Here is a 139304-nt window from a genome sequence, read left to right on the forward strand (position 1 = left end):
GCAGCAACGAAGACCCAGCGCAGCCAAAAAGAAAAAAGAAAAAAAAAAAACAAATATTAAAGATGGGCAAAGAAGATTCAACCTCATATAACTGAAATCTTTGAAGACGTGTAAAGCAAGGGGACAAAACATATACTAAAAAATATAATTAAAGAGAAATTTTCTTTATAAAAAACAATATGAAGCTACATATTGAAAAAATATACTGTGTAGCTGAGACTCTTGACCCAGAATTATCAACACCAAGACAAATTTCTAACAAAATAGATGAACTTTAAAGAAAAAAAAATTCCATTGAGTATCCAATCAAAACCAAAAGTGACTTAAAAGGTAAAAAAGTAGATTATCATCAGGGTTTTTTTGACAGCTATACTTTATACCAGAAGAAAACAGAATAAAATATTTAACAGATACAAGGAATAAAATGTAAACCAAGGATTTTATATTCTGCGAAACTGACTTTCAACTATAAAAGGCACAAAACAACAGTTATCAATATGCAAGGACTCAGAGAATATTGTTCTCAAGAATCTAGAGAAGGACGAGTATTAGACAATCAACATGATTAAAGAGACATCATCAGTAAAGAGACATCAGGTGGTAGACAGTAAAACATAGTTATCTGAAGAACTAATAATAAGTGAGAGTTAAATGAAAGTATAACATATAAAAGCTATATTCTCACATAATGTAGATACAGTATAACTATAAAAAATGGGATGAGGGTGAGGAGAGCATATAAAAAAATTCAGCTGTTCTTTGTAATTATATTGGTGGTGGTAATATGTGTATTGTTATTTGAAGCCTGTCATGTGTACAATGTAGAATAATGTAAATGAGTAATTATGAGATACAATTCCATCATCTACTGTACACTTGGGAACCAGAAATCTTGTTATGGAGGAAGAGAGCTATAGATGCAGTAAAAGTATAAAAAAGTCTAGGTTAAAATCCCATAGTACTGATTTTTAATTGGAAATACCAGCATAATCATTAGGTATTTTATCTGTAAAATTATATCTATATGTATATTTATCAAAAGATAGGTTTCCTAGCTCTGCCGCTGAAAAGGTCAAGTAGCAATAAGTAACCAACCCAGGAGCAATAAGCATTAGCACTCAGATTGTGGTCTTGAAATCGTAGAAGAAATAAGGCTTTTGGAAACATGACTGATTTCCTATCTGGGGTAGGATGCATACAAGATGAATGTGAACATCTGTTATTAAAAATCAGGGAAGGGGGCTTCCCTGGTGGCGCAGTGGTTGAGAGTCCGCCTGCCGATGCAGGGGACACGGGTTCGTGCCCCGGTCCGGGAAGATCCCACATGCCGCGGAGCGGCTGGGCCCGTGAGCCATGGCTGCTGAGCCTGCGCATCCGGAGCCTGTGCTCTGCAACGGGAGAGGCCACAACAGTGAGAGGCCCGCGTACCGCAAAAAAAAAATCAGGGAAGTTATCAAAAATTACTAGGGTGTGTCAAAAGGGCTCAGACCAACCTGAAGAGAATCCTGCTGGCCAAAGATAGGACAATTTGAGCTTCCAAAAAAAAAAAGTTATAATTGCTACTGATTGAAATTTTACCAAATATGTTGAAATCATGAGTTCATGACGATGTTTTTTATGTTTTTTGGTTGTTGTTTTTTTTTTTTGCGGTATGCGGGCCTCTCACTGTTGTGGCCTCTCCCGTTGCGGAGCACAGGCTCCGGACGCGCAGGCTCAGAGGACATGGCTCACGGGCCCAGCCACTCCACGGCATGTGGTATCTTCCCGGACCGGGGCACGAACCCGTGTCCCCTGCGTCGGCAGGCGGACTCCCAACCACTGTGCCATCAGGGAAGCCCGACAGTGTTTTTGTTTGTTTGTTTGTTTGTTTGTTTTTGCGGTACGCGGGCCTCTCACTGCTGTGGTCTCTCCCATCGTGGAGCACAGGCTCCGGACACGCAGGCTCAGTGACCATGGCTCATGGGCCCAGCCGCTCCGCGGCATGTGGGATCCTCCCGGACCGGGGCACGAACCCGCGTTCGCTGCATCGGCAGGCGGACTCCCTGCATCGGCAGGCGGACTCTCAACCACTGCGCCACCAGGGAAGCCCCCGACAGTGTTTTTAAAAACAAAGAATTGGTGACCTTCAGAGAAGGATAAGGAACCAATTTATTCTCTTAAAAACTGGTAAATAGAGGAAAAGAACCAAGCACCTATCCTACCTTTTCCACATGAAATGTATCACTGGGGTAACCAAATAGTAGATGAGAGATATGTCTCCTTGTCAAAGCATTTCAGCTAATATAATAAGTGAAAAAGAAATAATGGAATCTGAATATCACCCTTTTGCAACCCCCGATGAATTAATGGATCTAGACATCAGTAGTTAGTAATACCACAAAAAGAGAATCAACCAGACATTGTATGACTCCTGATGAAAGAACACGACACAACCTATAGTCTTACCCAAAGGAATGAAACTAAGTCCAGTGAAGCCTCAGAATCCAGGTGCCAGTTTTAAGGAAATACCAAGGACAGAGGAGCATGCCACACTGCACAATGAGTATGAAAACAGCAAACTTCAGACTATGGGAAACTTGACAAGGCAAAAAGCTTGGGTTCTTCAATAGATAAATCATAAAGAAAAGAAACAACGGAAGAGTGAAACTGTACAATAAGAGAGATTTAAATGACATATCCAAAAAAAGTTTTAATGGGCAAAACTGTCTATGGATGTGCATTTGGGTGTCATAAACTATAAGGAAACAAGTGAAAATGATTACTATGAAAATCAGGATGGTGGGTACTTTGAGGGGCGGGAGGTGATATGAAATTGGAATGAACACATGGAGGACTTCTGCAATAGCTGGAAAATTCTATTTCTTGACTTGGGTCTTGGCTACAAGAGCGTTTGCCTTATAACAACTCATTGGGGTATATGTTTATTTTGCATTGCCTTTTAAGTCTTTTATTTTACAATAGATATAAGGATTAAAAGTAATAAAAACCTATTTAACGTAAAGGATACCTATTCCACGAAAGGGAGAATTTCAACAAAATCCTCTCATATATGTTATTCAACATTGATAAAGTATCAAAGAGAACCTATTATATTTCCAGTGATTATTATATCTGGCAAAGAGTGGAATGAGGAAAAACGAGGAAAAGTCAGTAAAGAACCAGGTGAGATGGTGAAATGAAAGGCAGGGACAGTAACCTCTTAATCCTAAAACAATCCAAGCAATATTGGTAGGTTTAGGTGAGCTGTTTTCTCTGAAGTGGGTTTAGATTGTACATAGAGGAATAAATCTTTATAAAGCCCCAATCATTTGGAAAGTCTGGCCCTTTGAAACTTAGAGCCTAAATATTTCCTTGTTTTAATTATTGCTGAGACAAGTTAAGAGCCTTAAATATTTAGATGGATTATTTTAAACATCATTGTTAGGCAAATTATCTTTAAATGAAAAAAAACAGGAGTGCCATCAGAACACAACTGCCAAGCCACATGAACATGAAATGAACATGAACATGAGTTTCCAGGGACACACCCGAAGTGTGGTTAGGACCAACAAATTCTAACCTGCAAAATGCATGCCTGAAGAGTCGGCTTCCTCCTCCTTTTCTTCTATTTGCTCCAATGTCTTAATGGCTTATCCTGCCCATCATTTCAAGGGGCAAGTGACCTAGTTAACTGAACTCTGTCACATTAGATCATCCAGATTAGTCATTGCTCATTCTACTCTATCCCTCCTTTTTTTTCCCCCTGCCTTTTTTGTTTTCTACCATTCCTATTATCTTCTCCTCATTTTCCCCATTATAACCCACACTCCTTTGTCTAATTTTTCTTCTTTCATTATTCTAATAGAAAATATATGCTATTTTGGAAATTGAATGCTTTAGAATGAGGATATGTAAATCCACTAAACAAGACCGATAGAAGGAAAAACATATGATTTGTGTAGAAGTAACTCCCATTTTGAGTCAATGTGTAAATTTCAAAAAGAAAACATTTATCGAAGTTGAGAATAATGCATAAAACTCATTCTTTAAGTCAGCATAAAGTTTCAGACTACCATTTTCAGACACTTATGAGGGCTTTCGGAAGCTGTCAAAAATATCACCATAATAAATTTTTCCCTATCTGTTGTTCTTCCAGTTTTTGTCTTCTGTGATACCACTTCCCACCATCGAGGCTGGAAATGCCCAACATTCACTCCACACAGTTTAACAAGGGCATGGGCCAGTCACTTGCTAATGGGACTAGCAAGAGAGTTAGCTGAGAGGGTGAAGGTGAGAGCTTCTAAGAAAGGCTTTATTTCTCTCTTCAAACGATGGAAGGGAAAATAGTGCTCCTGCTTTTGGTTACAGTTGTGTGAGGGAGGACCCAATATCAGTGGCAATGGCAGCTTTTTTCAATTATGAGGAGAAAAGCTTGAAAACAAGTCCCAACAAGCTGAGAGTGGTGGAGTAGAGAACTGAAAACAGCCTGAGACCTTGATAGGATGGTTCAGCTGCTGAATCAACCTGCTGGGACTTCCATGGGACATAATAATTGTCTTCATTGTTTTACTTGGAAATTCTGTTACTTGTAGTTGGAAGCATCCTAATACATTCTCTGATAATATAGGTAGACTTCTTGACCCAGTCAAAAGGGACAGAGTATAAATCAAAGCAAACAAATGTAATTGAGTTGGGCAGAATGTTACTGAAATGTCCTAAATAATTATTTTTTTCATCCAGCTTTACAGACTTTGCTTAATGCAAGCAAAAATATATCTAATTTCTGTCAGATAGACTCTATCGGCAAAATAGGATTCATAGTATTAGCAAAACAGAAGTACATTAGTTGAATTATTTATACTTGCCACAATCTCTATTGAAACATGACTAATCTAGAAATTATGATTTGGTTATAGAAACTGCTCAGAACAGATAGACTTTCTTGTGTCAATTTTCTTCAAAAAATAAAGTATTATTTTATTATAAATAAAACATTATAAATTTCTTCCTAACAGTTAGTAGCTTACACTGTCTTTCCACACCCATGGTCACAATAACATCCTGGAAAAATAAGGGAGTCAAAAATCTGTGTAACAACTCCATAATACACTTGGGTCAAGCCAGATATAGAATACAAAGAGACAGCAATATTGGAAATAGAGGCTATTGAGATCTGACTTACAGAAGCAAAGGGGGAGAGAAACAGCAGAAGAACAAAACCTGAGACATATTTATCTCCATCTCCCAGCCTCCACATACCCTTTTAAAAAAAGATTTCTTTCTAAAAACACTTGAAAGAATATAGGTTGAAGAATTTTTCTGAGTAGACTGTGACCACTGGGGACATCCTGAAGTAGCTGGTGGGAAACTGAAAGCAAGAAGAGAAAATCTCTATTTTAACTAAATTGAAGGGCTCCTTAAATTACACACAGTTCTTTTACATTGTCAATAAATGACTAATAAAGGCAGTTAAAGAACTTAACTAAAAGGATATCTGCAGTTTATAGCTTCCCCTGAAGGAAGAAAAGACTTTCAAATATAATTATCTCACTATAAATTATTTTTTGGAGAGATTACTCCAGTGGGGCAGGGGGCAGGGTGGGAGGACCAAGATTGTAGAGAATGGCCAATTAAGAAAAATGCTCCCTAAGGGTGAGTTGGCAGAAAAGAAGACTTTGGCAGAGCTTCTTTAGGAATCAAGTCAAGTGGAGTGGCAGGATTGGATGGTGTCCAGGTAAGAAATAAACTAGAATCCCAGTGCTAGGAAAATGTATGCATTTTACATGCAATCCTGAGCTTACTCACTGCAATTTAAACCTATTTCATTTTTGCTCTTAAGAAAACATAACAAATAATTGGTGACTATTTTTCTGTATCCTAGTTCCTTAAATTAGCTCTTAGAAAGCTGCAACTTTTCAACCTTCTTTTCCTCAGATTAACCAAGAACATCCATCTTTTCCCATAGATACAGTACTATTTTCCAGCCATCATCAACTAATCATCAATCACTTTTGAATATTTTTTCCCCACCAGTTTTATCGCATGGTCAAAAGACTATTTGCCTCAGAATCGTAAATGTGGATTCCCAGGCCATACACTGTACCTACTGAATATGAGTCTTTGGAGATGAGACTCTTATCCACACCAAAATTTGAGAACCACTACTTTAAAGGATTCCACAGCTCTCAATTTGAATGGAAAGATCTGAATTGAATTTGACCAATTATCTTTTATCAAGGACTTTAGCAATTGAGTTTAGAGAACATTTGATGTATTTCTTAATAAATTATATTCTAATCCCTCCCAACATCATTTATTCATACTGAAAAGCTACCTATCTTTTACTTCTGACATGAATTATTAAAATTACTGAACTAGTATATGGCAAGTCAATTTCAAAGTATTTCTTAAATGAAATATGCTAAGAAAATCATGATCCAACAAGTCAACATCTATTTTTATTCTTTTCTTTTATGGAGAAGTCTTGAACAGGCTGTTTTTTTCTCTTGATATATAAAATTCTAAAAATGGGAATTTTTAAAAGGAAGAAATGATGGCATATAACTTCTATAATCTTTGTGGCATTGGTGGATATCATTACAGTCTTTCTAAATCTTTCTTTATGAAAGAACCCAAAGTAGTAGAACTGCCTATTTCTTCTAATACATTTAATTAAATGTTCTACCTACCTAGAAACCAAGTGAAAGCTCCTAAATAATTTCTGACATGAGCTAAATTTTACTTCTGATTCATAATGACTGATTATAACCCTATGACAGTTACAGAAAATTAATTAGTTATGAAGAGCAAGAACTCTAGAAATAAAAATGCAGAGGCAGAAATTTGAATTGTAATCTTTTTCACACCATGTGGAAATAGTCATATGGAATTAAAGAACTTGGGTCATTAAAATAATATTAAGGAAGCTCTTTATTATACATTTTTAAAAAATAAGTATGTCATATTCTAACAATATGAATTACATAAAATGCACACACAGTATTTTAGCTGTGATTATAAACTTGCCCAAAATTCTACTTACTGTCAAGCGTGAAACTTGTAAAACTCAAAATTTAGTCCTAATACTCTTGATTCACTTGGGTTACATGTTAAGAAGAGACATTTGGGGCTCTACGCCCGATGGACTGAATCAGTCTCTGGAGGGTATGTCCTGGGAATCTGCATTTACAATGCTAAACATTGTAACTAGCATTCTGGCAAGAGTTCCAACTTCTTCCCTATCTATGAGATCCAGATCCCCCAAGTGGCAGTGCTTCGTTTTGTCTTAGAGACGGACGTGGGGTGTTTACCAGAAATCCATAGCTGAGGGACTTCCCTGGTGGCACAGTGGTTAAGAATCCGCCTGCCAGTGCAGGGGTCACGGGTTCGATCCCTGGACTGGGAGGATTCCACATGCCAAGGAGCAACGAAGCCCGTGTGCCACAACTACTAAGCCTACGCTCTAGAGCCTGTGAGCCACAACTGCTGAGTCCGCGTGCCACCACCATTGAAGCCCATGCACCTAGAGCCCGTGCTCTGCAACGAGAGAAGCCACAGCAATGAGAAGCCCGCGCACCGCAACGAAGAGCAGCACCCACTTGCCGCAGCTAGAGAAAGCCTGCGTGCAGCAACGGAGACCCAATGCAGCCAAAAATAAATAAATAAACAAATTTAAAAAATTGTTTCCGAAGCAAAAGCATCAGTGACAATACTCAAAGTATTGCCAATGTTGTTATTAAAAAAAGAAAAATCCATAGCTGAAATCTGTAGGCAATACAATTGGGCAACTTCTTCAAAGAGATAATGAATTTTGTCCTTTTTCAAGCATCTCTTTTGGTGTAGAAATGTATGGGCTGGTGTTAAAATCCAGTTACAATTAATCGTTTTACATCATCTAGGCAAATTTAATGGTGACCCCCCAACTACAACTTTCTCACCTCACTGACCCAGTGATGGGCAAAAATATTCTCTATTTTCTAACAGAAAGATAGAAAGCAAACCTGCATAATAATCCCAGGAGGCTTTGAACAGAAGATTCTGCAGGTGTCCTGTTTATATGGGATTTGGTTTTGGTTTCGCTTGTTTAATCAGTATAGTTCATCTCCTAGAAAGAGGCACACAAATGCTGGTGTAATTTAAGAACAATAGACTGCACTAATCACAGATTGTTAATCCCATCTGCTCCTCATGAGAAGGAAGCAGTGTTCCATGATGTGTCAAAGGACCTATGAGCCTTCCTAAATCTGACCACTCTCCTTATTCTGTCTTCTTGTATTTCTTTCTCCACGGTTCTTTGGTGTCTTTTTTCCCTTCTTCTCATTGCATTGTCACCACAAAGCTTATCTATTTTCATATGAGAGGTTTTCATATGAGAGAGAGGTTTGGGGAGGTTAGGTCAGATTTCATCATGGTCCCCCAATGACAAAATTATCACCTCCTAAGAGTCTGTTATCTCTGGAAAAAATTTATTGCTATCCTATAAAGAGGAATGTGGTGTTTTGCGTTAGCTTCTTTACTAAGAAGCTAAAGATATTTATTAAGAGTATTGCTACATGAATAGCACTTTAAATATTAATTTAATACACTACTTCCTGTCCTTTTATTCCTCTACCTGATACAGCTGTAGGAAAACACACTTGTTCAAGAATATACCTGTTAAAAAAAAGAAAAAGAATATACCTGTTTCTTTTAGCCACATTTCGTAGTGCCATTCAAAATTAAACTAAATCAAAATGAATATGGTTAGGGAAAAAAAATGTTGGGCAAGAGGCAAGTGGGGTCAGGGTCTCTGCTATTTCTCTGGAGATAGTCTGCAGGGTAAGACAAGGTAGGAGTTCAAGTAATAACAGTTTATCTGTAAAAATCATCCTCCCCAGGAGTCCTTTACAAGATTTCTGAACTTTCAAAAAGCCACATATGGGTGTGCACATGGCACCAGGGGGTTGAAGGCAGTTGGTTAAACCTAACTTTGAAGCCAGGGAAAGTCTAGTGAGTTCTACTCAGATCTTTGGGGAAAATGAGGCTAAGCTAGTTTTAGAGGTTGATTTCTGTTACAACTGGCTTCTCTGAAGTACCTTAGCAGAAGTCCAAAATTAGAAAAGAGGAAATGACCTTTTGTTCTACCGAGTGTTTAGTAGGAAATATTGAATCACATTAATGGGTTTCCAAGGCCTGAGGAGGGTTTGGACCTTAAAAAAAAAAAAAAAAAGTACAGTATAATAATGTTTAAGACTACAAGCTCTATACTCATTATCAATATTAAAACCACACAAGATATTTTTCCAGGTTTATTGAGATATGACTGACATATAACACTGTATTTGTTTTAGGGGTACAACACAATGATTTGATATATGTATATATTGCACATATAATTTATTTAACATCCGTTTCATCACAGTTACACATTTTTTTTAATGACGAGAACTTTTAAGATCAACTCTTAGCAATTTTCAAATATTCGTTACAGTGTTGTTAACTTTAGTCACCATTACATCCCCAGAACTTACTTATCGTATAACTAGCAGAAGTTTGCACCTTTTGACCACCTTCACCCAGTTCCCCCACCTCCCCCCACCCTGGCAACCACTAGCCTGTTCTCTACATCTTTTTAAACACACACACACACGCACACGCACACACACACACACACACGTTAATTTTAGGGGATATATTGGTGAGAGAACGTTTTACATGCCGTTTATACTTAAATGTGAAAAGTCAATGCTATTTAAGCAACCAAATTGCCAATCTGTTACTGTTACAAACAAAAAGGAAAAATAAACTGATTTTTATTTCTAAATAAAGGGTTGCTGAAGGGCCTTCGCCTTCCGGGGGTATGACTCTGAGAAGCTCTGACAACTGAGCCCTAAAGCCCCACCGTCACGGGTCAGGGTAGTTGTAAGCACAATTCTCAGACGAAGGGTCGGCTCCTCCCCACACCCTCCAGGGTGAGACGGGGCGGAGCCCGGAGGGCCCCGGAGGCGGGAGGGGCGGGACAGGGCGCGAGCGGGACGGTGGCGGCGGGGGCGGGGGGCGGGACCTCCGGGTTCCCGCGCGCAGGCCGCAGCGGCTCCTGGTCTCCTTCTGGGCCCCGCGGCATTTCCGCTACTCTCGGCCGAGAGGGACCCACAGGTCTCGTCCCGCCGCTGGGCCGCGCGGAGCTGACCGCCTGGCGGGATGCGGCCGTCCCCGGGGACGTGCTGGCTGCTCTTCTGGCTGCCGCCGCTGGCCGTGCTGCCGGCGGACGCGGTGCGCGGCGAGGAGGACGAGGCGGCGTTGTCAGGTAATCGCGGGCACGGGCGGCGGGCGCGCGCACGCTCCTCGGCTCCCCCGCTCCCTATCCCCGCCCTCCTCGCCCCCTCCCCCCGTCTCGCCCGGCTCCCCGGAGATGGACCAAGCTCTCCCTTCTCCGGGCGGCGGGGCGCGGGGAGCTGTTTCCTTGCCCGGCTTAAGGTTTCCTCCGCGGGCGCGGCCTCCCTTACCGCCTGCTTGGGCGTCCCTGGACTCTGCTGGCACTTGGACATTATAATTTTAGGGTTAGAAGCAACTGCAGAGTTCATTCTGGCCCAGTTCCCTCGTTTTGCAGAAGCAGCCGAAGCCCAGAGAAGTTTTGATTAGTCCAAGGACACACAGATAGTCATTGTACAGATGATCCTAGTCTCCCGACTTTCAACACAGGGCATTTGTATACATCAACTTAGGTTGAAAATATTATTATTTATCTAGGTAAAACTTTGGACTCAAGACTAGAGAAGGTTTGGCTTTAGAATTGGACTGAACTTCCCCTGCCCTTACTAGCTCTGTGACCTTGAGTGAGTCATGCTACTACCGGTCACATGTAAAACACGGATAATATTTCACAGGATTACTGTGATGTTTAACGTGTACCTGGTACAAAGGAAACAAGAAATGGTAGCTGTTCATAGTGTTGTTATGGGCTGTCTGGAGTGGGGCAAGGCAGGAGTTCTAACTCCACAACTGCTACTAATTTGCTATGAGCTTAACGTTTCTTTTTCACTGTTTTCACTATTTTTAAAAGATTTCCTGGAATCACTGTCCACTAACTTCATCTTATTGCCCCCCTGTGGTTGCAAGGGAGGCAACCAAGTGTAGCTGGGCATAGCTGCTACCCTCCAATAAAATCAGGATTGTTTGTCTAAGGATAAAGGCAGTTATCAGATTGAGCTGGAGCTACCATACGCCTTGGGGGACTCTTCTATACCAGTTTTCATTGAATGGACATTTGTTGAGTATTTACTATGTGCTAGGCAGTGTTAAAAGTGCTTTAACTGCATTATCTTATTGAATACTCATAGTAGCTGTATGGGGTAGGTACCATTTATATACCCATTTTACAAGAGGGAACAAAGGCTTGGTAGTAGGAGAGGTAACCAGTATGTACTGATGAAAAAATAAATCACAGATCTGTCTAAGAGGGAGGATTTCTGAGTATGGCTGCAAACACAAAATTGTAAGTAGCCTTGGACCAGCATCCAGAACGTTGATTTCTCTAGTTCGGTCATTACATTCAGCCACCCACTTGCAGAATTACGTTGGTCCAGGCTTGTCTTTATGGGCCATAGTTTTCTCATCAGTAAAGATGAAGAAGTTCTATTACTGAATGTTCTCCAATAATTTCCTTACCTTTTATTTGCCTCAATGAACCCACTGTTTTTCAGGTTTTTGTTACCAGATTTAGTGTTAACATGTCAACTAATTTATTTTGTTAATCAAATCATACATAAATGCTTCTGTTCTGCCTGAGACATGCAGGATGCCCACTGAGTTGATAAAATTCTAGTCCACAGCTAAGAGAAATGGCAACTTCTGTAGCCTTATAGCAACACTTGCCCTTACAGATGGGCTTCACAACTGAGACTTTTTTTTCTTTTACATCTTTATTGGAATATAATTGCTTTACAGTGGTGTGTTAGTTTCTGCTTTATAACAAAGTGAATCAGTTATACATATACATATGTTCCCCTATCTCTTCCCTCGTGCGTCTCCCTCCCTCCCACCCTCCCTATTCCACCCCTCTAGGTGGTCACAAAGCACCGATCTGATCTCCCTGTGTGCTAAGCTGATCTCCCTGTGCTATGCGGCTGCTTTCCACTAGCTATCTATTTTACGTTTGGTAGTGTATATATGTCCATGCCACTCTCTCACTTTGTCACAGTTTACCCTTCCCCCTCCCCATATCCTCAAGTCCATTCTCTAGTAGGTCTGTGTCTTTATTCCCGTCTTGCCCCTAGGTTCTTCGAATGTGTATGCTTAATTTCATTTGGTACTCACTTACCTTACTTTTAACATCATCTGAATTACCAGGCATGTAACAAGTTTAAGTACAGGTGCCCAGAATTGAAAAATGAGGTTACTAGCATTTAGAAGTTGTCCTTAAAGGTTATATGATGGGAACAGCCTTCTATTGAAAAGATACCTTGCATTCTGTCTCTTCAGTGGCTCTTGTAGCCCTCTTTTTTCCCCTTCTGTCAGATAGAAAATTGAGCTGCTTTTGTGATTTACATGTTTCCCAGAAGCTTCTAGCTCCATTGCTGTCAAAATAAGAAATCATTTCTTAGCAATAACTTTGAAACACTGTTTTGTCTAATACTTATTGACAACTCTACATAAAAAATGTCCCATCCTGTCCCTCCCAGCCCCCCCAATAAAACCTGTTTAGTGAGGGAATCCTTCAAGAATATTTGCTCAATCCCACTACTGGTCATATACCCTGAGAAAACTATAATTCAAAAAGAGTCATGTATCACAATGTTCATTGCAGCTCTATTTACAATAGCCAGGACATGGAAGCAACCTAAGTGTCCATAGACAGATGAATGGATAAAGAAGATGTGGCACATATATACAATGGAATATTACTCAGCCATAAAAAGAAACAAAATTGAGTTATTTGTAGTGAGGTGGATGGACGTAGAGTCTGTCATGCAGAGTGAAGTAAGTCAGGAACCTCCATAATGTTGTCCATAGTGGCTGTACCAATTCACATTCCCACCAGCAGTGCAAGAGTGTTCCCTTTTCTCCACACCCTCTCCAGCATTTATTGTTTCTAGATTTTTTGATAATGGCCGTTCTGACTGGTGTGAGGTGATATCTCATTGTAGTTTTGATTTGCATTTCTCTAATGATTAATGAAGTTGAGCATTCTTTCATGTGTTTGTTGGCAGTCTGTATATCTTCTTTGGAGAAATGTCTATTTAGGTCTTCTGCCCATTTTTGGATTGGGTTGTTTGTTTTTTTGTTATTGACCTGCATGAGCTGCTTATAAATTTTGGAGATTAATCCTTTGTCGGTTGCTTCATTTGCAAATATTTTCTCCCATTCTGAGGGTTGTCTTTTGGTCTTGTTTATGGTTTCCTTTGCTGTGCAAAAGCTTTGAAGTTTCATTAGGTCCCATTTGTTTATTTTTATTTCCATTTCTCTAGGAGGTGGGTCAGAAAGGATCTTGCTGTGATTTATGTCATAGAGTGTTCTGCCTGTGTTTTCCTCTAAGAGTTTGATAGTTTCTGGCCTTACATTTAGGTCTTTAATCCATTTTGAGCTTATTTTTGTGTATGGTGTTAGGGAGTGATCTAATCTCATACTTTTACATGTACCTGTCCAGTTTTGCCAGCACCACTTATTGAAGAGACTGTCCTTTCTCCACTGTACATTCCTGCCTCCTTTATCAGAGATAAGGTGACCATATGTGCATGGGTTTATCTCTGGGCTTTCTATCCTGTTCCATTGATCTATCTTTCTGTTTTTGTGCCAGTACCATACTGTCTTGATTACTGTAGCTTTGTAGTATAGTCTGAAGTCAGGGAGCCTGATTCCTCCAGCTCCGTTTTTCGTTCTCAAGATTGCTTTGGCTATTCGGGGTCTTTTGTGTTTCCATACAAATTGTGAAATTTTTTGTTCTAGTTCTGTGAAAAATACCAGTGGTAGTTTGATAGGGATTGCATTGAATCTGTAGATTGCTTTGGGTAGTAGTGTCATTTTCACAATGTGGATTCTTCCAATCCAAGAACATGGTATATCTCTCCATCTATTTGTATCATCTTTAATTTCTTTCATCAGTGTCTTATAATTTTCTGCATACAGGTCTTTTGTCTCCTTAGGTAGGTTTATTCCTAGATATTTTATTCTTTTTGTTGTAATGGTAAATGGGAGTTTTTTCTTGATTTCACTTTCAGATTTTTCATCATTAGTGTATAGGAATGCCAGAGATTTCTGTGCATTAATTTTGTATCCTGCAACTTTACCAAATTCACTGATTAGCTCTAGTAGTTTTCTGGTGGCATCTTTAGGATTCTCTATGTATAGTATCATGTCATCTGCAAATAGTGACAGCTTTACTTCTTCTTTTCCGATTTGGATTCCTTTTATTTCCTTTTCTTCTCTGATTGCTGTGGCTAGAACTTCCAAAACTATGTTGAATAAGAGTGGTGAGAGTGGGCAACCTTGTCTTGTTCCTGATCTTAGTGGAAATGCTTTCAGTTTTTCACCATTGAGGACGATGTTGGCTGTGGGTTTGTCATATATGGCCTTTATTATGTTGAGGAAAGTTCCCTCTATGCCCTCCTTCTGCAGGGTTTTATCATAAATCGGTGTTGAATTTTGTCAAAAGCTTTCTCTGCATCTATTGAGATGATCATATGGTTTTTCTTCTTCAGTTTGTTAATATGGTTTATCACATTGGTTGTTTTGCGTATATTGAAGAATCCTTGCATTCCTGGAATAAACCCCACTTGATCATGGTGTATGATCCTTTTAATGTGCTATTGGATTCTGTTTGCTAGTATTTTATTGAGGATTTTTGCATCTATGTTCATCAGTGATATTGGCCTGTAGTTTTTCTTTCTTTGTGACGTCCTTGTCTGGTTTTGGTATCAAGGTGATGGTGGCTTCGTAGAATGAGTTTGAGAGTGTTTCTCCCTCTGCTATATTTTGGAAGAGTTTTAGAAGGATAGGTGGTAGCTTGTCTCTAAATGTTTGATAGAATTCGCCTGTGAAGCCATCTGGTCCTGGGCTTTTGTTTGTTGGAAGATTTTTAATCACAGTTTCAATTTCAGTGCTTGTGATTGGTCTGTTCATTTTCTATTTCTTCCTGATTCAGTCTTGGCAGGTTGTGCATTTCTAAGAATTTGTCCATTTCTTCCAGGTTGTCCATTTTATTGGCATAGAGTTGCTTGTAGTAATCTCTCATGATCTTTTGTATTTCTGCAGTGTCAGTTGTTACTTCTCCTTTTTCATTTCTAATTCTATTGATTTGAGTCTTCTCCCTTTTTTTCTTGATGAGTCTGGCTAATGGTTTATCCATTTTGTTTATCTTCTCAAAGAACCAGCTTTTAGTTTTATTGATCTTTGCTATCGTTTCCTTCATTTCTTTTTCATTTATTTCTGATCTGATTTTTATGATTTCTTTCCTTCTGCTAACTTTGGGGTTTTTTTGTTCTTCTTTCTCTAACTGCTTTAGGTGCAAGGTTAGGTTGTTTATTCGAGATGTTTCCTATTTCTTAAGGTAGGATTGTATTGCTATAAACTTCCCTCTTAGAACTGCTTTTGCTGCATCCCATAGATTTTGGGTTGTCGTGTCTCCATTGTCATTTGTTTCTAGGTATTTTTTTATTTCCTTTTTGATTTCTTCAGTGATCACTTCGTAATTAAGTAGTGTATTGTTTAGCCTCCATGTGTTTGTATTTTTTACAGATCTTTTCCTGTAATTGATATCTAGTCTCATAGCGTTGTGGTCGGAAAAGATACTTGAAACAATTTCAATTTTCTTAAATTTACCAAGGCTTGACTTGTGACCCAAGATATGATCTATCCTGGAGAATGTTCCATGAGCACTTGAGAAAAATGTGTATTCTGTTGTTTTGGGATGGAATGTCCTATAAATATCAATTAAGTCCATCTTGTTTAATGTATCATTTAAAGCTTGTGTTTCCTTATTTATTTTCACTTTGGATGATCTGTCCATTGGTGAAAGTGGGGAGTTAAAGTCCCCTATGAATGTGTTACTGTCGATTTCCTCTTTTATGGCTGTTACTATTTACCTTATGTATTGAGGTGCTCCTATGTTGGGTACATAAATATTTACAATTGTTATATCTTCTTCTTGAATCAATCCCTTGATCATTATGGTGTCCTTCTTTGTCTCTTTTAATAGTCTTTATTTTAAAGTCTATTTTGTCTGATATGAGAATTGCTACTCCAGCTTTCTTTTGGTTTCCATTTGCATGAAACATCTTTTTCCATCCCCTTACTTTCAGTCTGTATGTGTCTCTAGGTCTGAAGTGGGTCTCTTGTAGACAGCAAATATATGGGTCTCGTTTTTGTATCCAGTCAGCCAATCTGTGTCTTTTGGTGGGAGCATTTAGTCCATTTACATTTAAGGTAATTATCGATATGTATGTTCCTATTCCCATTTTCTTAATTGTTTTGGGTTTGTTATTGTAGGTCTTTTCCTTCTCTTGTGTTTCTTGCCTAGAGAAGTTCCTTTAGCAGTTGTTGTAAAGCTGGTTTGGTGGTGCTGAACTCTCAGCTTTTGCTTGTCTGTAAAGGTTTTAATTTCTCCATCAAATCTGAATGAGATTCTTGCTGGGTAGAGTAATCTTGGTTGCAGGTTTTTCTCCTTCATCACTTTAAATATGTCCTGCCAGTCCCTTCTGGCTTGCAGAGTTTCTGCTGAAAGATCAGCTGTTAACCTTATGGGGATTCCCCTGTGTGTTATTTGTTGTTTTTCCCTTGCTGCTTTTAATATGTTTTCTTTGTATTTAATTTTTGACAGTTTGATTAATATGTGTCTTGGCGTATTTCTCCTTGGATTTATCCTGTATGGGACTCTCTCTGCTTCCTGGACTTGATTAACTATTTCCTTTCCCATATTGGGGAAGTTTTCAACTATAATCTCTTCAACTATTTTCTCAGTCCCTTTCTTTTTCTCTTCTTCTTCTGGAACCCCTATAATTCGAATGTTGGTGCATTTAAAGTTGTCCCAGAGGTCTCTGAGACTGTCTTCAGTTCTTTTCATTCTTTTTTCTTTATTCTGTTCTGCAGTAGTTATTTCCACTATTTTATCTTCCAGGTCACTTATCCGTTCTTCTGCCTCAGTTATTCTGCTAGTGATCCCATCTAGAGTCTTTTTAATTTCATTTATTGTGTTGTTCATCATTGTTTGTTTCATCTTTAGTTCTTCTAGGTCCTTGTTAAAATGTTTCTTGCATTTTGTCCATTCTATTTCCAAGATTTCGGATCATCCTTACTATCATTATTCTGAATTCTTTTTCAGGTAGACTGGCTATTTCCTCTTCATTTGTTAGGTCTGGTGCATTTTTATCTTGCTCCTTTATCTGCTGTGTGTTTTTCTGTCTTCTCATTTTGCTTATCTTACTGTTTTTGGGGTCTCCTTTTCGCAGGCTGCAGGTTCGTAGTTCCCGTTGTTTTTGGTGTCTGTCCCCAGTGGCTAAGGTTGGTTCAGTGGGTTGTGTAGGCTTCCTGGTGGAGGGGACTAGTGCCTGTGTTCTGGTGGATGAGGCTGGATCTTGTCTTTCTGGTGGGCAGGTCCACGTCTGGTGGTGTGTTTTGGGGTGTCTGTGGACTTATTATGATTTTAGGCAGCCTCTCTGCTAATGGGTGGGGTTGTGTTCCTGTCTTGCTAGTTTTTTGGCATAGGATGTCCAGCACTGTAGCTTGCTGGTCGTTGAGTGAAGCTGGGTGCTGGTGTTGAGATGGAGATCTCTGGGAGATTTTCACCGTTTGATATTATGTGGAGCTGGGAGGTCTCTTGTTGACCAGTGTCCTGAAGTTGGCTCTCCTACCTCAGAGGCAGAGCCCTGGCTCCTGGCTGGAGCACCAAGATCCTTTCATCCACACGGCTCAGAATAAAAGGGAGAAAAAGGAGAGAGAATTAGTAGAAGTATGAGGAAAGAAAGAAGGAAAGGAGGGAAAGAAGGATGGAAGAAAGAAAGAAGGAAAGAAGGCAAGAAGGAAAGAAGGGAGGGAGGGAGGGAGGGAGGAAGGAAGGAAGGAGGGAAAGAAGGAAAAAAGACAGAAAGAAAGAAGATACAGTAAAAATAAAATAAAGTATAATAAAGTTATTGAATTAAAAAATATTTATTTAGGAAAAAAGGGGGATGGATAGAACCTTAGGATAAATGTTGGAAGTAAAGCTATACAGACAAAATCTTACACAGAAGCATACACATACACTCTCACAAAAAGAGGTAAAGGGGGAAAAATCATAAATCTTGCTCTCAGAGACCACCTCCTCAATTTGGGGTGATTCGTTGCCTAAAGGAGGGAAGGAAGGAAGGAAAGAAAGAACGAAGGTAAAATATAATAAAGTTATTAAAATTAATTATTAAGAAAAAATTTTTTTAAAAAAACCATGGACGGATAGAACCCTAGGACAAATGGTGGAAGCAAGACAATACAGACATGGTCTCACACAGAAGCATACACATACACATTCACAAAAAGAGGAAAAGGGAAAAAAATCATAGATCTTGCTGCTAAAGTCCACCTCCTCAATTTGGGATCATTCCTTGTCTATTCAGGTATTCCACAGACGCAGGGTATATCAAGTTGATTGTGGAGCTTTAATCCGCTGCTTCTGAGGCTGCTGGGGGAGATTTCCCTTTCTCTTCTTTGTTCTCACAGCTCCCAGGGGCTCAGCTTTGGATTTGGCCCCGCCTCTGCGTGTAGGTCGCTGGAGAGCGTCTGTTCTTCGCTCCGAAAGGACGGGGTTAAAGGAGCCGCTGATCCGGGGGCTCTGGCTCACTCAGGCCAGCGGGGAGGGAGGGGCATGGAGTGCGGGGCGAGCCTGCGGCGGCAGAGGCCGACATGACGTTGCACCAGCCTGAGGCGCGCCGTGCGTTCTCCCGGGGGAGGTGTCCCTGGATCCTGGGACCCTGGCAGGCTCCCCGGAAGGGGGGTGTGGATAGTGACCTGTGCTTGCACAGAGGCTTTTTGGTAGCGGCAGCAGCAGCAGCAGCCTTAGCGTCTCATGCCCGTCTCTGGGGTCCGCGCTTTTAGCCGCGGCTCGCGCCCGTCTCTGGAGCTCCTTTAAGCAGCGCTCTTAATCCCCTCCAGGTACGTGGGGGGTTTCTTGCCTTTTGGGATGTCTGAGGTCTTCTGACAGCGTTCAGTAGGTGTTCTGTAGGAGTTGTTCCACGTGTAGATGTATTTCTGGTGTATCTGTGGGGAGGAAGGTGATCTCCGCGTCTTACTCTTCCGCCATCTTCCCGGAAGCCTGAAGTTTTGACTAAGTATTTTTACCTTAAAATAAAAGGTAATTTAGTTTATGACTAAACTCTTTAACCTAATTGTATCTTTATACATTTAGGAAAACATAAATGACAAAAGTAGTACAAAAGAATAATTCTAAATTTATCAGTTAAAGCAAGTGATGTGCAGTTGTCTCTTTTTTAATATATGATATGTAGTCCTAACATTAGATTAATTGAATATTTTCAAATTGAATGGTATTTTATGTGAACTAAGGGATTTCACTGGTAAAGGTAACCCTGACTCACATCCTTTGGTAATGTAAAGAATTGCACTTTGTCATAGCAGTTTGGGCACAAATGTCCAGAAATACACTGTTCTCCAGGAGTCAGGTTTATTGAAAGGTTCAAGAGAGCCTGCCGAGGACTACAGGTAGTTAAGGAGGGCCGTGCTCGGTCCATGGCCTTGCTGGGGTAGCCATAATAAGCATGGCATTCGGGGTTGGTCCTGCTTATACCCCTAAGTTTTTGGGAAATGAGGCAGAGCTGGGATAGCCCACACTTGCAGACCCCTCTCCTGACTTGAGGCTTGAGGAAGTGAATGCCTAGGTTATGGGAGCACCCTCTGGGGAGGAGAAATATTTCAGCTCCAGGGGGAAGCAGTGGCTCTCCCTAGGCAGGTGTTGTTCTCGTCTGACCAAATGAATGATTATTATTACATTTTTATGAATCCCTAGAAATTCCCTTTTGTTTTCTGGATTGCCTCGTGAGGGGATGTTGTTGATATTGTGATACATTTGGATTTGCCCGGATCTGACACTAGGAGGTTCCAATCCTAGCTGAATGAACCAGCAAAGACTGAGACTGCATGAATAAATGACACCTGCAGACCTCACAGCAGCTTCACAGCCCTCAGTGTCAGGGCTGGAACAGGTGGTAGAGTTCAGCCAGGCAGTGAAGCTGGCTATAATTTCTGTTTCCTACCCGCAGGCAGAGATAGAGGAAGTAGAAACTGAATAATGAAATGTCTCTAGAAGCTTACTGAAGGGAGGAGGGGCCTAGGAAAGACAACGTTTATAAACAATCTAAGATTAAAAGATCTGGTTCCCTCTAGGAAGGCAGTGGGCCAGCTGTGGTAAGAATCTTGATTGTCAAAGTCACTGTCTTATGCTAGTTGGCCATGGCTTAAGATTCACATGAACTCACTTGGAGCTAGGGTTGTGGTTTCTTGTGGCTGTGAGTTTCAAGTTCCTTAGATAATTAGGAATTCTTGTGTGGGTGGATTGAGATGCATTCACCTCAGGAGACAGGTGATAACAATGAGGGCAGCCAGAGGGCACCATGAATTGCTGACACCTTGTCTATAATGTCTCATGTATTGTGTGAATTCAACATCAGTTTCACCTCAAAAGCCAGAGGTCGCTCTGGAGAATTCCAGGGGAGACGCCCTTTGCAACATGCTTTTAGTAGTGTTTCTGTAAATATCAAGAATCAGGGCAACGTACCCCTATCTGTACTTTCCTTAATCTGGTTGAAGACCAAGGTGAAATCAGAGCAAGTTCTTTTCTTCTAACTGGGAGGTCTTTACACAGGGTACACTGATGTACCATATAGAGTACAACAAAAACACGCTGATCACCACCTCCTGCCTCCCTCTGCCCTCTTCTACCTGGTGAGGAGAAAGAAGAGGGTTCTCAGCCCAAGGGATATTAAGGGTTACAGCTCTCCACCCTCTAGTTAAGGGTACATTGATGATGGGGTAGGGTAAGGCGGAGGTGTAGCCTGCAGGTTCTGTGGGTGGGATGGCAATGGCACAGGCTGGACAGGTGTCCAGCATTAGGTTGCTTCAAGGGGAAGAGCAGAGTGCCCCCCCTTTTACAGTGCTGGCACTGGCCAGCCTCTTAATAAAGATTGGCCAGGCTTTCACGGGGTCGGCTATGCACGCCCAAATAACCTACCAGTCCTCTCGAATTACAACACACACGTGAAAGACAAATATTTAAATGCTACATATACGGTAATGAACATGCCATGTCCCTAACTTCATGGAAAGAGAGTATAAACTAAAAAATACATATATAATATGAAGAGAATAAAGCAGAGTAAGCAGAAAGTGGGTGAAAGGGGTAGGAGTGTGCCATTTTAGACAGTGGGGCCAGAGAAGGCCTTCCTGAGAAGGTGAATTTTGAGCAAATACATACGTTATCTATCAGAAGGAGCCAGCTCTGCCGAGATCTGGGGAAAGCCGGTTGCAGATGGAGGAAACAGCGTGTAGGAAAGGTTGAGGCAGGGGTGGCTTGGCACCCTGAGGACAGGACGCTTGGTGTGGCCGGAGAGGCTAAGCAGGAGGAAAGGTCAGAGGTACCCAGGTCCTAGGAAAGGAGGGTGGGTTTTCTTACGGGTGTGACGAGAAGTCATTGGAGGGTTTTGAGCAGGTAAATGCTGTGCTCTGGTTGATGTTTCTAAAAGGTCCCTGTACTGATTAGAGAATAGGTTGTAGGGGAGCATCGTAGAGGTGATTCTGTAAGCAGACCAGCTAGAAGTCCCTTATAGTAACCCAAGTTCAAGAAGGCTGCGGCCTGGACAGCAGAGAAGCATTTATTCCTAAATTCAAGCTATTGCGCTCTACCCACATTGCGTCATCTTGCTCTTATCTGAAGAGTTACAGATATCAAATGATTTAGGAGACAGTCTTAGGACCAAAATGGAAAAAAAAAAAAAAAACCTCACTGGAAGGCAGCGTTTGCTTGCAAAGCTCAGGCTCCAAAGGGTTTTTCCTCAGACCACTAACAAGAGGGTAGTTCGTATACTTAGGGGAATTGACTCAGCCCTCGAAGTGGTGGAACGCTCTCTAGGAGACGGGATGCACGGAGGGACCCTGGAAAGACCACAAGAAAAGCCCCTAGTGAGCACGCGTATGGTGTTAGGAGTAACCCTGAAGAGAGAACGGGCTGCAGTTAACGTTCTCATGGTGGTCTGGGCTGCTGGGGTCTGCAGACCACAGACCTCACGCTCTTCACCTGACCCCAGCCCCAGAGTGTGCTCCCTTCCCAACGATAGGTAGGAATCCCCTCTTCCACTGGGGACTCCCAGCATAAGGTTCTCAACTCCAGCCGCCTGATTTCACCCTGTTCCTGCCTAGAGAGCCCACAGGGGACCGCGGAAGGCAGAACATGGGATACCAGAAGGCGAGTCCGGAGCCCTCCCTGTGGTCACTAGCTGAGGGCTTTTAACGTGCGTGGTGTGTTATCATCGCAGTCGCTCAGGCTCTTCCAGGGCCTGCACTGCCTCCTTGGACACGCGTCTTTCATACAGCCAGCTGCAGCCCCTTGGGGTCCCGGGAGGGCCCTGTCCCCTGTGCAGCCCGTGGCCAGGAGTCATTTGTGTCTCAGATACACGCAAGAAGGCTCTCAGCATCTGTTGCTTTGTGTGTGTTGTTAACACTGTTCTGCATTCTCCTTTGTGCCCTTGTGTATAAACAGACCATGAAAGAATGCATTTTTAATTTTTGTATCCTATATTTAAAAGAGAGCCTAGAGCTTCCTTCTCATGCCTTTTTGAGATCTGCCTCTTAACCTGGATTCTTATATTTGCATCTCAAACTCTGCAAATTTCTTGGTATATTTAAAAACATATGCGTCACAGTGTTAAGAGTAAAGATTAAATGGTTTCACAGCATCACAGTGGAGGGTACTGGATCCTCGTGTAACTTCTCTGCTTTGTGCAGCCACCTGAGAACCTTGACTTTTATGCAGTTGTATTTTCAGAGCTGATGGGCATTCACAGTGTCTGTTTCTTCACTTTTCTCCAGCTTAATGCTAAGGTGTTTCTAGGCAGGACCAGGACCTATCTGGACTTACTTAGTGTTATTCCCTAAATGGATATAATTGTCGAGTTGTTATTACTGGTTACCCGATCCTTCCCCAACTTCGGTGTAGCAGGTTGTTCTAGCTTCATTTCAGGTTTTTCTGGAGAAACAGCTGATCACACTCTCCTTAGAGGAGTGAGGGTTGGGGCATAAAGCCTGTTTCTTGATGTGCACGTAAACATTCCCTGTTGCTGTTTCATATATGACAGACGTAGTGGTGATACCCTATCCTGGGTCCAGAAGCATCTGTGACTTTCATCTCACTTCATTTTAAATTCAAATATAGCAACAGCCTCAGAAAAAAATGAACCCCATTACTTCATAATTTTCTTGTGGCATTTACTACATTTACCATCTGTAACGCTGCACCTGTCTTCTCTCTCTCTCTGTTACACTGTGTTATATTGTATTATATATTACATACTATATATAAAATATTTTTTGTGTATTGCACAGAACACACACACGTATGTATGTACTACATCTGTCTCCAGCCAAACTTCTCCTGTGCTACAGACCTATCCATCTTCACCTAGCCCCACCAACCAAGGCTCAGTACTTCTAAAATTGAACTCTTCCCCTTTTTTTGCTTCTTCTCTAGTATTCCTTATATCACTCACCGGAACCATCAGGTCATTTCTGAATCTCTGAGTCTGTTGATTCCACTTCCTAGGTGCTCTTACATCTGTTCTTTCTCCTGCCTCCTTAGTTTGTTTCTTGTTTAGACTGCTTCGGGAGCCTCCACAGCTCTTCTGCTTTCAGTCTTCTGCCCCTCTAACATTTTGCGTGGCCTACAGAATGCTCTTTCTAAGACACGACTGTGTTCTCTGTTCCCACAGGTCCATTCTGTGCCTTGCTCTCCCCTGCTCAGTTCCCGGAAGCTGGCCTCTGTGGGCTTCTTTGCCCTCTGGCTTCCAATGGTTTGGCAGATGAGAGGCACTGATGGGAGGGCGGGAGAGAGCTCCCCCTGAAGCTCTGGCAGGGCTTGCATCCCCTTAGACTACTCTCCTCTCGGCTCTGGTAACAACGGGTCCTCCCTTTGCCATTTCAGGCCTAGGGATGTTGAAGGCTTTCTGCTCTTGTTGGTGCCTGGGAACTTCACGGTTCCTTGTTGTTAATGCCTGAACCCTGCCTACATCTTCACTGAACTCTTCTCAGTGAAACCCTTTGGAATGTCAACAGTGTCTTGCCGACACTTTGACACTTACCTAAAATCCTTCAATGCTCTGCTTTCTGCGGGAAGTCCACCCTCCTCAGTGTAACGGAAACCACCTAGCTCTCTAGCTGCAGGTGTTGAAATGTCCTGTGTATTCCCTACACTCCGTCCTCGTGAATGGCCGAAGCACTTCCATGATTTCCCTCATCTCCATGGTTCTGTACACATTTGTCACCCCACCCCCTGACTTCTGTCTCGTTGCCTCTGACTGTGCTTCAGTGCTCCTCTCACGTTTCCTCCTTTCTGGGAAGCCTCCCTCAATCCTTGCCCTCTACTTCAAGATTGAAGAAGTGCCTATTCTCCATGCTCTTGCAGTCCCTCCATCTGTCATAAGAGTATTGGTACTGGACTGTAATCTTTTTGTCTGCCTCCTGCTAGATTGGAAAGACTGAAGGACTATAATTACCATGTGGAAGAATTTACTGGCCATAGACTACAAAAACAGCCGTCATTAACCCTGTGAATAAAAAAGAAGATAAGATTCTGGGCAATTACATATTTAGGAAATATATTCTTTTTTCCATTTCTCAGTTGCAAGATGTAAAGCTTTGAAGGAAATGGATTTAATTAAAACGTCTCAGTCAGACTGTTACTGCTACAATCAAAAATCCCAAGTGAAATGGAAGTATATATGGTCAACTGTGCAGGTAAGAGCCTACTTTCAAATTATGTCTTAGGAACAGGGAGTTAAAACGTACTATTTCAAGAGTAGAAGTAGCTTTTGTATGACATAGAGCTGTGTATCAGTATGAAAGCTGCCTGGGGGATTACACACAGCAGTTCAGGTTGGGGGGGGGCTATGGGAGGGGACGTTAACCTCCATACTCTTCATCAGCCCCTCTCCAACCACTCCAAGTAGATATACTATCTGAGTGCAGTGTGCTTGCTGTTTGGACATGGCTCAAGACAATACCCTCTTGCCTACTTTCCAAAATAATTGCTATCTCAGACCCTTCTCTATAGAAATCTGAAGTTACCTCTGATCCCAGGTGTGGTCAAGATAGTAATTACTCTTAATAGCCTAGCACTTTCCTTCCTTCAGCATTTAATGAATATTTATTAAGCACCTACTAAGTGCCAGGAATTCTTCTAGGCTCTTAGGATCCATCAGTGAACAAAATAGATCCCCGCTCCTGTGATGTTTACACTCTTGGGAATGGGGGTAGGGGGTAGGGTGGGGTTAGCTATAAATGTAAAAGAGGAGAAAATTATAAAACTAGTAAGTGCTATAAAAAAAGAAAATGTAGAGTAAGATAAGTGGAATGAGGGGGGTGGAGGCAAGTTGCAGTATTAAAAAGAGTGGTCAGGGTCTTTCTCATTGAAAAGGTGACACATGAGTAAGATCTCAGTGATGTGAGTTACCCAGCAGGGTATCTGAGGGAAGAGTGTTCTGGCTGAGGGAAGAGCTAGGACATCATCATATCAATAGGCACATCATATCAATAGGCACTTGATGTTGCTTTGTACTATTACTGATAATATACACCACTTTGGTCACTTGGTTAAGGTGTTATCTGTCAGTTTAGTTTTACCACTGTAAGATAACTATTTTCACCTCTGTAATGAATGACTATTTTGAGGGGATAATTTGAGACTGTGTATATATTTTATTCCTCATCAAACTTTTACTCCCTAGTTTTATTATCTGTTGATGATGCTTGCCTGAATCAGTTATCATCACGATGTTTATCAAATGGTGATTTTCTAATTCCATTATTCCTTCTACATTCATTGGCATTCTTCTATAAGGAAGAGTTTTACCTCCCCCATTTATTTATATCCATATGGTTTCATGGATTGCCAATTCATTTGCTGGACTACAATTCCTTACTTTTATTATTTGTTTTGTTATTCAAATTGTCCTAGATTTGGCCAGTAGGAGCCCCTTCGAACTAGCTCTTATGTTCTTTAACTTGTGCCTATCATTATTTGAGCACTTCTTTACCTTCTGGCAAACAAGATGTTCCCAAGCTTATCCTGTAATTTCTTAGACGCAGCTCTGGAGTCATACATTTTTGCAAGGAGCATTCAGTGTCAGGTGTGTTCATTACTACCGGATATCATTATCATATGTGTATATACACACCCATACTCCTATACACATGGCTGTTTCTTCCTTCCTTTCTTTCTTCTTACTTCCTGTCTGTCTGTCTTCAAAAACCATGAATTCTGATCTCTCCAACACCACTGGGTTCACTCTAGTCTTTCTCCTTTCCATATCTATAACTCTCTTCTCTGATTGTGAGAAACCTGGTTCCCATTCTCATCAATATATTGATTTATTTGCCTAATCCTAGAGTAATTTCAGAGTTGTTAAGCCATACTGTTGTGAAAAACAAACCTAGTAACAAGAGCTCAGTATTTGTTTACAGTGTGTTTTATCTTTAGTTTGAGGGGTCACAGTCTAAATATTGTGCTGAAAAGTTACTTGGGTTAATTCATTCCTACCCATCCCCCTTCAATATGGTTATATTATTCATTTGAAATACACTTGTTTTTATTTGTTTCCATTTCAGAGTTTTTCCTCATCCTGGTTGATTTTATTATTATTTTTTAGTATGTACAATATTAATATGGCTCAAAAGTCAAAACTACACAAAGGTATTCTCAGAGAAGCGTCACTCCCCCTCATCCCTTCCCACCCAACCCATGTAGGTAATCAATCTTGTTAGTTTCTGGTATATCTTTCCTGTGTTTCTTTTTACAAAAGTAAGTGGTGATGCGTATTTATAGATGGTGCTTAAAGCCATGGGACGAAGGAGTGAGTTTAGATGGAGGAGAGGAGAGGACCAGCGACTGAGCCTGGGTCAGTCAGATATTAAGAGGTCTGGGAGGAGGAAGGGGCCAGCAGAGGAGAGAGAGAAAGGGCAACAAGTGAAGGAGGTGCCCAGGGAGCCCCAGGAAGTGCGACAGGGAGGAGGGAGTGATCAGCAGCGCCAGACTCTGTTGATGGATCAGATAGAATGACTGGGAATGAGTTGACCATTCGGTTTAGCGACACCATGCCACAGATGACCTTGTCAGGGGCAGCCTGTTGGAAATGAAAGCCTGACTGAAGTGGCGAAAGAGAGAAATGGGGGAGAGGAACCGGAGGCTGCAGGTATTGGCAACTTTTAAAAAGAATTTTATTGTAGTGGGAAGCGAGGAAAGGGGGTGATAGCTGAAGGGGAAAATGGAGTCAATAAAAGGGTTTTTTGTGTTTTTCTTTAAGTGGGAAAAATGCCAGCATGTTTGTAAGCTGATAGGAATGGTCTAGTAGAGTGGGAAGAAGTACTGGTGGGATGTCCTTGAGTAGCCAAGGTGGGTCGGATCCAGTGCACAGGTTGGGGGCTTGCCTTTAGAATGGAGCATGTAAATCTCCATGGCAGAAATTTCCTCTGGAAATGCACAGGCCAGAAGCAGAGCATGTGCCTGCAGATGCTGACAGGTGGGGGGATATGGGGATAAGAGCCCTCCCGGTTCTCTTCCGATTTCTTCCGTTCTCAGTGAAGTAGGAAGGATCACCAGCCAGAAGTGAGGCAGGGAGAAGTCATTGGGGTATTGAGGAAGGAGAAGCCGTGAGGTCATCGTTGAAGAGAGTGGAAGAGCCACTGGATAGGAGTGTGTGGTATGATTGCCGACAGCCTTCCGGTCCTACTTCAGGTTCACAGTCAAGGGTTTGCAGTGAGAGCACTACGAGTTTCTCCAGCATGATCGGTGGTGCAGATGCAAAAGTGGAATAGGTGGAGGGTTGGATTTTGTAAGTGAGTGTGACAAAGCACAAGGGGCACAAACAAGTTAAGGGTACATATAAGGGAATGCTTTATAATGATTGATCATGGAACTTAGCTGGAAAAGAAGGGGCTGAGGACATCAAGGGTGAGGAGCAGAGGAAAGGTGCTTGCTCCCTGCTGGGGTTAATGCTTGCTGGGGTCGGGGTGTTAAGGGAGGCACGCTGGAAAGGTAGGAGGTGGTGGTCAGCTAGTGGGGTGCATTTCATGCAGCCTGTATTGGGGGCTGCAGTGTGGGACTGACAAGATTGGGGTGTGGCTGCAGGCATGATTAGCTGAGGTGAGTGGAGCATAAGAGGGGAGGAGTTCAAGGAACCAAGAGGACAGGATATTGGAAGGAGTTTTGTGTGTATCTTGTGTATATTTAATCCCAGAGACATGACAGGAAGTAGTATTGGAGAGCGAGCAGCAGAGAGCCAGGAGCTAAAATCCAAGAGAATCGGGGCGTTGGTAGACAGATAATGGGTGATTTCAACTGAGGCCTGAGATTCAGAGCTGGTGCTCTCTTTTCCCTTTTCAGGCTTGCCGTATCCTTGGACAAAGAAGAGAAATAGAGAGGGACAAAGGCAGCAGCAGAGTTGTCCTTTAATGATCCCTGGGCTGTCATCATCTGCTTAGTATTGTAGGTGGCTCTTTGCTCTGAGACTTGAGTAGGACCTGGGGTTGGGTTCTGATCCTTCTTCAGCGGGCATGGTGAGAGAAGCCTGAATCACATATGCTCAGCTGATCTGTAAGATAGAAATGCTTTTTTCTCAGTCACAGTAGAAGTGGTAGATATATAAACCCTATTCTCATTAGGTTTATAACCAAATAGTTTGCTACCTATTATTTTCTATCTCATCCATTTTCACATGTCTCTTGGCCACAATAACCTGCTGGAAGAGGGAATTCCATCATCCACAACTCAGGGGAAGAAACATCCACTTTAAAAAGTGTCTGTGCTCCAGTGTGTGTTGACTAAACACAGATCTCTGGATCTGTCCCTGGGATCAGAATGTTGCCAGGTACCTCTGAGTGTTCTTTACTCAACCAGTCTTGGGCTCTCTTTACTCCTTTTCTCATGATTTTAAGAAGCTTGTAAGAAGTTTTAACTTCTGTGTTTGTGAATTCGTTTGTTCTTGTTTTGTAGGTGAAAATTACCAGTTCAGGCCTGCTCAGTATTGTATATATCACAGAAAGATATAATTGCCAGTATCCAGAAACCATTCTGTCTATTATCAAATGTGTGATTCATAACCTTTGGACACCAAAGGAGTCTAATGATATAACCATAACCATCAATCCATATCGGGAGACTGTGTGCTTCTCTGTGAAGCCTGCCAGGAAGATATTTATCTATACCGTAAGAGTGAATCGAAACAGTAAGTCTCTTTTTATTATACTTGATTTCTGGAATCAGTTTTTCTGGAGTGACATTTCAGTAAATTGGCTTTTTTTCACTACACTACATTGACACAGAATCTTTGTTTGTTGTGTGTCTGTGTCTTTTTTGCTCCAGTTGTGGATTTCAAACTCTTCCTTGTGTTTGTGGCGGGCATTTTCCTCTTCTTTTATGCAAAGACCTTGAGTCAGTAAGTATTCATTTTTACTTTCTTAAATTTGTGAATCAAAAAGAGTAGGACATTTTTAACCCTGTGCTGAATAGTTCCACACTAGTTTTTAGGTCTTGCTTTAGATTTTGCAAACAATTGGTCTGAAGACAGTGTTTGAAAGGTTTTAAAACCAGTAACATTTGTTTGTATAGTATGATATGTACTGCTTACAGAGTACTTTCACATGCATTACTTTGTATTATGTATCAATATACATTTTTTAAATAGATTTATTTTATTTTAATTAATTTATTTTTTGGCTGTGTTGGGTCTTCTGTTGCTGCGCACGGGCTTTCTCTAGTTGCAGCGAGGGGGGCTACTCTTCGTTGTGGTGCTAGGGCTTCTTATTGCGGTGGCTTCTCTTGTTGCGGAGCACAGGCTCCAGGCGTGCAGGCTTCAGTAGTTGAGACACACAGGCTTCGGTAGTTATGGCTCACGGGCTCTAGAGTGCAGGCTCAGTAGTTGTGGTGCACGGGCTTAGTTGCTCCGTGGCATGTGGGATCTTCCCAGACCAGGGCTCAAACCTGTGTGCCCTGCACTGGCAGGCGGATTCTTAACCACTGTACCACCAGGAAAGCCCCTATACATTATTTTAATTGATTTGATTCTCTTAACAACTATGTGAGCTCTGGATTATTGTTCTCAATTTATAAATGAGAAAACCGACATCCGTCATTACATGAGTAGTCTTGCCAGGGCTGAAATTTATACTCAGGTTTTCTGATGCTGGGTGCCTTCCTCTCTCTTACATTTGCACCACCTCCTAGATTTGTGGCTCTGATACAGAAGGTTGAATTTAACATATTATCCTGATACTTTTTTTCTTATAACTTCTCTCATGAAAAAGGAATATCTTTCCAATAATATTTTACTTCTTAACTTGCTATTCTGGACATTATTTATTTTCAAGTTTTTCCTTATGGCTTAAGAGAGTGTGTTTCATGTCCTCCATGGTCTTAATAAATTGGATGTTGCTTACATAGCCTGAAGAGTAAAGCTTGGACTCAGAGGAGATGGGCTGCAGGCCTGAATCCTCCAACTGGCAGGTACTGACTTGGGAAAGCCTTTAATTTCTTGGCGCCTCAGTTTCCTCCCATGTAAAATTTTCACAGGACTGTTGTGAGAGCATGTTAAGCTCTCAGACAAGTGCCTGCTATGTGATAGGTGCTCCAATAATTATTATTGGACCAGATTCTAAACATAGAAGATAACTCAGACATTCTGTTTCGAGTTAGTGGCAAGCTACCATAAATTTCAAGTAGAGATTTCATTTTTTAAGAGTATAGGATGTAATTAAAGCTGCCATCTGAGTTTTTCTTCTTAATAATCTTTATGACTACTGTCAAGTTAAACATGTTTCTAATACTGAAAGAGCGACTTGGCATTTAAATGGCTTTTATCTGCTTGTCTTGACAGGAGCCCTGTTTTCTTTTACTCTTCGGGGACTGTGCTAGGTATTCTAATGACATTAGTCTTTGTCCTGTTGCTGGTGAAAAAGTTCATTCCTAAGGTAGGTATACCATGTACAAATGAATAAAAAAATGGAAATCATGATCTCATAAACATGAAAAATTGATTAAAATTAATTCACGTTTATTGTGAAAGTTCCTAATTCAAACCGTATTTCTACATTGTATAAACTGGCTTAAATTGTTTCTTTTCCAAGAGATTCCATTTTTATTTATTACTATGTGTAGGCTTAAGTATTAAGTTTTGGCGATACTTCTTTGAGACCCTTTTATTCTCTAGATAATACGTTTTTCTTATGAGTGATGGGGGCTTATTCTATGCTGAGTGCAGATTTCTCTTGGCTCAGCTGAGGAATGTCATGATGCTGAACCATTGGGGCCTTGAATAACAGCATTGCTACATCTGGGGATTTCTTCATCATTATTAGTTCCCCCAAAACACCTTCAATAAAAGAATGCCCCGCATTTAGTTGAGGATACATATATATTAGTTCATGATGCTCATGTTGTAGTTACTCTGATGAAAGCTTGCAACACCAGCATTATTTTGAGATAAATTTATTCTTTAGAACAGTGCTTCTCCAACGGTAATGTACATGCAAGTCACCCGGGGGTCCTGTTGAAATGCAGACTCTGATTCAGGAGTCTCAGTGGGCCTGAGAGTCTGCATCCCAGCAAGCTCCCAGGTGACATCAAAGCTGGTGGTGCGTGGATCAGACCTTTAACAAGACACAAGAAGAGTATCTTGAGTTGACTTCAGTGCAGTTTGATATAGAAGTTTTGAATACAAAGGGTTTATTTGTTTATTTCTATTTTTATGAGAGTGAATGAACCAAAAACTGTGTCATTTATTTTCTTCCACACACAGTATAGCACGTTTTGGGCTCTAATGGTTGGTTGTTGGTTTGCTTCAGTTTATATTGTGTGGCAACTGATGGAAGAGCTGAAGTGGCTGTGGTGTGAAAACAGAATATATATATTAGGTAGGTAAAACTTTAAATAATGTGGTCTATTATTGGTGAAGCTGAGAAGTACAGCCAGGGGCCTTCTTTTGACATATGTTTCTCTCCAGAATCCAAATTTTCATTTTGAACTAAGGAGAAGAACTGTTAAAACTAATATTTTATTTTATTCCCATGCTTGGTGATTTCAGTCAACTAGTTCCCATTTTAGACTATTTCTGTATGACATCCTTCTTAGTTTTCTATACTAATGATCAAAAGAGCAAAAAAGCATTTGCCCTTTTGGACTGCATGTGCTTTTGAGCTGCGGTTAAGCTCTAACCACATCTAAATTGTAATGAAAACACTTCTCTAAAATGTGGCTCTTTATTTCTTTTTCTTAATTTATTCAGTATGAAAGGTGAGAAATCCTAAATATAAATGACTAATGAAAACTTGACTTTTCAGAAACAGAGACACTTGTTCTTCTTGTTTGATGTTATTTAAAAAAACAAACAAAAAAGAAAAACCCAACTTTTTTAAGTGTTTTATTTGGGAAATTATAGAGAATGGGAGAATCAATTTTCTCCTAACCTCTTAGTGCCAAATTTCTCCCATAAGTCCACCCACCCAGAACAAAAGCAATCAATTCTTTGTTTCACTTGAAGGTTTTATGTTTTTAGCCCATTTTTCTTTTTACGCTAAAGTATTTTCAAACTTAATTATTGCTATTATGGTGTGTTTCCTTAAATACTTCACTAAGCATCTCTACAAGGCAAGAGCATTTTCCTCTATAGTTAAATAACTATTAAATCTAAAAAAATGAATAATTACATAAAATCATCTATTATCTAGGCCATGTTCAAATTTCCTAAACATCCTTGATGCTTGTTTTGTATAAGGTAGGATATAGTCCAGAATCACATTTTGCATCTATTGTGTCCTGTAAGTCTCTTTTAATCCATAACAGGTTTTGGGGTGTTTTTTTTCCCATCACAATGATATGCTGAAGAGACCAAGTTGTCCTATAGAATGTCCCACTTTCTGGATTTCTCTGATTATTCCTTTGTAGTATAATGTAATTTGTTTCTCTCTCCCCTGTATTTTTTATAAGCTGGAAATTAGATCTTGAGGCTTGCGTACATACAAATGAAACACTTGGCGAAATACGTAAGAGGCAATGTGCACGTGACATTGGATCACAACAGGAGACACCACAGAATATCTCACTGTCCCTCTTTTGGTAATACAGAAACTGAGCACTGGATTACGAGGGTGACAGCCCCATCCCTGCACTGTAAAATTACAGTTTCATTTAGTGACGAGAAAATAAAAATTAGGAATAGCTTTTGTAGCAGACTGTGACATACACTGAGGCTTATTCCTGACCAAAGCAACTGTGATAACATTTGCCCTCTAGGACTCTGGACCAGAAAATAGGGATACTTACGTATTAATATTATAATAATTTATTATTATACATCCTTAATTATTACAAAAGTCAGCCTAATATCTCACATGGAAGGAATAACTAGCCCTAAATGTATTTTTCAACTTCATTGGAAAAAGAAAACAAAAATGAAGGTTTTCTGATATGTTCTTAGCTCTAAGCCATGGCTCTGCTGGTTTTTTCCCCATAACTTTTCAGTTCAGTGTTATGTTGTTTTACATTCTTCTGCTTTTACAGGCTACGTCTTGATAGTTGGGTGTCTCAGCTTTACTGTTTGTTACAAGCATGGGCCCCTCGTGGAGGAGAGGAGCGTGACCCTCTTGGCGTGGGCGCTGCAGCTCCTCTCCCTGCTCCTGGTCTATGCTGGCGTGGCCATTCCTCAGTTCGCCTATGCAGTGATGCTCCTCACCCTGTCGTCCAAGATCCTGCACTACCCACTGAGAGCACTCGCTTACGTGAGATGGTGCGTATCTTTTTTTTTTTTTCCATCATAAATTTGACATTTTGAGCTCTGGTTTTATTTATTTTGGGGGGGGGGAATTTTTTGGACACATCATAGTTAATCTCACAATTAACTCCACTTCATCTGGATATTTCCCTCTGAGAGGGGGACAGTTAGAGAACGTAATAAGCATCTGATTCCATCCCCATTGCTAGTCGTCGTTCATCTTTCAGAGGTGCACCACCAATTACTAGGTAATGACAGCACACCAAGAAGTCACTAAAATCAGTGGCAAAATTACTTGGGCTCGGAGTCGCCTATAATTTCTACTTTCATTTTACGTTTCCTTTTTTTAGGGCCCAGGACTGCTTTAGAGGTAATTGTGCATATGAGATAAGAGTTAGGGAACAGAAATGAATCACAAATGATTGAAAGTTATGATTTATATAATTCGGTTAAGCCTTTGGAAAGTACAGAAAGAAAGATGAGACAACTTCTGTTGTCACGGCTTTATGATGTCCTCAGTCATGGAGTCTGAGCACCTGTTTTTGTGTCAGGTGCTCAGGTGAAGGAGATGGTCCCTACCCTTGAGGTGCACTTGTTGACACATAGGCATATGTTTCTATAGCTCTGAAGTGTTAAAGTAGGCCTGCACAGGAACTGTGGCGTGTAGAAAAAGTTCAGGAAAGTTCCTGGAGGAGGTCACCGGGCTGAATTTTAATGAATCAAAACAGCCAGATGAATAAATGTAGGAAGGGCCTTCCTGACGGGGAGAAAGCCCAGTTTGGTACCATCACAGGGCCAGTGAGCGAGGCGGGTGTCGGCCAGGTCATGGAGGCATCACAGGCCCTGCTGAAGAATCTGATCTGATCCTGTAACGTGGCGGAGGCAGCTGACCGTTACGTATCTTCGTCAGTGCTCTCTGACTACTGCCTCGACAGGGTTAGAAATCAAATGCCTGGGGCCCAGAAGGTAGTGAAGGAATGAGTCCAAGCAGAGGGAAGGCAGTGGTGAGGACTGTGTGAAATTCTACAACATTGCCTCCTTGAAAGGGGGTCAGTTGCCATTCAGCCTGAGCTGACTGTTGCCATGTGGGAATATGGGCCTTGCCTTGCCAGCTCTTCTGGTTTTCTAGAGAAGCTGGGAACGTGGATTAGAATGTAAATTCAGACAATGTTTAAATGTTGGCAACTAATCTGAAAATAAAAATACATTCAACAAGCAAAAATCAAAGCAGAGACCGTGAACATGCCTCGGGCAGTAGGAGGGGCCCATCTGTCTCCTGGCACAGAGAGTGGAGGTTAAGGGGAGGTTCCGGGGCAGGAGACCAGTCGTCAGACATCACAGCAATCCACGCGAGAGGCGATGAGGGCCTGGAGTAGGGCAGTGAGATCAAGGCAGGAAGAGGGAGTTAATAAATATTTACAGGGTAAACTTGGCTGTGAGGAAGGAGACTCTGTGGTAACTGGTAGTTTCTGGATCTGATGACTGCATGTGTGGTGACGTCACAGGGTTAAAATGCACCAGCGACAGGACAGGGCCCCTCTGCAGAGAATGCTGGGGAGACTGAAAGGCAGCAGGGTCGGGGGACTGATGCTGACTGCTTCCCCCTGCCCTGTCTCAGAGGTAGACAGTGACTGGGGGTCTCAGAGGTCCCTCTGTCAGGAGGACAGTGGGCACTACACATCCTTCAGACCTCTGGTCCTTTGCCAGGCTTGTGGCCCAAGGAGCCCAAGAGAGAATTCCTTCCACTTTCCCTTTAAACATCCACCGCCCTGCCAAGAGCAAAGTGTGTTCTGTCATGGTGATCCTTTAGTGCATTTGCTGTGCGTTCTGTTAACACAAACGTAATGATCAAGATATTGTAACTTCCTCAACTTTTCATCTTGCTAGTGAGCAATTATGTGAAACATTAGGGGATAAAACAGGAACTTATAGGTTAAATAATAAACCGGAGGAAATACTTTGATTTGTATAGTACTTTCTAGTTTGCAAAGAGCTGTTTGAATATATTTTAATAATATATGGTAGCTGTTCTTCTGATTATCTTTGTTGAACACTTATTATAGACCACTCACTGTGCTACGCACTTGACACAAAATAATGTATTTCATCTGTACAGTGACCTCCTTGTTGCTTTCATTTTTTTCCATGTGAGCAAGGTGAGGCTCAGAACTGTGAAGGAATTGCCCCAGTTCACACGGTGGGTAAACCTCAAAGCTAGGACTGTGTCCCAGGCTTCTCCTCAGAGCCCAGGAGTTTTCCTCTAGGGAGACAGTCTAGGTATTCAGAAAAGGAGAAGGAAATCATGTCAGTGTTTCCCTAATTGAGCTTATCAACCACCAGATAATCAATAAAAGTTTAAAGATTTTTCAGGTCCCAAACCTCAAGAAAATGTATGTTTAAAACACCTCCTGGTGATTCTGATGCTCATTTATATTTGGGAATCTCTGGTTAAATTAAATTTTAAACCACCTAAAAACATTTTTTTAACTCATTGGTAAGTATAACATATATGTTAAAACCTTTTCATCATTACCATTTTTATAAGATTCTTCACTTTAGGACTTTTTTGGTTGGAAAAGAATTCCAATCGTGAGCCCCTCAGCATGTAGCAGAGGAAGAATTATTATAAATGACTGTGTATACACGACCCTTGTACAGTATTTACTTCCTCTAAGGTGAGTCAGAATCCCCACCACTAGGTGGAGGCGATATTCCACAAATCTTCCTGGCTTCTCTGTTCAGACTAAGTGGCAAGTGATTCTGCTAGGTCTCCATAAAAGGACATCTCAGAGGCTCGCTGCTAAGAAAATCAGCAGGGCAGGCATAAAGAAGCCAGACTTTTAACTGCCTGATTTGAAATCACTGAGGAAGGAAAATGCAATCAACATCTCTATCAGAAATCGATCCTCAAACGCCGTAGGACATTATTTCAGATGGTCCAGGAAGAGGGGAAACGTACTGATAGGCCCAAACTACACGTTCTGTAAACCTCCGTCGTGATAACAATAATAAAGTATAGTATGATATAGAGGAAGTTAAGAATTATTACCGTCACTGTTGAAGAAATGTATTTTTATAAATCTTAAGGGTTGAACTGAGCAACCAAATATGGCCAGGAATCTAGCAACCAAATGCCGCCTGTTTTAGGAAAATGAAGAAATGGTTTACATCAGAAAAGCCGGTGGTTAAGTTTCTTACTGAAGATGAGTACAGGGAACAAGCCGATGCTGCGACGACCCGCGCCCTGGAGGACCTGCGCCAGGCCTGCCGCAGCCCCGGCTTCCCATCCTGGCTGGCCGTGTCCAGGCTCCGGGCGCCTAAAACGTAAGCCCCGCTCCACTGCCCGCAACATAGCTTGGGTTGGAGTTACCATGAAAATAACAGGATAGTTTGGATCAGATACTTCAGGCTAGAAACAGACAACTTTCCTGGGTAGCAAATGACATGGAAGCTGTCAGAGTCGCTTTTGCTTCAGTGCTCTGCCTCGCCCTGTGGACGTGCCAGTGTCAGAATAAATGTTGATCAGATGTGTTTCATAGGGAAGGCCATAAAGATAACTCATAGGAGAAGGGAGACGGAATGGGATGTGTCACCTGCTTCTCTTCCTACAGGGGACGAAAAGTCATTTGTAAAGATCACCAAGAAAGACATCTCTGCCCCAGCATCTTTTCCCTACTGCTTTCCCTTCTTCCTAGCTTTATCCAAACGACAGTGCCCTCAAATTAAAGATTGAAGGGGGAAAGTCGTGACACTAAAATAATGAATAAATAGTATGTTTAATAAGAAAGAGAGAAAGAAGGAATTAGAAAGCAGGAGTGGGTATATTTGGCAGCGTTCGGTGCTCCTAAGTCTGCCTACTTCTCGATCCTTTCCCTGAACGTCTAGAGAAGGATCACATAAGCCATTCCTGTTTTTACACCCACTGTGCAAATGCCATCTTCTATTGATGCAAAGTCAAATTTAATTAAAGGGGATAAGTAGCCAGGGAACATGTTATCTTCCCAATAAACCTCTCTGTGATAACATTAACTTTATTTAAAACAAATACTAGGTTTGCAGACTTTGTTCTTGGAGGAAGCCACTTGTCGCCTGAAGAAATTAGGCTGCATGAAGAACAATATGGCCTTGCGGGTGCCTTCTTGGAAGAGCAGCTCTTTAACCTGAGGACTCCTGACAGTCTGCCTGTACACTGACTTCATTCTGGACAAGGAAGTGGGGAAGGGCAGGGATCCTATTAAAGGTGGGCAGAACTGTACCGGGGAACAGTGGCAAAAGCATTCACTATGGAGAAAAATCAAATCACGCTGGAAAGGAAAACTAAACTGTATTGAAGATAACTGATCCTTCTTGGACAGTTCTGTGTATTGTACTGCAGGTGGCCACCAAGATTCTGTGACAGTCATTACCACTGTCCTTGAATGAAGACTCTCATTAGGAACAAAGGGATCATGTTGATCTTCAAGGGGCCAGTTAATTTGAATAGGTGCCTTGTCAACCGCAGGGCATTAAATCCTCTTAATCCCCAGAACCTGTGTCAAAAGACTCTGCATTGCTCTTCCTGCGTGTTATCAATGTAAGTGCTGGAAGAGACCTGAGATACACTGGACCAGTATTTTCCAAAGTGTAGTCCACAGGATGCTAATAAGTGTTAGTAGGTAAAGGAATCCTGAGGTCAACTAAGATGGATGCATGATTAAACGTACTGCAGGACTTCTCAGAGCCTTTAATAATGCTAATGCACACTGTGAACTTCCTAAAGAGGAGAAATTGTGTGCAGCATTCTCCGGCTTAATTTGACAACAGAACCCTTTTTCATGAGATTAATATTTCTTGGAACACATGTTTGGAAAATGCTGATGGTGGAGGAATGGAGGTTTCAGAAGGTTAAATAACTTGTCCAAGACCACAGGGCTTTTTAGAGGCAGCCCTGGGACTAAAACTCCATCCCTGCTGTTTCCAATGACTCAGGTAGAAGAAGAGACCTTTAGAAATGAGGCACCATCTCGCCACAGCCTTGGGTCTCACAGTATTGGTGTGAGGGGCCATCTCACCATAGCCTTGGGTCTCACAATATTCATGACTTATCTTTTATTTTTTAATAATAGCCAACTAACTGTTTGATAACTGTGATAAAGAGAAACATTTCCTATGGTTATATTTTAAAGTTTTGATAAGACTTTTATAGACATATATAAAGATTAGAATTTAGAATTACTTTTTACATTTTTTTGTATGTTGAAATTGAAGGCATTTAACCTCAAGTCGACTGGCCTATTTTATTTTATTTTATTTTTACTCCCTAAATTCAGGTCTCAATAGTGTTCACACCTGCATTTCTACAACAATTCTGGTTTGGTCTTTTTTTTTGGCTGCATTGGGTCTTTCATTGCTACACGTGGGCTTTCTCTAGTTGCGGCGAGCAAGGGCTACTCTTCGTTGCAGTGCATGGGCTTCTCATTGCAGTGGCTTCTCTTGTTGCAGAGCACGGGATCTAGGCTCGTGGGCTTCAGTAGTTGTGGCATGCAGGCTCAGTAGTTGTGGCTCGCGGGTTCTAGAGCACAGGCTCAGTAGTTGTGGCGCACGGGCTTAGTTGCTCCGCGGCATGTGGGATCTTCCCGGATCAGGGCTCAAACTTGTGTCCCCTACATTGGCAGGCGGATTCTTAACCACTGCACCACCAGGGAAGCCCCTCGACTGGCCTATTTTAAAAAATTGTTTAGTTATACGTGTTTATAACAATTTCCTACAAAACAGATTTGTGATCTTTCTTATAGAGAACAAATCATTTTTCTTCTTGTGCTTCATGATTTTAGACTCCAGAGTGAAATGAGGGACTAACCATGAGCTTTGACCCTGAGGAAAAGAGGCCAAAACATAGGTCTGGGAAAAGATCTGAACATGGCAAAACAATCCAAGGGTTAAGATGTTGCTAACTTCTCTTTAAGAATCAAACGCAGGCTCTTTTGCTGTGGTGGGGCCATAAAGAGTAGCAGCATAAAGAATGAGGAATCTCCCTTTTCTAGAAGGGTTATGGAGGAGGGACACACAGATCATTTGGGCACTGCTTTCCGGAACCAAATTTAGTATAGCGTTTTTCTAAATTGTTCAATAAGAGTGTGGCTGCCTGTTTGGAATTCTTTAGATTGATTTCCAAATGATATTTCCACTTTGAAGCAGTGTGTCAGTGTTTTACGGGTCTCTATTTTTGCCAGACACCTTTTAATATCAAGAGCTTTGCTATTTTTGTAAATACACTAAATTTAATCTGTGCTTTCACATAGACTTTGATATAAAAAATCAAAGTATCTTCCATTCAGATTTATGAAGATGATGACTTTTATAAGTGTAAACAGTTGTAATAGCGTTTTTGTTACAGTTTAATCTGATTTTTATTGTTTTGTAATTCTAATTATTGGTGCTATATTATAAATGTATCAGATGTGTTTGTGGTTGTGCTCACCAAGAGACGGTGTGTGTCCTACATAATGTGTGTGTGCATAACGTGTGCAGTCTGCTGGAGTTCCCAGGGGACATCCCAGCCAAGACAGCCACTGGGCCTCACCTGCGCCAGGGTGAACAGGTGCCGACAGTAGAAGAAAGCAGCTCCTGGTGAGCCAACAAGCTAGGTGTAGCTGTTTTTATTGTGATCTTTATTGCAATAAAAATAGCTAAAGGAAGAGAAAAAGAGCAACAAGAGGCTTTGGGGATATTGTTTTTCATTTTTACTTTTAGAGGAAACCATGGATTTGTCAGTTTCTATTATGTGAGTACTGTGAGAAGCTAGATAATTAAAAGCACTGCTTGTGATATATTGGGTGTATTTCTGTTGTGCTTATTTGAATTGGGGTTTGTTATAGTGCTGATCATAGGTCTAGTCCCCATCAAGCAGTATGTTTGTCAGCTCCTCTAAGAGATCTTTTTTCTCTCCTTCCCTTCTTCCCTTCTCCTGTCTGTCTACCGTCTGTCTCTCTCTCCCCACCACCCTACTCCCTCTCTCCTCTTTTTCTTCATTTATTTAAAGGCCTTTAAACAATTTAAATGACCATTCAGTAAAATGGTTATGCCCTTCACAGGTTGTTGACAGTTGGTTCTGTGCCTCATGCCACCCTAGGTGTGCAGTTGTGGAGCACAACAGAACTTTTGTTGTGTTAGTGTGCCCACAAGGTGCCTCACAGAAGCTCACTGTTGTTAGCAAGTTGGACTCTTTGACCCCAAAACATATGAGTGAGATGTAGTGTAGGTCGCCATGCTTAAACAGTCATATTCAATGTTATTTTTTAAAGGTTTTTAAATTATATTTATTATTTTTGGCCACGTCGGGTCTTACTTGTGGCACGCGGGATCTTTCGTTGCAGCGCGCCAGCTTCTCTCTAGTTGTGGCGCACATGCTCAGTAGTTGTGGCATGCAGGCTTAGTTGCCCCGTATCGTGGGATCTTAGTTCCGCGACCAGGGATCGAACCCACGTCCCCTGCGTTGGAAGGCAGATTCTTAACCAGTGGACCACCAGGGAAGTCCCTATTTTTTGAAGGTTTTAAAACACATTTTACATATCACAAAAAATGTTTTGTCAATTAGTTGTATAGTTTGCCAATAATACTTAGAGCTGAATTACAGGGGAGTGTCCATCTGACATTTAGGACAATACTTGAATTTATGACTTTTTAAATCTAGAAATTTATGAGATTTTAGATATTAAGAGATTTGGAATAGCTGACATCGAAACATGTGGAAGAATTAAGACCTCCAGAATGATGTCAAGAAAAGAAAAAGGATCTTATATTATTCTGTATGTGATTATTCCCCAGAGTTAGAGAAGTACAATATTTAAATCACCTTTTTCTTTTGTCTGACTGAAAGAAGGGTCCTATGCATAGATAACATAATAGATGTGGAATTCTGAAGATCCCCCACAGTGAGACAGGTATTTTTATCTGACCTGGGAGCCAGCTGTTTTCTGTATATTTTGGATATTAACCCCTTGTTGGTCGCATCATTTGCAAATATTTTCTCCCATTCCATTTTTTTTTCCCCCATAGGTTGTCTTTTCATTTTGTTGATGGTTTCTTTGCTGTGCAAAACCTTTTAAGTTTGATCAGGTCCTGTTAGTTTACTTTTATTTTTTTTGCCTTGGGAGACTGATCCAAGAAAATATTACTATGATTTATGACAAAGAGTGTTTCACCTGTGTTCTTGGAGTTTTATGGTTTCACGTCTTACATTTAGGTGTTTTAGCTATTTTGAGTTTATTTTTGTATATGGTGTGTGGCAGTGTTCTAATATAATTGTTTTGCATGTGGCTGTCCAGCTTTCCCAGCACTATTTGTTAGAGAGACTGTCTTTTCTCCACTGTATATTCTTGCCTCCTTTGTCACAGATTAATTGACCATAGGTGTGTGGGTTTATTTCTGGGTTCTTTACTCTGTTCTGTTGATCTACATGTTTGTTTTTGTGCCAATACCATGCTGTTTTGATTACTGTAGCTTTGTAGTGTAGTCTGAAGTCTGGGAGGGTTACACCTCCAGCATTGTTCTTAGTTCTCAGGATTGCTTTGGCAATTTGGGGTCTTTTGTGGTTCCATATAAATTTTTGGATTATTCTAGTTCTGTGGAAAATGTCCTGGTGTTTTGATAGGGATTGCATTAAGTCAGTAGATTGCTTTGGGTAGTATGGCCATTTTAATAATAATGATTCTTCCAATCTAAAAGCAGGGGATATCTTTCCATTTCTTTGAATCTTCATTTTCCTTCATCAGTATTTTAAAGTTTTCAGCATATAGGTCTTTCACCTCCTTGGTTAAGTTTATTCCTAGATATTTTATTCTTTTTGATGTGATTTTAAATGGGATTGTTTTCTCACTTTCTTTTTCTGATATTATTAGTGTATAGAAATATTTTGCATTTTGTGTATATTAATCTTGTATCCTGCAACCTTGCTGAATTCATTTATTAGTTTTAATAGTTTTGGGGTGGAGACTCTAGGGTTCCCTGTATAGAATATCATGTCATGGGCAAATGTTACAGTTTCACCTCTTCTCTTCTAATTTGGATACCTTTTATTTTTCTTGTCTGATTGCTGTATCTGGGACTTCCAATACTATGAGAGTACACATCCTTGTCTTGTTCCTGAATTTAGTAGGAAGCTTTCAGCTTTTCACCATTGGGTATTGTGTTGGCTGTGGGTTTGTAGTAAATGGCCTTTATTATGTTGAGATATGTTCCCTTCTCTATCCACTTTGATGAGAGTTTTGGTTTTTGGGGTTTTTTTTCCCCCTCAGCAACAGAAGATCCTTTACTGAATCCTGAGTGTGAAAATCTATCATTTAGTTCTTTCTCCCTTCTCCCCGTGAGATTCAATAATCCCTTGATTTGCATGGAACATTGGTGTGTCTGCTTGTTCTTGCTGTTGTGTCCATTGTGTTGTTCTGATGAGAGTTTTATCATGAATGGATGTTGAATTTTGTCAAATGCTTTTTGTGCATGTATTGAGATGATCATGTGGTTTTTGTCTTTCCTTTGTTAATGTGGTGTATCACGTTGATTGATTTGTGTGTGTTGAACCATCCTTGTGACCCAGGAATAAATTCAACTTGATCATGCTATATGATCCTTTTAATGCACTGTTGGATTCAGTTTGCTAATATTCTTTTTTTTTTTAACATCTTTATTGGAGTATAATTGCTTTATAATGGTATGTTAGTTTCTGCTTTATAACAAAGTGAATCAGTTATACATATACATATTTCCCCATATCTCTTCCCTCTTGCATCTCCCTATCCCACCCCTCTATGTGGTCACAAAGAACTGAGCTGATCTCCCTGTGCTATGCGGCTGCTTCCCACTAGCTATCTGTTTTACGTTTGGTAGTGTATATGTGTCCATGCCACTCTCTCACTTTGTCACAGCTTACCCTTCCCCCTCCCCGTATCCTCAAGTTCATTCTCTAGTAGGTCTGCATCTTTATTCCTGTCTTGCCCCTAGGTTCTTCATGACCAATTTTTTTTTCTTTTTTTTAGATTCCATATATACGTGTTAGCATATGGTATTTGTTTTTCTCTTTCTGACTTACTTCACTCTGTATGACAGTCTCTAGGTCCATCCACCTCATTACAAATAACTCAGTTTCGTTCCTTTCTATGGCTGAGTAATATTCCTCTGTATATATGTACCACATCTTCTTTATCCATTCATCTGTCGATGGACACTTAGGTTGCTTCCATGTCCTGGCTCTTGTAAATAGAGCTGCAATGAACATTTTGGTACATGACTCTTTTTGAATTATGGTTTTCTCAGGGTATTTGCCCAGTAGTGGGATTGCTGGATCATATGGTAATTCTATTTTTAGTTTTTTAAGGAACCTCCATACTACTCTCCATAGTGGCTGTATCAATTTACATTCCCACCAATGGTGCAAGAGGGTTCCCTTTTCTCCATACCCTCTCTGACATTTATTGTTTGTAGATTTTTTGATGATGGCCATTCTGACCGGTGTGAGATGATACCTCATTGTAGTTTTGAGTTGCATTTCTTTAATGATTAATGATGTTGAGCATTCTTTCATGTGTTTGTTGGCAATCTGTGCATCTTCTTTGGAGAAATGTCTATTTAGGTCTTCTGTGCAGTTTTGGATTGGGTTGTTTGTTTTTTTGATATTGAGCTGCATGAACTGCTTGTAAATTTTGGAGATTAATCCTTTGTCAGTTGCTTCGTTTGCAAATATTTTCTCCCATTCTGAGGGTTGTCTTTTGGTCTTGTTTATGGTTTCCTTTGCTGTGCCAAAGCTTTGAAGTTTCATTAGGTCCCATTTGTTTATTTTTGTTTTTATTTCCATTTCTCTAGGAGGTGGGTCAAAAAGGATCTTGCTGTGATTTATATCATAGAGTGTTCTACCTATGTTTTCCTCTAAGAGTTTGATAGTGTCTGGCCTTACATTTAGGTCTTTAATCCATTTTGAGTTTATTTTTGTGTATGGTGTTAGGGAGTGTTCTAATTTCATTCTTTTCCATGTAGCTGTCCAGTTTTCCCAGCACCACTTATTGAAGAGGCTGTCTTTTCTTCACTGTATATTCTTGCCTCCTTTATCAAAGATAAGGTGACCGACCATATGTGTGTGGGTTTATCTCTGGGCTTTCCATCCTGTTCCACTGAAGTTTGCTAATATTCTGCTGAGGATTTTTGCATCTGTATTCATCAGAGATATTGGCTTCTGATTTTCTTTTTTTGTAGTGTCTTTGTCTGGTTTTGGTGTCAGGGTAATGGTGGCCTTGTAGAATGAATTTGGGAGTGTTCCTTTCTCTTCAATTTTTTTGGAATAGTTTGAGAAGGATAGGTATAAATTCTTCTTTATATGCTTGGTAGAATTCCCCAGTGAAGCCGTCTGGTCCTGGACTTTTATTTGCAGGGAGTTTTTATCATTACAGATTCTATTTCACTTCTAGTGATTGGTCTGTTCAAATTGTTTGTTTCTTTGTGACTCAGTCTTGGCAGGCTGAATATTTCTAGAAATTTGTCCATTTCTTCTGGGTTGTCCAATTTGTTGCCATATAACATTACTTGTCATTTTTCCCCCTTCTCTTCAACTTATGTTTTGATTAATTTTGTCCCTTAACTAATTCATATTTCCAACCACTTAATGTTTACAATGCACGTTGGAACTGAATGTCTTACTAGACAGCTTATTAGGTATAGGTCAACGTTTAACATAGCACTGTAGTTTGGGAGCATGCAATATGGTTATAGATTAATGTTAACAAAGTACTAAGAGCTAGGGCCTGGATGGGAAATAAGACAACACTCCCCTTGCCATGGGCTATTTGTCACACAAAAATAATGGCAACATTTATCAAGTGTTTACTGTGTGTCAGGTATGTCATTTAACCATCAAAAGAACCTGTAAGGCAGATACTGTAATCATCTTAATTTTACAGAGGAGGGCCGTGAGACCCAGAGAGGTTACTTAATGTGAGTTCTCACTGGCAGAACTAAGACTCAAATCCAGACAGTGGGGCTCCAGAGCCGGCAATCCTAACCCCAGCACTGTAAGGTCCTTGGGTTGCCATCTAAAAACTGGGACCTCCCTGGAGCCACAGTGGCACGTGGTCCTGTATTAGCCATCCGAAGCAGATGGGAGTTGAGTGAGAGTAAGGTGTTCACCTGGACTGGCTCATTTCTTCCCCATTCTGGACATCACCAAGTTTCCAGTTACTCTCTTATTTTAAACCACAGTTTGTCCTCTCATAAGGTAAATTACTTAGTGATTTGAGAACCCACTCCCCCTTTCTCTCACCCCTTTATTCTGTTCCCATCCAGGCACTGACCTTTCTCCCATCTGCCTGATGGTTTGGAATTTTTGAGCCAGGAATTCTTAGAGCTTTGCTGAAATGACACAGGAGTGGTTTGGGGCTTCAGAAGTAGCTTTGTCTTGTCCCACTGCACCCAAGGAGAGAAAAATTTCTGAAGGGAAAATCATCTTTTATTTGCCTACAGTCAGCTCTGTCACAGCATGCCCTCATCTTCGCAGAATAACGTTAATTTTAGGGTCCAGTCTTTCACAATGAAGATGAGAAAACTAAGACCCAGAGATCTCCCAAAGGTAATTTTCTTCCTCTGTTCCTGCATTGTCTAGTATGGTAGCCACGAGCCACAGATGGCTGTTTAAATTTAACATGAGAGACTTCCCTGTTGGTGCAGTGGTTAAGAATCCACCTGCCAATGCAGGGGACACGGGTTCAAGCCCTTGTCCAGGAAGATCCCACATGCTGCAGAGCAACTAAGCCCGTGCACCAGAACTACTGAGCCTGTGCTCTAGAGCCCGCGAACCACAACTACTGAGCCCACGAGCCACAACTACTGAGCCAGCATGCCTAAAGCCCATGCTCTGCAACAAGAGAAGCCACCGCAACAAGAAGCCCGTGTACTGCAACGAAAAGTAGTCCCCACTCACAACTAGAGAAAGCCAGTGCACAGCAACGAAGACCCAATGCAGCCAAAAATTAATTAGTTAAAAAAATAAATAACAGAAGTCTAACTCCTCAGATGCACTAGCCACACTGTAAGCACTTAATAGCCACCTGTGGCTAACGGCTACCACACCTGACAGTGCTGCTTTACGAAGCTGTTGCCTCAGGTTACTGAGCGGTGGGTGTGTCTGCTGGCCCTTCCCAGCTCCCCTGGCACTGGTCTTCAGAGTCCCTGCAACCTCCAAGTTTTCTCTGCAGGGTTGCCAGACCTTCCGAGTTATCTCCAGAGTGGCACTCATGATTCACAGAGCAGCAGGAGTTTGAAGGCACTGGATTTCTATGTATCTGGGAATAGCTAGCGATCCTAAATGGAACTGCAACTACACAGGGTGAGTATCAGGCACACAAGGTAAGGGTTCAGAATGGCCGGGGCTGCTTTCAGGCTTGTTCTACCACAACAGAAGCAGAGGGTGGCCTCCCCGCCTCCTGGGGTTGGAGAAGGTCCTGGGTGGACCTGCACTTGGGCATCAGGCGGGTCTGAGTTTGAATTCTGGGACTGTGACCTTGTTCCCGTAACGTAAGCCGAGTTCAGCTCCAAAATCCTCATATTTAAAGAGGGGGTAGTGATATGTATTACAGTGTGTTGTTGTTAGGACAAAACGATGATGTCATCAGCACACACCAAGCACCCAGTAACAGTGGGTGTGGCTCCCTGTTTCCTGGAATCATTGCTTATCTCCAGATTGGCTGCAAGGAATACCACTTAAATAATGGTCTCAGCACCACCAGTAGCCTCCACGCCCAGCAGTCCTGGAGGAACGGCAAATCAGAGGGGAGCACTTAGCCGACTGTCTGCTTCCTGTGGCCCGTGACAAGACTAATAATAAGCCAGTAAGGCAGCGATATTCTTCCTGTGAATTCCTTAGGCTTTTCATGAGGTTTATTGGCTGGTGGAGGTATGTGTGTTATTGTCATCTATTATTCTACTTAAGGCCTTGAGTAATAGTTTAATAATCAGTAACTAACCTCTTTGGATCCACGTGAGCTCAGCGCTTTGCGTAATTCACTTTTTCTACAATTATGGGGAAAAGCATATGAAACAAGTCATTAGGTCGTGATTACCAACCTGGGCTTTGTGACCTCCCTGGGTATTTCCAGGGGATCTCAAAAGGGATTAGAAAATTCTCAAATCAAAATTTAATTTGAATTCACTTTTTTTTTTTTTAAATGGCACTTTGAGGACAGGAGGAAGTCACAAAGTCCACAAACCCATGAAGGTGTCTGCTCTCAAAGGCTGGAAATTACTGCACTGTTTAATCACCTCTCACAGTAAACGTCTCATAACAAAGGCCTGTAGAGTTTGATCTCATTCATTACAGAGTGAAGGACTTTTATTTGGTCACATCGTTATCATTTAAGAAATACTTAAAAATGGTATTTATTTTTATTTCAACATGTCAACTGTGCATTTCCAAAACAGCAGGCTTTTCAGAGGAATAAATCAGAACTGTAAACACAAGACACAGTAGAAGTTTTTTGACTTCCTACAGTCAGTTTCACAAATCCACATACTGTACATTCATAGGTGAGGTTCAGCCTGTCACCCATTTCTTTATTTCTATAATTACATAAGCATAATAAATACATCTGATTTTTAAAGGTCACTTAAAATGAGTCATGATAATTTACAGTACAGTACATTTCAGTTCAAGTGCAAAAATAACTATTTGCTTAATTCTATTTCTTCCCGTTATTTTGTTTTTAAGCTGTGTTCTGTGGTGAAGCTAGATATCCGAGTGTAGACTTTCTTCTTCCAGATGCAGTTGTGGGCAGAAGTACTGTATCATGGAGAAGTCCTCACTTTATAATTGGTCCTGCCTAATCAGAGTCAGAGAGTAAGGTGAGTTGCTCATTTTTAACTCTGTTCTTTTCTTTCCTCTCTCCTGTACTCATCCACAGTATCATACACACTATATAATTGACCTTCCTTCAGCTAAAGCAATGTTCCCTTGTCCACAGCCCTCCCCCAAGGCTTCCTATAACCTCAGCTTTCATTTTTAGCAGCAAGCTTTATGCATGAGTCACCCGGCCATTGTCGACTGTAGCTGTAATATTTACAGTAGCATGCCTGTATCTGAACTGTCCAGTGTCTGACTATGTCTTCGTGGGAAAGAATATACTGAGAATTTTTTCTTTAGTCATTGGAAAGTGTACTTACTTCTTATTTCTGTCTTTTTCATTCCTGGTTTCCTATTCACCACCTTTTCCCCTCACCAAAAACAAAACAAAACTGAACCAGTATGTAATTTTTAAAAATTGTATCCCTTCCCTAGGCACTTAAATCTTATACTGTTATTTGTAAGTAGTACTGCTTAATTAAAGAAACCCTTAGGAATTCAGTGATTTTGTGTGTTTGTTTTAGTCCATCAGCTAATTAGAGCCCACATCACTATAAAGTTGTAAATAGTGATAGAGGCTATTTACAGTATCAATATATTTAGTAAACCCTTGTCTATCAAGCCACAGGATACTAAGTTGGTTGGTTGATTTCAAATATTCCCTCCTCTGGTCTTAAAGCCCATTTAAAACAAAAGGCATTTTAAAGCTCAGCTTAGCTTGCAGTAGTCAGTAACAGCTTTTGCCACTCAAAGAATTGACTATTTTCATTTTACACCATACCCATATAAAAATATATTTGCTAGAGATATGCCAAGTTTCTGATGAAACTTCTTCCTTTTTTTTAAACAAGAGCATAGATGCCACTAACTTTTATCTGGTTACTTTTAAAATATGTCTTAAAATTTTTTTAATTGTTCTCTTTAAGAGAAACAAAATTATAGATGTATTCTGTTTCTTCCCAGTTTGCATTAAGAACCAAATAATTAGGATAAATAATCAGAAGAGGGAAATTATATCAGCATTCACCTTGAAACACTTTCTTTCCCTCCACTCATTTAGTGTAACTGCTGGTTTCGACTCTTACTGCCCTGGCAGAGAAGTCCTGTAGTCCTTAACCTACCAATCCAAGAACTGAAAGTCCTCACTGAAATCCATTTTCCCTCTGTGACTCCAGTGGGACTACGGAAGTTGACCTATTTCTGCCAATATGTACTGTAGCTTCTACGTGTGTGAGCGTGTGTGTGTGTGTGTGTGTGTGTGTGTGTATTTCTGCGTTGATGAATTCAGGTGTTCAGCAGCATATGTGGTGCTGTGCTCCTCAAGGTGCTCCCTCTGTGCTGGCAGAGGAGCCCAGTTCCATGCAGGGTGTGAGATGAGCAGGACCCCTCAGTGTCCCCCAGAGGCAGGCTGAGCCTGCTGGTCCTCAGTCTCCTCCCTGCGCGGGTCTACACTGGGGTGAGTGGGGCTGCTCTGCGTCTGAGATGCTGCTGCTTGAGGGGACGGCTGGCTTCTTGATGGGTCAGAGGGAGCCTCACGTGGTCCAGGCCGGGCTCCACCAGTTGGAGAAGTTTCCCGATCCTCACTGGTCCCCTGGAAGGAAAAAATAGGAGGTGCCCCATGGTCAATGCTAGCAAACTTTTTATATGCTTTCAAGTAAGATATACGAAACATGGGGAGATCATCCTGAAGTAACCACTTCAGGAAACAAGTAACAGAGGAATAAGGATAGAATGTCTTACCTTTCATCTCCTTTCCTACGTGCAACTGTCCAAGCCGCATGAAAAACACAGACACTATAAGCAGACGTATCTTGTGGATAAAGGAACGTTACTACCAACATGCCTGTTACTCCTAGGAGAACAATTTACATCAGCACATATTTACTGGGCCCCCACCAGTCACTGGGCAAGCGGCATGGAACGGGAACTCAGTCCACTTGCTAAGACCAGAGAATTCAAGGCTGGAAAGCACCTTGTCCCACAGGAAGTGAGGAAGGCATCCTCAGCCTCAGAGACACGGCCAGGAAAAGAAGGTCCTGAAATTGAGTCCTGATGTATAGTTGGGATTTTAAAGTACACACTAAAAGTTGGTTTGTAAAAATCAGGAAACATTTCTTTTTTTATGGATTTTCCTCTGAATTAGTACCCATCACTTCAAAGAGCTGAGCACCAAAAAAGAAAAACAAAAGTTTTATTTCTGTAGTTCTAAACTGTAAAAGAAAAAATATTAGTATAATGACTTCTTCATAAGAGTAGCTAAGCCATACTAGCCAGTTTTTATTAATCTTAATATATCATAAAAAATGTTAATGATACTCAAGCCTAATAGGCTTCTGTGAAAACAAGGGTGAGTATCCAAAGTAATGCAAACACTGCCATTCAGGCAGAACTCATCTTTCCTCTGCATCACCTCCTTGCTTCACATCCTTCCTATGCTCCTCCTACCCTGATACCTTCCTTGACTTGTGAGCAGAGGGTTTGTGTGAGTTTATTATCTCGATAAACCAATAGGATCATACATGGACTAGAATGCATATGGTTATCAGCAAAGAATCAGATTTGGTTTAAATTAGAGAAATATTACAGGTCAGTTTACAAAACTGTGATAAATTTAATTGAGGTAGTTCAAATTAAGGAAATTACTCAAACTACTCTTAAAGTCTTTCCCCTTTATTTTTTTCCTCCTGTGTCCTCTGAAGCTACTCTAGATACAGAGCTGACATGATTCATCAAGTGAAAGGGAGTGATGAATAAAAACACAGGGGAAGTAGACTCATTACTTTGGCTAAACTGTTCACAGAAGTTACGCTTAAACATTTTCCAAAAGTATTATATAGCTTCAGTTACAATTACCTACAGTGTTTTTATCCATGCGATTCGACGCTACTCAGGAGAGACCACGCCTCTAGGGACAAGAAAAACCACACTTTTTATCTTTCAGGTGAGCCCGCTAGCAAAACCACATTTCCACGGAGTTAGGTGTCCTGTCAGACCCATTTAGTGGCTCAGAGTGTTACTTAATTTATCAGATATTTATTGAGGTCCTATTATGTAGAATGTCCCCATTAGAATTTTTAAATTACAGAGATTAATATATAATTCACCAAGGCAAGAACCATATATCCATACTGTAACTAATGTCCACCAAAACAGACATTTCAAAGAAATATAAAATCAGAATGGATTTATTTTCTTTCTTTCAAGAGGTACTGTCTTCTCTGTGAGGCCTTCCTGAACCGCATAAGGCAGAATTTTCCCTCTATGGAACCTTGTATACACCTCTATAATACACTTGTCACAAAGCACTGAAATTATTTGTCTGCATGTCTATTTCCCCCACCAGACCTCCCATAAATCTTGTTGAATGAATAACTGAATAACTGAAACAACTGAGCCTGCTTAAGGCAAGGCAGCAGAGGAACTTTTTACCTGTAAAGGCTGTATCTCAGAAGCACGGTTGTCTCTTGTTAGCTGCATCATCTCTTTGATTTGGTAGAGTGCGTAAACAAAGGTCACCCAGGGAGAGGAGCTGACACCCCAGGCTGGCTTGTTCACATCCTCCTGTTCTTCCTGGTGCTTGGTTTTCTTAGGTGGAAGTCTGGGCTCAACGCGTGGCAGAACATCTTCTGTCTGTTGCTGGACCAAGTCGATGGTTGCTATGGGAACAGGACTAGAAGGAACAGGAATCCTTTCTGCCAGCATCGTCTTGTCTGGAGAGAAAGCCATGTTTAAATCGTTTCTCAGAGTTTTTACATATTTAAACAGATGTATGTATGTATGTATAAATAAATAATAAAAACTGAACAAATGGACAACCTCGATAAGCCCGTTCTAGTATGCTTGGGAATGTTGATAAGTTGCCGTGTAACAAGGGCGGCTTCTCTACTTGGCACAAGTACTGAGCAAATGAATGTGATGTTTACCTTCCAGGGTCTCCTTACAGGGCTTAACAGACATTAACTTATATTTATTTATGAAATGTATTGGTTCAGTTAACGTATATAACATCTGTGGGGCATAGGTTATAGTGAATGTTGCCTTAGGCCCACTTACAGGATTGAGATTTTTAAAGATAAGCATCAAAATAGGAAAAATCACACAGTAGCTGCCTTTATTGGCCTTTTACTGAAGGCATGGACTAAGCTGCATAAGAGAGATGATCTAGTTAGGATTATAAAAGAACAAGAATAAGGAAAGTCAGTACTGGTCTTTCCTTCTGAGTAACTTGTTGGAATTAAAATCTGTCTCTGGGGTTTCTGTAACAAGTTAGTTTTTCTCTTAACAGAAGCACTTCGGGTACTTGAGGCAAATGCTCCTCAAAGGACAGGACACCATAGAAGATGAGCCCTGTTCCAGGACCCAAGAGCTGAGAAAGAATATTTGTTTTAATGGTTGGCCTTCTTCATTGAAAAAACAAAAGTTGATTCCCCCCAAAAGTTGAAAGCTTGTTCTCATCAACACATTATATTGGATATAACCTTCTTTCTGTATGATACATTTAAGAAGGCCACGCCTAATTAAGGGAAAACTTCAAATTTAAGGTTTAGACATTTTTATCAAATGAAGGTAAAAGCACAGAGATTAATCCCACTTCCTATCCCTAATAGTAAAATTACTGTGTAATCCTATACATATCTGATTTAAATTTTAAATCTCTTTAGAATACCAGAGAAATTTAAAACCAATACTTTCCCCAGTACCTTGTACCGTAAAACAAAACAAAAGCAAGCTGCCTAAAACAACCAGTATTCTTTTCAACATAGCAAGTGGCTTCTCTCCAGCAATGGTGCACGAGTTCACTGATACACCCCCGAGAAAATCTAGCCATGCAGGTCTGTGGTACACTCTGTTTCCACCTCTGGGTTTCTGAGGGGTATGTGTAGAATTCCCCACGGCTTCAACCTTTAGAACCGTTAAAGAACAATGAACATGCTTACCTTCTTCCTCATCTGGCACCGCCAGCCACTGGATCAGGGCAAAGAACAGGAGGATCACCAGGCAGGCCATGCCAATTCCTCGGAATGTTGCAGCAGCCCCTGTGGAAACAAACAGTACTCTGTAGAGTGATTCCCGGAAAGACAGGTAGCCCTTATCCAAAACTGTCAATGTTCTAAAGTTCAGGGCAAAGGCAGCAGAGCAAAGAATGGCAAATGGCCATTAGCTTCATATAGTAGGAAAAGCACAGGTCTGGGCAGGTGTCAAGAGATCCAAGTGCTGGTGTTGGATATCTGTCATTGATCAAATTTTAAAACTGCATTTATAAAATAAAGGACTGTCTCCGAGTGCCATTTTAAAATTCAGTGGTGCTCTCTTCATAAAGACAATTTACCTAACTATATATTAAACAACCTTATTAATCTGTAATTAGAACAGCCGAGCTCAAGTAGTGCTATATATTCAGACATCTCTGAGCCCACCTTCTAGGGACCTGAATACTCAAGATTCCTGGAGCAGAATAATGCCATCTCCACCTCAGCCCCGCCCTTGTATTTCCAATAAGGGAGATCTGGCAGGGCAGACAGACTGTGTTGTCACAGATGCAGTGACGTTACCAAAGCCAGCATATAGTTAGATTTTTTTGGTTCAAAATCTCCTGATGGAACAACAGTGATGAACTCTCTTTCCTCTAGCATTATTATCAGCAGGTTTAGGGTACTTTACTTCAAACCAAAAGCACATGTGATTATTCATTTGTTTGGCTCCTTTGAGCTATCTGTGTAGCATCGCATTAAGCTGTCAGAGAAGCGTGCACGGTTACAAGCTGGCTCTAATCATCTTAACTACTGAAGCATACTGCTCTGCAATTTTGACTACCATGAAAGCTAGAAAGAGAATATATGAACAATGGAGTTTAGCTTCTGGCAATCTTCAGTAATAATTTGAGTGTTTATTGAGGGGTTGCTAAAAAAATTTGTTAAGTTTTCATCAAAGAAGAAAGAGAAAAAGAGAAAACCATTCTTACCAAAATAATTGACTAACACGCCTCCGATCATGGCTCCACAACCTCTCCCCAAACCCAGATGAAGGCCCTGCAGGATGCCCTGAGCAGATGTCCTCAGCTCTGGGGGAACCGCAGCGCTGAGATAAGAAATGCAGGCTGCCCAGATGGCCGCGTGTGTCACTCCTGGAGAGGAAGAAGAGCGGGCAGGGTGACCAATCAGCACTCCTTACATTACTCTTTTTTGGAACATGAGTTATTTACTTAACTATATATATATATATGTGTGTGTGTGTGTGTGTGTGTGTGTGTGTGTGTATATATACACACATATATATATATACACACACACATATACATACCTAATAAAGATAAATATTTTGTGGTAAAATATACGTAACAATATTTATCGTTCAAACATTTTTAAGTGTATGGTTCAGTGGCTTTAAGTACATTCACAGTGTTGGGCAACCATCACTACCGTCCATCTCCAGAATTTTTTTATCATCCCAAACTGAAATTCAGCACCCGTTAAACAATACTACCTCCAGGCCCTGAGAAACACCACTTACCTTCTGTCTCTGTGAATATGACTATGACTGCTCTGGGTACCTCATATAAGTGGAATCATACAGTGTTTGTCCTTTGGTGTCTGGCTTATTTCACTTAGCACAATGTCTTCAGCGTTCATCCATGTTGTAGCATGTGCCAGAATTTCCTTTTTAGGGCTAAAGGATATGTAGCCTTGTAACTTTTTTATCCATTCATCTGTTAATGGACATTTGGGCGGTTTCCCCCTTTTGGCTATTGTGAATGCTGCTGCTGTGAACGCTGATGTGCAAGTATCTCAGTCCCCGCTGTCAGTTCTTTTGGGTCTATACCTAAAAGTGGAATTACTAGGTCATATGGTAATAATATATTTAATACTGTGAGGGGCTGTTTTCCACAGTAGCTGCACCATTTTACATTACTACTAGAAATGCACAAGAGTTCCAATTTTTCCACATCTCACCAGGTGTTATATTCTGTGTTTTTTTATAATAGCAATCCTAACGGGTATGAAGTGGTATCTCATTGTGCTTTTGATTTGCATTCCCTAATGGCTAGTGATATTGATCATCTTTTTATGTGTTTTTTGGCCATTTGTAAATCTTTAGAGAAAGTGTTTTGTCCATTTTCAAATTGGGTTGTTTGGGTTTTTTGCTGTTGAGTTGTCAGAGTTCCTTATATATTTTGGATATTGACCTCTTACTGGGTACCAGACGTATAGATCAACGGAACAGAATAGACCCCAGAAATAAACCCATGCATGTACAGTCAATCAATCTGCAACAAAGGAGGCAAGAATATACAGTGGAGAGAAGACAGTCTCTTCAACAAGTGGTGTTGGGAAAGCTGGACAGCTACGTGTAAATCAGTGAAACCAGAACACTGCCTCATGCCATATACAAAAAATAAACTCAAAATGGTTTAAAGACCTAAATGTAAGACATGACACCATAAAGTTCCTATAAGAGAATATAGGCAAAACATTCTCAGACATAAATCGTAGCAATAGTTTCTTAGATCAGTCTCCCAAGGCAAAAGAAATAAAGCAAAAATAAACAAATGGGACTTGATCAAACTTAAAAGGTTTTGCACAGCAAAGGAAACCATCAACAAAATGAAAAGACAATCTAAGAAATGGGAGAAAATATTTGTAAATGATGCAGCCAACAAGGAGTTAATATCCAAAATATATAAACAGCTCATACAACTCAATATCATAAAAACAAGCCAATCAAAATACAGGCAGAAGACCTAAATAGAAATTTCTCCAAAGAAGACATACAGATGGCCAACATGCACATGAAAAGATGCTCATCACTGCTAATTATCAGAGAAATGCAAATCAAAACCACAATGAAGTATCACCTCACATGGGTCAGAATGGCCATCGTTAAAAAGTCTGGAGAGGGTGTGGAGTAAAAGGAACCCTCCTACACTGTTGGTGGGAATGTAAATTGGTACAAACACTATGGAAAACAGTATGGCGTTTCCTATAAAAGCTAAAAATAGAGGTACCAATCCCACTCCTGGGTATATATCTGGAAAAAATTCTAATTTGAAAAGGTACGTGCACCCCAATGTTCATAGCAGCACTATTTACAATAGCCAAGACACGAAAGCAACCCAAATGCCCATCAACAGATGACTGGCTTAAGAAGATGTGGTATATATATATATATATATATATACACACACACATACATACACACACATACAGTGGAATAATAGTCATAAAAAAGAATGAAATATTACCATTTGCAGCAACATGTATGGACCTAGAAATATACTTAGTGAAGTAAATCAGACAAAGACAAATACTATACGGTATCGCTTATATGTGGAATCTAAAAAATTATACAAATGAATCTATATACAAACCAGAAACAGACTCACATAGAAAACAAACATGGTTACCAAAAGCGAGAGGGAGGGCAGGAGGGGTGACAAATTAGGAGTATGGGATTAACAGATACTAACTACTATACATAAGGAGATAAGCAACAAGGATTTACTTATAGCATAGGAAATTATATTCCATATCTTATAACAATTTATAATGGAATATAATCTGAAAAAAATATAACTGAATCACTTTGCTGTAATCTGAAACTAACACAGTATTGTAAATGAACTATACTTCACTTTTAAAAGATTATTTCCAATTTTTTCCATTATAATTAGCACTATGATTAACATTTTTGGAGATACAGCTTTTTTTTTTTTTTTTTTTTTGGTACGCGGACCTCTCACTGTTGTGGCCTCTCCCGTTGCGGAGCACAGGCTCCGGACGCGCAGGCTCAGTGGCCATGGCACACGGGCCTAGCCGTTCAGCGGCATGTGGGATCTTCCCGGACCGGGGCACGAACCCGTGTCCCCTGCATCGGCAGGCGGACTCTCAACCACTGTGTCACCAGGGAAGCCCTGGAGATACAGCTTTTTACATATCTTATTTACATTGGCTATAATTCTACAAGTGGGGTTAATGATTCAAAGAATATAAATTGTTTTTGCCTTTTAATATACAGCTCCAGTTTGTTTTCCAAGAGTGTAGGGACTATTTACAATGCCTCATTACCAGTTTAATTATATCTTCACCATTTGTTGGCAGGGAGGGGAGGGTAAAGATAACAGGTGAAAGAAAATTTGATTATTTTAATGTACAGCAACTGTGCATTGTATGAATTTAAATCTTTACTAGAGCACGGCTTTAAGTGTAATAGGAAGAGGGACTTCCTTGGTGGTCCAGTGGTAAAGAATCCACCTTCCAATGCAGGGGACGTGGGTTCGATCCCTGGTCGGGGAACTAAGATCCCACATGCCGCGGGGCAGCTGAGCCCATGCGCCACAACTATTGAACTCGCACGCCCCAATGAGAGAGCCCACGTGCCACAAACTACAGAGCCCACATGCCCTGGAGCCCGCGTGCCACAACTAGAGAGAGAAAACCTGCACGCCACAGCTAGAGAGAAACCCGAGCAGACTGCATGCCATAACGAAAAAGATCCCACATGCCTCAACAAAGATCCCGTATGCCACAACTCAGACCCAATGCAGCCAAAAAACTAATAAGGAAAATAAATGTAATAGGAAGATATTGTCACAACAGGTTTTACAGATAGCTGGGAAGGATTAAGAGATCATCTGGTTCTGCCTAGATTAAGTCTTGGACTTGCTTCCTGAAAAATAATCTCATTTGGAGATAATATCAACAGAAACTCAACCTATGTTTTAGAAAATTAAACTGGAAGATTAATATTCATTTAAGATTTAATCTGACAGTCTGCTTCTGCCCAAAATAAAACAACAGGGACTGGATTTACTTCCTTCTTGAAACAACAAACAACTGGACAAAATATATGAAACAATAGTTCCCAAGACACTGGACATCACCAACAAGGACAGTGATCTCAGAGAGATGGGAAACAATGAGGCGCTCCAGCTTACTGCCTGGTCAGAGTTTGAAAGCTGCAGGGCACAGAGGGGGAACTAGTGAGTTGAAGAGATGGAGCCGACAGTCTAGGGAGACCAAGGCAGCTGGAGCTCCAGGTCAGAGTACCAGAGAGCAGAGAGTTTCACAGCAACTCCAGAGATCTGCCGATGGTTTCCCTCAAGTATTCAGCAGAGTACTGATTAGCAAGAGCGTGTGTAGAAACTACCCAAAGCCAGGGAAAGAACCGCCCCAAAAGCATTACAGAAAGCATTCCTCAGAACCTACACAGGGCTGGGAATAATACCTGTTTCCACCAGCCACACTGGAAAAACATGATTCCTGGGATTGGTAGAGTACTCAAAAGGGTCTTGTGTTAGTCTTATGAAAGGGTTAGCCCTAGTTTAAACACTGCTCTGGTACCATCTAAGTAATGTTTAAAAGTAAGATGCAAAAGGATCACAGTAGTTCCAAGTAATCTAGTTGTGTCCCAGAACAAATCTCAAGAATATCTGTAGGAATACAAAAATATCCAGCACCTAACAAGGTAAGATTCACAATGTCGGACATATAATCAAATTACCAGGATGATTTTACTTAAGTAGATCCGTAATAGAATAAACACTATTTTCACTGGGTACATTAGATTATATGCCCTATAGTAAACTGAGAAATAGCAAAATAATTTTTCTTATATGTTTCAGTAATAATTTCAAGTAGGCTGTTTTTTAACTAGAAAGATGGAAGAGGCAGTATGCACACTTAATTAATTTCCACAGAATTCAAATGAAGTGTTTGCTTTATCTGACTAAACAATTGCAGTACCTTAGATAATGCCAGCCTTCTCAGAATTGAATAATGCCTGGATAGAGTCTTAACTGTAAATGTTGACACAGTAATACACAATTAAAATATTATATGTTTTAAACAGTAGATTATTAAAGATGCAGCTAACTCCATTTCTTTTCAGATATGCATAGATTTTCATTAACACTAAGGAAAAACTCAAAAATATTATGAGAAATAAAATGAAATTTATTCAACATTAATTAGATTCAATAGTAACATCCAGCATAGATTTTGGAAATTATTTCTTAAAGATGAATCATCAAAGACCTGAAACCACATCAGATGGTTGTCAATTAACTTTAATGGTGATGCCAAGTCTATTGTTATGTCTATGTTTGACCAATCAATTACAGGATTTACAAGTAGACAAAGATGGGTCTATGTATTTATGTGACCAAAACAGTAACAAATATATTTTTGCTATAATTCTAGATCAAATATAATTCTAGCAGTTATTCTCTTAAATGTGAAGGCTTGGACACACACAAAATCTTCCAATAATAGGGTTTCTTTTTTTTTTCTTAATTTTAAGGGTTTTCTAAACCTTTGAGTCTTCTAAGATAATTAAAGCATTTTCCAGCAGGATGACTTAAATTAGGATACTTTTAAACTATTGTTAAAATTTGTTGGCTGGTATTATGTGGCAGTTATAAAAGATTCTCTGTAGTTAGAATTCCAGAGTTTCCTCATTGTTTTTTTGGGACTGATTAGATCATTGGAACACTCTTTAAAGCAACTCAGGGCATTAACTGAAGGGAAAAATAGTAAAGCATTTAGTAAAAAATTTTTTCTCTGGTACTAAAAGCAGAAGAATGAAAGCCATTTGGCTTGTATGTTCCAACATTTTCCAGGGTAGATGTAGAATTAAAATTGGTTTCTCTGAACTACCTTTATTTCAAAATATCATGTAAACAGAAGACTCCATATTACTTCCTAGAAAAGAACCAGCAAATGTAAATCCACAAGAGGGGACTGGGTTGATAACAATACCTTGTATACAAATGACAATTGTGGAGTTTTGGTTCTTGTTCTTAAACTTGAATATGCAACCCTAGTAATCATACTAATAATCTGAAACGCTTGCCAATATTTTTACTACACTTGTGTTCTTGTCCTCTACAATAAAGCAATCTAGAAATCTAAAAAAATAAATTCCACCATTTTCCGTATTTGTAAAATGGTATTTTAGGTATAAAACAACTTTCCTTTAAAATTTAGAGGGTAAAAGATATCATAAGCAGAAAAAAGAAAATGTTTCTACTTCTTTCCCTTTTATTAGAGAACTGTGAGAAAGGAGTAGATGATTATTCTCTACATGATGAAATAAATAAGCAAATGTATGGTGTCACTGGTAAATGTGTTTACCCTAGAGCTATACCTTTTTAAACCTTTTAGTATGAGCTAACTAAGTTGGTGGATCAAACAGTAAGAATAAAAGGATGTTACCTCCGTGACTGACAGTAGTAACAAAGGCACATGAATTGACTCTCCTTGCAATGTTATTAACTCTTCCTTGGCTACTTGTTACAAAACTACTGATAATTTTGAGTGGCAATTCAACACCAACTCACATAACAGGTGCTTAATAAATATGTTTGAGTGGCAATTCAACACCATATGTTAACTGACAACAAATAACACTCGAAGACCACATAGGTCATGGAAACTTAGCTTCTCAGTCCTTTCTTACCTTTACTGTGGTCCCTTGGGATTACCTTCAAGGCTAACAGAAACTCAGAGATATTTCCATACCACCTACTGCCAAGACCTTAACTGTTTGTGCATACACTACATTTGAATAACCTAGAACCATTAGAAATAATTATGATTAACATTTAATTTCTCTCATTAATAACGTTATTACAGCAGCTTACTCTACCAGGAGCTGTGCTACGTATTTTACAAAGATTATCTCCTTTATTCTTCCTAGTAATAGGTACCATTTTTTTCTTCATTTTCCAAAAAGGCACAGAAGAGATTCAAGTGCCTTGTTCAAAGTGACACAGACAACAGGGTAGTGGAACAGGATTTGAACCCAAGGTGTCTAAGCTCGGAACTTCAGTGCTTAAGTACTATACTATACATCCTCATAACCACTGTTAAAAGTATTCTATAATAAATGTAATCATCTAATTTGAGAGGTTTTCTTGATAATATCAAACATGCCCAATAATCTATCAATTTTTTAAAAATGTACATTCTTACTACCTTCTTCCCCTCCCTCCTAAAAGAGTTCACATCACACATAATATCAAGTTTTTTATATGCCCCAAATAACTCTTTACCTTATAATATTCAACATTCTTACCTGATCCTGCAACACGAATTTCAAGATTGTTCAGTCTTGGCCCACAAGAATGCTCTATTGCAATACATGGCATGTATTGATATGAACAAGAAAAAATCCTTTCTTCCCAAGAAGACAGCTGCTTTTTGTACAGTGCTGCTTGGCTTGGGGGAATCACATCATAATGGCATGGGAGGGGTGAGAACTGATGCGGTATCGGGGAACTAGTATTGTTTTGTTTTTCTTGCTCTGCCACTGACTTGTGCTTACTGAACACAACACACATATCCCTTTAGCAGGGGCACACCAAAGCAGTTGTGACAAACCTTTTCCACTGATGGACCAAAGCATACATTTCAGTTAGCTCGGTGTACCTCTCAAATGCTGAGATTAAAAAAAGTTTCTGAAAGATCAACCTGGTAAAAACCAGTTAAGAGACTACTCTTCAAACAACAACGCAAGAAAACAAAAACCAAAGCAAAGCAAAAACAAACCCTCCACTGGGCAGGCGATAAAAGGAGGCAGTATTGGTTAAGGTAATGCTCCTGTTGTAAGAGAGAAACCTCAGAATCTTAGTGGTTTCACCCATTAGATGTTTTCTTTTCTTGCCCACATAAAGTCCAATGGTCAAGGCACAGGAAGAGTAGCAGCTCTGCTTCACATAGTCATTCAGGGACCCAGGCTGCAGAGACTCTGTCTTCTTCCTCACATGGTTACCCTGGGCACCGATATCCAACAAAGGACGGAAGAGAGGATGGCACATGGAAAATTTTATGGGCTGGGTTTAGAAGTGACACGTCATTCCTGCTTACATTCCACTGGGCGAATCAGTCATATGCTCATACCTAACTGCAAGGAAGGCTAGGAAGTGGAGTCCAGTGTGTGTCCATGAAGAAAAGGAAATAGCCGGTGAACAACAAGCCAGTATCTCTGCCAAAGTCAGGGCCACCAACAGCAAGGGACCTTCCAGAAAGAGCAGAGGACCCCACAAAGAGCAGTGGACCTAGCAGAAGCTTCATGAACCTTCTTGTGTCGCATGAAAGAGACTTTATATATGACACGCAACAATCAGCACTTCCACGCCCACCCATGTGCAGCACTGCAAGAATCTCATGCATTCATTCACTCAACAGTCCTTACTGAGCACCCAGACCACGTGCCGGAGCCCCTGCTCTGCACTGAGACTGTGACGATATACAGAACACGTGTTTAACCACCACAGAGCTTATAGTCTGGCGGGTGGAAGGGGGCAGGATTTACCTGAAGGAGGAGCAGACTGAGCTCCTTGAGGAGCTCATACCAGGACCTGGCACTGGGCTTGACACGTAACAGCAGCTGAGCAAAAGAGAGCTGAAACGAAACTGAGCAGGCAGTGGCCTGCGGGCTGGGATATAAGGAAGAAAGCACTTGTGGATAAAAGGTACCCTGGGTAACAATGGAGAAAACTTCCAACTCCCACGTATGAGTAAAAACGGAAAGAAGAAATGAAGTTTCTATAAGCTTCACTTTGCAAGTTTAAAAAAAGAAAGACATGTAAGTTGCTTTAAAAAAAAAAAGTCTATAACTAATACAACAATGTTTTGGGGGCCTTTGTGAATTTTACATGCTGGCGTTATACCCTTGGCATACCTTCAAACAGGTCTTAGGAGACTGCCACCCCAAACTGCCTGTGTTTAAGGTCAAGACTTAACAACACTATATACTATATGCCCAATGTCTCCTCATAGCAAGCCACACGTGAGAACTGCTTTTACAGCAAAGCCAGTAAAAATTTCACTTCCCCAAAGATAACTTTAAAAACACTGTACACTGACTAGTCATTTATGGCCGGGCTCTCATGCATAATTGCAATGTAACCTCTTAGGGTAGAATCTTCTAAGTTACATTTCCCCTGGTCCTGATTTTTATTATAACTTTTTATTTTACTTTTATTGCATGTTATTTAACATTTATTGAAGGCTAACTATGTGCCAGGTAACATGCTATATACTTTGCATAGAATAGTTTATTTACTACTCATTAGCCTATTCTGTAGCACAAAAGTCTAAGAGGCTTAAAGTGATTAAGCAGCTTGCCTAAAGGACACAGAGCTTATAGGTAGGGGAGCTGGAATACAAGACAGTCTAATTCAAGCCTGAGCACTTTATGGTTTCCAGCTTACTGCATATTTTGGTAAGCTGCCTCAAATAATTTGTAGAATGAGGTGGGGACATAAGTAAATGATTAAAACACACTGCTGTTTTTACAAATGTGCAATGGATGGCAGGATGGTATCCTAGGGAAAAAGCTAACATATTACAGATTCAACTTTTAAACTTAGTTTTCAGCTTTCCTTCACATATTTATAAGCTTCTGAGATAGAACTTCCTCTATTATTCAAAAGCTTTAATAATTAGAAAATATCAACTATAGTACATTTTGCAGGGGACTGTGAAATCAAACAACAAGCATTTACAGTATATCTTCCTGTGTGCATGCTTCTTTGGAGAATTCAAAAACTGTAAGGTGTGGTTTTTGCACTTAAGGGTTAAAACTAAGTCAGGAAGTAAAACTAGTACTTGTTAAATAAAATAATTGGGTAACAATTAAGTGCTAAACTGTGTAACAGTCCATAACTCTGAGAACAATTCAGAAAAGGAAGAGCTAAGTGTCAGATGCAGTTTGCCAGAAAAGGATTCTTGCAGCAGAAGATATTTAAAATGAATTCTGAAGGGACAAAATAATGTCTATTTTTAAGAGATTGTATAAGAACTTTTAGTAACTGTAAAGCATGGGAATGATAAAGAATAAAACTGCTCTATTACAATTTATGACTATTCTGATTAAAAATTAACTTTAGCAGTAACATCAATGACATCCGTATGCCAATTTATTCACTGAAATACTAAACTTAGAGCATTTTGTATATCTTATATATTCATGTGACAAGCTACTTGTGTTTTAAGGGTTAAGTCAGACAGAAAATTTCCAATATGGGTGATAACAGCCTGGAATCACGGCTAGAATTTCCACTGTCAGATAAGGGCTACATTGTAATGCTTTCATAATTTCTCCATGTTCTTCCTGAGAGGAAGGAAAACATGATTCTCACTCGGCTGAGCAGGCATACTAAATAAGAGAGTAAAGCTGCATAAATGTCAGTTCAAGCTTTCCTACTGGTGACATTAAAAAACTATCTTTCATCATAATCTTAACCCAGATCCTACCGATCAAGCAATCTGCAGAGAAGGACGCGACACAGACCTCATTTTCACCCTTCAGTGCTTGAGCCATTAATTTGAGCATCACAAAAGGACCTCTTTAGTTACAGCAGCCCTGGTCTGGCCTTACTCTCCTTAAATACATTTTAATAGCAAAAATAATTTGAATCACATCCATCTCAAAGTCTTGCAAGGATTCACAAAAAACACCGGCATAAAAATGAGCATAAAAAATTTGACTGTGATTTTTATCAGAAGTGTATACTCTGGATCACAATCAAGAATATGTTTAAATGCTTCTCGTACAGAAGTAAAGGAGAAAAACATGTGGGTTCTTAAAATGAGATCCTATAAATAAATATAAACTATCCTAACCCCTCCACTGCACCCAGCAATGCTTTTAGGCACTTAGACCCACTGCCTCTTTTTAAAATAAATTACAGGCTCCTTATGAGTAGGAGATACATCTTCTGCTGCTTTACATGGTGGCACCCGTTGCCTACTGAATAACATGTTTGCTGCAAAAGACAAGTGAATGGCTAAAAGGCTGCAAGAGACACTGGCTGCTAAATGTGAGAAAGATCATAGGAAAGAAACATCCTCATAATCCCCAACAGTCTTACCTTGATCCCAAAATAGATACCCACATAGCCTTCTTCCTAGGGGTCTAGAGAGGAGGAAATTTGCTTTATCCCCATCCCATCAGCTAATTATTACCAACATAGCCTGAGGAGATACGTGCTGAGATGATGATCAAGAGCTTCAGGGAATGAAGGATAACAAGGAATCTTCCTCCATCAGTTACAGGTAACCCCAAAGAGGAAGAGATGAGTAGCCAGAGATATGGAATAAAGCACATCCCTTGTCTCCTCCCCTTCCATTGCTCCACTAGGTGGTACTAGTTCTCATGGTGTTTTAGGGATGAGGCACGGGGTGAAAGGTTGAAGAGCTAGACCTCACCTCTATTTTTTTTTTTTTTTTTTGCGGTACGCGGGCCTCTCACTGTTGTGGCCTCTCCCGTTGCGGAGCACAGGCTCCAGACGCGCAGGCTCAGCGGCCATGGCTCACGGGCCCAGCCGCTCCGCGGCATGTAGGGTCTTCCCAGACCGGGGAATGAACCCGTGTCCCCTGCATCGGCAGGCGGACTCTCAACCACTGCGCCACCAGGGAAGCCCCTCACCTCTATTTTTTAAGAAGACCCTCTGTGTGGCGCTGGGGCCGGAATCAAAGAGTGGAAGTGCTGACTGTTCAGTGTCACGACCATCAGTGATGAGAGCCAATGTCCTGCTTCCCCACCCTCCCCCCTCCTAAGGCTGGGTGTTTGGAAATCGTCAGGTAGCAGTTCCAGTCAAGGGATTAGGGGGCATCTATCATGATAGTGGGCTGGTCCTGTAATTAAATCATTCCGTGTTTTGTCATCATTTCTTGTTTTACTGCATCCTAAGTAGAGCTGCCTTAAGCACAGGGACTTTAAAGTCATTTGGATGAGCTTGTAAATCTGGAAGAGTTCAGACTGGAAAAACAAACCCGTTCAGTCACAAGTGTGTGCCTATGAAACAGGATTTATTCCACATAGATAATCCACTGTTTTCCGTAGGGTGGGCATGGGTCAAACAAAGGCAAGGGATTTTTTGTTGTACAGCCCAAACACTCAGCACTCACTTCTGCCAGGGAATGAAACCGTCTCCTCCAGTTTTAGACGCAAAGAGCTCTGTGGAACTGGTCACAGAGCCCCGTGTTAGATGTGGAGACTCCCCGTATTTACAGATTCCCCCTTTTTACTTGCTTCAGATCAGTAGCTAGGTTTCTACTGGCCCGGGGGAAATAAAATGAAACACAGAGGTATAAACTGTAGCCTGCCACGGGAAGCAGGGATACCTGCCCTAAGGTGCACATAAATACATATTATAAAAATATGTACTGGGTCAGCAGCTTAGGATGACAAACCATCGAGCCCTAGCCAAAGCCTCCCACTCAGGCTTCCTGAGATGCCATTCCGCTCTCCACGGCTGTGCTTTGCACATGGCTCTTCTCTGTGCCAAAATGTCTGCTTCTCTTTAGGCCCCCGGGTGGGGTCCTGGTCACCCTTCAAAATCCAGCTTATCTGTGATTTCCTTGGGGAATCTTTTAATAATATCATCCTCCCACTCTCTGCTTCACAAAGCTAATCATTCCCTCCATGGAGCTCCTTCTCTGTTACCTGGCACATTTTTCTGATTCCATCTAACACACTGGGTAGCAATTATGTATTTATACATCTGGCTTCCAGAACAGTGAGACCTTGAGGCCTAAGTTAATATATTGTTTTTTAATTATATTCCCGGCACTCAGCATGCTGCGTGACTCTTGGTGGCTATTTAACATATCTTTAATAAATAAACAGGAAAAAAGACGTTTTCGATTCACAACAGCATTTGTTTTTTCCCTCTTATAAAATTCTTCTCTTGTTATGTCTTCTTTAACCACTGTTTTAAAAAAGCTTCTCTCTTTTGCTCTCTTTTCTTTTTTTTAATATATATATATTTATTTATTTATTTGGCTGCACCGGGTCTTAGTTGTGGCACACAGGATCTTCAGTTGCGGCATGTGGGATCTAGTTCCCTGACCGGGGATCGAACCCAGGCCCCTTGCACGGGGAAGCGCAGAGTCTTAGTCACTGGACCACCAGGGAAGTCCCTGCTCTATTTTCTTAAGTCACTAATGCAAACCATCCTTTTTTATCTAATTCATATTAAATTAAAAGGAGAGAAAAAGGTCTATGCATGTATTATTATAACAGGTATACCAGTTTTTTTGTTTTTTGTTGTTTTTTTTAAGTAAGAGTCTGCACGTGGTGTCATACCAATAAATAAAGCAGTTAAGTCAGGCGAGCACCCTGCCTCACAGAATAGAGTCAGAATTAGAGGTGGGAACCCCTAAGGCTGTGTTGCTTATACCTTGTTGTTGCACATTTCTTTCCTGCAGTTCATATTCTGTGCTTTGTTTTTCTTACATGACACAATACTGAGATGTATGCCCCACCTCAAGACTATTCAAGAGTTCTAATTATTACAAACAATAATTTCTTATTATAAGACCAAATTTCCATTTTCTATATAAACAAAATCTCTTTTCATCATTTATACCACTGCATCAGACCTGAGAAAAGCACCTTTAAAGTGTGTCCATATTTGAATTTTATAATTTTAATGTGACTATAAATTATGTCTCCTTTCAATTAGGACAGGTTTTTTTTTTCATTGCCACGATGGGATTTGGTGAATGAGCTTTCGCATTTTATACATTTTGTTTAGATATATAATTGTGAGTCTTTCATCTTAGATACTATGATAAAGAATTATGTTGATTGTATGGCATTTGCATCCTCAGGGTTAGGGAAAATGACAATGGCAATCTATAAAGCTAATAAAATTGTATATAGTCATAGACTGTTTGGTACAATTAATGATTTAGGAGCCTGGGCAGCCCCGGAAGACCTCAACTCCAATGATGTTATCCTGAACCTTTATTTTAATCATAATGCCAATCACCAAATGGTTTAGCCAAGCTGCTAACAGAACTTCTCAGGATACAGTCTGGATTATATGAGCTAATGAATAGAAATCAATGTTTTCACTGCTCTTAAGCCACATGGCAAGAAATTTTTTTCAAAGTTACATGTTGAAGGGTCCAGTGAAGCAAAGAGAAGAACTCAGGTCAGGATATTTGAGCAAAGATTTTAAAGGTGCATGGGAAAACAACAGCCTGACTATAAAGCTTGTGTTACAAATCACTAGGTGTGATCAAAGTAACTGAAGAAATATAATAATTATGACTTTTTTTTTTCAGTAAGTATAGTTAACCTACAAAAATACCAAAATCTTTAAAATATAAATCGTTTTATATTTAAAACCACCTTTGGATGTGTACACCTAACAGCTGTACATGAGAGTTTATTGCAGAGTTCCTCTTTCTTTGTTTAAACAGAAGGGTGTGGGAAATAATCCAGCTTTGTTTAGCTCAACAAACACAGAACACTAAGAGGAACTGAAGAACCAGCGCCCTGACGTAACCTGTTCCTTCACAACCACTTCAAACTCATATAAAACAGTGCCTCTGCCCTTCCTTTGTAGAGTCAGATGCTGAGGGCCACTGAACTTTCATGTAGTCATAACTCAGGTAGAAAAATAATTCTAATTCCAACTGTTAACTTGCCTTGAAGAACTTCCATGGGGAGAACAGTCCAGGCATTTTCCAGGTAGGAAATATAAATATAGCGAGCCGTATTGCAGGCCAGGCCAATGTACAGAACCCTAAAAAAAGCAAAGGAAAATAAGTTGAGGCTCTGGTAGAGATACAAAACATGCAAATATCACCTAGTTTTTCCCCTGCCCAAAACATCCATCATCCAGCAGGCAGTGTTCCAAACTCAGAAGTGGGGAAGCTAAAGGACAATTAAATTTAACCATAAACTCTTAGGAATAAGAAAACTGCTTCTAACATATCTGCTCTCAGCCTTTTCAAAATGCTTGTTAATATAAAAGCAAACATCACCCTTCCTGAAACTTAATTAGTAGCAGAGATGATGCTTTTTTAAGATAGTCTGGGCATACTGCCATCTGTAATGACATTGCTGGCTTCCTTCCAGGTGGCTGTAGGGTAAATATGCCTGGGATTGCAGCCACTTCACTATGATGGGGGAAGGAAAGGCTAAAAATGAGCACATGTGAATATGTGGCCCCGCTTGCAATACCCAAGACACCAAGCAGTTTCACAAAGAGACTCTCAAGGTCATTGAAAACTGTCATCCAATGATGAATAATAACTATTTGGAAATCAAACACTTTTTCCTGTCAGTTCAATTGATACAAGTTCATTATTTAAAAAAAAAATCCATGATATCACATGTTTACAAAATTGATAAATATATATCAGCCTCTAGCTTTCACTCTCACAATCACCACCACAAAAATTATGAGTAAAAACAAAATAAACAAAGGCCTTAAACGGTGAATCCAAGCATAAGGTTACCATCTCCCTCATTCTGAACTAGACAGGCTGGTTTGGAAGCAAAGGGTGGCTACTTCTCTTTACAAAAACACAACCCAGGGGATTTCTTTTTCTTGGTTGTTTTCCATTTTCTGTTAATTTTCCCCAACCTTAATGCTTTTCTTGTGTTCTAAATCCAAGTGGATGAAAACTAGAAGGTAAAAGAAATAAACCAATTTGACAATCAGTGGTATTTTCCTAATCTTACTCAACTGTATTTTTATATTAAAATCATTCTTATAAACAGTGTCCTCTTTTTCCAACACTGGATCAAGGAAACGAGATGCTCTGAGGCATCCAGCTGGTATTAACTGCAAATATGGAGCGGAAAGAAATATGGGGAAAGACAACAAAAGGGTTGAGGGGGTGGGGATGGGATAGGAAATGGATATTAGAATGGATTTAGGAGCTCTTCAATAACGAAAAGGTCTGGGTTGTCATATTCTTTGGACTTTATGCTCTTTTTACTTGTATGTTTTGAAGAAAAAAGTATGTTTCAAACCTGTTTGATAAAAAATTTGCTGAACAAACTTGCTATAAATCCGTCAGCCAGGGTCCCAATGCTAGGAAACAGCAACGAAAAGCCCACAGGAGATTAAAATGCAAAATACACTATACAAACACACAAGTTACACAAATATGTTTCCTTCCAGGTTCTAAGGCAGCCCCGCTGATGACATCAACTTAGCCTAACTCATGGTCAGCAAAGATTTTCTATAAAGGGCCATAGAGTAAATAGGTCTTGTAGGTCTTTTGCACTTTCTCAACTCTGCTGCTGTAGCATGAAAGCAACCATAGACAGTATGTAAATGAATAAGCATGGATGGCTGTGTTCCAATAAAATTCGAATTATGAACACTGAAATTTAAATTTCATGTAATTTTCATGTATCACAAAATAGTATGCTTCTTGTGATTTTGTTTTCAACCACTTGAAAGTATAGAAACTTTTCTTAGTTCCTGGGTCCTACAAAACAGGCAGTAGGCCAGATTTGGCCCCTGGCCATAGCTTGCCAACCTCTGACCTAGCTCACTAGTTCTTATTAACTCTGCCTGTACATCAGATTTACTCGGGCAACTGTTAAAAACTACAGCATTGAGACCCATGCCACCCTCAGTTAAGGCTCTTTAGGATTGGAACTCAGGCTCCGTGCTTTTGAAAGCTCCCCAGGTTATTCAGATACTGAGCCAAAGGTGGAGAACCACTGACCTAGCTCATTCTAAGCAGCTCCAAGTAATTCTTGCCCATAATCCCATCATAAAAAGATTTGGTACTACATCTTCCTTGTGTTCATATTGCCTATCCTATACCTTTCTTTTGAGCCCACTTCTGAATCAGGGTTACCATGACAACCGCTATTCAATCCAGGCCACAGTCCACAGGGCCTGGCCCTAAGTAACACATAAGAGGTAGGTTGCGCTATGCCTTCAAACCTCTCTCTACCCCCGTGGAATTCAGCCACTGGAGTCTGTAATTTCTCGGACCCTTAGGTCTCGGATTGCCACCAACCAGCCCAGTGACTATGAGCTTGATATACCTTTCAATTCTTTTCCATGTTTGTAATCTCACAACTGATAGTTCTTTGGGACCAAAGAACTGATAGTTCTTTGTAAAGGTGAAAACACAAAATCAGAAGTATCCAGCGCAAATTACTTCATCTCCTAGAGCCTCAATTTCCTCATATATCAAGTAGACAACAACATCAACTCTGCAGGCTTGTGATAATTACAACACAGTGAGTTGCCCATAATAAGCACTCAATAAAAGGTATTATTATTACTATTCTTATTATTATTTTAAAGAAAAGTGTCCAAGTATCCTTCTTTTTTCTGATAAAACTTTTATCCCAGAATTCCAAGAGAGGACACTAGCATTCCTCCCTCACCAACCCTTCTGGCGAAGCCGGTGGCTTAAAAAAATCGGCAAGTGTAAAATGATGAGCAGAAAGGAAGGCAGCATTTTGATCTATGAAAAGGGAAAGAAGTAGACAACATATTTATTGAATAATCCCTGAAAAGTATTGCAGCAACCTAAGAATCTCTTTAATATCTGAATGGGATATTTAAACTGCCGTAGTATTCACTGTTATGGGCTGAACTGTGTCCCCTCCAAAATTCATATGTTGAAGGTCTAAGTCCTAACCCCCAGTATCTCAGAGTGTGGCTAGATATGGCAATAGGGCCTTTAAAGAGGTGATTAAGGTGAAATGATGTAATATGGGTAGGCCCTAATCCAACATGACTAGTGTCCTGATAAGAAGAGATTAGGACAGAGACAGACACAGAGGGAAGACCAGATGAAGACACTGGAAGACAAGCCAAGGAGAGAAGTCCTCAGAAGACATACATCCTGCCAACACCTTGATCTTGGACTTTTAGCTTCCAGAACTGTAAGGAAATAAAATTTCTATTTTTTAAAGCCAGTCTGTGGTGCTTTGTTATGGCAGCCCTAGGAAATGAATACATGCACACTCATGAAATAAAGGATTTGCTAATAAAAAGGAATTTATAATATGTTTTACTAGATCATCTTCTGGACAAATTCTTTATGCTGAATATAGAGCATATGTTTGGAGTCCTAGAATTTGCCTGAGCATTAAGAGGTCTGGAAATACAGAAAAATTGTCTGAAAAATGCCTCTCAGTGACATACAGAGACCCATTGAACACCTACAGTGAAATAGCTCAGAAACAACATCATTGCTTTCCTATTTCACAACAAGAAGTCAGTAAGTACAAAAGTAGACAAGAAATAAAGAAAATTTTAGAACAGGTGTTATAGATAACTGATCTATAAAGAACACAATTGGTAAGGAGCAGATGATTCAGCAGAAAACACTACACCATGGAAAACCCAAATCACTGGTCAAACTCCTTGATTCTTTATTTGAGCAAAATATAATGGTAGGAGAAAAGTACTTATGAGTTTCTAATTTCTTACAAAACCACAACCCACAGTGTTGACAGGATAAGTTGATTGGTGATTATCTTATAATGAAACTGGTACTTGTTTTTTTGTTTTATTTGGTTTTTCAGAATGACAGTATTCAAGATAGAGAAGCAATTAATTGTGAGTCATCCTGCAATTCCTAACAGAGTGTGGGTTAATTATGATGTCCTACTTTTCTAATTTAAACCATCTATAATATAACATGACTGAATAACCCCTGAGAACATTTCTAAATTACAAAGAACATGAATTTTGCTCAATAAACATTAACTGAGATACCACTATGTAACATACACTGTGCTGGATGAAAGGGAATAAAAATGAAGAGAAATCCTCCTTGCCTGCAAGGAACTTAGTCTAGTGGGGAGACAGGCACAGAAGCAAATAAGTTAAATACAATACCCTAAGAGGTCTGCACAAAGTGCTATGGCTACACAAAGGAGAGGTTCTTAGCTACCCCTGGGGGTCCCAGGACACTTGGGTTAGAAGCAAAGGGACAAAGGAGGAGGGACAAGCATCACGGGCAGAGGGAACAATAGAAAGGTTAACCATAAAACCTCAAGCATTTGCAGGCAGAGAGGGTATTTGAACAATGTAAGACGGATCAAAGTCTAAGGATTTATGAAGAGATAAGTGAACTTTTCCAGCCCAGATCCAATCTGGAAATTATTCTCTATTCCAGAGACAATACAGGTTATGAGCAGCAGAGAAAGATTTAAGTAGGATTATCCTACAATGCTCTCAGATATATGAGATGAAAGAGCAACACCACGCAAAGAAAACCCATTCTCAGCCGAATGAGTAATTGGCAGCAAGCATGTTGCAAAGCCTCTAATGGAGAAACAGAAAAGTTCCTCAAAAAAGAAAAAACACTGGATGAAAACAAAATGCCCTGGATAAGAATGGTTCTTATCAACCAGACATGGAGCATTTGCAGATGGGAGTCTGAACATGCGCTCAACCTGTGGTACAAGCCCTCGCACAAAGACACAGTGTTCCAACGCACAGAAGTGTTGCTCCAGGGCTGGGTGGAGATGAAGACAGACTAGCAGGACTTCCCTGGTGGTGCAGTGATTAAGAATCCGCCTGCCAGTGCAGGGGACACGGGTTCAAGCCCTGGCCTGGGAAGATCCCACATGCCGCGGAGCAACTAAGCCCATGCGCCGCAACTACCGAGCCTGCGCTCTAGAGCCCATGAGCCACAAGTACTGAAGCCCGCGTGCCTAGAGCCTGTGCTCCGCAGCAAGAGAAGCCACCGCAATGAGAAGCCCGCGCACCACAACAAAGAGTAGCCCCCGCTCGCTGCAACTAGAGAAAGCCCACCTGCAGCAACGAAGACCCAATGCAGCCAATAAATAAATTCATAAAAAAAAAAGACAGACTAGCAACGAACCATGATTCAGAAAGTAATATTTTGACAGGTTAGAGGCCACTGGGACAAGGTCCTCAGCTAGAGGCCAATGTCACCTAGCTAGGGTTTCACTAGGAACACCAGTTCCTAATGGGAAAGAAGTGCCTCATGTATGAGTCAGCTTAGGTTTTCTGTATGGTAAACAGTATATGGACTCACCCTTAGGCTGGGTTCCATCATTCCCAGATCATCCTTTTATGGTCTATATGAACTTGTCAGTAAGAAAAAAAAAAGTTCTTTCAGATATTGCTACAGGTGTCTTTCTAGAGCAGACAGACACCAGCTGCTAATTAAGGTCAGGACTCTGGTGCTTAATGCAAGCATTCAGTGTAAGCAGTGCCCTCCTCCCCAAGAACGAAGCTTATGTCCAGCATAATCACCTGATACTGACAACCTTAGAGTAAGATGATGTTCCCGACTGTCAGCTTTATCAGTAGGAAAATATAAATCCAAACTCTTTAGAAGATAACTAAACTAGAAGGTTTAAGCCTTGAAGAGTTAAATTTTAGTCTCGAACATTACTGTTTTTTCATATTCATCCCCCTCCTCCCAACCAACCTGCATGATGTAATGTCACTGTGGGTGTCCTCCCAGGATTTCTCTGCCTCTATGTAGCAGAATAGGGTTTTACTGTCACTGTCTGGAATCTCTTGTCCTGCCTCCCCTTTCTTGTCCTCTCTACCCTGTGTCCCATACCCAGGGCTGGCTGGCTTGAACGGATCCTAGCTGGCATTCCTTGGAACTCCCACCCTAAGCACAGGGCCCGAGCTACCATCACGGGACACTTCTCATGCCACAGTGGTAGCAAAAGCAACCAGAGTGAAGACGTGGCCTGGAGTCAATGACCTGAGCAACATGTGGCAGGAGCTGTCACACCCCATGCCCAATGCTCACCTAGAAGTGGCAGAGCTGATGACACACCTGTTCCTTCTTCCAAGACATGACTTTGGGCACTAGTATCTCTGATTGTGAGAGTCCTACACTTGAAAGTGCTCATCTCTTCTAAGAAACCATCTCAAATGTCCCCAGGTATAACTGATCCTATCTCACCATCTCAAATGTCCCCAGGTATAACTCTTCCTCTGTTATACTCTTTGTTTCCATTAGAGTACTTGTCACAATCTACAAGTGCTATACACAGAAGACCGTGAGTTCCTGGGAGGCAAGGACTGTGTCTTTTTCATCTTGTACTCAAAAGGAGCCTGCCTTACTCAAGTGCTCAGTGAATTATAGTAAAGTAATTTAACATAATCTTATGTAAATGGATAAAACATGAGGACAAAAAGAAGCACTATTTCCATGAAAACAGCGTTTCTCGATGGGCCACCATCATTTTGGATGCTATAATTCTTTATCATATGGGACCCACCCATTCACCGGGGGATGTTTAGGATCCTGGCCCTTGGGCGCTAAGTGACAGTCTCTGAAAAAACTAAAATGCCCCCTCACACATTTCTAAACACCTCCTATTGGGAAGCACTAGATAAGTCCCTTAAAGGCTTCCTGGTCACTGTATCATAAAATGTCCTGTGTGTGTGTGTGTGTGTGTCTCCATATTCAAGTTATATTAGTACCTAAACAAATCTAGAAGGAGACAGACACCAAACCACGATCAATGGTTACCTTGGAGATTTGTGATTACAGTCCATTCATTGTCTAAGGAGTGTATTTCTGTAGATTTTGAGTTTGCATAGTGAGTTATGTACTTTTTGAAAATCACGTAAAAATAACATTTAAAAGATGGGGAAAAAACTATCAAATTAGGCATGGGAAGGCAGCCATTAAAAACTTAGGTTAAAATAATAAAAAAACTTGGGCTTCCCTGGTGGGGCGGTAGTTGAGAGTCCCTCTGCCGATGCAGGGGACACGGGTTCGTGCCCCGATCCGGGAAGATCCCACATGCCGTGGAGCGGCTGGGCCCGTGAGCCATGGCCGCTGAGCCTGCGCGTCCGGAGCCTGCGCTCCACAGCGGGAGAGGCCACAGCAGTGAGAGGCCCGTGTACCGCAAAAAAAATAATAATAATAATAATTTAAAAATAGAATTCTGTACCCAAATTGTTTTTAAAGTACCTTTATGTCTGTGTTCCACACAAAAGAAACCAAAACTGATGGAAATCATAACCCCAATAACAGAATCATTTTCAAAGAAAATGTTTGGCCCTACAACCAAAGATTAGCAAATGTTTTTATATTTTTGTGTTTCAAAATGTTTAAGTTGTGAATATGTTACATCTTATCATTAATCCACCAACCACTAACTATTTGATACTGTCACCTAAAGCGAGCTAAAAGTCACTGCAGAACAGTAAGTACAGCACTGTAATCCTCACGTCAGGGAAGGAGAGTTACATACACATGTATTATGCACTTACATGTGAAGTGACTATCTCTGGAAGAAGACACTAGAACCGCATATCACTGATGGGCTCTGGGTGGGGAGTGGAGCTGGGGGACTGTCCCAAAGGTGGGAGAGAGACTTTACTGAATATCTTTTAGAACTCTTGAATTCCTTCCCATGTGTGTATCTACTTTCTCAAAGAATAGAGATTAGTCACTGTGCTTCATGTAGCTATAAATAGGCACAGTAAATGATGTATGATGCTTGACCCATGGTTTTCCAACCTGAAGGGATCATTACCTGGGTTTCTATTTTGGTTTAAAAATAATACAACATTCTAGCTTAATTAATATTCAATATTATTTCTATCTTTTGAATCTGTTATGAGATTGGGTGTAAGTCAAAGATTCATACAAATTAGTTAAGAAAGGCACATGAACTATTCAGCATTGCCATGATTGTGCTCTTTCTGGACAAAGAAAATTGGCAGTCTATAGAGACAAACTTAAGAAAAGTATTCATTTGGTTCAAGAGCCACTTGGATCATCAGAAAGTATTACATGTAATACAATGGGAACCTTTGAATCAAAACCGCTAAGAACCACCAAAAAAAAGATTCTATTATAAAACATCTTTTTTGGTAGACTATCTGGCACAGTGCGCTGCCTAGCTTCTGTCCTCTAGCCACGTGAATTCCCAGCGGACCCACTGGGCCACTGTCCCCACCCATCCCTACCTGTGACTTGATTCCTACTCCTCCTTCAGCTCTCACTCAGCTCCTTCTGCATGATCACATCATGTGCCTCTCCTCATAACCCTTATCTCAGTTGTAACTGTCCATTGACAACTGGACTGTATGCTCCATGCAGAGTGATGTCTACTTCATATTATGTCGGCTCAGATTTATCTCGTGTGCTTGACACCTAGCAGGCACTCAATAAATAGTCATGGACTAGAGGGAAAATATAAATACTTTAACCAGAACATCACACAACAAATATTTACTGAATGAACATACTCTGTGTTAAGTGCCAGGCGTATGGTGGTGAACACGATATAAATGTAAACTGTGCATATACTATGCCTGTAATTGTATGTGTACATAGCCACCTATTATATTGGTAATTATATATGCATACTTGTAATTATATATATATGTATAAGACACTTGATCATGGTACAGGAATAAGTGATGGGTATGTGAAAGAATGAATTGACTTATAAACGAGGCCTAGAAATAGAATGATTGATAAAATGGATGTCCACATTTGGCAATATTTTTGATTAATGTTAACAGGCTACGCTCGAAGATAAGTATTCAGTCATTTATGTGGACAAGGAATAGTTCAACGAATAGCTGACTACAATCTGCTTTTGCGGGGCATCCTGAAGCACCATGCAATGGATCCTCAACACATGTGCACAAGCAGATAACAAGGATCTTGGGTACCCACAAGCCTATCTCACCAGAATAAGAGTTAGCATGTAAGCCACAAAGCTCAAAGAGTCAGTGGCCTTGCCATACCAACCACAGCATAGCCAAAGGGATCACCAGTAGAGACCCTGGAAGCCACCAAGCTTCTATCGCCAAACAGGTGTATGTAGCTGGCCAGTGACCCATCTTTGTAGAACAGAGAATAAGAACCACACTGTGTATCAGAAGAGTAAATGGGGGAAAAAGAATATTCATCTAGCTATGTATGTTTTCTGCAGCTACTAATACTTCCTTCTATTTTTTCCTGCTAGAAAAAGAAAAGATAAAAGTGAAGTCTCAGTCTCTGCTGGTCTTAAGTCATTATTTTGCTGCCTTCAAATCTTTCCTCTTCAAATGACAGATAAGCTAAGCTAAGAGTATAATACTAGTAACCGTCAGCCGGGTCACGGTGCTGGTTCCTGGCCATATTTACATCTTTGCATTGCTCTTTTCGTTTATCTGCCCACTTTTTCTTAGCTTGTGTATATCTCTAGGTAGAAAAATAAGGATGCTGAAAACAAAATAGAACCTTGATTAATGGAACCCAACCACTTAAAAGATACAATATGCTGTTTTGTTGTTATACCTTCCATTAGGGTAAAAGTCAAATGACCAAACACACATACATAGACAGCACACACCCACGTACACCATGATTTTGTTTAAAAATTTTCCATGCGATGGCCTGAGGTATACATAAAATACAAATTCTATAATTTCCAAACAAGAATCATTGACATTTGTCACAGCAATTAATTTGAAAAAGGCCTCAAGAGTTTTAGTTGACCCTAAGCTAAATTTGAGGGAACTAAACAAGTTCATCAAAATTCAGGCTGAAGGAATATCATGACCAAACCAAAAGGACATAATAATCCTACTGTTCTGGACTTTGGCCAGACCACAGTAGGAAGTGGGTACAATTAGGAGATCGCTGACAAAAAAAAAAAAAAAAAGGAAGGAGTTTGAATGAGGGGGAAGATTAAAAAGAGGAGAGTCTGGGATAAGATGTTCTGGGGAAAATCCCTGAGGGAGTTGGAGAAGCAAAGCGGCAGGAGGGACATTCAAATATGTGAAGGGCTTTACTGCTGAACAGCGTGTGGGCTGTGTTAGCCCACACCTGAGAGCAGTCAGTACAATATTGTTGTTTTAGCTGCTAAGCAGAAACTAAGGGAATGCGGCATTCTCTCTTTTCAACTGGACTTGATCCTGGGAAGATGTGGACCTGCCTGGGACCTCCGCTGTAAGCCTAGAAATGAAGCCTACCCAACAGGAGGCAGAGCTAGTAGAGGGAGAGACCAGGCTCTGATCACATCATTTGAGACCCGATTAAAGCCACACCTAAGGCCATCTGCTAGACTTTTAAGTTAGACAATACACTCCTTGTCTTGCTTTGGGTAAGGTTTTCTGCCACCTCAAGTGAAAGAGTCCTAAGGGACACAAGATCTTAGCTACCCTGTGAGATAGCAAGTTCCATATCACCAGAAGGGGCCAAACAAAGGCTTAGTAACAATCTGCCAAGGATTAGGGGGAAGTGAACCAAACTGGGATGAAGCTAGGCCTACCTGACTGCATTATTTTGCTAGAGCTACTGTAACAACTACCACAGAGTGTGTGGCTTAAACAACAGAATTCATTTTCTTATAATTCTGGAGGCTCTAAGTCTGAGATCAAGGTGTTGGCAGGATTAGATTTTTCTGAGGCCTCTCTCTTTGGCTTGTAGATGGCTAACTTTTCCCTGTGTCCTCACATGGTCTTCCCTCTGCATGTGTCTGTGTCCCAATCTCTTCTCCTCATAAGGACATCAGTCATATTGGATTGGGATCTACCCTAACAGCCTCATTTTAATTTATCTCTTTCAAGACCCTATCTCCAATGCAGTCACATTCTGAGGTACTGGGGAATAGGACGTTAACATATATGCATCTTCAGGGAACACAAGTCAGCTCACAAAAATGACTTCCAAGGCTACTTACAACTCCAACATGAAACAAAATTTAGTAAAGAGCGCCAGTTTTTTGTTGTTGTTGTTGTTTTACTCAAGAGCCGTTAACTCTGTGGACCAGAAATAGAGCCTGTGATACCAGTGGCAGCTTCTCTGGCCTCTGAAGTCAGAGAGTGAGTCTGCACCCTTCGCAGAGGATTGTTAGCATTTTGTACAACCCAATCTGACTATATTTATTCATTTACGTTATCTAGGGGATTGCTATTTACTTTTCCAGAGGTGGTGTAAAATGAAAGGCTTTGACAAACAGTGCTAATAAATGTGTTTTCACAAGGAGCAGCACAGTGGGACGTATGCTGCACCTGGGCTGAAGTGGTGGAATCCGGGGCACGGGCATCCCGGAAGTGGACTTTTCTCAGGAATGGTCCTAACTGCCCCGGCTATACTACAGGGGTTTTAAAAAGATCAAATAAGCACGTCAAGAAAAACTGCAAACATCTTGCAAATGTGTAAACTACCATTAAATACGATGCACATATTTCACCAAGAGCAGCCAAGTCTTTCACAAATTCTGTCTGAGCCAGCGCATGGAGAAATGGCTAAGGTTTAGGATTCTAACTTCCATTCAAGTCAGCTGGTGTCGGAGAAACAAAATTCTCTACACACCGATCCCAACGACTGCCATCATAAATCACATCCCCAATCACTGGCTAGACAGTCTGTTGTCATGGCATGGCCTGGGTGAGTTGGCATGAACGGCTGTGTGTACATTTCTGACTTATCAGCAAAAACCATTCAAAGCCTGAGTCCTTGGCAGGGTGGGCAGGGAGGGGTGAGATCCGATGTGTGGTTTTTCATACACTGAAACCAAGCAAAGTAAAAAGTTAGATCATTAGAGGTAGAACTAAACAAAGACACAACATCAAGTCCAATCCTCTTATTTTAGAGAGACAAGGAAATAGAGGTCCAGAGAGGTAGAATGGGGCCACTGTTAGTGGGCCAGTGGAAGGTCAAGGTCCCTGCCCCCTTGCCCTGGGGCTCTTTCGGTAGGTAATAACAACGTGCTGTGTTCCTACACCAAGGCCCCTGCGTGAAGTCAAACCTGGACACGGACTTGAAGAAACGCCTCTGGATTGGACCAGTGGAGACAGGGACTGGTTGTGTTGGCCTAGTTATGCTTCTGGTAGCAGCTGTGCACTTGGATTAAGGAAGTTGGGTGTATGTTTGAGTTGACTTTAGAAGATGGTTAATATTTTAAACTTGGATGAATGATTAGTAGGAATGAGGTAAGAGAAAAGTAGAAAAACAAATGCCACTCAACGGCTGCCCAATATCCTGGATCACAAAAGAAAAATTTACCCAGCAAAATTTTGTGTTCTGAGATGAAGTGGACCAAAAGACCATTTCTACTGATGTAGCCCCAGAGGCCTCAGGTATCAAGGCAGAGGCAGGACACAGGATGAGCCAGGACTTCTGCCTCCACCTGTGGGCTGGACAAGGGCTGCCTCGAGCAAGCAGGCTTTGAAATCAAATAATCAGAAGTTGAGTGTAGGGTTTGGGTTGCATAAGGATCAGAAACTATGCAGGGGCACATCCCCACTCCCCACCCCCAACCCCACACAGAGAACAGGACTGTGAGAGGAGAACAAAGACAGGGGAAGTTCAGGAGGCTGCGTCTTGGGTAGATCCGACCACAGGCACAGGCTCTGCTCACCACGCCTGCAGGTCTCTAGATGAGCCCGGGAAGTCTCCGAGATGGGCTCACCCCCCAGGGGCGCTGAACGGCGCCCCGATCTTCTCCATTCCTCGACCCCTGAGGTGGCTCCACAGAACCCACTGGGAGGGGTCTCAACTGCTCCAGCAACACTGGGTTTGGGGCCATCTCCCTCTCTTTTTTGAACTTTCACTTCCAGACTTAATTCAATGTGATCCCAACTCATAATGCTAAACATCTTCCCTGAAGTGACCATGAACTTCTGGATCTTTCAAGTATGGAAAAAAGAATGCAAATACAATTACAATAAACTCCTGCCCCAAACTTGTCAACTAACAGATTTTTGTGACTAGGAATTCTGTGCTATTCTTTTTGAAAACAGGGAACTTAACTGAATAGTAGACAGTAGCCACTTCTGTCCCCTCTTTTTGTGACATTCGGGAAGAAAGAGCATCAACATCAGTGGTCTTGAGGCTTCTGTTTGCTGCAGGCCTCTCCCCATGCCCACTGCCCCATACGAACATTTTTGTAATATTCTCCAGTTCGCATTTTCCCCACTTAGTATCTCATTTATTCCTGCCAAGAATCTTCTGAGATAGGAAAGGCAAGAGTTACCGTTCATTCTATTTTACAGCTGAAGAAATCAAGGCCCTGAAAAGTTAATAACCAAGTTGCAAGGTCTAAATAAATTGCAGAACCAAGACTCAACTCTGGGTCTTCTGCTGTCAAATCCCAGGCCCTTTCCATGGTCAGCAGAGCCCCTCCATCATGAGTGTAAGACTTCGACGGGAACTCAGGGAAATTTAAAAGGTGCTCTTTTTCACACACAAAAATATTAATGGCCGCCCTACCTTAAACATCTTGTTTCACAGAGATTTGCTGTAATATTCTCTCTGTACTTGAAACAAATTGTTAGGTTTCTAACAAAATCTCATTAACAGAACTAAGAATAACTCAATTATTAATAATAACTTAATAGTAATGAAAGAGTAAGAGTAATTAATAGTAACTTGATTGAGTAATGAAATAGTAATGATACTGGTCTTCATCTACTTTGATGAATACCAACATTGCTCTTGATAAACTGAAAAGAGCATGGGAATTATAAGCCAGACACCCTGGGCTGAGTCCCTACTCCATCACTCAGAAGGGTGGACCTTAGGCAAATCCTAGCAAATCTGTTCCTTCCTAGGCTTACATGGTAGCTCTGACCAACCAACCAGTATACCTGCTACCAGGAATGTGTACCCAAGCAGAAGAATAAGTTTGCCACTGCCAGACCCACTCTGTCATCCCCATGCTGGGCCACAGGTCCCTCCTACTCTAATGTCCTCTGACTCTTAGAATCTTTGGGAATCCCAGCCATCTATACCCTCCTCAGGCTCTCCTTGCTCTGTCTGTTTAGGCACATGTCTTAGTCTGCTCAGGCTGCCACAGCCTGCTCTGGGTGGCTTAAACAACAGAAATTCATTTTCTCACCGTTCTGGGGGCTGGAAGTCTGAGACCAGAGTGCCAGCACTGTCAGTTTCCAGTGAGGACCCTCTTCCTAGCTTGCATATGGCTACCTTCTCACTCTGTCTTCACATGGCTCAAAGCAAGAGCTAGAGCAAGCTCTCCAGTGTGATTTCTTATAAGGGCACTAATCCCATCATGAGGACCCCATGCTCATGGCCTCATCTAACCTTAATTATCTCCCAAAGGTCCCAACTCCAAATACCATTACATTGGGGGTCGGGGCTTCAACATATGAATTTGGGGGGACACAATTCAGTCCACAGCAACACAGTTCTCTACCCTAATACCCACACTCTCTAACACAATTAGGAACAGACCCTGGGGCTCCATGAACCCTGACTGCAGGTTCTCAGGGGCTCCACCCCAGGCCCCCTGGGAGTCAACATGGTCTTTCCACCAATGGAGGATATCAGGCTCTCATCAAACCACTGTAAAATGAATATAAGAAAACTTAACAGTTTTGCAAGGTGGTTGTAACAATAAAAATATTTATGAAAACTGTATAAATTGTAAAGCCTACAATATTATTTCCATTTATTTTTATTGGTGATCTAGAAATTGGAAATGGAAACAATGATTTTCTGATTTAGCCTAATGAGGAAACCGAGCATAAAATTGTTCCCTATTAAAGATACAAGAATCTTCTTTGTGGAATAAAGTATAGTCCACCTATTAGTAGCATTCCTGAGGTAAGGCAACAAAAACAAACCTACACTCGGGCATTTGTGTTAAATAAAATAACAATGATTTCTTTGCTGTTATAGTCTTGGCTTGACTTCTTTCTCAGTTTACACTGTACTTAACAGATAAACACTAGGCACAGAAAATCACACCTAAGCCATTAGGCTATTTTGGGCATCATATTCCCTCTGGTACTGTGGTTCTCCAGGCCCACAGAAACGCAGGGGCCACAGTTCTGAGGGTGAATGGAGGCTCACTGTAGGATGAAGGTCTTGAGTTATGAGTGAATAACATCAAGAGAACATTAAAGATACAGCCATCGGGCTTCCCTGGTGGCGCAGTGGTTGAGAGTCCGCCTGCCGATGCAGGGGACACGGGTTCGTGCCCCGGTCCGGGAAGATCCCACGTGCCGCGGAGCAGCTGGGCCCGTGAGCCATGGCCGCTGAGCCTGCGCGTCCAGAGCCTGTGCTCCGCAACGGGAGAGGCCACAGCAGCGAGAGGCCCACGTTGAGGGCCTCTCAACCACTGCGCCACCAGGGAAGCCCCTATATTATTAAAATTATACTGTAATTATATTTTTTGTTAAGGTTGGAGGTTTTTTAATTTAAAATTTTTATCTTTTGTTTATCTTCTAGAGTCTAGGGCTATTCTGAAATTTTGAAGTTGCTAAAAAAACAAAATCTTCATCTGGGATTGAAGGCATTAAATCAACAAAGGTCGTGCGTGAGTCACCAGCTTATGACTCATAGAACAACTGATAATTTCTCTGAAACTCAGAGGATGAAGTAAAATGGGACTTTTCTAAACTAGAGCAGGATAAACAATAATAAATGCTCCACCCATGTAAGTGTTTTAAAGAAATACCAAAGTAGAAATGTGTTCACGTCACCTCTTGCTCACATTCACCAATGGCTTCCCACTTCTCTTAGAAAAACATTCTCTCTCTCAGTGTGACCTGGAGGCCTTGCACAAGCCCTGCCCACCTCGCTGACTTCTATTATTCTTCACTCTCTCCTTAGGCCATTCACACCTGTGGCTTCCTCATCTTCACTGGGTGGCTTCTATTCAAATGTCTCTCTGCTCCAGTGTCTCTTCCTCCGAGAAAGCCGCCGCCCGGCTGAGTCAAGCCGAAACAGTTGCCTCTCCTCAGTCGTTCTGGGAACCCTCATCCTGCATTAATTTTGCCATGTATCACTCATCATTATCAGCCATGAAATAATCTGTTTAGTGCTCACTGTCTACCCCAATAGGTTAGTTCCATGAGGACCAGCCTTTGTCTATCTTATTACACACTCCATATATCCCCAGGGCCTAGAAAAGTGTCTGTCACCTAGTGTGTGCTTAATAAATACTTGTTGAAGGAGTGAATTAATAATAACAATAATATTGATAATACTACCTGTTGTTTACAGTGGAGCACTTACTATGTGCTATGCATTACCTCATTCATCTTAATGCTATGAAGTTACATACAATTATTACCACCACTTTACTAATGAGGGATCTGAGGCTTAACAAAGCTAAATTGCTGACTTACCCAAGGTCAGACATACAGTTAAGTGTGGGATTTGAACCTAGGTCAAATGCACACATACACACACAGACATGCACACACAAACACGTGTGCACTCTTTACAGGTGAACTGGCAAAAAGAAGAATATAAGGAAACAGGATAGCTACTAGACTACTCAACACTCCTACCAGGGCTTGGGAAGGTGACTGGAGTCAAAACTGGACCAATTTGCTTCCTGCTCTTGTTCATTCTCCTTAAAGGAGTGAAATGCTTGGCCAACATCCACAGTTGTAACCCAGAACCATGCCAACCCTCCATCGCTGAGGAGTCCTCACTGCACTCAGCAGTCCACAACACACAGTAGCATGGTCCAGAGATACAGTCCCCAGACAAACGTAACCTAACGTTGATACTTTCCAAAAATGTCTGCGCTTCCATCTACATGTTATCTTTCTAAAGGAAAGAAAAAGTTAACAAGTTACTGTTTGTCAGCCTACAGATTACTATTCAAAGATGTTGTTGTCAGCAGAGAAAAGGCAGAGAAAAGATGATTAATACTTGAGAAATAAGAATGGGGTGGTATTCTTCCTTCCAGCTGGAAAGGCTTTGGAGGGGTATGCTATGAAGTAAGCTCTAAGAATACTTCTTTTCTTATCTACTCTTCAAAGTAGCCTAATGAAATTATATAATTACAGTCTACCAAATACTCCAAGGATAAGTAGAAATATAGTTAGCTGCTTAGGTTTTTGACTTGTACAAAAAAGGCAGTAAGTTGACACTATGACTTGAGATAATTAAACAGCTGGTGCAAACTCTCATACCTGGACTCACTGTCAGCAATAAACTTCATGATCTTTGGGGTATCACTTGGCTTTTTGGTACCCTGATTTCTTTTTATATATAAAGAAATATCAATATTATGATTATGACCCAAATCAGGGTTGTTGCATACATTCTGACACTAATTCCTAATGAGATAGTATAAATTTGCACCTGATTTCATTTTAAAGAGAAAGAAATAAGACCTGAGGCCATGATAATTATGTAAAGTAGGCTTTTAATCACTTAAATTTATGCTACTTAGGGAAAAATATATGGGCAATATACATATTAGTGGCACAAAAGCTCAATGTTTACCTGATATATGTGGATACAGTATGTCTCTTTAAAACATATACAGCTACACACACACACACACACACACACACACACACACACACACAGTTGGTCTTTTTATGGGAGGTTAATTATATTGATCCACTGTTAAGGAGACCTAAGCTTCAAGCTATTTTCCAATATAAAATACCAAAAAAGGTAGGGAATACATATATGTAGCACCAAGAATTGCAATTATGAATATTTTGCTATATTTCCTTAGAGAAACAAAATGTTACAGATAAAGTGGGGGCTTTCCTTGTCCTCTTTGTTCCCCATCCCAGTCCCTTCTTTTTATGTCCTGTCCAGAAAACTAAGACTAATATGAATTCAGAATGCATTTTCCCTCTATAAATGTAAATGTTTTTCTATACGATTAGGTATATCCATAAAAATATGTGTAACTTTTGAAATGCATTGTTAAAATCTGCATAAGTGTACCAAAGTGTGTATCATTCTGAAACTTGTTTTTTTCCCATTCAACATATTTTTGAGAGCTTTCCATGTTGACATATTGATCTAGTCCATTCCTTTTAACTTCTCCATAATATTCCATCTTATGCTTATACCATATTGAATGTATCCACTCCCCAATTGATGGATATTTAGACTAATTCTCTTTCTCACTGTTAGAAAGCTGCAGTAAGCAAGTAATAAGCATCCTTGTACATGTCCTTCTGTGTGTGTATAAAGGTTTCTCTAGGCAGGTATATATATCTTAATATGCAATTTTCAAGCCATAGGAAATGTCCAACTTGCACATTACCATGGACTACTGAATTTGTCTCCACAGTGGTTATCTAGGTCATGAAAATTTGTAGGAGCTATCTTTACTCTTGTCTGGGGCACACTTCAAGGACTACCCACCTTGCCCCATGAGATGGTGAGGGGGGCCACCTGCAACTACAAAAGCTACAGCTCGTTCGGAGTTAGTCCTGCTCTCTTTAACTCAGTGAGTATCTCATTCAATGCAGCCACCAAAGGTGGAAGAGAAAACAAACCAAATATGACACCAATAACTAAAAGCCCTGGATTCACTTACACTACCTTGCAACAATGGCCTTTTATTCTGAACTATGAATAGCTCAATTATCAGTAATGCTGTTATTAACAAGTCAGCCTGGTAGCTATGATGTAATATAGTAATATATTTCTTAGCAAAGATGTTCTTTCCAGGGGGCTATAAAAACCAAATTACGCCCTTTCAGCTCTTGATCATAAATTCTTCTACTTTTGAGACTCTACAGCTTACAGATTAATAATGAGAATCTATACTTGAAATAGCTCTAAAAGACTTTTCCTATAAAAATGAATACCAACATCTTTGAAGGCAAAGTGGGAAAGGAATAGAAAAAAATAGAAACCTACCCACATATAAATAATAATGGCTACAATTACAATCATTCTGTATGCCAGCTATTACAGAGCTAGTCACCAAGCCCTAAAAAATAGCACAGAGAATATAAACAATCTACAGTCATCACAAATTGGGGGGAGAAGATCTCAATTTGACCAAAATGTTTTTGAGGAGGAATTACTTATTTTGAAAGCCACAAACAACTTTGCAGCCTTAATGATCTGTACACAACCGATAATATACCAAGTCACTGTATTTTTATCAGATCCAGTGGGTCTTGTACTCATAAGCAACATAATGTATCAGAAGATTGGCAAAGTAATAATAAAAAAACCAACTGAACTCCGAATATATGCAAGTCACTGTTCTAAGCAATTGCTGTGTTTTTATCTCATTTAGTCTCCATAAAAAAAATCAGAGGTTAGTACTCATGATACTCCTATTTACAGGTAACAAAACAGAGATACAAAAAGTAATATAACTTGTCCAAAACCACATGGTTCCAAGTGGTAGAGCCAAGCTCTGAACCAGGCAACGTGACTCCCAGCCCATGCTTGTAACCACTATGTAACACTGCCTTTCATGAATAAGGACAGGAAGAAACCTTCCCCTGGAGACAGCAGCGATTCCTCTCGCTATTTTCTTACTTTCCATCTCTGTTCCTTATATTTCCTCTCCCTTGACTTTTCCCTCTCCCTTGCTTATGTCTCAGGTCCATTGATAAAACACTCCTAGAGGGCGCCTGGATCAGGTAATGGCATTGGAGGGGTGCTCAGAAAGTCATTTGCTCCTGAAGCAAGATGTGGAAACAGGTACAGCAAGTATCATACAACACAATTCCTCATAAGCATTAGGATACTTACTTTAAGCAATAAAACATAAACTAACATTTCAATAAGATCAGAAACTCAGAATAATATCTTGGAAACAATCATAATTGATTTTCCTTAGCCCACGTCTCCTCTTTCACCACAAGGTCTCCTTGCTGATCTTACCCATATTTCTGGTTTTAACTGTCCCAAATCTGTACCCCCAATCCTAACCTCTTTGTTGAGCTTCAAGTTTTATAATAGTCGACTGTCATCTAGACATTCCCGTCTAGATGTTCCACTTTTAAGCTAAACACACCCAACACTGGATTCTAATTGCCTCACCACCCTCTCCCCAATTCTGCATCTCCTTCTTGAATTTCCTACAGGATTTAGTGGAACCACTGTACCCAAGCTGAAACATGGGGGTCTCTACCATCACTTCCCACATCAAACCATTGCACTGATTTTACCTCCCTCAATTTCTGTTGCTACTGCTGCATACCAGGACTGTAACACCTCTCACTTAGACGATTTTGAGAACCTTCTCAGTGGGCTCCCTGCTTCAAAGTTACCCACTGCATTGCAAATAAATGAAAATCTGTGGCCCTCCCCTGCTCTGAACCTTGCTATAATTCCCTACTGCACCCAGAATAAAGCTCCTGTTCCTAATCCCAGCACTCATCTGGCCTTCAATCTCCCTGGCTTTTCCAACTCCCACCCTTTTAGTGCTCATCCTTGCATCCTATTAATCTGGGGCTCCCCAGGCCTAAATAAACTGTTTGTTTAATTAAACGTAACAAATATCCAGGGGTTTGATTTTTAAACAACACAGAGTAATACTCCTTTAGATTATGTGTAAATTATAATTTCAAATTTACTATGAGTTCAAATTTACTATGAGAAATTAAGCCTTAACATTTTTTTTCTATTGTGGTGAAAGTCAATTTTTAAATAAGAAGTAACACTCCATTAGGACATGAGAAGGGAAAAAAGTTGTTTAAGGTCCACCATCTTGTTTTTTTTTTAAATCAAGAATTGAGTTTTTCTATTCCCATTCTATTCCTTCACTGCGGCGATTGGCATCAGAAGTTCTAAGCAGTTAAGGATTGTGTATAAGTTAGGATATAATCAGGGAAACAGGCACCGATCTTAATTCGGGGGCTTGGTTAGATAGGTGGCGGAAGAGCCAAGAAGCCAGAGTACGGTGAGAAAGCCACAGACAGCCTCCACGAGGTCCAGGTCCGAAGGATGAAGGGTGAGGGCCACGTTACTAGAGCTCAAGGTCCCCCACAGCGGGCAGAGCCATAGGTGAGAGGCAGCAGCTCTCAGAGATGCCGTCTGACAGGGTACAGAGGACTCCTGAGTTGAGGAGGCAGGGCTGAGAGTCTGGGAGCAGGGCTGAGTACCATAGTGCAGGGAACTACATCGAGAGAGGGTGCAAAGATCTGCAGAGGGTTCCCCTGCAGTCTCCAGCTGAGTACTGATCAACACCTGCCTGTGAAGAAACCACCTGAGGCCAGGGCAAGAACCACATGAAAGGATTAGAGGGCACAATCGCCAAAGCTCACACAAAGAGTAAGCTGTGACAAAGTGAGAGAGTGGCATGGACATATATACACTACCAAACGTGAAATAGATAGCTAGCGGGAGGCAGCCGCATAGCACAGGGAGATCAGCTCGGTGCTTTGTGACCACCTGGAGGGGTGGGATAGGGAGGGTGGGAGGGAGGGAGACCCAAGAGGGAAGAGATATGGAAACATATGTATATGTATAACTGATTCACTTTGTTACAAAGCAGAAACTAACACACCACTGTAAAGCAATTATACTCCAATAAAGATGTTAAAAAAAAAAAACCTACGGAGAGCTAGGGTTTTTTCCCTTCCTCCCTCCCTCTCATCCTCCACCTGTGCCTCTCACCAGTCTGGTGGTTAGCAGTTTTGGCTGGAATGACTGGGAACCCCAAGAGAGTCTGATGTAATTGGTCTAAGTGCAGGACGAGCATTAGGAGTTTTAAAAGCTCTCCCAGGAAGTCTAATGGTTGAGTACCACTGCAGGAGGTGAACCCAGCAGACCGGGTCCTAGAAAAAGCAGCCTGTGGAAATCTGCACCATGCCATGCAAGGTAAGGAGAGGATCTGAGAGCCAGGGGATCCAGGATCAACAAATATGGCACAAAGAGGTGGGCAGAAACAAGGAAGAGGATAGGAAGCAAAACAAACATAAACACGATCCTAAATCCTTCACTGGCTGGCTCAAATTCAGCTTCCCTGATCACCCCAGCTGCGGTTTCCTCCCTCTCATAACGCTGATCGCTATCCCTCCAATGACAAAATGTTAACAGGTACTACCTCCCAAGTGTTCTCAGTTGGTAGCCGGCGTCTTGCTGTCTGCTCTGGGTCTTCCTGCAGTGCCCACCAGGAAAGTCTGTATGTTCCTCCTCTTGCTAATTGCATCATGCACTTCCTTCTTTCCCTGACTGACTGGCTAGCTCATTTGGATTCTTAGCTACTATTAAGTAGTAATTAATGGCTAATAATGGTTAATCTATTACCCCTTCCAGATAGCATGTGCATGACAAAACTGACTTTAAGAATTTCAGGGCAGTCAGAGTTGCCTGAGTAGATTTTTGTGTGTCCCTTAAAATGTAAATAAATTTGAATCACATAACATAGGTGATGGCCTAATATTGAATAGTAATGATCTACAAATCTACAAATGATTAATTGCAATGTATTTTGATCACAACCCTACTCATGGCTGCTGAAACATTCAGCAAGGTGCATATAGCCTAAAAATACATTTATATCTCTAGTTAAAGAAATCTAGTCATCATCATTACATAAATTAGCCTAGAAATATGCTTGTAAATTCCAAAGTCTTGAGGTTTCAAATCAAAAGACATTTACTTTTTTTAGTGGAAATAGTAAACATTATCTTATTTGCCTGAGAAAGCCACTTTCCAAAGAGGACAGAACCCAAGGTCAAAATCAGAAATCATTTACTCTGTGTGTGTGTGTGCGTGTGTGTGCGCGCGCGTGCGTGTGTGTTTAGACTGATAGATAGGTTTTTCCCTGAAAAACTGAGCCCAAACTGCAGAAATGTTCTAATAGTAAATGGTTCAAAACTGGACATGCTGTTTTAAAAATTGTTTCCTCATTATGAATCTATATAAAAATTTGTGACGATCCACTTTTGACTCTCTTAGAATAGTTACAATCTTTGTGGTAGTGCTGACTCCTAGAAACAAACTCCCATAAGACAGTCACAGAATACTGAAAAACATGCGTGCATACATAAGGGCCAGACAGGTATCTCCTTATGATCCTACAAGGAAAACATAAAGACTGAATTCGTACAAAGATGATTTCTCTTCATCAACTAATGCATAATATTCTTCCAGTGAAAAGTTCACACTTCCATCACTACATTTTCAAACCCCCAAATCTCAACCACCACTAACCGGGCTCCAGAAACTCTCACCAAAAGAAACATATCCATTCTACCTGAATATGTGGGCATAATCTCACTACAACTATCAGAATCTTCTAAACGCAGTTAATACATTTTAATGGACAGAATAAAAATCCAAAAGAGGTAAATGACCACAAACTGATGGAACCCCAGTAGGCTTTTGGGACCAACAATGCGACAAGAGCTTTCTTCTTCCATCACATCATTAAAGAAGAAAAAAAAAAGATGCTTTTGTACGTAAAACTAGAAAATTAAGGTTAAGTGAGCCATTGGTTTTTACGTAATGAGTAACTTGTAATACTTAGGAAAGAAAACACAAGTGTAAATTCATGTAATTACCAAAATTAATAGTAAACCCACTAGGATTTTATCATGTTCGGTATATACCTCAGACAAAAAGCAAAGACAGAAAAGAAACTACTTTTCTTAGCATGTAAGGAGAACCTAACAATTTATTTGAAAATAAAACCTATATACGTACTCTGTACTGAGTCAACATTCAATTAACACTATTTAGTGATTAAATCATGATGTCTAGGAACTCCACTCATGGGTAAGACCTGACAGGGTACCTTTCTGGGAATAAATGGCTGTGGTTTTTAAACACACTATTAGCCGAGGCGAGATCCTGCTCATACCAATAACCAAGCTGAAGAAATTCATCACTGTGAGTCGGATTCATCACGGTCAATCCACACAGCTCAGAGAATGTAAACATGACCTGGACAAGGTTAAAGGACATCCCCAGCCCTTAATATTACAAGGCTTTTTTCTGATTGGTCCCAATGAGTGTGCCTCGGGGACTCTGTGTCTCTGGGAACTGCCCATACAGTGCCTGACTTTGTTTGTGACAACAAAGGGGTCAAAGATTTGAGAAACAGAAGGAACAGCACACAGCCTCCCAAAGCAAAACCAAACCAAACAAGGAAAAACACTCACAACTGTATGGGGAAAAGAATGATTCTAGGTTGAAACTTCACATTAGAAAATACTTTCTTCAGTTAGTCAAAGGGAAATTAAAGGAAAAAAGATCCATGTTTCTCAAAGCTTGTATCTATTTCTCCTTTGTAATTTCTCATGGAAACAGCAGATTTAAAGATTACCACATACACACAAACACATACAGTTGCTTTCTTTTAGTTATGGCAACTTCAAAGTTTAGGGACAGACATGCCATACTTTTCTATGAGGTAAGAACGCTTAAGTGTACCTGGCTCTACATTTTAGAGCCAACAGCAAAGCAGAAAGACTTATAAAGAGCAAGGTACTATTCAAACAACTTCAGACAAACATTAACGGTGAGAAACATTACACAAGAAACACTGGGCATTTATAGATTTTTTGCTTAAAAGGATTACACGGGAAATTTTAGGTAGAAGCAAGATTTTTAAATATCCCATGTCTTCGTGGCAGATAAAAACACAGAGGCTTATGTAATAATCAGAAAAAATTATGTAAGATTCTCTTCCACATAATATCATGGATTAGGGATGATGGTGGGTCACACCATAGCTTTATTAAATATAATGGACATCTTCATATACCATATATTCAAGGTCCTTCTGTGTCAGCAAGTGGCTGAGAATAACTGAAAGCTGAAAAAACATAATCCCCTTTATCCACTTAAGCCCCTCTTCATAAATGCCTGAGACAGGTGGTGGGACCCTTCAAGGTCCATGGAATAATACAGTTGACTAAACTGGTGTTCCTATACCTGAAAACATTTACTGTAAGATTCTCTTAGCATACAGAGCAGAAACAGCATATTTTGTGTATTTGAGATAATCCAACTAGGTTCATCACTTCCTTCCTTTTGTTTCTATTTTAAAGAGAAAGAGAAACAGAAATCCCCATTCCCACCCCAACCCTACCCCCAACACAAATGATAATATCCTTACATGTGCTCAAAGGAGTCATAAACTACGAAAAGATAAAGTTCAATTGCTGAGGGGCAGCAACAGTACACATGTTCTTACCTGATGTGGCCAATCAATTCAATAAGCTTGTGACTAAAAAAATAAGCTGTCAGCTCAGACACATGGCTCAGGACTGAACAGACCCCGAAGAGGGTTGTCGTTCCATTCAGGTCCTCCAAATGCCAGTAGAGAAAGGTGAACACGAAGCCGTATCCGAAACCCATAAACCAAGCCACGAACAACACGGAGCCATACTGCACACTGCAAAGCAGCCTGATTAAGTCCCAGAAGTTGAAGGCCTGCACGTGGCTGGTGGTGGTTGGTGTCTCCTCAGAGGATTCTGTGGAGCTGTTCCTCTCTACTTGAGGGATCTCCACCTCTTTCCCTTTATTTTCACTGTTTTTGAAGTGGCTGTAGCGGAACCGGAACTGAGTAGCGACGATCAAGGCCATGGTCATGAGAACCCCAAAGACGATGAAGACAATCTGGTAGTTCCGGTATTCAGGGGGCTTACACCCCTTCCCATTGATGAGCACGTCCACGTGGGTGTAGTCAATGCCAATGCCCACGGACAGCATCGCCAGGCCCCAGCCCAGGGAGCCCCACATGCGTTGCAGTCCATAGCGGTCTCTGTGCTTTCCCAGATACTGGAGTGTTACTGTGTCCACAATCGTGACAGAGGAGGCACTGAAAAATTCTCCTATTATGACAACTACCAAGATCACCAAGAATATAGCTTCTACTTCTTGTTGATCATAAACAAGAGTGACTTGGTCAGAAGGTAAAGATTTGGTGGTAGTGACAATAGAAGTGGTTGTCTCCCAGGTTGCATTTCCTGGGGGAGCAGAGGTTGCAGTGCTTGGGTTCATGGTCAAGTTCATAACATGGTCAGTAATTTCATCAGTGTGAGGCTGCAGAGTGGGCGCACTGGTCTTGTTTGGAGCTGTCGAGAAGATGACAGTTTCCGTGACACTGTGCCCTGCTTCTAACATCTCTGACCCATTGTAAGGAGGCAGGTTCCTTTTCTCACGAATTCCTGGTGATGTAGTAATGGAAGAGACAATGGAGGAATTCGTTGGCAGGAGAGTGAACAGGTGACTTGAACTGGTGGGATGAGCTGTCGGAGGAATCTTTGGTACACACCGCAAGGTAGCAGGTTTGACAAATCCGATGCCCAGGTTGAATAAAACCCAACACAAAAGAGAAAAGAGGAGGACGATTTTGCCTTTTTTAAAGCGATCTGCAACTACACCCCAAAAGGGGGCACTGCAGAATTCAATGAAGTATCGAATACCTACCAGCAGCCCACTCTGGCTTGGTGACATTCCCAGCTGCTTATAATACACAGGCAAAAGGGGGTAAAGAGAGCCATATGCAGAGTAAAAGAAAAAATAAAAGACCTTGGAAATTAGAAGATCATTGTTTATTTTAACACAATGTTTCTCTATCCAGTCTATCTCCTCCTCAGGAATAGCAGCTGTTTCAGAGGGGGAGGGTGTTTCATTTGAAGGTGGTTCTGGTTCCCTGGAAATACCATTAAAAGGATCGGCAAGCACATATTTTCTCTTCTGTTCCTCTTCATCATCGGTTAAGATGGCAACTTTATCATCTGTCGCCATGGCTTATCACCACCATCAGAAAGTTGATGACCTTCAAAATTTTGGTTGTTGATCTGTAAAGTAAAATTTAAAAGAAGGCTTAGTATGAAAATAATAACATTTAGACATAGAGCTTCATCTTGCCGGAAACTGAGGAGTTTCAAACTACATCTAAAAATAGTAATTGTGAGAGAGAACCATCACCACTTATCACTTGCAGCCATATAGTACTGATAAAGAAAAATGGCTTTCAAAAAATCAAGTACTCGCTTTGTGGCCGCTGACTGACTAATGACATCTTCTAATGACAGGTGTATAGCTCACGTTCATTCTCAATCTTTTCATTGATTCCTAGGGAAAATGTACAAATGACAGGGTTTATGTCCAAACCAAATAGAGGGAATTGAAAGTAAACAGTATTTATAGTTTCTTGGTTTTACTTTTCAAATAAATCCACTGCACTATGAAGTCCAGAATTCTTAGAAAACAAAGGTAGCTAAAACCGTTCAGTTTTTAGAGAAAAACAGAAATGAGCTCTTAACCACAACCGCAAATGTGATGAGAAAGACGGAGCCAATTGCACGTTTGCATCTGTAGTTGGTCACTACAGCCATGCCAATGATATCCTGGTAAGGAAGTAGTCTTTACGCTGCTTATATCACATACATTTTCCAGATGTGCTTTTATAGATTACAGTTTAAGAAAATGTCAGAAAAAAAATAGCAGATAGCATTTATTGAGCATGTACTCTGTGCCAGGCAACACTGAAAAATCTTTAAATGTATTAATTCATATTCATTAAAATAACCCTATTATCTTCTCCATTTTACAGATGAGAAAAATGAGGCATGGTGAGTTTAAATAACTCACATGTGGCAGAGCAAGGATGTGAACCCTAATATTATGGCTTTGCGACACATGCTCTATTACACCACACTGAACTGCCAAATACCATATTTGGATAATAAAGTGCTATTAAACCTTTTTATGAGACAGGGTGCTTCATATGAACGATAAGCAATATATCAAAGGCATAAATTTATAGGAATTGTGCCACATTCCACCAGAACTTCCCTTTCTTCTATTATACAAATGATTAAAGAGTCAAAAGGTCTTGCTTGCATCAAGATTTGTCAAGTTGCAATGAATATAATTGGATGTAGGAGGTATACATATTAAATAGTTATTAATTCATTTCATCTTCTTTACTAGAGAGAAATAACTCCACTTGCCACCCCTTGGAACACATCTTGCTCTCCCTTTTCCCCAAATGAAGAATAAATTTCTGAAGATCTTCCAGAATCATGCTTGTAAACATTTTAAAATCTCTATATAGCTCCTAGGCAGACAATAGAAACATAATTTACTGAGGCCTGTGTAATAAGTCAGTTTATCTTTTACCCCCAAAGCCAGGTGTTAACGTAGCTATAAGCTTTGAAAACGTTCATGTATTTCTTTTTCTTATGTTAAAACTTTTTTATTTGAGGTAAAATTAATATAACATAAAATTAACCATTTTAAAGTAAATGACTTAGTAGAATTAGCAGATTCACAGTGTTGTGCAACCATCACCTCTCTCTAGTTCCCAAATCATACTAAAAGGTTTTCCTCAATGTTCTCTACTTATTTTTCTTTCATCATTATTGCCTCTACCTACCCAAGTCAGCAGCTCCAATTCTCTTTCATTACCTGAAAAGAACGGCAATTCTCCTTTGGACTCATTTTCTAAATTAATTTCATTTTGAGCTCAAACTTGAAAGAAATATTTGTTTTTAAAACGTATAAAATTATATGACACTTCTAGATAAAAATGGCAGATTGAGTGCATCTGGTTTTACTCCATCCCTAAATCCAACTAAAATAACCACACACACACACACACACACACACACACTTTTAAAGTCATAATCCAAGCTGGGAAAATTAAAGGGTACATAATAGCAATAAAGTAAAATTCTGGAAGCCAGAACATAGACAATCGGTAAATCACGGTAAATCTGAGAAAGCTGAAACCCTGGTTGACAATGGGAAAAGCAAGAACTAATACAATTTGTTTCTCGGAATCCCTCAAAGGCTCATGGGTTGGCCATATTAGGTTTATCTGCAAGTAAGAATGTGTGTGTTTGAGGGGGACTTGTGTTTGAGGGGGGCTTGATTAACAGAGTTAATCGAAAGTCTGGACCCCCAACTCCAAATGCCCAATTCCCTTCTCCACTCCACATAGCTAGCCAAACAACTAGAGGTTTTTCCCTCTGGAGAGGATGAAACAGAGGTTCTTGAGCCATAGAGCAACAGGAACAGTTGAGAGTAGGAGTGCCATATTGAAAACAGGGGGCATTAAGTGAACATACACATCCTAGATTCAAGTCCTGGCCCCGACTCCAGCCTCCATCCCACTTACCTCACTAGGTTCCCAGAGGCTGGCAAGAACTGGAAGGTTCTCCGGGGAGAATCTGACTAACCCGAGGGAAATGACCTCTCAATCCTGATATTGAAGCCTCCCCAACTAAAGAACCCAACCAAATCACTCCACACAGGAGTTCAGAGTCTTATCTAGCCCTGCCACTAAATATGAGCAGTCACCGAGAATTACAAGGTATTTGAGGAAAGTCTCTTCCAGGAAAGATAGAACCGAAACAAAAAGGGGAAAAAATCAATATGGAGAAAATAGAAGCTCTGTGAGGAGGAAAATATTTTTAAAAATATATTATTAATATCTTTAGAAATAGGAAAAGAAATGCAACTATGAAACAAAAGATAGTACATATTTTTTAAGGAGGAGGAGGAAGGAATAAAAGGAATGCTTGAATGAAAAAAAAAAAGGTATAAAAATGTGTTATAGAAAAAAGAGCACACGGACTTCCCTGGTGGCGCAGTGGTTATGAATCCGCCTGCCAAAGCAGGGGACATGGGTTCGAGCCCTGGTCCGGGAAGATGCCACATGCCGCAGAGCAACTAAGCCTGTGCGCCACAACTACTGAGCCTGCACTCTGGAGCCCGTGAGCCACAACTACTGAAGCCCACGCACCTAGAGCCCGTGCTACACAACAAGAGAAGCCACTACAATGAGAAGCCCATGCACTGCAACGAAGAGTAGACCCACTCGCTGCAACTAGAGAAAGCCCACATGCAACAATGAAGACCCAACACAGCCAAATAAATTTATAAATTTATTTTTAAAGAAAGAAAAAGAAAAAAGAGCACAAATGAGAAATTAACAGATGATGTGAAAGGAAAATTTGAGGTGACTTACAAAAAACAAAAACAACAATAAACAGATACCTCAACCTCATGTCATATAAAAATCAATTCCAGATGAATTGTATATCTAAAAGTAAAAGATAAAATAACATAATTTTTAGAAGAAAACACAGAAAAACATCTTGAAGATCTTAGGATAGAAAGAAGATTTATTAAATAGGACATAAAAAGTGCTAAGCATTAAGGAAGAAAAAAATAAATTGGAGTACATTAAAATCAAGAGCTTCTGTTCATAAAAAGGCAACATTAAATCTGAAATGGCAAGGCAAAGAGTAGGAGAAGGTATTCTGGGGAGGGTGAATGTTATATATATTTGACACAAGAATGTATCTGATATATAAAGAATCCTTCTTAAAATTTATAGGTAAATATCAAGTAGCCCAATAAGAAAAATGAGCAAAAGACTTGAACAGGCACTTCACAAAAGAGCTTATGCAAATGGTGAATAAATATATAAAAAGATGCTCAACTTGACTAAAGTGAGCAGTGAAAGCAAATTAAAACCAGAATGCAATAATGTAACATACCTCCAAAATGGGAAAAATAAATAAGACAAATAATACCAAGTGTTGGTGAGGATGTGGAGCAACTGGAACTCTCATATATTGCTGGTGGGAGTGTAAAGTGATACACTAATAACTGTTTGGGAATAGCTATTAAACCTGAATGTATAGCCCATGACAAGTCTAAGGTATGTATATTAAATAGTAACATATTCACCAAATGATATCTACAGAAATGTTCAGGACAATTTTAATAGCCCCAAACTGGGAGCAACCTGTCCACAGCAGAATACATGAGTTGTGTTATATCCATACAATGAAATGCCATATAGCAATAAAAATGAAAAAACTACAAACATGTGCAATGACAAGGATAAATCTCACAAACATAATGTGGAATGAGAGAAGCAAAAACCAAAAGAACATATACTACATGATTCCACTGATACAGAGTTCAAAAGTTGGCAAAACTAATTTATGCTATTATAAGCCAGGTAGACTTCTGCTTCTGAGAAGATGAAGTAGACATACTTTTCCTTACTGCTCCTGCTAAGTACAACTAAAAATCTTGGACATTATATATAAAACAAACATAGAAGACTCTAAAACGTAGGCAGAAAAAGGCAGACCTGCTGGGGGCCTTGATACCCAAAGAACAACACAACGATGAGTGGGGCTAAAGAACTCAGAAACATTAATGAGGATGGACCAAAAAAAAAAAAAAAAAAACTGGGCCTCTCCAGCCAAAGAACCAGGAAAGGGCAGCCTAGAAAACCAGAAAGCTATAGATAATTGCTCTATTCCAGTTAAGTAACACAGAGAAAGAAAAGCGTGTCCCACTCCCACCTCTACTAGCAAAGGCCAAATGGGGAACCTAGACTTCCACCTTCACCAGCTATAACAGAGCACCCCAACCCCGCAGCCGAGTTGGTGTCAGAGAAGGTCAAGTATGGAGCTGAGACTTTCATCACTGCTAGGTGGTAATGAGGCCACATCCCCACAGCAGTGTCAGTGGAGGCCAAATGGGGAATCTGGACTTCCACCCCACCTGTCAGATTAACAAGGCACCCTTTCCCCACTGAGGTGGTGTCAGAGGAGGCCCGGTGAAGAGTCAGAACTTTCACCACCATCCAGCAGTAACAAGATTACTCCCCCTACCTCCACTGTGGTATCCACGGGAGGCCATGTGGGGAGCAGTAAAAAGACACTCCTATCCCTCCCAGCCAGGGAGGTATCAGTGGACACCTAATCATGAGCCAGAACACCCATCTCTACTGCAGGCGTCAGCACAGACTGAGTGGGGAACCTGGACTTCTACCTCCATCTGGAAGTCATGAGGCAGCGTCTCCCATTCCCTTGCCAGAGCAGTGTCAGAAAAAATCCAGCTAAAACAGAAGGCTTAAGTAAGATCCAGAGTCTCACAACATAAAACCCAAAGTGTCCAGGTTTCAATTTAAAAAACCATCATACCGAGAATCAGGAAGACCTCAAACTGAGTGAAGAAAGACGGAAGATGCCAACACCAAAATGAGACAAACGTTAGAATAAGGTAACAAGGATTTTTAAACGGCTATCAAAAATGCTTCAACAAGCAATTACAAACATGCTTGAAACAAATGAAAAAAATAGAAAGTTGAGGCACAGAAATAGAAAGTCTCAACAAAGAAATATAATATATAAAGAAAAACAAAATGGAAGTTTTAGAACTGTAAAATACAATAACCAAAATATGAAAAACTCAATGCATGCACTCAACAGCAGAATGGAGGAGAGAGAGGGAAGAATCAGTGAGCTGAAAGAATAATAGAAGTCATACAATCTGAACAACAGAAAGAAAATAGACTGAAAAAAATTAACAGAGCCTCAAGAACCTGTGGGACTATAACAAAAGATTGAACATTAATGTCATCAGAGTCATTGAAGGAGAAGAGGAAAAAAAAGGGCAGTACTGAATTACTCAAAGGAATAAAGGCTGAAAACTTCTCAAATTGGCAGAAGACATAAACATACAGATTCAAGAAGCTGAATGAATTCTAAACAAGAGAAACCCACACCAAGACACATCATAGTCAAACTATTAAAACCAAAGACAAAGAAAAAATCGTGACGGCAGAGACAGGAATCACAACTTACCAACAGGGGAAAAGCTATTCAAATGATAGCAGATTTTTTATCAGAAACCATGGACACCAGAAGGAATACAATATTTTTTAAATGCCAAAAGAAAAGAATTATCAAATGAGACTCCTGTATCCAAAAAAAAAAGTCCAAAACCCAGAAAACTATGGACCAATATCCCTATAAACACAGACACAAAAATCCTTAACTAAATGTTAGAAAAGAAAATTTAGCAATATGTAGAAAGAATTGTGCATATGACCATGTGCGAGTTATTCCAAGGATGCAAGGCTGGTGCAATATTTGAAAATCATTCAATGTAATCCACCATATAAACAAGGTAAAGAAAAAAAAGTATCACGATCCTATTAATTGATGCAGAAAAAAGCATTTGACAAAATTAAACACTCATTCAGGAAAAGTCTCAGAAAAATAGGAATAAAGGGAATCCTCCTTAACTTGATAAAGATCGCCTACAAAAACCCACAGAGGGGCTTCCCTGGTGGCGCAGTGGTTGAGAGTCCGCCTGCCAATGCAGGGGATATGGGTTCGTGCCCCAGTCCGGGAAGATCCCACATGGCACGGAGCGGCTGGGCCCGTGGGCCATAGCCACTGAGCCTGCGCGTCCAGAGCCTGTGCTCCGCAATGGGGGAGGCCACAACAGTGAGAGGCCCGCATACCGCAAAAAAAAAAAGAAAAACCCACAGGTAACATTACACTTAATGGTGAAAGACTGAATGCTTTCTCTCTAAGATAGGGAAGAAGGGAAGACTGTCTGGTTTCATCATTCTTATGCAACTTTGTGTTGGAAGTTCTAGCCAGTGCAATAAGAAAAGAAAAGGAAACAAAAGGCATACAGATCAAAAAGGAAGAAACTGTCTCTATTTGCAGTTGGCATGACTGTCTATGTAGGAAATCCCAAAAAAGCTACAAAAGCTTCTAGAAAGAATATTTCAGTATAAATTAACAAAATATGTACAGGACTGTATGCTGAAAACTGCAAAATGCTGATAAAAGAAACTAAAAATTTAAATAAATGGAGAACCATACCATGTTCATGGGGTGGAACACTCAACACAGTAAAGACTTCAATTATCCTCAAATTTATATACAGTTTTAACACAGTCCCTATCAAAATCCCAACAAGATTTTTTTGTGGATATAGGTGAGATTACTCTAAAATTTATCTGAAAAGGAAAGGGAACTAGAATAGCTAAAGCAATTTTGAAAACGAAGATTTATTACTTAGCCACATACTAATCACCACTATGTGGTACTGGTGGAAGAACAGACACATAGATCAATGGGACAGAACAGAGAGCCCAGGAATAAATCCACAAAAATATGTCCAAGTGATATTTGACAAAGATGCAAAAACAATTGATGGGAGAAAGATAAAAAACTTTTCAACAAATAGGGCTGGTGCAATTAGTCATCAATAGGCAAAAAATGAATGTCAACCTAAGTCTCATACCTTATATGAATACTCACTCAAAATGGATTCATGGATTTAAATGTAAAACTGTAAAACTTTTAGGGAAAAAAAACCTAGGAGAAAATCTTCGGGTTCTAGTGCTAGGCAAACGATTCTTAGACTTAACACCAAAAGCATGACTCAAAAAAGGAAAAAATGAAAATTAGACTTTATCAAAATTTAAAACTTTTGCTCTGTGAAAGGCTCTATTAAAAGAATGAAAAACAAGCTATGAACTGGGAGAAAATATTTGCAAGCCACATATTCAACAAAGGGCTAGTATCTAGAATATGTAAAGAATTCTCAAAACTCAACAGAAAATATACCAAACAATCCAATTAGAAAACAGACAAGACATGAAGAGACATTTCACCAAAGAGAACATACAGGATATACAGATGCAAATAAACACACGAAAAGATGTTCATTGTCATTAACCGTTAGGAAAATGTAAATTAAAAACATGATACATCACTATACACCTATAAGACTAGCTAAAATAAAAATAGGAACACCACCGACTTCTGACAAGGATAAAGAGAAACTAAATCCCTCATACACTGCTGCTGGCGATGTAAAATGGTACAGCAACTCTGCAAAGCAGTTCGGCAGTTTCTTATAAATCCAAACAACGTGACTACCACGTGACCCAGCAACTGCACTTCTGGGCAGTTATCACAGAGAACTGAAAACTTATTTTCACACAAAAACCTGTACACAAATGTTTACAGCATCTTTATCAATAATAGCCCAAAACTGGAAGTAACTCAGATGTCCTTCATGGATGAATGGTTAAACAAACTGGTACCTCCATACCATGGGAAATTGTTCAGCAATAAAAAAGAATAGGGCTTCCCTGGTGGCGCAGTGGTTGAGAGTCCGCCTGCCGATGCAGGGGACACGGGTTCGTGCCCCGGTCTGGGAGGATCCCACGGGCCGCGGAGTGGCTGGGCCCGTGAGCCATGGCCACTGAGCCTGCGCGTCCGGAGCCTGTGCTCCTCAACGGGAGAGGCCACAGCAGTGAGACAGGCCCGCGTACCGCCAAAAAAAAAATAAAATAAAACAATAAAATAAAAAGGAATAAATGATTGACACATACAATAACCTGATTGAACCTCCAGAGAACTTTGAAGAGTGAAAAAAGCCAATCTCAAAAGATTATCCACTGTATGATTCCATTCATATATCATTCTCAGACTGACAAAATTATTGAAATGGAGAACATATAAGTGATTGTCAGGGGTTCAGTAGCGAGTAGAGGTGGGAGGAAAGAGGAGGCGGCTACAAAAGGGCAACGTGAGGGATCTGGTGGTGATAAAAATGTTCTGTATCTTGACTGTATCAACGTCAGTATCCTAGTTGTGCTATTATACTAAAGTTTTGCAAGATGTTACCACTGGGGGAAAGTGGGTACTGGATAAATGGTCTATATCTGTATTATTTCTTATAACTGTATGTGACTCTATAATTATCTCAGAATAAAAAAGATTAATTTAAAAAATTCAAGATAGTAATTACCCTTGGGTAAGGTAGTAGCTAGAAGGAGTTCTGGGGTCCTGATAATTTGGGGGTTTTGGGGTTTTTTGTTTTTGTTTTTATCTGGATCTTTATTAAATGGAAGTATTCACGTTATAAAAAGTCAGTGAACTATATTATTTTTCAACAACAAAAAAAGAACTTAAAATATGAAGCGAAAAAGAAAAGAGATGAAACTAGCAGAGAAAAGACAAGACAAATATAGGATCACCCAGAAAGTCAAGTACCTAAAAAACAGGAACTCCAAGAGAAAAATAGAGAAAATTGAGAGATAGGAATCTTTTTAATTCAAGAAAATTTCTCAGAACTGAAAGATATATGAGTTGTCTGAAATGACCACGGAGTACTTAACACAGTGGATAAAATACATCCAAGCCAAAGTTCATCATCAAGCTTTCAGAACATTAGGACAAAGAGACGACCCTACAAACTTTCAGAGAATAAAATGTGTCACATACTAAGGATCAGGGACCAGAATGGCTTCAGATATCTCAACAACAACACTGGAAGCTGTACTCAACCCAATTATCATTCAAGTTTATAGGTAAAAGAAAGACATTTCACATATGCAATTTCTCAAAAAAAAAAATGTACCTCTCATATACCCTTTCTCAGGTTGTGCACTGCCAAAACAAGGGAATAAAACAAGAGAGAGTAAGACATGGAATTTAGAAAATAAGAGAACTAACATAGGAGAGAGGCAAAGGGAATACGGCATGCTGGTGACTGGAGATCCCAGGATGACACAAAAGGCGGCCAGTGTAGCTGGGTCAGGTGTGCAGGCTCCAGGAGAGGCTTTGTCAGCAAAGTGACACCGGCAGAATACCAACAGATCTGAATGTCCTAAGAGGAAATTTAGACCACTGGTGAAGAGTTTAGGGATGAATTACTGGTAAGTTTAGAGAAAGGTAAACAAAACACTACAAGAAAACAAAAAGTTGCACAAGAAAAGAAAAATAATCATAGTTCACTACATGTCTCAGCTTCGATCACATAGTCATACTAATGTAAGGAAGAGCTACTGAACTAACCAAAATTGCCACGTAACTATATGGGGAAGATAGGGAAATGAGAAGGCTGAATGGGCACAGAGAGCCGGGACAGCATGGAGAGTAACTCTGTATCTTCCATAGTGGGAAGACAACAGATAATGCCTACATTTAAAAATCATGAATTAAGAATACAAGCTTTTTATTTCAAAATGCACTGGTGAATATCAAAATAATCACCTTAAAGACAGAGAATGCAGTTGCCTCTGGGAGGGAAAATGTGGAGGGATGTCGTAGAAGTCTGATTTAAAAAAAAAAAAAGAAACAAGTCTTGTAAACTTGCTAATTTTTTTTAAAAAAGCTTTGTACATGCATAACTCACCTAAAAAATAAAAATCAAAGCTAAAAAAGAAATATGCAGTCACATGGGCTTTGTCTTGGTACAAGATAATCAAAAGCAGCTGCTAGTATCTTTCTCTCACAGACTAAAAATAGTTTTCAGAATTGTACAGAAGGAATGCTGACTGCATGAATTCTTGTCAGGTGGCTTTTATTTAATTATCCTCCATAAGTCAACTGCTGCTTCTATAACAAGTAGGTCAGAGAAGGACACAAAGTTACCTTTAAAAAGCATAATTCCCAAATTGTTCAAGTGATGATGAAGAACTGAATCAACCCCCAAATGCTCATTCAAAGCTGCAAAATATATTACATTAGGAGGTTGATTTAAACCTTGATGAGAGACTTCCCCTAAACCACTCATTCCTCTCCATCTGATTCAAATGATTTTTAATTATCATAGGTTATGCAAAGTTTTTCTTGTTAACATGAGTCCAGATGTTAAGTAGTTGTCAAAATATCAACAAATGCAAAGTAGTGAAGAAAATGTTCCTGTAATACGGCATTCAGTACCTTTTATATGAATGTCACATTCAATAACTTCTATATGAATTTCAAATCTAAAAATACAAACAAACAAAAACTTTTAGTTTCAACTCTGGACATTAGTGTTTAGACTCAATATTTTCAGGTCATGTTTAGATACTGATGAAAAGGAACTGAAATAATCACATTGTGAACAGAGAAACAAAAAAAAGTATAACTACAGTCATCTACGTAATCAAAGTATCAGGGACAAAAAAGAAACAAATGAACCCCCCAAAAACCTCTGCATTTTAATAAAATTAAAATATGTCCCAAAGCAGGGCATGCTTTGGATGACTTAGATTACATTTAATTTGCCATAAGGATTGATAGAGTAAGTATAAGGAGAAGTTAGAATATTTACATGCTGTATGAAGTACTTAACCTGTTTACAAATCTAGGGGAGACTTTTTTTATTTAATAGTCCACCAACATGAACCCATTAAGCTAATATTTTGTTTTAAACTTCTGAACCTTAAAGATTTTTTTAAAGAAACTTTAAAAAAGAGAGAAGACATTTCAAATTATAAACAGAAATAAATCTATGAATTTCTCTAGAAAAATCTATATTACAGGTTTGCAGTTAATCCTACTTGGATAAGAAGGGCTTTTGTTTGTTTTTTAGAAAAGCTTTCTCACTTGGCACTCTCTAATGATAGCAATCAACATCATTACTGTGAACATACATAACACAGCCTTTTAAAACGTGGAAGGGCATTCATTCTACTGGTACCTACACTGAGTCATTAAAAAACAGCAGCTATTTCTGAATTATTGATGAGGGGTGATGAAATCATTCTTGTTAAAATTGATAGCTTTCTTCATTAAATATTTAAATTAAAGCTGCTCAAAATTACATTGAGTTATCCACAAATACATGAGTATGGAGATGGATTCAACTTTTGAAGAAAGAAAATCTTAAACCTGAATATATTCCTTGGAATAATAATTGCCAAAGGTCAGATCTGCCAACGCTATGATAATGTGTGCTCTAATGTATCAGTGACATAACTACCAGTGATGGAGAGGAAACAATCCCTGGATTACTGGGACATTCCTCCTGGCACCACAGCTATCAACACGATGTTGCCCAGAGACCAGGACTGAAGCTGCAAAATGGGGAAATCCACTTCCTGAACCCTCAGAGCTATAGCTCTACCCTCTCAACTCTTACTGACCACTCTCTATGCTTCTGAGCAATGTGAATCCCAGAGCAGAACTCTAATCACTGCTGCAATGTATTCCCAACATAGACATACAGAAGCTCCTCTAAATGAGCCTTCGCATCCTGGTATTTACATACTGTACTGTGAACATTCAGTTCAACCCCCAGCATTTTCCAGAATAGAGCGTTCCTCAGAAGCACAGCACTCAATTTCAATTCCAACACATCTTTTCTCAATAAGGATTGCTTTAGCATCTGCTACACATTGAGCCAATGTCATGAAAAAGAAATATAAGGTTGATTTTACAACAGTTACACATGCTACAAGGGCATTAAGGTGTGCAAAGGTGAATGACTATTTTGGAACCTTCCTCTTCCTTCTGCAGCATTTTGACGTGGCTCCTTTATGGCTACATCAAATTGTGAAAGAATCAAACTAGCTCTAATTTTGTCAGCCCCGATTCTCCGGAGTCTAGTTTGAGCCCTGCAGGCACTCAGTGCTACACCCACAGGCTCCCCACAGCTGCTAGCGACAGCATTCCACTTGGACTGAAACTCTTCCCAGAACCCAGAACCTGCTGTCCTCGTCATTCTTGATGGACCTTTCCCAGGCTCACAGCAAAACCTGTCTGCTAGGTGCCAAACTGATCCATACAGTGGTTAATTCACAGCCTGTGGTTGTCCCCCTTGGACAACATTTTTGTATTTTAATAAGAGTTTTCAGTGGGCTATATTATTCTCACTATTATTACTAACTATACCACCACAACACTTAAATAACACTTGCTATGGGCTTAAAATGTACTAACTCATTATTCCTCACAACAGTTCTCTGGGGTAAACATGATTACTTTCCTCACTTTACAGATGAGGAAACTGAGGCACAAAGAAGGTAAATAATTATCCCAACGTCACACAGGGAATATGCAGCAGAGCTGGGATTCAAATCCAGACAGTCTGTGCTCTTAGCAGGTACTGCCTGTCAACCCACTGTGCCGCTTACTAGACGAAGAGGTCTTGGGCCTCGAAGACTTTATAGTTGACAAGGTGAGCCCAAAACACAAGGAAGATTTAAATGACAAGTCAGAGGAATAATACAAGAGAAGTCACAGAACACTGCATAATTAACCAAAAATGCTACTGATGACAGGGGTGCTTCTGGAGTTCAGAGTAGAGAGTCCCAACTCCAGATGGGAGTTGTCAAGAGAATGAGGGACTCAACTTGAACCTTGAAAGATGTGTACGATTTGCCTTAGACAAAGGATGGAAAAACTACTCCAGGATGCGGGAAAGAAAAGACAGCAGGAGATCCTTACAAGGTTAATACTGGGGCTGAAGGGCAAACGAGGCTAGCAAACAGCAATAGATTACAGATGCCCTCAAGTATCAAGCTGAGGGATGACTGGGTAGAATACAAAATACTACATCAGAGAGTTATAGTGAAGATAAAGACATGCTTTTTTTTTTAATCCCACAAGCATGAATTTAACACCAACCATTAGATGGGATGCATGCTTGGTGATCAATAATTCAAATGGTGTAAAGACGTAGTCCCTGCTATCAAATCCAGTGGAGAGAGAGAGGCAGGGGTCTCTCCACAACCATGACCTGCTGTGCCCAATGTTAAAATAGGTGCAAGCACGGGTGACACAGGAGTCTCTGGGGTGGGGCCTTAAGGGGAGCCTTAGCAGATGAGTAAGCGTAACCCACAAAGGAGGACCATGGAAGGTGCTGATCAAGAAAGGCCTTCTGAAAAAAAAAAAAAAAAAAAAAAGAAGAAGAAAGGCCTTCTGCACAATGCCAAGGGGTTCCTGAGTCGGGAGTGAGAGACTGGCCGAGATTGGGATCCTAGCTCGGCCACTGTCGAGTTCTGTGGCCTTGGGAAAGCTTTTAATTTCTCTAAGTCTTACTCTTCCTCATATACAAAATAAGGAACATAATAATATTTTTCCGTTAGGGTAGCCGTGAGGATGAAAAAGGATAATGTGTGTTGAGCTCTTAGCACAGTGCCTGATACGTAAGAACTTGGGCGTATTAAGTGTTTTGAGCATAATGGGGAGCCTCCAAAGAGAACTGAACGGGAGAGTAGAAGGGCCACATTTGTATTTTACAAAGATCATTATAGCTTCAGTGTGGAAAACAGACTGGCAGGGTTCTGCCACTGCAACCTCTACTAAGGATTCCCTAACATCTGACCTTCTATTTTAGTGTAACACTAATTGCAAATACTGATATCCTGTGATGGAATCATTTTAGACAGTACTTTATGAACTGAATCTAAGGCAATTTTTTATAACATCTGGAAATAGAATAAACTTGCAGTATTTTCCTAACTCCTTCCTCTACCTCTGAAGATTACTCCCACACCTAAGCTGTTGCATGACATAGGGGTAATTTTATTGCTCTTTTTATAGATATTTCCTGTTTGCCCAACTAGATTATAAACTCTTTGAGGGAGGAATCCAGTACTTAGCATACTGCCCTTTACTCTTGTAAGCTCTCAATAAATATTGGCTATTTTTGACAAATACCTGATGGCAAAATACACATAAGATTTTACTAAAGCTTAAGGTGACAGACATTAATTTTAGGAAGTGCAGAGAGAAGTCTCAGTTGCTCTCCTGGCTTTGACAAAGCACCGCCTCTTTGAGCCTCCCTTTCCTCATTGTAAAATGGAGATTAAAAACACAAACCAGAGTCAATTAACTCTCAGAGGGGTTCTAGGGCTTAAATGAAATAATGTATGAAAAAGCATTTTTCTAACTCAAAAGCAACATAGCAACATTCGGTGGTGGTGGTGGCTGTGATCTCATTCCAGGGTATGATATTTCATTACAATGCTGGGCCTTATTTTGTAATCACTCCAAAAGCATTCTTCCCAAGTTTTTCGTAATCCCTGGCACCACCCTTGAACCCCGGAACCCAGCTAGCATTTTATCCATCACGGCTCATGAATTTACATCCATATCCATTTCCACGACCACAGCCTAGCTGGGAGGTGGGATGGGTGCACAGGCTTATTAGAGAACACATTGTTGGATTATGGACTAGAATGATAATTAAGTATCCACGGCAAGAAATAACTATTCATTTAAAATAGAGCCCCCTGGGACTGAGTGAACTGATGAGGATGATTATAATTTTTGACTTTCTATTTGAATAAAAAAAAAAAATCCCACAAGGACTCAGAGGCAAAAAATATACAAATCAATTTTCACTGCAAAGTAAAGAAGCTGTTACAGTGGAGGATTACTGGACTGAATGTCAATATTATGACATAGTATGAGTGTGTTTCCTGTTTGGTAATTGCAATCATTGTTGCTTTTGTTGTGGTCATCCATTTACAATGCTTGGTGTCAGTCTATTTATCTCTTGTAAAAATACAATACTGTGTGTGTGTGTGTGTGTGTGTGTGTGTGTGTGTGTGTGTGAAAATAAAAATAAAAAAATAACCAGGTGTCTTTGAGCAAGTTATGTTACCACTCAGGTCACTGTCCGCACCTGGGAACAGGGGCACAAGCCCAGCCTATTTCACTGGCAATTAAGAGGATTGATTGTGCTTAGAAAGGGTGTCATGTCATAACTAAGAGGGTGAGCACTAGAGGCTGAAAGATCAGTTTTGAAGCAATTACTAGCCACATGGCTTTGGCCAGGTTTCTAACCTCTTCACCTCTTAGGTTTTACATTTATAAATCTGTAAATCTCATTCGCACTAAACTCTTAGGATTGCTGCAAGGAATAGATGAAAACAATGCATGTGACAGGTTAATAGGGCTGGTACATGGTAAGCTCTTAATAAATGGTAACTTTAAGAAAAAAATAAAAAAATAAAATATAGCCCCCTGGGACTTCCCTGGTGGTCCAGTGGTTAAGACTCTGCGCTCCCAATGCAGGGGGCCTGGGTTCCATCCCTGGTCAGGGAACTAGATCCCGCATGTCCCAACCAAGAGCTCGCGTGCTGCAACTAAAAAGATGCCGCAGGCTGCAACGAAGATCCCGCGAGCCTGTGCCGCAACTAAGACCTGGCACCACCAAGTAAATAAATATTTAAAAATTTTTTAAATATAGCCCCCTTAGGAACAGTTTAATTATATCTGTAACATAATAAATGTGAAAGAAAGGAGACGAAGCCGACTCTAATATATTTCCCTTCACCTACTAAGATGGTAAAAAGAACAAATTATTTCCATGGGGGGGTGGGGTGGGAGTGCAGGGGCGTGGCATAGATTTTAACCCTAAATGTGGTTTTAGTAATAAAAGCCAAGGGGGTTTTCACTTTCACTTTGTGGAAGACACATTTAAATGTCAATAAAAAATTTGTAATATAGGTCCTTAGACCTTATCAACCATCATGGAAGCATATGTCTATTTATTCGTTTTAGGCTTTTGATTAAATATTGTGCCAAGAGCTTATAGTATAAATTTGAAGCAGGCCCCCGAACCTCGTTTCCTTCTACCTCTCAAATAAACTTCCTAATACTACCAAATGTCAAATAGAAAGCTAGTGGGAAGCAGCCGCATAGCACAGGGAGATCAGCTCGGTGCTCTGTGGCCACCTAGAGGGGTGGGATAGGGAGGGTGGGAGGGAGACGCAAGAAGGAGGAGATAAGGGGATATATGTATATATATAGCTGATTCACTTTGTTATAAAGCAGAAACTAACACACAATTGTAAAGCAATTATACTCTAATAAAGATGTTAAAAAAAATAAATAAATAAAACAAGCCCAGTGTGAGGAACAAGTAACAGTTCATAGTACAGCATGGAAGAAAAAGGTTTTCAAAAATATATTTATATCTTGTTTCTGCAACTAAAAAAAAAAAAATCCAATAGGTGTTGAAAATAGGAAGTAAAATTAATTGAATATGCTGCTGCTGACACTCTGCATTCATTTGTCAAGGAGGAAAACAATGTAAGGATTTAAGGGGGCCACAGAAACTTTGTAAAAATAGAACCAGTGCATAGTCATCTCTCTCGAAACCAAAATCAATAGCCAGACACGGCAATGAAATTGTTTGTTTAAAATAACCAAACTCCTGAACGGCCGGGTTTCCAATATTCATTGTACTTCAATTGCTGAAGCTTAGAAACCATTTCTCCACTGAAATAATCTTACAAATAGGGATGGTACTCAGATTACTGAACCAAGAGTGCCAACCTCAGTGTTACAAAGCGCATAACTTTTAAATTGGGGAAAATTCTTTCTACTTTTCAATGGGGAATGCCGGCAACAGGTCTCGAAAGACAAGCCCACCCAGAGCTTCCTTACCCACTCCCCTCCAGCCATGAGCCACAGAAGTGGGCATGGACTCACCGGCCACTGGCTTCCTCCAGGGCAACAGTTCTAGCCTGTGGGAGCTGTGGAGTTACTGCCAGTGGTCTTTGAAAGCACTGAATAAATGTGTCATACATACATGTTCCACTCATTTTCCAATGTATATTGATGCTACCATCATACATCTATTTCTCTAATAAATGTTTATGCAATTCCTATTAGCTTTCCAACATTACGCAGTTTCTCAGATTGAGAACCCTACAAGTGCAATTATTTTCAGGTGGGAGCCTGAGAACTATGCCAGCATTGCAACGGTGTCTTCAAACACCTTCTAGGTAATAGAACAGGTACCGGGTTAGAAGAGGAGAGAAAGAGGAAAGGCTGGAACCTGGTCAGCACGGGCACAGGCCACAGTGAAAGCAGAAGCCACAGCAAGTCACCTCTTGTCATTTGAAAACTGTCTCTATTATCAAATTATTTACGATTTTAATGATTATAGACACAATTTTTGTTTCTTTGCCAAGAAGTTAACACAGAAAAATCTCAGCTTTTCTTTTTCGTTTCTTATCTTTTCGAAGTATAAAACAAAGACTTTTTTAAAGATTGATATTGAAAGCTACGTTATTTACTTAAAGTTTCAGATTTTCCTCTATAAATTATTGCGTGCTATACTTGAGAAGCAATTTATACAGAATATATATGAGTAAAAAAGAAATTAAAATTCTATTAAAATGTTTTTTGGTTTATTTTTAAACCTAGTTATGTGAATATTTGTTCTATACACACAGACACACATTCAATTTTTTTTCAAATCTTTTCAGAAAAGGACTTGGGCAAATACAATTAGTATAGGACTATGGGTCCAAAAATCTAAAAATACTAGGAACACAGGAAAAGTAGACTGTGGAAAAATAAGAATTATAATGAGAAATAAAAATACAACTCCAGGTATTGGTACTGTAACACTGGGTTAGAGCACCAGTACACATATTATATATGTAAAATAATGCTATATTTATAATGGGTGCTTGATAAATGCTTATTCAACAAAAGACTGGCATTATTATGTAGCTATTCTGGCACCATTAAGACACTGAGAAACTTAAGAGGCTTAAAGAGTATACAGTCTATCTATAAGACAAGGCATTCTAAACAGAAATTTATAGGTGTTTCTTTCTCAGACATATCTTTTACGAGTTTACAGTCTGGATGAAAATACAGACCTCAAAGTTTAGGAGGCATTCTTCTATAGACATGTAGCTACTGTCAATGACTTTTCTTTATATCCCTTAAGCACACTATAGTCTAAAATAATCATTTATATCCTAAGCACATTCCAGCATATGTAATCTAAAATTATCTTGTTTCTTATGCTGTTAGGACTCTGATAAATTTAGAGGTACCAAGTGCTATCAGTTTCTTTCAGAAAAAGACTTATTATCTCGCCCATTAAAGAAACGAGATACTTCAATAAACATGCCATACTAATATTTTTGAAAATGAAAATATTCAATGCTGGTAAAGATGAAGATCGATAGTCACTCTCATTAACTGAGAGTAGAAGAATAGTCTTTCTAGAAGGCAAGGATTTAAGTGTATGGATGTTTACCATAATGATCAGAACTGAAACAAAGTGAGCAATCAGTAATAGAAACAGTTAAATAAATTATGGTATGTTCACATGAGAGAAAAACAGAAACTTACATCCACAAGATGGAAAAACTGAAGTTAATTAATAGAACTTAAATAGAATTAATAGAATATGGGGAAACGCTCATAATCTGTGTACTGCATTAAGTGAAAAAAAACAAGACACAAACCTGTATGTACTGTAAGAGTTTATATTTGTAAATCTATGTACTTCATACAAAATATACCTTAGAAAAAGATATGAAAATAATACCAAAATATTACTAGGGGTTATCTCTCAGAAGTAAAATTAGGAGTTACTTTAATTTTTTCTTAGACTTGACTGGATTTTTCTCCAATGAGCATATATCACTTTTAAAATATATGTTTGGGACCTCCTTGGTGGCACAGTGGTTAAGAATCTGCCTGCCAATGCAGGGAACACAGGTTCGAGCCCTGGTCCAGGAAGATCCCACATGCTGTGGAGCAACTAAGCCCGTGTGCCACAACTACTGAGCCTGTGCTCTAGAGCCCATGAGCCACAACTACTGATGCCCGCGTGCCACAACTACTGAGCCACGCACCTAGAGCCCACGTGCCACAACGAAGAAAAGCCACCGCAATGAGAAGCCCGCACACCACAATGAAGAGTAGGCCCTGCTCGCCGCAACTAGAGAAAGCCCGTGCGCAGTCACGAAGACCCAATGCAGCCAAAAAATAAGTTTTTGAAAAAATAAAATAAATAAAATACATATTGTAAAGGCATTATTTGAAATATAAGGTATCTGAGTGATAACTGGGACACCCTTGACCCTGTAGTTCCTGGAAGGTCACCTGGAGTTGCTCAGCTGAAGTCCGCCTATCCTTGTGCTGTTCCTGCTCACCAGCAGGAACAAGTGAAAGGGCCAGTTACAAGAGCTCTGAGATACGGTTTTTTTGTTTGTTTGTTTGTTTTGCGGTACGCAGGCCTCTCACTGTTGTGGCCTCTCCCATTGCGGAGCACAAGCTTCGGACGCGCAGGCTCAGCGGCCATGGCTCACGGGCCCAGCCGCTCCGCTGCATGCGGAATCCTCCCGGACCGGGGCACGAACCCGTGTCCTCTGCATCGGCAGGCGGACTCTCAACCACTGTGCCACCAGGGCAGCCCTGAGATACTCGTAGAGATATTACACCTTCAAAACACAGGGAAACTCATTAATGGGAAATAAAATTTAAAAGTGTGTCATTTTACCCCTTTGATACTCTTTTATTCAAACTCCCTCATAAAGGTGAGTGTGGGGTCTACCTGTTCATTAGTTAAACACAATTCCACAGAAAGCATTTTGAAATAGAAGAAAGAAGGCACCCCACAACAGCTACAGAAGCTTGGCTATGGTGCATCACATCAGTGCACTTCTTTAAAAAGTCACAGATAGTGTCCACGTCGCTCTGTACGGTTCTGCTTTAAGTGTTTAGTGTGGGGCTTTGGGGCTTGGCTGTGTTGAGAAAGGCCTTATTTACCTTGGGCCAAGTGTGTTCTACCTTAACCTTGGGCCTACAAAAGCCCAGAGCAGTTATAAGAGAAGAATTCGCCACATGGCTTAGAGGGACTCACTCCTCCTCTGTTCTGGGGCTCAGAGTTCCTCTGGGAGGCCTGGACTCTACTGCTCCATTTCCGCTCTTCACCCCACAGTGGCCACGTGGGGAAAGTGGGGTGGGGGGCACCCAGGTCTCTCTACAGAACCACGCAGGGAGTTACTACTAGCCTAGGCTTCTCGCGCACTTTCACCAGGCACAATTAACCACAAATCAAGTTTGTTGAGACAACACCAGTTCCTCTTTCCAATTCCCCTTTTATCCCCAACAAATCCACGCCACAGCTCCCTTGGCCACTGCTGACTCATAACGTCCCATCTCCCTCTCCCCCAAGTTCCACTCTTGGTCTCACATCAAAAAATTTCCTCAGAGTCATTCAAAGCTGGACTTTCCTGTTTTCTACTTGCACATCATTCCCTGAATTTGTCTCCCCTACTCAAACACAGGCCAGAACAAATGTCAAAAAAGATGTCTCAGCCATCCTTTACTCAATCCTCTCTCATATCTCTGGAATACGGTTTTTGTAAGAGCCTAGATTTCTTCCCATCTTTGCCCCATTCTCTCCCATTCCTAAATACAGCAGGACCACCAGGTCACAGGTAATACAGGCCAGTCATTCACATTTCCAAACCTTAACATCTCTTCAACACATCATCAGCACATCTATGGCTCAGCCATATTCACATTACAGTGGACAAAAGCAGATGAAAGCTACTTTTAATACACAACATTTGGGGTATTTTTTGTTGGTGCTGAGGTAGCGGGGTGTGTGTGTGTGTGTGTGTGTGCGCGCGCGTGCTATTTAGAGCCACAAACTAGCAACCAGAGTTGCAATAGCTATAGCAGACACGTATTAATATACAGGTTCAAAGTTTAGGTGTTCCACATTTTTTATTTGTTTTGGTTTGGTTTAGTTTTCTATTGGGCTCCGCGCCAATAAATCAATATCTTAGCAAATGGCTCTGATAGTTTCCAAAAGCTACCCAGCCAAGTACTTAATTTAAACAATGCCATTTTACAAAGCAGTAAATAAGTGTCTTATAAATACAGAGAAGGAAAACCAGCTACAAAGCAAAGTTACTGAAACCCAACAATAGGGCTAAGTACTGGATAACATGTCATTCAGGATTCAGGACAACAAATCAGGCTGACACAGGCATTCTCACCCTCCAAAATGCCACTAAGTAGAATAAATGGCCAAAGACAGCTAATGTTGGGTAACTAAACATGGAGGAATCATATCCAAATGGAATGTTCCTGATGGAGACATTAAGGGTGTTTTCTTTGCCCCACACAGAATTCACAGCAGATGTGTACGTCTGCATTTCCCAGGAATCCAAAATGCTGTGCACTGGGAAATGACACATTCATTTTGCTTTGAGGAAAAGGTTTTACCAAAACTGGCTTTGTACTAGGGTAGGATTTTGCACTTGATTTCTGAGTTTAAAGAGAACGTACTGAGCAACAAAATTTCCTAAATCAAAAGCCTAAGATTTCCCTCAGCCCAAAACATAATTAGAACCTTAAATGAAACGTTGGATGACACCTAAAATTGTCAGAATATCTCTTCTGCAAAATAATTTTACAATTATGTTTTTCTCGTTATTGCCTATTACGTTTATAATGAACCAACCTTATTCACTTTTCCTTTGGGTACGAAACACAAGGAAGAATGTGTTTTCTTGATTCTGAAAAGTCTGAATGTATTTGATTCTGGATTTCTAAGTCTGAGCAGGGAAATGTATTAATTTTTAAGGATTCTAAGCAATGATTTTTATTAGTATTACATAAAACAGAATTGTGGGATTTGCATATATACATCTGTATGTATATATATACACATCAGACAAGATTATGTACATATATGCACATGTATATGTATCTATACATATATATGTTTATATATGCATCAGACTAGATTAACTTGACAACTTCCTGCTCCTGAAATTATGTTACTAAAAATAATTACACCTGAAGTCATCCAGAATGCCGTAATTTCAGGAAATGACACAGCAGATAAATTTATTTCTCTTACTCCTACCTTCTACATAAAGAACAATTATGCTTCCAAAGACAGCCACCACTAGCAAGAGCAGGAAGAAATTCTTATCACCCTATGCAGCAGGTAAATTGGGGTGTGTGCACCAAAGCATTCTTATTGGGGAGGAAAATTGGGGGTGCTGTAGAACACCCTATAGATACTGTTAGAAAAGGTAAAACTTAGTCATCCAAGACTGGTCACCCTTTGCTCCTACACATGCGATTCCCAGAATACCACCTTCCTCTTTGATCTCCTGAGTCTCATATTTCACTTCTCTAACATTACAGAGTTTAGGCACACTCAATTTTTTTCTTATTTTTCATTTTTATTAAGTGAATCAATTCTATTCCTTTTGTTTCCTTTTTAGTTTCTATAATAAAATAACAAATGCTTGTTGCAAAAAAAAAAGCTTTTTAAGCCCAAACATAACTTTATAAGGGTAAAAGTACCCTCTTTTCTTCACCATCTGAACCCACTTCCTTCAGGAAGCCACTGTCAACAGTTTGGAGACAACAAGGTATACGTGTGCTTGTATGATGGTTTGTATATAAATCTCTTCCTTTTTTCACTTACCATATCATGATTTTTTCCCAAGACAATGTGCCAAAGCAGCTAACAAATACATTTACATCTATTGCATTTCTCCCTTTCCCTACAATGAGACTGCTAAATCAAGATGTACTGAATATCAAAAGAAGTCAAACAAAAAACCTGTCAGCCTAACACTAAATATATCTGGTTATATTCATTTTTACACTTGCCTTCAACCTAAAAATGGTGAGAACAAATGGGTAAACATACATGCATAAATATATATGCACTATATAGATTATCTTACACAGATAAATGTTAACATATGTAATGTATGTATGTTGCAATGAAATTAATTTTCAAAGGCAAGAAGCAAAGGAAGGCACCTGTGTAGGTGGTGAGACTTAATGGGTCCTGAATAGGGAGGGACACCGTGTGGAAATTTCCTGGGCTTTGGAGCCAGAGACACGGGGTCAAACCTAACTCCACCTCTTACTGATTATGTGGTTTGTGTAAGTTCCGTAACCATTCGAGCTTCCTTTTCATCATCTATAAAATGCGACAAGACTTATCTTACAGAGATATAGAAATTCAGTGTTTAAGATGGTGTCTTGAACATACTAAGTGCTCAAAAAGTGCCTTATTACTGTTAATCATCCAGAAACTATATATGCTAGACTTGGTGATCCAATACCTCATATCACCAAATACCTGCAAACCTTGCTGTTTCGTTTATCTTTGTGTTTTGGTTTGCCTTCATGTTTTTACATTTACCTTATTCATACAGATACAGAAAGTGCCTTAGAAATAAATTACTATAAACATGCTTAGTAGCTTTAATGCATTATTGAAATATGATCCTTTCTCCTCCTACTCCCCCAGCCCTGGGCTCAGCAGCAATGTCCCAGCTTCCTCCTAAAAGCAATCTTAAGTTTTACTTACAACTGGTGGTAAACACAAGCGATCTGACTACCACAAAATAACTGAAAATATCTTCCGTGTCTGCTGATGACCATCAGCTTAAAGTGTCAAAAGCCGACCTTCCCAGTGAGGCGACTTCCTATCCTCTCCTTTTACTTAACAAGGCCATCAACGATGCATACACCTTTAGCAGACTAGTGGCCACGTCTTGGGGAAGAGATGCTCTGCAGACACCAGAGGCCTACCAAAAACACATCTGCTTTTATCACATGTCGTTGGTCAACTGTACGTCCACCCACCCTTTACATTCATTTATTTTGAAAAGGTTAGATTTCCAGAAAATCCTAAACTTCTAGAACAATTAGGGGGAAGCTTGACCACTGTACTATCCAACCAACTCCTTTTACAGGTGAGAAAACTGAGGCTCAGGAAGATGTGACATGCCCAACAGCATAAAAATATTTAGACACCAGTTGGGATTAAAACCTCAACTCTTCAAGGTTCTTTTCTACTACTAATAGGCAAGATTTTATCTGTTCCAGTAGCTCTGTAAAATGTTTAATTATTAAAGATTTTCGAATAAAAGGAAATGTTTGTGGTTGCGAATATATGTGGGAGAGGCGAAATGCACCGTGTGCTGGCCTCAAGGGTAACGAATCCACCTGCCTGTCCACGTGCAGATGGAATAAATGAAGGGGAAAGTCGCATTTGGAATTTTTCACCCTCCTACTTAAATTTACAGGGAGCCGTGTAGGGGACACAAAGGACCCCAAAGGACTAGAAACCCCGACTGTTATCTCATAATGGCTCTAGGGACATGTTAGGCCAGGCTGAAGTAAAGCAGCACGGAGGCGGGGAATTTCTCCCAGGATGATAGCAGGCAAGGGAAAGAGGTATTTTGCGTATTTATTCACCTGGGTAAGCAGACGCTGTCAATTTCCTCCTCTTGCCACCCAAGGAGCTACGTCCCTGCACTCGGATTGTCTGGTGTTCTCGCCTCCCACTTTCTCCCGAGGACGGTTATGGCAAGGGCGCGAGTGCGGCCGGGCCGACAAGGGCCTGGGCACTGGGGCGCAGCCCTCACCCGGCTCCCTGGCTGCTGCCGGCGCCCGGCGACGGCTTCCTCGGGCAGCGCCTTTGTTTTCCCCACTGCAGTTACGTTTGCGGAAGTGCTGCTCGCGCCGGGCGCACCGGGGGTGCAGGCTGTAGCTGCCCTCAGCGCCCCAAAAGATGACAACCGACTCGGGATCCAAGGGGAGGGAGACAGTAGCGGGCGAGCGGGGCTGGGAGCGGAGACACCCCCCCACGCCCTGGGGCCAGGCCCCTCCTCGGAAGCCTTTCAGCGACTGCAGGTGTGCGCGCCGCAGGGGGCTCCTCGCCCTCCGGCCGGGCCCGGCCCCTGCAGGGGAGCCCAGGGTGGGGCTACCCCGCCGCCCCGCCGAGCGCGCCCCCTTCCTCCTCGCGCCGGGCTCCGACTCACCTGCGGCGGGCGGCGACGGCGGCGAGAGCTCAGCTGCGCGGGGCGCGGGGAGCCATCTCCCCCGGGCACGGGGCGGCGGCTCCGGGCGCCGGGGCGGCGGCTGTCGAGACGGCGCTCGCCATCTCGGGCGGGTCACTGGTTCCTCGGGAGCTGCGGCGGGGCGGGGCGCGGCGGAGGGATGCGGGCCGGTGGGGGGACCGGGAGCGGCGAGCCGAGCGTACCGGTCGGCGCGACCTTCTCTCCTCCTCCTCCTCTCCCTCTGGCCCGGCCTCCGCCGCTCGCTACCGGCTGGACCCGTTTCAGGGCTGAGCGCCGAGGACCCGCCGCCAGGTGCAGCGCTCCGCCTCCTGCGGCGGCGGCGGCGGATGCGTCGGCGGCTGCTCCTCCCGGCCTCCCGCCAGCCCTGGCGGCCCCGGGGGACCCACCGCCCCAGCCCTGCCGGGGAGGCGCGCCGCGAAGGGGGAGAGCAGACGCGAGGGTCTATCCCCAGGTCCCCGCACCCCGGCTCCCGGCTAAGAGCCCCCCCACCCCGACCCCAGGCAAAAGATGCAGGCCTAGCTCCGGGGGGAGGGGGCGGAGAGTAGATGGCCGGCTGGTTGGGAATTGTAATAATAATAATAATAATAACAACAGTAGCAACAACAATAATAGCCATCGTTTGTAGGGCATTTATTCAGTGCCAAGCAGAATGCTAACACTATTAATGCGTTGCCTCAGCGTCTCTCGGCCAGCGGTGGCTGTGGCCGACTGTCCTCAGTTGACCTGGGAGAGAGGAGCTTGGCAAGAGACAGGAGGCAAACAACCAGGGTTTCAGGACTCACCGGGGAAGGGCTGAGACTAAAGCACTCTTTCAAACTGAGAAAGTGCTACGGAGTATCTGGCAGCTTGCTGAAGAGGTAACCATGTGTGTCGCATCTGTAACGCAATTATAGTTGTATTTCTGGTTAGACACGCAGAGAGGGTGGGGAGAGTGGAGTTGGCTGTAAAAGGTATCATTCCTTCAGCAAGTATTTTTTTTTGGTGCCTGTAATGGGCCTTTGGGGTGCCAGATCCTGTCCTCAGGGAGCTTATCGTCTTGTTCTGGGAATAACAACAATAATAATGGCAGCTAGCATCGACGAACATTTCTCATACATGAAACACTGTTTAAGTACTACTTAAGCTTTACCGTAATCCTAAAAGTATAAGTACTATTATTCCCATTTTACAACTGAGGAAACCAAGGCTGAAATTTAATGTGACTAACCTAAAATGACTAAATAGTAAAAGGGTGAGAAGTCCTTTATCTCCAGTGTTTAAGCTCTTAACCACGAAATCATACCGATGAGAATTTTATAGGCCCTGAAGCTTTAGGATTTGAGGTCCCTCTTTAGGAAGAATAAAACAAAACTACAAAGTCACTGTGGCCCCTCCTGGAACCTACAAAGGGTCCCTGAAGTTTATGCTCCATTAGCCTCATGATAAATCCACTTGCAATACTGATAAAAGCAAACCGATGAAAAGCAGTGAGTGCTCAAGTTTTATATGAAAGAGATTAAAGTGGTTGTTGGACTCTGAGATTGACAGATTTTGGTCTGGTGTGGCCTGGAGACATCTTCCCCTGCAGTATTTGGAACTGAACGGCTCATAAAGTACCCAGTTGGTAGCTGTCATAATAGAATTATCATCCTTCTTATCTGTCCAGATATTAAAGAAGCAACCTTTTGAAAAAGAAGGAAAAAGAAAAGTGAACAGACTCCAGGTCTAATATGATTCAGGTTCTCTCCTGTATACAGAAGGAGGGCAGGAAGGGGTGGGGGGGTTGTTCTTAACCTACAGCTGCTCAGAAATGGCTCCATGTTGAAAAGTGAAGCCAAATCAAACTAGAGGTTAAAGCTGGTTTCAAATAGGACAGGGTAGCCTCCAGGGTCATCACAGCAGAAAATGTTGTTTTAATTGGCCTTATTAGGGCAGGATTTTTTTTTCCTGGTAGCCCCTTCCCTTTTCAGTATAACTAAGGAGAAGATGCAAATATGCATGAAGAAAAAGTGACTCCCACATCTCCCTACCCGCTGTGAGGTAACTAGTGGGTGTGGTGTGGGAAGTTAGCTTCCAAGTATACCAGGAGGCAAGCTATCCCAGAGGTCATTGTACAGAAAGGCTCAAAGACAAAATTAGGGTGTTGAAATCACGTGGCTAATTGAATCAATTTAAAATGCAGAGTAAGAAGTCAGTAGATAGAGTAGATTAACACACTTAGGCTAGGGCACAAGCAGGGGGTATATTTTATGAAACGTGTAGAATCTGTGCCTCCCTCTCCTGAGTCAGGCTTCTGGTGCTGATGGTGTGATTACAAGGACCAGAGCTGAGGTTGATACTGGCAGTCAGAGGGTACCTGGGGCCAGAGCCAGCACACACTTTCTCTGTCTGTTGAGAGACACAGGAGCGAGGATGGCTGGCCAGTTCCAGCTCACCAATTAGCCCGATGAGCAGCTGTGGATTTTATCTGCATTTCTCAGGCAGAGAACAAGTGGAGGCTGTGTAGCTGTCACCAGTGGGTGGTCATTTGAAGCCTGCCTAAATATTGAGTGCTAATATGCCTCATGAATATTTACTGTATCAAGAATATTTGGTGCCTATTTGGACCTTCCAACCCTTCCTCTCTACGTTCAGCTCATATATGCACTACTTACTTTGTCTCACAAACTACTTGCTTTCATTTAATTTCATTTCTTCTCTTATAATGTTTGTTTCTCTTATTTCCTTTGGCAGAATTGATTATTCTTTTTTTTTTTTTTTTTTGGCTGTACGCGGGCCTCTCACTGTTGTGGCCTCTCCTGTTGCGGAGCACAGGCTCCGGACGCGCAGGCTCAGCGGCCATGGCTCACGGGCCCAGCTGCTCCGCGGCATGTGGGATCTTCCCGGACCGGGGCACAAACCCGTGTCCCCTGCATCTGCAGGCGGACTCTCAACCACTGCGCCACCAGGGAAGCCCCCAGAATTGATTATTCCTAAATAACAAAGCAAATGCATGACAGTAGGTAATAATGAGAACAAACAGCTAACACTTACACAGGACTTACCTGTGCCAGGTACTGTTCAAAGCCCTTTTTATGTATTTATTAATTTAAGCCTCACAACAGTCACGTACACGTAGGTACTATCACCCCATTTTACAAATGAGGAAATTGGTGATATAAACGTGAAGTAACTTTACCAAGCTCACACCACTTGTAAGTGATAGAATCTGCGTTTGAACCTAGGTAGTCTAGCTTCAAGGCCCTGGCTCTTAACCAATCCCTCTTCCTAGCTCATGCAAACTCTTACAAACACGTATATTCACATATGGCAGGTTGGGGATTTTATTTTAGGCAAATGGTATCATCTACTTTTCTCAGCAACACTAGACACTACTGAGTGTCCCCCACCTTGAAACTCTCCCTTCCTCAGACTTCTGTGACCCACAGCCTTGGGTTTTGCTCTTCCTCTCAAGCCACTCCCCTTTGTATACTCCATTTTGGTTTTGTTCTAGGCCTTTCTTCTCTTTCTTCTGTGATTGCTCTTACCCCCTCCCTTGGCTTTAATCATGGAATATTTGAGGATGTCCCCAAACCCCTCTCTCTGGGACAGCCTCTCCCCTGAGTACCAGATCTGTATGGCTAATTCCAGTAGGTTGTTTCACAGGCACCCATCTTCCGCCCCTTCCCCCCGGCTTTTACTTCTGGGTTCCCAAACGTCATCCTCCTAGTTGTACAAGGTCCTGTACTCACCGCTCCCTCCACCCTTACGCCCATACCCAGCATATTAGTTTTCTATGCTGCTATAATAAGTTACCACAAATGTAGTGAATTAAAACATGACAGATTTACTATCTTACATGTCTGTAAGTCGGAAGTACGAAATGGGTTTTACCAGGCTAAAATCAACGTGTCTGCAGGGCTGCATTCCATCTGTAGGCTTTGGAGGAGAATCCACGTTTTGGACTTTTCCAGCTTCTAGAGGCTGCTTGGCTCATGGCCCCTTCCTCCATCTTCATAGCACCTCACTCTAACCTCTGCTTCAGCAGCCATGTTGCCTTTTCTGAGTCTGACCCTTCTGCCTCCCTCTTATAAGATCCCTTGTGATTACACTGGGCTCACCTTGATGGTCCAGGTTAATCTCCTCCTCTCAAGAACCGTAACTTAATCATATCTGCAAAGTCTTTTTTTTTTTTTTTTTTTTGCGGTACTTAGGCCTCTCACCGCTGTGGCCTCTCCCATTGCAGAGCACAGGCTCTGGACGTGCTGGCTCAGTGGCCATGGCTCACGGGCCCAGCCGCTCCGCGGCATATGGGATCCTCCCGCACTGAGGCACGAACCCGTGTCCCCTGCATCGGCAGGCAAACTCTCAACCACTGCGCCACCAGGGAAACCCTCTGCAAAGTCATTTTGCCATGTAAGGTAATATAGTCACAGGTTCCTAGGATTAGGACATGGACATCTCTAGAAGGCGATGATTTTGCCTACCATACCCAGTAAACACCAAGACCTGCGGAGTCCTCCTTTCAAAATATTCCTGGAATTTGTCCTCTTCTCTGTATTCCTGTGCTATGCTAATCCAAGAGGTTCTCTCTCCTCTGCCTTACGATGATCACTTCTCTGGCCTCTCTGCCTCCATGTGTTTTCTCATCCAATCAATTTTCCCTACTGCAACCAAAGTAATCTTTAAGAACATCTGACAGCGTGATTCTTTGCAGTCCCACAGGGTTGCACAACATCCTGGGGCACCTTTCACGTTGTGTTGTGCCTCCTGGATGTGCTACCAGCAGACCTTAATTCTCTACTTAAAACCCATCCAAAGGAATTCCCTGGTGATCCATTGGTTAGGACTTGGCACTTTCACTGCCAGGGCCCAGGAACCCTGGTCAGGGAACTAAAGATCCTGCAAGCTGTGTGGTACCGCCAAAACAAAACCAAAACCCAAAAACCAAGGCCCCCTTTACCATAACAAAGAGATTCAAAAGTCCAGTAGTCAAATAGAATTAGAATTTTGTTTCTCATATAACAGTCCACAGGTAGGTAGTCCAAGGCTGATGGTGCGACCTCACCATCTGCACAACACATGGATTCCATGTCTGGTCCAGGGTGACTGCTTCAGTTCTCACTGTTTGCAGCACATGGGCCGGGGAGAGTATAAGCCCTGTCCCTTAAATGGAAGGCCTCACGTTTGTACACATCATGTCCATACATATCGCCTTGGCTGAAACAGTCACGTGCCCACATCTGAGTGCAAAGGAGGAAAACGTAGTCTTTAGCCAAGTGGCTAGAGACCCAGCTAAATTCCATTGCTACAAAAGAAAGGGAGAATGGATTCCGGGAGTCAACTAGCAGTCTTCCACAGGAAAGAAGACAAAGGGTTATGCAAGAGAAAAATGAAGAATGTACTTTACATTGGAAGACAGGGAAGGCCTGTTTGAGGAAGTCACAGTAAACTGGACCTGAGGCATAAGTAGGAGATGACCAAGAAAAGAGTTCTGGAAAGACCTTTCCCCACAGGAGGAGCTGCCTTGAGTCAGCAAAGAGCTAAGCTTTGGTGACTGGAGCAGAGTAGTGGCCTAAGGGGAAATGTCAAGAGATGAGGTGGGAGAAATAGGCAAAAGCCAGGTCAGGCAGCAACCTGGGTATCATGTCAAGCATTTTGAATTTTAACTTACATTCAGTGAGATCCATTGAAGAATGTTTAGGAGATCTGACTTGTGCCTTTAAAAGGTCACTGTGGCTGCTGTGTGGAGAATGGTATGGAGAGGGCAGAAGTGGAAGTGAGGCTCAGTTGGAAAGTAACCAGTGGTGACGAGAGAGACCAGCAGTGGCTTGGACTAGAGTGGTGAGCAGTGGGGATAGAAGAAGTGGATGGATTTGAGAGAGAGTTTTTGGAAGTATATCAGCACATTCGGTGATGTATTGTGTGTGGGAGGCAAGGGAAAGCAGGTGTAAGAATGAATCACAAGTTTTTGGCTCGAGCAACTGGGTGGATTGTGACAACCTTCAGTGAGAGGGAGAAGACTGTGGGAGGAGTAGGCTGGAGGGAAGAAAGGAAGAGTTCACATTCTGGCATAATAAGTTGGAGGTGCCTGTGAGACTTGCCGGTGGAGCTGTGAAGTAGTCAATTAAGTCTATGAGTCCAAAACTCAGAAGAGAGGGCTGGACTTGGCAGTCATCAACACTGAGGTGCTATTTACAATCATGGGAATGAAGGGGTCACCACAAGACAGAATATACTGAGAGAACCCTGAGAAAGGCCAACATTTACCAGCTGGTATAGGAAGAGGAACCAAGAAGGATCAGCCATAGACGTAGGAGGAAACTCAGGAGGGTGTTGTCACTGAAGCCTACGAAGTGATTTTTCAAGCAGGAGTGAATGGATAACACTCTACCCCTCCTTCAGATCCCAGATAAAACATATGTCCTCCACAGACTAGGCTTGCTACCCCTCAATGGCCTCACGTACCTGGTGCCTCCTCTATCATGGCACGTATCAAATACTGTTACAATGATTTGTCTTCCATGCTGGACTGTGAGCTCCTTAAAGAAAGGAACATACAGCCACTATGGAGAACAGTATGGAGGTTCCTTAAAAAACTAAAAGCAGAACTACCATATGGTCCAGCAATTCCACTCCTGGGCATATATCTGGAGAAAGCCATAATTCAAAAAGATATATGGGGCTTCCCTGGTGGCACAGTGGTTGAGAGTCCGCCTGCAGATGCAGGGGACATGGGTTCATGCCCCGGTCCGGGAGGATCCCACATGTCGCGGAGTGGCTGGGCCCGTGAGCCATGGCCGCTGAGCCTGCATGTCCGGAGCCTGTGCTCCGCAACGGGAGAGGCCACAACAGTGAGAAGCCCGCGTACCGCAAAAAAAAAAAAAAAAAAAAAGATATATGCACCCCAGTGTTCATTGCAGCACTATTTACAATAGCCAAGACGTGGAAGCAACTTAGATGTCCATTGACAGAGGAATGGATAAAGAAGGTGTGGTACATTTATACAATGGAATATTTCTCAGCCATAAAAAAGAATGGAAAAGTGCCATTTGCAGCAGTATGGGTGGACCTAGAGACTATCATACTAAGTGAAGTAAATCAGACAGAGAAATACAAATATCATATGATACTGCTTATATGTGGAATCTAAAAAGATGATACAAATGAACTTATTTACAAAACAGAAACAGCCTCACAGGCTTCGAAAACAAACATACGCTTACCAAAGGGCATACAGTTACCAAAGGGGAAACATTAGGGGGAGGGATACATTAGGAGTTTGGGATTAACATATACACACTACTATACACAAAATAGATATCAACAAGGACCTACCGTATAGCACAGTGAACTCTACCCAATATTCTGTAATAACTTACATGGGAAATGAATCTGAAAAAGAATGGATATATGTATATGTATAACTGAATCACCTTGGTGTACACCTGAAACTAACACAACATTGTAAATCAACTATACTCCAATATAAAATAAAAATTAAATTGAAAAAAGAACAACTTGTCTTATTCAAGATTTGTATTACTTGTATTATTTTGTATTATTTGTATCAGTTAGCATGTAATAGTCCACATACAGTGGTTTAAACAAGATAAATGTTTCTCCCTCATATAAAAGTTTAGGTAAATCGGTGTCTCAATGGTGTTGGGGACCAGGGGATTTATGTTCTTTTGATCTTATTTTTCTGTCGTTTTCAACATAAAGCTTCCATCTCAAGGTCCAGCATGGCTGCTCCAACTCTTCCCATTGTGTTCACATTCCAGTCATTAGGAAAGAGAAAAAGTAAAGGGGAAGGCATGTTCCTTCCTTTTAAGACATCACCAGATGTTCAGATTAATAAGTTGTACATATTAACACATATTTCAATTCCAGTGGCAGAACTTGGTTGCATGGTCACATCCAGCTGAAAGGAAGGCTGACAAATACAGTCTTTCACTGGTAGCCATGTGCACAGATAAAAATTCTATTATTATGAAAGAAGGAGAGAACAGATAATAGATGCAGCTAGCAGCCCTGACAGGCCATTGTAACTGTGTCACAGAATGACTGTGGGAATATGCTTGAATGAGCATAGAGAAAGGTGGAGAAGAATAAACATCAAGCTCTTGACAGTGATTACTCACATGGGAGGAAATGGAAGGGAGGAAGAGGTGATAAATATTTGTTGAATAAATCGATGATAGTAAGTGGATAAACTCAGTGGTGACAACATTAATGAGGTTGGTTCTCTTTAGTTCCCCCTACCATCCCCTTTCTTTCCTTGACACTGGCTTCATGGAGAAAGTGGGACTGATACTGGACTTAAAAAATGACTTAAAGTGTAAATAGGAGGAAAGAAGGTTAACTTACAGAAATTTTTTTTAAAATATATTTATTTATTTTTGGTTGTGTTGGGTCTTTGTGGCTGCATGCGGGCTTTCTCTAGTTGCGGAGAGCGGGGACTACTCTTCGTCGCACAGAACAGGCTCTAGGTGCACAGGCTTCAGTAGTTGTGGCTCGCCGGCTCTAGAGCACAGGCTCAGTAGTTGTGGCGCACGGGCTTAGCTGCTCTGTGGCATGAGGGATCTTCCCGGACCAGGGCTCGAATCCATGTCCCTTGCATTGGCAGGCGGATTCTTAACCACTGTGCCACTGGGGAAGTCCAGAAATCTTTTACTCTGATATCTTTTTGCTTAATTCTCTTGAGTTTTCCAGAGATGGATGATCATATCAACCTACAAATAATGATACTGTGGTCTCCTTTCTAATATTTATACCTACTTTTAAAATTTTATTACACTGACAAAACAATGATAAATATTCATGATGATCAGTAGTTGTCCCCTTCTCTTACTACCTTCTTTACTATGAGTGTCTTTCATGCTTTACCACTGAGTATGAGGCTGGCTATTGCTTTGAGATAGATAATTCTTCATTAGGTTACTAAAGTAGCCTTCTGTATATGATTTGATAAGAGTTTTAAAATTAACAATAGATGTTTTAATATAATTTCCTTCATGTATTTTCTAAGATGTTTTCTTGTCCATTCCAATCCAGTTACACATCATATATTGTTTTTTGGTCTTCTAATTATGATAATTTAAATGATAATAAATCTACTGTAGTGGAGCAGAGAGTTCCTGGAGATAAAAGCAAGTATAAAATCCAGTCCCTTCCATCAAGAGGCTTGTGATTTACTAGCAAAGATCTGGCTATAAATAGATCGATTATAATAGAAGATAGCATATGCTATGAGTGGTACACAGATTAAGTTTTCAAAAATATCACTTTCGGGGCTTCCCTGGTGGGGCAGTGGTTGAGAGTCCGCCTGCCGATGCAGGGGACACGGGTTCATGCCCCGGTCCGGGAGGATCCCACATGCCACAGAGCAGCTGGGCCCGTGAGCCATGGCCGCTGGGCCTGCGCGTACGGAGCCTGTGCTCCGCAGAGGGAGAGGCCGCGGCAGTGAGAGGCCTGCGTATAGAAAAAAAAAAAAGGAATCTAAAAATATCACTTTCATAATTTCTGGCCTATTGCATAAAGTTCCAATCTTTAACTACCTTCAGTCAAATGCTAAGTCTTGCCAACTTTATCTCCTTGGTATTTCATTAATACGTTTCATCTTATCCATCTCTACACACAGTACTCTAAGGCTCTAACACAACAATCTCCATAATGACTTTCCTGTTTCCAGCCTTGCACATCTATCCAATACAAATCAAAGCACCTAAAATGGATCTCAGTTATGTGATTTTTTAAAATACACTTATTTTGGGGAGTTCCCTGGTGGCCTAGCGGTTAGGATTCCAGGCTTTCACTGCCATGGCCTGGGTTCACTCCCTGGTCAGGGAACTGAGATCCCACAAGCCGTGCAGCGTGGCCTATATATATATATATATACTTTTTAATTTTCAAAACTTTTTCTTAGAGTATGACATATGTACATAAAAGTGCATAAGTCACAAGGGTAAAATTCAATGAGTTATAATAAATATGATTAAAACTTGTGTAATCACCACTAATAGCAAGAAATTGAATACTACCAGCACCCCAAAAGGTCCCTTTGTGACCCTTACAAATTACTACCTCTCCCTTCTCCCCAAAGGGAACCATCATTCTAATTTCTAACCCCACAGATAAGTTTTGCCAGTTTTTAAACTTTGTATAAACGGAATCAAACAGCATGTAATCTTTTTTTTTTAAGGTCTTAAACGAAGATCTGTTTTTTTTTTAATTGATGCCAATTCTACTTATTATATTCAAAGCCCTTCTAATAAAAATAGTTAAACATTGTTGCTGAGCTATATTCTTGACTGACCAATGGTTAATAATAGGCCTAACTCCTCTCCCTCACTGATCCCTCTTGTACCTGCCATATTCCACTAGGAAGTCAGACAAAACAACTATAATATTATCCATTAATAATATTTCTGATGACTGTGGAAAATCAATGCCACTTTAAACATGCCTAACTAAAAATCTTAAGCACTGAAAAGATCTGGTTCAGCATGTAATATTTTGTGTTTGATTTATTTTGCTCAAAACGACATTGCTGTGTGTAGCTATTTTATTTCCAATATACAAAGATACCACATTATTTTTTTCCATTCTGTTGATGGACATTTGGATTATTTACATTCTTTGGCAATTATAAATAATGCCGTTATGAACATTCTTGTACTTGTTTTTTGATGCATATATATACGAATTTTTATGGTATATACGTAGGAGTGTAACTGCTAAATCATAGGATATGCAGGTTCTCACTCTAATTAGTTAATAGCAAACAGTTCCTCAAGGTGGTTGCGAGAATTTATACTCCTACTGGCAGTTTTATGATTTCATCTCCTTACCTTCATTTGGTATTTTCAGTCTTTTCTCTCTGTCTCCTTTTAGTCTTTTATTTTGAAATAATTTAATACTTACAGAGACGTTGCAAAGATAGAGGAGAGATCCTACGTAACTAGAGTACAATGATCAAAATGGAGAAATTGACATTGCTGCCAATACCCTAACTAAACCCCAATACAGATCCTATTTGGACCTCACCAGGCTTTCTACCAACATCGTTTTTCTGTTCCAGGATCTAATCCAGGATTCCATGTAACAGTTATGTCTCCTTTGTCTCCTCCAATCTGTGACAATTCCTCTGTTTTTCGTGCCCTTAATACTGGTCAGGTAGTTTGTAGAATGACTCTTAATTTAGTTTAACTTATACTTTCTCATGGTAGGAAGGAGGTCATATATTGGGGGAAGAATGTCACTGAGTTTATGTGCCCTTCTCAGATCATATCAGGAAGCACACACATCATATATCCCATTACCTGCGATGTTAATCTTGATCCCCTGAGAAAGATGGTGTCTACTAGGTTTCTCCACTGTAAAGTCACTGTCTTTCCCTTTATAAGCAACAATATTTGGGAAGAGACACTTCTATGCTATGCAAATATGCCATTTTCCCTTAAACCTTGATTCATTCACTTTAGCATTCGTTGGTTGTTCTTGCCAGCAGCTGTTATTACTGTGATGTTCTAATGGAGATTTTTTATTTTCCTTATCACTTCTACATTTATTAATTGGAATTCTTTTGTACAGAAAAGTTCTCCCTTCTTCCCCACTTATTTACTTATTCGATCATTTATTTATATCAGTATTGACTCACAGATACTAATTTTTTTCTTTCACTTAAAAATCAATATTATTATTTATTTTCTTTCTCAAATTGTTCTATATTTTGCCATTGAGTGTTCTTTCAGGTTGACTTCTGTGTTTTTTTTCTTTCAGGGTGGAATTTGTGTATAATTTATTAATTTCAGCAGAATTTAAAATGTATAAACAGGATAATTTTGCCATGAACTTTGCCAACATATCTGCTAAAATCAATTCTCTCATTAGTTGCTTCATAAACTCATTTTTTTAATTGTGGTAAAAAATATAAAATTTACGATTTTAGCTGTTTTAATTGTATAATTCCATAGCATTGAGTACGTTCACACTTTTTGTACAACCAGCACCACCATCCACCTCTATAACAATTTTATCTTCCCAAACTATGTACACATTAAACAATAACTCCCATCTTTCCCCTCCCCGCAGCCCCTGGGAACCATCATTCTACTTTCTCCATGAATGTAATGACTCTATATACCTCGTATAAGTGGAATCATACAGTATTTGCCCTTTTGTGTCTGGCTTAGTTCACTTAGCATGATGTCTTCAAGGTTCATCCATGTTGTAGCATGTGTCAGAATTTTTTTAAGGCTGAATAACATTTCATTGTATGTATATACCACATTTTTAAAAATTTCAGTGTCTCTTTGACATGCTCTATTTATTTATTTACTTAGGAGCTTTGGTGTCACAGGTTGCTCCAGGTGCATCTTATATATTGCCTGCCCCAACACTAGGATCAACTCCTTCTCCATGGAGCTCTGGTTCTTTTCATTGGATGATGGTATTGAGAAACCACGTGACTGCATTCATTATAATTAGGATATCACTGCTTCCTATCAGTGGACAGAGTAGGAAATGTATGTATGTATACTAACCCATTTAAACATACATATCTAAGGAATTCCCTGGCAGTCAGTGGTTAGGACTTGGTGCTTTCACTGCCATGGGCCCGGGGTTCTATCCCTGGTCAGGAAACTAGGATCCCACAATTTAAGTGGCACTGCCCCCAAAAATAAAATAATAAAATAAAATAAACATACATACCTATATTTCTGTACCTATCTAACTGTATATATACTTAAAAATAAAATAAAATGTGAATTCATACTGATACCTCCAACTCCAATCCAGCATCATGGGATTCATTCTAGCATTCCCCCTTTGCTTATTTATAACTTTTTTCTACCAGTGAGAAATCTGACTTGCATTGTCTACAATATATTTACTTATTTGTTCAAACTCAGTATACAACTTAAAGTAGTTTCAGAGTCGCTCACTAATGTCCCTATGAGAAATAAATTCACCAACTAGACTGCAGTGTTTTGGAAATTTATTTTTTAGCCCTACTCTATCCAGTGAAAACACTGTTTTCCAAAGCTACTTAGGTCAAGCTCCTTTCTTACCCAACCCTTTAATGTGGTCACTGATATGTAATGCAGTAATTTGTAATGCAATTAGAGTCATTTGCCAAAACTCTGCATTTTATCTTGAGTCCCCCTCCTATATCCTGTCTGACTGTTTTTAATTTGCATACAATAAAAAACACTGGATTTCGTATATTGTTCTGTGGGTTTTAAAAAATTCATAGTCATGTTTCTACCATCACAGTAACATGAAGACCTGTTCTATCACCTAAAAAATTCTCTTGTGCTATGCCCCTTTGTAGTTAACTCCCACCATCCCCAACTCCTGGCAACTACTTATCAGTTATCTGTGCCTATAGTTTTCCTTTTCCAGAATGTCGTAAAAATGGAATCATAAAAAATATAGCCTCTTAGATCTGACTTCCTTCACTTAGCAATATCTATGTAAGATCCACTGACATTGTATGAATCAATAGTTCATTCCTTTTTATTGCTGAACAATATTCCATTGTAGGGACATAGCACAATTTTTTACCCATTCACTGATTGAAAGGTGTTTGGGTTATTTCCGGTTATTGGTTATTATTAATAAAGCTTCTATAAACATTTGTATACAGGTTTCGAGTGGCAAAATTTTTAATTTACTTGTGTAAATACCATGGGATTGCTGGGGCACATGGTAAATGTATGTTTAACTTTATAAGAAACAGCCAAACTCTTTTCAATGTAGCTATAACATTTTGCATTCCCACCAGCAATATATGGCAACACTTTGTCAACACTTGCTATTTACTGTGTTTTAATTTCAGCCCCTCTAAAGGTACTGTATTCAGTGGTAGATCATTGTGGTTTTCATTTGCCTTTCCCTAATAACTAAAAATATTTAGCATCTTTATATATGCTTATTTGACATGTATCTCTTCTTTGGTAAAGTGTCTGTTTAGATCCTTTGCCCATTTTTACTGGGTTGTTTATATTCTTATTGTTGGCTTTTGAGGGTTCCTTATATATTCTGGATACAAGTTGCCTACAAGATATGTGGATTGCAAATGTTACTCCAGGTTCATGACTTGTCCTTCATTCTCTTAACAATGCGTTTTTGTAGGGCAAAGATGTTTCATTTTCATAAAATCAAACTTATCAACTTTTTTATTTTATAGGTTATATTTTTGATGTCATATCTAAAAACCTTTGCCAAATGAATAAAATTAAAGGTTGGTTCTTTGAAAAGATCAAGAAAATTGTTAAACTTCTAGCCAGATTGAGCAGGTTATAAAGAGAGAATATAGGAGTTCCCTGGCAGTCCAGTGGTTAGGACTTGGCGCTTTCACTGCTGTGGCCTGGGTTCAATCCTTGGTCGGGGAACTAAGATCCCACAAGGCGGTGGCCCAGCCAGGAAAAAAAAAAAAAAGAGAGAGAGAAAGAGAGAATATACAAATTACCAGTACAAAGAGAGAGAGAGAGGGGGCAGGAGGGAAGGAGGGAAAAAGAGAGAGAGAGAGAGAGAGAGAATAACTACCAATCCTATTAAAAGGATAAGAAGAAAATGTTATGAATAATTATATGCTAATAATTTGTCAACTTTGATGAAATGCACAAATTCCTTTGAACATAAACTATGGAAGCTACTTCAATAGAAATAGACAACATGAATAGCCAAGTATCTATTAAAGAAACTGAATTTGTAGTTTAAGACTTTTCCACAGTGAAAACTCTAGACCTAGGTGTCTTCATTGGTAAGTTCTACCAAACATTTAATAACACCACTTCTATACAAACACTTCCAGAGACTGAAGAGGAGGGAACTCTTCCCAGCTCAATTTATGAGGCCAGCATTACTCTGATCCCAAAACCAGACAAAGATATTAAAAGAAAAGAAAACTACAGACTAATATCCCTAACATCGGTGCAAAAATTCTTAATGAAATTTTAGCAAACTGAATCCAGCAATATATTAAAAACTGTAGTACACCATGACCCACTGGAATTTATGTCAGAAAGGTAAGGTTGGTTCAATACTTAAAATTTAATCAATATAATTCATTATACCAACATAATAAAAAGGAAACATGATTATCTCAATAGCTACAGAACAAATATTTGACAAAATCCAATGTCTATTCAACATTGTACTAGAAGTTCTATTTAATGCAATAAGGCAAATAAATAAAAAGCATCCAGATTGGAAAAGGAAAAAAGTAAAACTGCCTTTATTCACAGATTACATGGTTGTCTCTGTGGAAAATTCCAAACAATTTATGATAAAAGCTGCTAGAAAAAAATAGAACTAATAAGTGAACTATCAAGTTTGCAGGATACAGAAATCAATTTAAAAATCAATTGTATTTCTCTGAACAAGCAGTGAACAGCAAGCAATTCAAATTTATAAGACATTACCATTTACATGACATCAAAAATATAAAATACTTACTTTTGACCTATTAAAAACTTTTAGTTAAAAAACTCATGTTAAAAATTATAAAACAGGGCTTCCCTGGTGGCGCAGTGGTTGAGAGTCCGCCTGCCAATGCAGGCGACACGGGTTCATGCCCCGGTCCAGGAAGATCCCACATGCCGCGGAGCAGCTGGGCCCGTGAGCCATAGCTGCTGAGCCTGCGCGTCCGGAGCCTGTGCTCCGCAACGGGAGAGGCCACAACAATGAGAGGCCCGCGTACCGAAAAAAAAAAAAATTGTAAAACATTGCTGAGATATAAAGAAAGCCTAAATAAATGGAAGTGATCCACCATAATACTGGACTACAAGGCTCAGTATTGTTAAATGTCAATTCTCCCCTATTCTACAGATTAAACACAATCCCAGTCAAAAAATCTCAGGAGGCTTTTTTGTAGGAATTGACAAACAGATTCTAAAACTTACATAGAAATGCAAAGGATCTAGCATGCAGACCAACGTTGAAAAAGAACAAAAGGACGTACACCATCCAATTGCAACACTTATATAAGCCTATGGTAATCAAGACACTGTGGTATTGGTATAAAGACAGATATAGAGACCAACTGAACAGAATGGAGAGTCCAGAAATAAACTCACACACCTATACAACTGATTTTCAACAAAGCTACCAAGGCAAATCAGTAGAGAAAGAATAATCTTTTCAATGTAAGTGCTGGAACAACTGGATCTCCATATTTAAAAAGTGAATCTTGGGGCTTCCCTGGTGGCACAGTGGTTGAGAATCTGCTTGCCAATGCAGGGGACACGGGTTTGAGCCCTGGTCTGGGAAGATCCCACATGCCACGGAGCAACTAAGCCTGTGCGCCACAACTACTGAGCCTGCGTTCTAGAGGCCGTGAGCCACAACTACTGAGCCCACATGCCACAACTACTGAAGCCCACGTGCCTAGAGCCCTTGCTCCACACGGAAGAGCAGCCCCCGCTTGCTGCGACTAGAGAAAGCCCACGTACAGCAACGAAGACCCAACGCAGCCAAAAATAAATAAATAAATTAATTAATTAAATAAATAAATAAAAAGTGAACCTTGACTTTACCTCATACCACACACAAAAATTAACTCAAAGTTAGTCATAGACCTAAATATAATAGATAAAACTATAAAACTTCCAGAAGAAAATGGGAGAAAACTTTAGTTATATTTAATTTAGCAAGTTTTCTTAAACAGAATATAAAAAATCCAAACTATAAAAGAAAATAATCAATAAATTGGACTTCATCAAAATTAGGAACTTTTGCTCTTCAAAACACAATGCTATACAAATGTAAAGGCAAGGCATAGAATGAGAGAAATTATTTTCAAACATATATCCAATAAATGACTTGTATCTAGAATATATAAGAACCCTTACAAAATAACAAGACAAACAACCCAATTTAAAAATGGACAAAATGGAATTCCCTGGTGGCTCAGTGGTTAAGAATCCGCCTGCCAATGCAGGGGACACAGGTTTGAGCCCTGGTCCGGGAATATTCCCCATGCCGCGGAGCAACTAAGCCCGTGCACCACGACTACTGAGCCCACACACCACAACTGCTGAGCCCACACGACACAACTACTGAAGCCCACGTGCCTAGAACGCATACTCCGCAACAAGAGAAGCCACCGCAATGAGAAGCCCACACACCGCAACGAAGAGTAGCCCTGCTTGCCGCAACTAGAGAAAGCCCGCGCTCAGCAACGAAGATCCAACTCAGCCAAATAATAAATAAATAACATAAATAAATTTATTTTTAAAAAATGGACGAAAGATTTCAAAAGACACTTTACCAAAGAAAGTATAACAATGGCAAATAAGCCCATGAAAAGATGGCCAGTATCATTAGTCATTATAGCAATGTTTTCAACTGGGTGCAATTTTGCTCCTATACCCCAGAGACATTTGGTAATATCTGGAGACATTTTTGATTGCCACAACTGCGGTGGAGAGTACCACTGGCATGTAGTGAGTAGAGGCCAGGGATGCACATAAACTTCCTACAAAGAACAGAACAGCCCCACACATAAAGAATTATTTGGTCCAAAATGTCATTAGTAATAAGGTTGAAAAATCCTGCATTAGAGAAATGCAAATCAAAAACACCAGTACATGTGGTGGAGTAGGTAAATAAGTAAGTAACAACAACAACAAACAAAAACAAAAATGAGCATACCAACTGTTGTAGAGAATGTGGAGCAACTGGAACCTCATACAAAGCTGGTGGGATTATAAAATCATTCTAATACTTTGGAAAATAATTTGGCAGTTTTTTAAAAAGTCAATCATAAACTTACCCCCAGCTATTCCACTCCTAGGTATTTCACCAAGAGAAATTAAGGTGCATGTTCACATAAAGTCTTATACATGAATATACACAGCAGCTTTATTTGTAATAGCCAAGAACTGGAAACAACCTAAATGTCCATCGATTTGTGAATGGATGAACAAATT

At 40.6% G+C, this 139304-nt stretch overlaps 2 protein-coding genes across 12 annotated transcripts; one reads left to right on the forward strand and one right to left on the reverse strand.

The window, feature by feature from the left end:
* The first annotated feature begins 10009 nt into the window (after positions 1-10009).
* On the forward strand, positions 10010-52631 carry NEMP2 (nuclear envelope integral membrane protein 2). 9 transcript variants are annotated; one of them, XM_067741189.1, is made up of 13 exons: positions 10016-10264; positions 24824-24939; positions 29192-29423; positions 29561-29633; positions 30638-30700; positions 31071-31164; positions 31992-32106; positions 33752-33977; positions 37110-37286; positions 38014-38202; positions 46269-47307; positions 48736-48818; positions 52407-52631. In XM_067741189.1, exons 1-10 carry the CDS (start codon positions 10159-10161, stop codon positions 38153-38155), a joined length of 1344 nt encoding a protein of 447 aa, XP_067597290.1. In that variant the 5' UTR covers positions 10016-10158; the 3' UTR covers positions 38156-38202; positions 46269-47307; positions 48736-48818; positions 52407-52631. The 9 variants fall into 9 exon arrangements, with proteins under 9 accessions (XP_067597296.1, XP_067597294.1, XP_067597295.1 ...); XM_067741187.1 differs by having other exon boundaries at positions 10017-10264; positions 38014-46551; positions 47177-47307; XM_067741186.1 differs by having other exon boundaries at positions 10017-10264; positions 38014-38535.
* MFSD6 (major facilitator superfamily domain containing 6) lies at positions 48278-121692 on the reverse strand. Of its 3 annotated transcripts, XM_067741174.1 has the most exons (8): positions 121366-121692; positions 94405-96016; positions 69261-69358; positions 54779-54940; positions 53754-53852; positions 52246-52526; positions 50557-50581; positions 50264-50407 (listed from the first exon to the last, which is right to left on the reverse strand). In XM_067741174.1, exons 2-8 carry the CDS (start codon positions 95961-95963, stop codon positions 50397-50399), a joined length of 2235 nt encoding a protein of 744 aa, XP_067597275.1. In that variant the 5' UTR covers positions 95964-96016; positions 121366-121692; the 3' UTR covers positions 50264-50396. The 3 variants fall into 3 exon arrangements, with proteins under 3 accessions (XP_067597273.1, XP_067597274.1, XP_067597275.1); XM_067741172.1 differs by lacking the exon at positions 50557-50581 and having other exon boundaries at positions 48278-50407; positions 121366-121691; XM_067741173.1 differs by lacking the exons at positions 50557-50581; positions 121366-121692 and adding an exon at positions 120800-121035 and having other exon boundaries at positions 48278-50407.
* Between the last annotated feature and the right edge of the window lie 17612 nt (positions 121693-139304).

The sequence above is a fragment of the Pseudorca crassidens genome, chromosome 6 (assembly GCF_039906515.1).
Source record: "Pseudorca crassidens isolate mPseCra1 chromosome 6, mPseCra1.hap1, whole genome shotgun sequence".
NCBI classification, from domain to species: Eukaryota; Metazoa; Chordata; class Mammalia; order Artiodactyla; family Delphinidae; genus Pseudorca; species Pseudorca crassidens.

What these genes read in the sequence shown, in the direction of transcription:
- MFSD6 (XM_067741172.1), bottom strand. Translation starts at nt 95,963, where the DNA reads ATGGCGACAGATGATAAAGTTGCCATCTTAACCGATGATGAAGAGGAA. An exon ending in CGTGTTAGTCAATTATTTTG is followed by an intron (nt 53,853 to 54,778) that starts GTAAGAATGGTT and finishes TTGTTTCCACAG; the next exon opens with GGGCTGCTGCAACATTCCGA. An exon ending in GGTGCCAGATGAGGAAGAAG is followed by an intron (nt 52,527 to 53,753) that starts GTAAGCATGTTC and finishes CTTTCTCTCCAG; the next exon opens with ACAAGACGATGCTGGCAGAA.
- NEMP2 (XM_067741189.1), top strand. Translation starts at nt 10,159, where the DNA reads ATGCGGCCGTCCCCGGGGACGTGCTGGCTGCTCTTCTGGCTGCCGCCG. An exon ending in AAACAGAATATATATATTAG is followed by an intron (nt 32,107 to 33,751) that starts GTAGGTAAAACT and finishes CTGCTTTTACAG; the next exon opens with GCTACGTCTTGATAGTTGGG. An exon ending in GCACTCGCTTACGTGAGATG is followed by an intron (nt 33,978 to 37,109) that starts GTGCGTATCTTT and finishes CGCCTGTTTTAG; the next exon opens with GAAAATGAAGAAATGGTTTA.